Source organism: Anomaloglossus baeobatrachus, chromosome 2 (assembly GCF_048569485.1).
Source record: "Anomaloglossus baeobatrachus isolate aAnoBae1 chromosome 2, aAnoBae1.hap1, whole genome shotgun sequence".
NCBI classification, from domain to species: domain Eukaryota; kingdom Metazoa; phylum Chordata; class Amphibia; order Anura; family Aromobatidae; genus Anomaloglossus; species Anomaloglossus baeobatrachus.
The window spans coordinates 598,638,892-598,783,070 of NC_134354.1; the positions used below are offsets into that span (position 1 = coordinate 598,638,892).

General features: G+C 40.3%; 1 protein-coding gene across 3 annotated transcripts; it reads left to right on the top strand.

Annotated features, from left to right (window-relative positions):
• The first annotated feature begins 4,141 nt into the window (after positions 1–4,141).
• On the top strand, positions 4,142–112,573 carry PCDH9 (protocadherin 9). 3 transcript variants are annotated; one of them, XM_075336834.1, is made up of 3 exons: positions 4,142–4,800; positions 6,060–9,228; positions 111,899–112,573. In XM_075336834.1, exons 2-3 carry the CDS (start codon positions 6,193–6,195, stop codon positions 111,977–111,979), a joined length of 3,117 nt encoding a protein of 1,038 aa, XP_075192949.1. In that variant the 5' UTR covers positions 4,142–4,800; positions 6,060–6,192; the 3' UTR covers positions 111,980–112,573. The 3 variants fall into 3 exon arrangements, with proteins under 3 accessions (XP_075192949.1, XP_075192948.1, XP_075192947.1); XM_075336833.1 differs by lacking the exon at positions 111,899–112,573 and adding an exon at positions 34,366–35,337 and having other exon boundaries at positions 4,142–4,815; XM_075336832.1 differs by lacking the exon at positions 111,899–112,573 and adding an exon at positions 34,366–35,337.
• Positions 112,574–144,179: the final 31,606 nt, after the last annotated feature.

Consider the following 144,179-nt stretch of genomic DNA (forward strand, 5'->3'; position numbering starts at 1 on the left):
ATTATACAGTGCATTCATGTGTGTACATTATACAGTGCAGTCATGTGTGTGCATTATACAGTGCAGCCATGTGTGTGCATTATACAGTGCAGTCATGTGTGTGCATTATACAGTGCAGTCATGTGTGTGCATTATACAGTGCAGTCATGTGTGTGCATTATACAGTGCAGCCATGTGTGTACATTATACAGTGCAGTCATGTGTGTGCATTATACAGTGCAGTCATGTGTGTGCATTATACAGTGCATTCATGTGTGTGCATTATACAGTGCAGTCATGTGTGTGCATTATACAGTGCAGCCATGTGTGTGCATTATACAGTGCAGCCATGTGTGTGCATTATACAGTGCAGCCATGTGTGTGCATTATACAGTGCAGCCATATGTGTGCATTATACAGTGCAGCCATGTGTGTGCATTATACAGTGCAGGCATGTGTGTGCATTATACAGTGCAGTCATGTGTGTGCATTATACAGTGCAGCCATGTGTGTGCATTATACAGTGCAGCCATGTGTGTACATTATACAGTGCAGTCATGTGTGTGCATTATACAGTGCAGCCATGTGTGTGCATTATACAGTGCAGCCATGTGTGTGCATTATACAGTGCAGCCATGTGTGTGCATTATACAGTGCAGCCATGTGTGTGCATTATACAGTGCAGCCATGTGTGTGCATTATACAGTGCAGTCATGTGTGTGCATTATACAGTGCAGTCATGTGTGTGCATTATACAGTGCAGCCATGTGTGTGCATTATACAGTGAAGCCATGTGTGTGCATTATACAGTGCAGCCATGTGTGTGCATTATACAGTGCAGCCATGTGTGTACATTATACAGTGCAGTCATGTGTGTACATTATACAGTGCAGTCATGTGTGTGCATTATACAGTGCAGCCATGTGTGTGCATTATACAGTGCATTCATGTGTGTACATTATACAGTGCAGTCATGTGTGTGCATTATACAGTGCAGCCATGTGTGTGCATTATACAGTGCAGTCATGTGTGTGCATTATACAGTGCAGTCATGTGTGTGCATTATACAGTGCAGTCATGTGTGTGCATTATACAGTGCAGCCATGTGTGTACATTATACAGTGCAGTCATGTGTGTGCATTATACAGTGCAGTCATGTGTGTGCATTATACAGTGCATTCATGTGTGTGCATTATACAGTGCAGTCATGTGTGTGCATTATACAGTGCAGCCATGTGTGTGCATTATACAGTGCAGCCATGTGTGTACATTATACAGTGCAGTCATGTGTGTGCATTATACAGTGCAGTCATGTGTGTGCATTATACAGTGCATTCATGTGTGTGCATTATACAGTGCAGTCATGTGTGTGCATTATACAGTGCAGTCATGTGTGTGCATTATACAGTGCAGTCATGTGTGTGCATTATACAGTGCATTCATGTGTGTGCATTATACAGTGCAATCATGTGTGTGCATTATACAGTGCATTCATGTGTGTGCATTATACAGTGCAGTCATGTGTGTGCATTATACAGTGCAGCCATGTGTGTGCATTATACAGTGCAGCCATGTGTGTGCATTATACAGTGCAGTCATGTGTGTGCATTATTATTATTATGTAGTGTAGAGCTGTGTGTGCGGATCACTCACAGCCCCTCATTCTCAGCCCCTTAACATCAGCCAGAACCCCAGCCCAACATCAGCCAGATCCTCATCCTCTCAGCCCCATCCCCAGTCCCTCATCCTCAGCCTCTCAGCCTTATTCTTTGTCAATCAGTGTCATCCTTTCAGTCCCTCAGCTTCATCCTCTCAGCCAGTCATCCTCTCTGCCCCTCATCCTCTCTGACCCTCAGCCCCAACTTCTTAGTCCCAGCCTAATCCTCTCAACCTTATCATCAGCCCCTCAGCCTCATCCTCTCAGCCCCAGCATCTCATCCTCAGCCCCTCATCCTCTCAACCCCTCATCCTCTCATTCTCTCTGCCCCTCAGCCTCATCCTTAGCTCCAGCTTCATCCTCAGCTCCAGCCTCTCAACCCCATCCTCAGCCCCTCATGATCAGCCCCAGCCTCATCCTCACTGCCCCTCAGCCCCATTCTCAGCCCTATCCTTACCCCCTCATCCTCAGTCTCAAATCCTCTCAGTCCCTCAGCCTCATCCTCTCAGCCCCAGACTCTCAACCCCATCCTCAGACCCTCATCATCAGCCCCAGCCTTTCAGACTCTCAGCCTCATCCTCTCTGCCCCTAAACCTCTCAGCCCTTCAGCCTATCGGCTTCAGCCTCATCCTCAGCCCAATATTCTCAGCCCCAGCCTCCTATTCTCTCAGCCTCAGCCCTTCAGCCTCGTCATCTCAGCCCCTAAACCTCTCAGCCCATCAGCTTCAGCCTCATCCTCTCTGCCCCTCAGCCTCATCCTCAGCCCCAAAGTCTCAGCCCCAGCCTCTCAGACCCTCATCCTCTGCCCCTCATCATCAGCCCCAGCCTCTCAGCCTCATCCCCATACTCTCAGCCTCAGTCTTGTATTCTCTCAGGCTCAGTCCTTCAACCTCAGCCCTTCAGCCACATCCCCTCAGCCTCATCCTCTCAGCCCTTCAGCCTCATCCTCTCTGCCCCTCAGCCTCATCCTCAGCCCCAAACTCTCAGCCCCTCAGCCTCATCCTCAGCCCCAGCCTCTCTGCCCCTCAGCCTCATCCCCATACTCTCAGCCTCAGTCTCGTATTCTCTCAGGCTCAGACCTTCAGCCTCACCCCTTCAACCTCATCCCCTCAGCCTCATCCTCTCAGCCCCTCAACCTCTCAGCCCTTCTGTCTCATCCTCTCAGCCCTTTAACCTCATCCCCTCAGCCTCATCCTCTCAGCCCTTCTGCCTCATCCTCTCAGCCCTTCTGCCTCATCCTCTCAGCCCTTCAGCCTCATCCTCTCAGCCCTTCAGCCTCATCCTCTCAGCCCTTCAGCCTCATCCTCTCAGCCCTTCAGCCTCATCCTCTCACCCCTTCAACCTCATCCCCTCAGCCTCATCCTCTCAGCCCCTCAACCTCTCAGCCCTTCTGTCTCATCCTCTCAGCCCTTCAGCCTCATCCTCTCAGCCCTTCAGCCTCATCCTCTCAGCCCTTCAGCCTCATCCTCTCACCCCTTCAACCTCATCCCCTCAGCCTCATCCTCTCAGCCCCTCAACCTCTCAGCCCTTCTGTCTCATCCTCTCAGCCCTTCAACCTCATCCCCTCAGCCTCATCCTCTCAGCCCTTCAGCCTCATCCTCTCAGCCCTTCAGCCTATCGGCTTCAGCCTCATCCTCTCAGCCCCTCAACCTCTCAGCCCTTCTGTCTCATCCTCTCAGCCCTTCAGCCTCATCCTCTCAGCCCTTCAGCCTCATCCTCTCAGCCCTTCAGCCTCATCCTCTCACCCCTTCAACCTCATCCCCTCAGCCTCATCCTCTCAGCCCCTCAACCTCTCAGCCCTTCTGTCTCATCCTCTCAGCCCTTCAACCTCATCCCCTCAGCCTCATCGTCTCAGCCCTTCAGCCTCATCCTCTCAGCCCTTCAGCCTCATCCTCTCAGCCCTTCAGCCTATCGGCTTCAGCCTCATCCTCTCAGCCCTTCAGCCTCATCCTCTCAGCCCTTCAGCCTCATCCCCTCAGCCTCATCGTCTCAGCCCTTCTGCCTCATCTTCTCAGCCCTTCTTCCTCATCCTCTCAGCCCCTCAGCTCTTCTGCCTCATCCTCTCAGCCCTTCTGCCTCATCCTCTCAGCCCTTCTGCCTCATCCTCTCAGCCCTTCTGCCTCATCCTCTCAGCCCTTCAGCCTCATCCTCTCAGCCCTTCAGCCTCATCCTCTCAGCCCTTCAGCCTATCGGCTTTAGCCTCATCCTCTCAGCCCTTCAGCCTCTCAGCCGCTCTGCCTCAGCTCCTCACATCTCCATCACCTGCACCTGAGGACACGCTGCTATAATGAAGAAACTACATGAAGCTCCCCCGCAGCACAGCCCGCAGCCTGACTCCCCCCACACATGTGATACGTCACATGGTCATGACGTCACAAGCCTCTGTCTGTCTCAGCCACATACTCCGGGCCGGCCAATCAGAGCGCGGTGGGCGGCTCCGCGCAGACGGCTCCCTCCCTTTGGGTTTAGTGAGAGTTATATCAAGAAATCCAGTTCAGAGGGAAAGGCAGAGAGGGCGGGCGGTCAGCGCTGAGCTGCGGGCACGGACGGAGCACAGCGTCTCCGCCTCCGGATCCGTCTGGGAATTTGTACAACTATCTCCAGCAGACGCGTCTTCTTCACTCCGTCCAAGTTGCGGACTCGCCGCTCCGTCCTGCACGTTGCCGGTTATTACAGAGCAGCCGCTGCTGATGGGAAATACAAGTGGCTGCATTAATCCGAGCGGATCTGGGAGCTTTGTCACGTTCTGCTGCCATGGATCACACGAGCGGTGCTGGAGCCGGCGGAGGGGATGATTGAGCCGGCGCTGTACGGGAGCCTGCCGGACCGGGCGGCCGCAGACGGACAGTGTGAAGTTTAGCTGGTGCCTTTGATTTGTGCTCTGCTTTCCTGGAGATCTCGGCGTGACAGCACATCTGTGAGCCCTGCCTGCATCTCCACCTGCCTGCATCCGCCTAATGCAGAGGACCCCGGCCAAAGTCTCTCCTAGGAGTCCTGCAGAGCCTCTCCTACTTTACCCGCTACAGGATTAGCTAAATAACGGAATAACTGCCGCAGATGTGAAGCTAGGACGGAAGCTTAGCAGAGGACTGCGTCTTTCCATCACAGGCTCCATCCATGTCCTGACAGCTCGTCCGGATCCTGTAACTTGTCTCTGAAGCCCTGTAAGTTGTGCAGACGTAAGTAGATAGCTGGATTGTCAGCAGCTGCTGCAGCACCTCTCTGCTCCTCCAGCCTGCCAGATCCGGGCTCTCTGGGAGCAGATATAGGAGGCACTGTAGGAGCAGAGACATTTCTCTCACAGAGCAGAGACCTAAGGCTCTCTGGGAGCAGATATATAGTATAAGGCTCTCTAGCAGCAGAGATACAAGGCACTGTAGGAGCAGAGACATGGTTCTCTGAGAGCAGAGACAGAAGGCTCTCTAGGAGCAGAGACAGAAGGCTCTCTAGGAGCAGAGACAGAAGGCTCTATAGCAGCAGAGACAGAAGGCTCTATAGCAGCAGAGACAGAAGGCTCTCTAGGAGCAGAGACATAAGGCTCTATAGCAGCAGAGACAGAAGGCTCTCTGAGAGCAGAGACAGAAGGCTCTCTGAGAGCAGAGACAGAAGGCTCTATAGGAGCAGAGACAGAAGGCTCTATAGGAGCAGAGACAGAAGGCTCTATAGGAGCAGAGAAAGAAGGCTCTATAGCAGCAGAGACAGAAGGCTCTATAGCAGCAGAGACAGAAGAATCTCTGAGAGCAGAGACAGAAGGCTCTATAGCAGCAGAGACAAAAGGCTTTCTTGGAGCAGACATGGTTCTCTAGGAGCAGAGACATGGTTCTCTAGGAGCAGAGACATGGTTCTCTAGGAGCAGACACATGGTTCTCTAGGAGCAGAGACATGGTTCTCTAGGAGCAGAGACATGGTTCTCTAGGAGCAGAGACAGAATGCTCTCTTGGAGCAGAGACAGAATGCTCTCTTGGAGCAGAGACAGAAGGCTCTCTTGGAGCAGAGACAGAAGGCTCTCTTGGAGCAGAGACAGAAGGCTGTATAGCAGCAGAGACACAAGGCTCCAGAGTCCAGGCACTGAGGCACACATTGTATTTGGCAGCTGACAGTGCAGTTACATGGATACTGGTAAGGACCTGGGATTTTATTGGCTCCAGTTACACAGGGAGATGCATGATGTGAATTGTGGCAGACCCAGGACTAATCTGTGTGCAGAACAGCTTCTTCTTGATGAGATAAAGTAGTGGATTGCATGCCGGGTCCAGTGTGCGGTGCTGATGGAGCAGAAGGCTTTCTTGTGCAGATGTGGGGACTTGTGCTGAGGGCAGACACTTTGTGCATGAATACTAATGCCATGCTTTGCAGAATGCTATATGTACTTATATCTGCTTAAATGCTACAAATTTGATTGTTTGTGTGATTGTGTTGACAGCTGCTGGCTCCAATTAGAAATGAGATGTAAGGCATCTTGCAGTCCATGCACGCCTCCTCTTGCAAATCGGCACCATTCTTCAGTGACAACCCTTAAATCCTAAAATCCAAGAAAACAAAGGAAGCACATTATCATGGACCTAAGGGATTTTTACCTGTTGGCTGCTCTTATTGCCTGCTTAAGGCTGGATTCTGCAATTGCCCAAGAACTTATCTACACCATAAGAGAGGAACTGCCTGAAAATGTACCAATTGGAAACATACCAAAGGACCTGAATATCTCCCATATCAATGCTGCCACTGGGACCAGCAACAGCCTTGTATACAGACTGGTTTCTAAAGCAGGTGACTCTCCTTTGGTCAAGGTGTCCAGTACCACTGGGGAGATCTTCACAACGTCAACCAGGATAGACCGAGAAAAACTCTGCGCCGGATCATCTCTGGCCGATGAAAATGAATGTTTCTTTGAACTTGAAGTGGTTATTCTCCCTAATGACTTTTTCAGGCTTATCAAGATCAAAATCATCGTCACCGATACCAATGATAATGCTCCTATGTTCCCCTCAACTGTGATTAATATCTCTATTCCTGAGAATACTCTAATAAACAGTCGATTCCCAATTCCATCAGCAGTGGACCCTGACACGGGCTTCAATGGAGTGCAACACTATGGACTTTTAAATGGGCAAAGTGTCTTTGGACTGGATATAGTGGAAACACCAGAGGGGGAGAAGTGGCCACAACTCATAGTGCAGCAGGTCCTGGACAGAGAGCAGAAAGATACCTATGTTATGAAAATTAAAGTTGAGGATGGTGGAAACCCTCAAAAATCCAGCACTGCTATCCTTCAAGTTACAGTAAGTGATGTGAATGACAACAAACCAGTATTTAAAGAAAGTCAAATAGAGGTGCATATCCCCGAAAATGCCCCCATAGGGACCTCGGTAGTTCAGTTGCATGCAACAGATGCTGACATAGGTAGTAATGCTGAAATCAAATATATTTATGGTGCCCAAGTGACATCTGCTACCAAAAGACTGTTTGCTTTAAATAATACTACTGGATTAATTACAGTTCAGAGACCATTAGACAGGGAAGATACTGCAGTTCACAAGTTAACTGTCTTAGCTACAGATGGCAGCTCCACACCTGCAAGGGCAACGGTTACCATTAATGTGACTGATGTGAACGACAACCCACCTAATATTGATCTCAGGTATATTATAAGCCCTATCAATGGAACAGTGTACTTATCTGAGAAAGACCCAACCAACACAAAGATCGCTCTAATCACCGTGTCAGACAAAGACACCGATGTAAACAGCAAGGTCATCTGCTTTATCGAAAGAGAAGTCCCCTTTCACCTAAAGGCTGTGTATGATAACCAGTACCTACTAGAGACTTCTTCATTGTTGGACTATGAGGGCACCAAAGAATACAGTTTTAAAATAGTTGCAGCCGACACTGGCAAGCCAAGCCTCAACCAGACAGCCTTGGTTAGAGTGGAGTTAGAGGATGAGAATGACAATCCTCCAATTTTTACCCAGCCTGTAATTGAGCTATCAGTGTCTGAAAACAACCGCAGAGGTCTATACTTAACTACTATCAGTGCCACAGATGAAGACAGTGGGAAGAACGCAGACATTGTTTATCAACTTGGCCCTAATGCTTCTTTCTTCGATCTGGACCGGAAAACAGGAGTTCTGACAGCCTCCAGAGTTTTTGATAGAGAGGAACAGGAACGCTTCATATTCACTGTCACAGCCAGAGACAATGGTACGCCACCACTGCAGAGCCAAGCGGCCGTCATTGTGACTGTACTGGATGAAAATGACAACAGTCCCAAGTTTACACACAACCACTTTCAATTCTTTGTATCCGAGAACTTACCAAAGTACAGTACAGTGGGTGTGATAACAGCTACGGACTCAGATGCAGGGGAAAACAAAGCCGTCACACTCTCAATACTTAATGACAATGAAAATTTTGTCCTGGATCCATATTCTGGTTTGATTAAGTCTAATGTGTCCTTTGACCGGGAGCAACAAAGTTCTTACACATTTGATGTCAAAGCTGTTGATGGAGGACAGACTCCACGTTCCTCCACGGCCAAAGTAACAATCAATATAATGGATGCTAATGATAATAGCCCTGTAGTTATCTACCCTCCATCCAATACATCATTTAAGCTGGTGCCTCTTTCAGCCATTCCAGGCTCCGTGGTTGCAGAGGTTTTTGCCGTTGATATTGACACTGGGATGAATGCTGAATTAAAATACACCATTGTTAGTGGGAACAACAAAGGTCTGTTTCGAATAGATCCAGTGACGGGCAACATTACCCTTGAAGAGAAGCCTTCTACAACAGATATAGGCCTTCACCGACTCGTGGTCAATATAAGTGACTTAGGATATCCCAAGCCTTTGCACACTCTGGTACTTGTGTTTTTATACGTCAATGAGACAGCTGGGAATGCCTCCTATATTTACGATTTGATCCGCAGGACTATGGAAACTCCTTTAGACAGAAATATTGGGGATAGCAGTCAGCCCTACCAAAATGAGGATTATCTGACAATTATGATTGCCATAGTGGCAGGCGCCATGGTGGTGATTGTAGTCATCTTTGTGACGGTTCTGGTTCGTTGCCGGCATGCATCAAGGTTTAAAGCTGCCCAGAGGAGCAAACAAGGGGCAGAGTGGATGTCACCAAATCAGGAAAGCAAGCAGAATAAGAAAAAGAAAAGGAAGAAAAGAAAGTCTCCAAAAAGTTCTCTACTGAACTTTGTAACCATTGAGGAATCTAAACCTGATGATACTGTTCATGAACCTATCAACGGGACGATTAGTCTTCCAGCCGAGCTGGAGGAACAAGGGATGGGACGCTTTGATTGGGGTACAGCTCCTCCAACCACCTTCAAGCCTAACAGCCCTGACCTAGCTAAGCATTACAAATCTGCCTCTCCGCAGTCTGCTTTTCATCTTAAAGCAGATACTCCGGTGTCGGTGAAAAAGCATCATGTGATTCAGGAACTCCCTTTGGACAACACCTTTGTGGGGGGTTGTGATACCCTCTCCAAACGCTCTTCCACTAGTTCAGATCACTTCAGTGCCTCAGAGTGCAGCTCCCAGGGAGGCTTCAAGACAAAAGGTCCTTTACACACCAGACAGGTAAATGAGCACTTTTACTGGTCTATAAGTACTGCATACAAGTGCCCAATCAACCAGTATTAAAGTGCCAGTATGTCTTCATACGGTCTTCTTTGACTTGCTCATGTTACCTAGAGGGAAAAAAAATCAACCCCTTTAACTTTTTTGATTTTATTTTCACTGAGTCTTGGCTGACATTGGAGGACTCATAGATCTGGAATATATATGCATATATATGTCTATGCATATATAATTATGTATATTCTTGATTGTACTGTACCATATATGTGCATGTTAAATCTCACAAATGCCACTGTAACATTTACACGACAATAATAAGAATAAAAAAAAAACAACCCAAATCCTTGGACTTGCTAATGTCACCTACGATCCACTGTGCAGCCTTCAGAGGACTGGTTTAAAAAAAATAATATATATATTTCATGGACATAAATAATATGGTCTAAAAAAGGGGTTAACTTTTTTTTTACTCTTGCTAGAAAATCTGTTGATTAAATGGTTGTATTTTACAAATCTAATTGTGAGAAGATGCATGACTGGGTGCAATTCACATCTTTAGTGTTTATTCTTTCCATACATGTGTCAACGAGGCTAATGGCATGATAGTGAACACATGCTTGCGGCCAAGTAACCGTTCCGTGTGCTTCTCCGCGTCTTGTGCCTTTGCTAGTATCCCTAGCTGCACAGTAGTTTTCATAAAGTAATTTTATGGCCTACAAATATATTTCCAGAATATCATTGTCCATAATTGTTATTTTTTGATGTCTTATTACCACGGACTGTCTTTCTATTAGAATCTAGGGTCTTTCTATTGAGCACTATAAGAGCTATCTTGAATGTCTGAGTGCACAGGGTCATAGATATGAATTGCCCCCATGGTTTTAATATGTCCTATTGAAAAGTTTTTCCTAAAGTGTCCTAGAAGTGTGTAGGTTCTGGTATCACTGAGTATTTGCTGTATTATGCTTGTTCTTATAAAGCAAACTTTGAGGGAATGGATTTATTCAAATAATTAGAGCAAAATTATGCAGAACAAAATCAATCCATTGTAAATATTTCTTCATCTAAGTAAAGGAAAAGCAATCTGTCAAAGCTCATTTTAGCTGTGAAATTTGCCATCTAAAGAGGGATTAGTGAGCAGGGAAACTCATATTTTACAAAATCCAGCATTAGCTTTCAGTCCAATAATTCCCCACTAATAAAGATTTAAATGCAGAGCTGTCTAATTTATTTCATTCAGACTTGTCTGTTGCCTCTAAATTAGACTGGCGGAACGGCCTGTAGATGGCAGTAAGGCTCTATGTGGTTTGGGCTGGCATGGTGCCAAGCCTGCAGTATATTAGAGATGGGGGGAGGAATAGATCAGACTCACTACAGCCAAAGAAACCTTTTATTTAATGACAGTTGCACTGGAGCGACCAGTCCTTGAGTTTGTAAAGCAGATCCAGAATGGATAGGGTGTACTGCACCAACTCCCTAATCTTCATATCCCCAATAAGTAATGGAACTTCTGGCATTAGGCCTCAAGAATTGTGAGTGTAGAGTAGAGCATACAGCACAGCTGTCTGAGTCACGTGAGCGTCATATATATATTTATATCTATATAATATACTGCTCAAAAAAATAAAGGGAACACTTAACCAAGGACTTTGTATTTTGGTCTTCCCTTTATTTTTTTGAGCGCTATATATATATATATATATATATATATATATATATATATATATATATGCCAATGTATGTAAAGCGCTGTGGAATTAATAGCGCTATATAAATGAATAAAATTATTATTATTATTATTATTATTATATATATATATATATATATATATATATATATATATATATATATATATATATACAGCTATATATATATATATATATATGTATATATGTATGTCACCCTCAATAGGCAGATATATTATATACGGTATATCTGCCTATTGAGGGTGACATACACACATATATATATATATAATATATAGATATATATAGATAATATATAGATATATATATATAGATAACATATATGTATGTGTGTGTATACACACACACACATATATAATTATATACATATATATACATATATATCTGTCAAGGAAGTGATAGATATATATACAGCTGTATGTGACATATATATATATATATATATATATATATATATATATATATATATATATATATATATATATATATATATATATATATATATATATATATATATATATATAGATACGTACAGCTGTATATATATCTATTACTCTCTCGATAGACATATATATAATATATATATGTATATATATATAAAATTATATGTATGTGTGTTTATACACACACATACATAGAGAACATATATCTATAATATATATATATATATGTGTGTGTGTGTGTGTATATATATGTGTGTATATATATATATATATATATATATATACAAATATGTTAGTGGTTCTGCATTCCGAATGCTTTGATTTGATTGTAATAGTCTTCCAGTGGCAATCCCCCCACCCCCCCAAAACAACAAAAAAAACACAATACTACTGCCGAGTGTATGCGCAAATAACTTCCAAACATATTTTTTGCTTCATAATTTATACCATCTCCGCCGTGCACTTATGCACGGGCGCAGGTACTCACCTGGCACAACAAGAATGGTCTGAAATATTGATGACACTTTCTGTCTGCCGCACGATGAAATACAGCAGATGAAGCCCTTTCAGCCACTTCAGGATACATTTGGCATCTTTTCAATCCTTACGTATAGACGGTAGAAGGAGATCTCTGCGTTACTGTACAAGTAATTCTCTCTTCCCAGTTTCTATCGGGCATGCTTTATTGGCAGCCGTTGTCTTACAGCTGGAGGCTTTACAGTAAGCTGTTTATTGCCCTTTCTTAAGTCAGTTTTGAGCGATTGGGGAATTAATTTTCTTTCCTCTGGTGAATATTCTTGGGTATAAAAACAGATGTTAAATATATAAACCGGTGCCCAATTTCTATGGCAGATTCCTGACATCATTCTATGCTTTAGCCGTTAGTTTGGGCCATAATAGAGGTACACATACCGTATCTAGTTGGGTTTGGTGCTGGATTATTTAGAAAACACACATAAACCTCCAAAAATTGCTTTAAGAAAGGGTCTTTTTGTAGAGATGGACAACATCTATAATATATAGATTTGGTCTAGATAAGAGGGTGGTCTTCTCAAAGAGGTTTCATTGTATGTCTAATATTGATTGCTTGGGCAATGCCGTACAGGTGTAGCAGAGCTGATTCAGTACAAGTCATTGTTCTACTGTGATATGACGCCCGTCATGGCCTATCCCTTTAATTCAGTAGGGTATTACAAGGGCCCATAAGGATCCTCATGCACTCAGTTCTGCTACCTTTGTATTGTAAATGCTGCACATGTTGATTTCTGCTGTATAAAAACAAAAACTATTCTATATTCGTTATCAAATCCTCGAGGAAGGAAAAAATAGCACAATTTATTAAATTATATGACGAGAAAACGATAGACCTGCGACTGTTTACATCCACATGAGCGAGAAAGCCATGCACACGGCCCTCTGTAACCCACCCATGCTCGTGTTTCTGTGAATGAGGGGGTGTTTACTATGTCAGGAGATGTAAAGTGAAAATTGCCTCTGTGTGGTGCGGCTGGATGTCTGGATTAGCATACCCCCTCCTGGGATGTCAGGCCCTTGGTATTTAGGAGGTTAACAGTTACTGCTGATCTGAAAAATAGCAAGTTATATGTTACTGTCAGTAACTGTTATTTGTTTTTAGTCTGAAGTGCCAGCGAGTTCACGGGTTCACAAAGCTAAAATAAATTGCCTTTTTAATACTATAATTCTATTTGTTAATGTAGGGAAATGTCATCTGTAACAGCTCCGCACCATCCGCCATTAAACGCAGGTGACACATTGTAAATTGAATGATGAAAGTGTTTCAAATAATAATTTATTTTTTGCATGCAAACGAGCCTGGCTTATTATTTTTCAAAAATGTTGCAATTTTCGTTCATTTTAAAGAACATTTTCTGAAGGTAAATACAAGGTCACTGTACCAGCTCATTTGCATATCTTTTTTGTCAGTAACTGGGCAATGTAACAATATATGAGGCCTCGTAACAAAAAGCAACATAAAGGTCCTACTAAAGAGGTGTCCAGGACTCTAATACTGACGACTTGTGTACCTTACTCTACATGAGAATGTCAGGGTCTCGTTGCCCCCTTGTGCCCCTTTCATCATTTCCAAGCACAGTACCATATTTTTGCAGTGGTCATGTCTGGTGCTACGACAAATGAATGGGACTGAGCTGCAATACCAGGTACTGCTACTACAAAATGTGCCTGGTAAATAATGACAGTCATCAATATTGAGCAGACCATTATATCAGATGATTGATGAGAGTGCGGAAAGTCTTCTCTCACTGATGTGATATGGCCTTTACTAAGGATCAGCCATCAAAGTCTCAGAAAACCTTTTATGGCTGCGTGCCCACGATCAGTGTCTGCAGCGTTTTGCATGTAGCGTGTTTTCGCTGCGTCCAAAACACTGTGTTGTACAGTACAAGCACAGTGGATGGGATTTATAAAAATCCCATGCCCACTGTGTGTGTATGGCCCACAGCGAAGGCTGACCTGCGGTACAGCTTTCTGAGCCGCAAGCATGTCAATTCTTTGCTGCGGAACCGCAAGCGTCCTCCACAGGGTGAACAAAAGCGAGAGACCACAACGCCCTGAGCCCTGATCATGGGCACGGGAAGCTGCAGTCTCCTGCGGAGAAGACTCATGGCCCCGCAGGTCAGGACCCACCATGTCCAGGATGCAGCGGATCCTGATCATAGGTTCCTACTTTAGGGTACGTGCTTATCAGCTGATTTATGCTACCTAAACTACAGGCAGTATGAATCCGAGCCAGGCTGCATGATTGCACAAAGATTAGTGATGAGCTAACTGCTCGTGCTCAGGTGCTCTGTAAGTGTAATGAGCATTTTGGTGCTCAGGTGCTCGTTTACAGAGTATAATGGAAGTCAATGGGGAACTCAAGCTTTTTTCCAGAAGATTTTCTCAAAAAAATACTCTAGTTCCCCATTGACTACCATTATACTTTGTAAACGAGCACCGAGCAGTTCGCTCATCACTAATAAAGGTATATATTTCTCTGAATGCCCTTTCTTCTCAGAGAAACTCTAGTTGATCCGGCCGTGGATCATAGACAGAGACTACGTTAGCCCAGCGTCCCCCTTCCCCATCAGTCTTCTCCCTTACCACTCAACATGATTGACAGGTCTTTCACTATCTGGTGGGGAGACCTGTCAATCACTTGAACTGGTGCTGGAAAAAGCCGTTCGGAGGGAAACTTTACCGGACTTTTCTAATCTCTCCGGAACGTCTAGATTTTTTTCTGAAATGCCAATCATGCAACCAAGACTGCGATTCTTGCTGCTCGTGTTTTTGTAGCTGACAGGCTCCCTTTAATATAAAATTTTAGGAGAAATACACACATATATATTTAGAAATATGTTAACTATTATTCACATCAGTAATAAGAGCAGTACAGAAATACCCAGGTAGGGATTTAGGGATTTTCCTATTCCCCCTCAGAAAGCCTTGCATCTGTCAGCAAAGTACTGTTTATGGCACGACAAGGTCTGCCAAAACCTAAAGCACAGGCGGACACAGATACAGATTTATCCCAGGTTCACTGTGCCATTTTTGTCACTTTAGTGCAAATGATCCAAATGTATTGGACAACTGCCTGAAAAGATAAGCTACATTTTGTCAATTCATTTTTCAAACCATATGAGAAAACAGAACAGAAGGTCATGAGATGAAAAATGGCTCCATCGTGATTTATAGTGATCCATTTCTTTCTTGCTAAATTTAATAACAAAGGATAGCAAATCTGATGGGAAACCGATCTTACGTTTGTGCACTGACCTTAAAGGAATATCCTGGGATTTCTTTTTTAAAGGGAGAAAAGAATAGGGAATCTTGTAAAATAAAGAAGTCAACTTTACTTACCGATTGAAGCCATACTGCTCCAATGCTGTCGCTCCAGTGGTCCGGGAGTGAAGATGTCCGTCTATCATCGCTATAGCTGCTGTAACCAATCATTGTCCTCAGCGGTGATGTTCACATGTATGGCATGTACGTAGGCCAAAACATTGGCTGGAGTGAACACATGTATCATGGATGGGATGTCACTAGTTCCATCATCATTGAGGACATTGGAGCAGGAGACCTAAGGAAGTGGGAGATTCAAATGGTAACGAAGGCTGTCTTAGTTTTCTAATGTTCCCTACTCTCTCCTCACTTTTGAAAACTCCATAAAAGGCCTCGGGTCCACTTGCATATAGCTTTCAATGCGAGAGCTTTGGAAGTGATATGCTAATGACCCTCTGCTGCCAGTGTGAGCCGAGGGTCATGTGACTGTGATCAGATCACAGCTGCAGAGAAGAGGGGAGGGAGCACTTTTTACCCATCTCCTTTGCGGCCTGTCTGTGCGTACATTGCACTGCTCTCAGATGACATGTGAGACATGCGATGACAGTGTGATGACATGCAATGACAGTGTGATGTTTCACATGCACCCATAGACTTGTATGGGTACGTGTGAGCCGAGACTCACTGCATGCTGTGATTCATTCTGCTTGCCGCTGTGGCACGTAAGATCAATTGCAGATGGAAACTGCCCCATAGTTTTGCACTAGAGTGAGAGCAATCCAATGTTTTATCAGACTGCACTCGTCCTTGCAAAACGCAAGTAGAACCAAGGCCTTAGTAATATTAAAAAGTTGGTCTTGTCTCTATTTAAAAGCTATTCTGATGACAAATGGGTCCCAGGTCCATCTTGAGCTCAGCCATTATGTCAGGCTGATGCTGCCGGGTTATCTTCCTTTTTTCTGTTGTTTGCTATATGAAAAATAAAGTTTCCCTACTATCGATACTTCAGGGAGTCCGGTAATCTCATGGAAGAATTCCTTGTTACAGGAGGGTAAGGAGAAACCCACATCTGCACCCACAGACCTAAATGGGCAGGAGAGGTGCAGAAAACCTAGAAACTTACTAAATCTGAAATGGCTTTTTTTTTGTAATTGATCCACTGCCATATCTTATTTTACTAGGATAAATAGCATTGAATTAGCCTAATAGTGTAACATGTCTTTAAAGGGGTGTTCAGGGCTAACTCTTTGCAGGTGTCATGCTAAAGCCTAACAGTATGTTATACATGGACGTATTTAAGTCTCATTAAGGCCCCCTTCACACGTCCGTGATACACGTGCGTGTTTGGTCCGTTTCCGTATATACCGGAGACACGGCCAAACGTGCACCAATGTTAATCTATGATTGTGGTCACACGTCCGTTATTTCATTATGTCCGTGTGTGCGTGTCCGTGATCCGTATGTGTTTGCGTTTGGCACGGATGCATGTCCGTTATCTGCACGGAGCACGCACACGTGGACACAATGAAAATCTATGGGTATGTGCACACACGTTAGTAAACACGTATGCATATACCTATAGTCCGTGTCCGTTTGGTGTTTTTATTTCTAGTGATGTCGGCTATTCTTTCTATTTCTGTGTATGTCGGTCAATCTCCCTGAGTCCGTCGGTCAGTCTCTCTGTCTCTCTGTCTCTCTGTCGGTCTCTCTGTCTGTCTGTCCCTCTCTCACAGTCTGTCGGTCAGTTTCCCCCCCTCTCTCATACTTACCGTTCCCCGATCTCCGGCGCAGCGCTGCACGGCATTCACACTGCTGCGGCGGCTTTTACTATTTTGAAAAAGCCGGCCGCCCATTAAACAATCTCGTATTCCCTGCTTTCCCCGCCCACCGGCGCCTATGATTGGTTACAGTGAGACACGCCCCCACGCTGAGTGACAGGTGTCACACTGCACCCAATCACAGCAGCCGGTGGGCGTGTCTATACTGTGCAGTAAAATAAATAAATAAATAATTAAAAAAAAACGGCGTGCGGTTCCCCCCAATTTTAATGCCAGCCAGATAAAGCCATACGGCTGAAGGCTGGTATTCTCAGGATGGGGAGGTCCACGTTATGGGGAGCCCCCCACCCTAACAATATCAGTCAGCAGCCGCCCAGAATTGCCGCATACATTATATGCGACAGTTCTGGGGCTGTACCCGGCTCTTCCCGATTTGCCCTGGTGCCGTTGGCAAATCGGGGTAATAAGGAGTTATTGGCAGCCCATAGCTGCCACTAAATCCTAGATTAATCATGTCAGGCGTCTATGAGACACCTTCCATGATTAATCTGTAAGTTACAGTAAAAAAACACACACACCCGAAAAATCCTTTATTTGAAATAAAAAACACACACAAATTCCCTCATTACCAATTTATTAACCCCGACAAACCCTCCATGTCCGACGTAATCCACGGTCCTCCAACGTCGCATCCAGCTCTGCTGCATGGAGGTGACAGGAGCAGCAGAAGACACCGCCGCTCCGGTCACCTCCACACAGCAAATGAGGTGAGTAGCGCGATCAGCTGCTGTCACTGAGGTTACCCGCGGCCACCGCTGGATCCAGCGGTGGCCGCGAGTTACCTGACTGACAGCAGCTGATCGCGCTACTCACCTCATTTGCTGTGTGGAGGTGACCGGAGCGGCGGTGTCTTCTGCTGCTCCTGTCACCTCCATGCAGCAGAGCTGGACGCGACGCTGGAGGTCCGTGGAGTACGCCGGACATGGAGGGTTTGTCGGGGTTAATAAATTGGTAATGAGGGAATTTGTGTGTGTTTTTTATTTCAAATAAAGGATTTTTCGGGTGTGTGTGTTTTTTTACTGTAACTTACAGATTAATCATGGAAGGTGTCTCATAGACGCCTGACATGATTAATCTAGGATTTAGTGTCAGCTATGGGCTGCCAATAACTCCTTATTACCCCGATTTGCCAACGGCACCAGGGCAAATCGGGAAGAGCCGGGTACAGCCCCAGAACTGTCGCATATAATGTATGCGGCAATTCTGGGCGGCTGCTGACTGATATTGTTAGGGTGGGGGGCTCCCCATAACGTGGACCTCCCCATCCTGAGAATACCAGCCTTCAGCCGTATGGCTTTATCTGGCTGGCATTAAAATTGGGGGGAACCGCACGCCATTTTTTTTTAATTATTTATTTATTTATTTTACTGCACAGTATAGACACGCCCACCGGCTGCTGTGATTGGGTGCAGTGTGACACCTGTCACTCAGCGTGGGGGCGTGTCTCACTGTAACCAATCATAGGCGCCGGTGGGCGGGGAAAGCAGGGAATACGAGATTGTTTAATGAGCGGCCGGCTTTTTCAAAATAGTAAAAGCCGCCGCAGCCGTGTGAATGCCGTGCAGCGCCGGTGATCGGGGATCGGTGAGTATGAGAGAGGGGGGGACACTTCAGTCAATCGGGGGATTAGCGGTCACCGGTGAATCCTTCACAGGTGACCGCTAATCAGTACTCGACACAGACAGAGCCGCGGTATGAGGATGAAGTCGGGTGAAGTTCACCCGAGTTCATTCTCATCGTGCAACTCTGTCTGCTGTCAGCCGACATTTATAAACGACATTGTGCATCACACACACGGACATTACACACGGACATTACACGTACACATACACGTTAATTCCACACGCACACACGGACGTTCTGCACACAAACACGGCTAGCATACGCAATTCACACAGGTGCCACACGGACCATAAAAAAGGACACAAAAACGGGACACGGACCCGAAAAACGGCCCGTAACACACGTGCGTGTTTTTCACGGACGTGTGAAGGGGGCCTAAGGCTGCTCACATAAGTGTATATTCTCTGATGTGAGAGAATCTGATGGATTTTGCAAAGGACACTCGGTTCAGGGTGTGAGTGTGAGCCAAGTGTCATCTACTGTGATCCGATTCCCTCACATGTTAGCGCTGTTGCGAAGAAGATGTAGAATTTCATTTCTCCTTCTTCTCCATTGTGTGTCTGCGTATATTGGACTGGTCTCAGATATCATCTGAGTGCAGTCCGATGGTTCACATACACCCACCCACCCACACACACCCACCCATAGAATTGAAGAATTGAATGGGTGAGCGCCGTCCAATATACTCTGTCAATCCAAGCATGCAGTGATTTTTTTTTTTTTCTCATGCCATATCAACATGAGAAAAAAATCGCTGATCAGCACTGCCCCATATTTTAAAATTGGAGAGATTGCTGTCCGGTAAATCTTCAGATAGCCTTCTCCGAGTTATACGCTCAGGTTAGCAAGCCTTTATAGTGATCATTAGACGTCCATTAAGACCCAGCAAGAAGAGCTGTTTAGATTTGGCAAGGTACAGCGTATGTAAAATTAGCCGTGGCCCATAAAATACTTTTATAGCTATATTCACTTCATACACAAATGTTGCGCTATCACCGAAAACTGCAGCGGCCGTGGTGTGCCATCGGGCCTCTTGACTGCTTCGCTATACAATCACTTAATCTTGCAGGGAAATAGTTGTTTCACCTGAAAAACAATGTGGCCAATTGTTATAACGTCACAGTTATGACGGTGAAACGGCTGTTTCCTTGAAAATTAAAGCGTCACCTTTATTTTAATTTTATTTGCTAAATCAATAGCACAAATGAAACTAAGCGACTTTGTAATATGTTAGGCACATTTTTGTCTTTTTCTGCCAGAATTGATCAGTCATTATCAAAATTCTCAATTCTGTAGTAAAATGTGTATTCAATGAAGACTTTCCCATTACTGAGATAGGAGATGGCAGTTGGTGCTGATGAGATTCTATGTACAGGGAAGGAGAGAGGAGCTGTTGAGATTTTTCTCGCAAATTGAGAAATTAGAAAATGAATGGTCAATCCTGATGGAAAAAGAGGCAGATTTTTCTGATAAGATGCACAACTGTGTCACTATCCTATAATAGCTGCTTCCATAGTTCTAGAACAGGAGGTGTGATGTCCCAGACGCTCCATGTTGTATGTCTCCTGATGCCTCCGCAGTCTGAGAAGAGGGGGCATGGTCAGACCTCCTGTTCTCTGCATAGAAGCCGATATCCGGAGACTGATACTCACAGCGCGGAGCTTCCCATATGGGAGAGGAGAGGAGCAGCTACTATATAGCTTAATTACATCTAAAGAAAATAGCAGTGTACTAGGCATCTCAGCTATATAGCATATGAGTGCAGGGACAGGACAACATTTTTTACATATTCCTAGAGTACCCCTTTAACTATTAACTTATGAACCAAAAAATTAAATATTACTCTATCAGTGATTGTACACGGAAACAGTAGAAATGCTCCAGCAACAAAAAGCTGCTGTGGTTTGTCTGCTGAGTGTGAACACAGCCTTAGGTCTCATTTACACATCCGTGTTTAAATATGAAAAAAATGGTACCGGTGTCATCAATGTGTTGGATCAGTGTGTCATCCACTTACAGCTTGGTCTGTGTGTCCACTTTTACCATCCGTGAGTCATCATTTTTTTTTTCATGGATGATTAAAGGGAACCTGTCACCAGATTTTGGGCCTATAAGCTGCGGCCACCACCACTGGGCTCTTATATATTGATTGGGGTCCTGCGCAGGCGCACTATAATACTTTGATCTGCCCTGCTCAGGGCAGATCAAAGTGCTCCTGCGCAGGACCTCAATGTCGGCCTGTGTGGATGACGTAGGACGCATCATACACCACGGCTACAGAAGAAGGACGACAAAGATGGCCAAAAGAGGAGTCACCGCACCCGGAAAACGGAGCCACCCATCTGACCCCTCTGTACCGTAGCGACCATTTAGGTGAGTATTATAAAGTGATTTTTACGTTCTACACAGCGGCCTGGGCTCTTATATACAGCATGTTAGAATGCCGTACATAAGAGCCCACTGGTGGTGGCCGCAGCTTATAGTTGCCAAATCTGGTGACAGGTTCCCTTTAAATATCTTTCCAAGCTTGTCCAGATCTTTGCAATATTAAGTACGGGCAGCCCCCGGTCCCCACACAGATTGCACACTGATGCCATCATGTTTTTTATGGACCCATAGACTTTTATTGGCCTGTCACCCATGTTGCCTGGAAAAAACACACATGTTTCAATGTATTTTGCATGGATAAATGGTCCGTGAAAAAACAGACATGTAGCATAGCATTAAATTTTATAATAGGTATGTGTGGTATCTAGGAAAAAAACTGAAATTACACGGATGTCTGAAGGAGGCCTTGTAGAGTACTTTATTATTAGTATTGTAGAGGGACTGGAGTTGTTGGCAGTGTTATTATTTTAGGGTCTGTGCGCACTGGGAAGATGTGTTTCTTAAATATGCACCGTCTGGCAGAATTCCACACCTGTGGCAAAAAAACGCACCCAAAATCCGCATGCGGTTTTACCACGGTTTTGCTGCGGTTTTGGTATTGATTTGCCATGGTTTTGTCATTGCGGTTTGTAACCATTATCAATGCTAAAACCGCAGGGACCTGCATAAAAGAGGTGACATGCTGCTTCTTTTTGTTGCAGAAATTCTGTAGCAAAACTTGTAAAAAAACGGAAAAAAAAACGCAGTGTGCACACAGCATTTTGGTTTTCTCATAGATTTTGCTGGGGAATGACTGCAGGAAGTTTATGAACAAAAAACGCAGCTTTTCTGCAGCAAATCCACGGCAGAAAACGCTGTGTGCGTACAGGGCCTAAATCAGTTTTTCAGTAGGCCTGATCAGTGAGGATGACACCACTGTCACTGGACATACACTGGCCATTCTTCTAATATAACCAGCGGACAAAGGCTTTCTTGGCTCACAGATATTTCGGACACAACCTCCTCATTGTTATTTGATAAGAAAGCTGCTTCCAGACTTCTCTCATATAGGGCATGGTGAATCCCCGGGATCAGAGATCCCTGTACACATAAGGGTGCTTTACACGCTGCGACATCGCTAGCGATCTCGTTAGCGATGTGACACGCCAGATCGCAGATAAGATTTGCCGAGATCGCACATAGGTCATTTTTTTTTTTTTTGCGCCGGTCACATGTGCGATCTCGGTAAATCGTATGTGCGATCTGGCGTGTTACATCGCTAAAGTGATCGCTAGCGATGTCGCAGCGTGTAAAGTACCCTATAGTCTAGAAACTGACGACTAGGGCTATCCCTTATGCAGAGATCTTCTTGGCATAGTTTTGCATTTTCATTTTACTGTTTGTTTTTTTATTATTCTGCGGTGGACAGATGTGCCTTGTTCATATATAAAATGATTTGTTGCTGTCTTGATGTCTTTATAGGAAGAGTTCTTTGAACATTTTATCTGTTTTTTTCCATAAAACTCATAACGAAACCATTACCAAGGATGTTAACCCAAGATTTAACCTGGCCTTGCACAGACTACCCCAAATTCTGCAAATGACATGAGACAGTATTGTTTCTTATACACACGTGTTTTATGTTTATTGTACCACAAATGCCACAGTTGATTTAAAGGGAATCTGTCACCAGGTTTTTGCTACCGCATCTGAGTGCTGCATTATATAGAGGCCGAGACCCTGATTCCAGTGATGTGTCACTTACTTTACTGCCTGCTACAATTTTGATTTAACTGTTTTATGTGCTGCAGATCTAAATGTTCTCTGAATTCTGAACTCTGAATGACCCCGCCCACATCACTGATTGGCTGCTTTCTGTGTGCATATACAGAAATCTGCCAATCCGTGTAAGGGGTGTGATTGGACTGCCTATCTGTAATGATGATCTCCTGCTGATGAAACGATGATATTATAAAAACTACACTGAGCAGCTCAGTAAGTGACACATCACTGGAATCAGTATCTCTGTCCCTACGTTATGCTTCTCTCAGATTAGGTGGCAAAATCCTGGTGACAGAGTCCCATTGAGCGATTGTTCTCCTGTGAGATTTGTTACAGAAAACTCCATAGGTTATTCATTTCTGTAAATTTACATGCATTGGACAGTTGTGGTCATTTCTGCGACAAACCTTCAATATGCGAGCGTACCCTAAACCAACAGGTGCTATTGTAAATGTTACTGTATTGTATATTTTTATGTAATAAGTAAAAAGCAGTACCGTATGTAACCGCACAATAGTATAAAAATATTGTACATTTTGCATAGAAGTAAATTTTTATATTGGTAGTAATATCCAAAAAATGTATATTTATTTATTTATTTGTTTTTTTTGTTTGTTTTTTTTTAATGATATTTGGTAGAATAAAATAAAATTTAATGAAAAAACTCAATTCTGCATGGACATTTGTTTGACTGAATATCCGCAAAGAAGATATTATTTTTTTTACTATATTCTAAGACAACAGTATAGACTTAAAGTGGTTGTTCTTTGGGGTTTTAGAATTGATAAATTACACCTCATTCAAGCGTCTTTTTATTTTTTGATTATTAGAAAATACTGACCATTTTTCATCTCTGTCCTGCGTTCAGTAATCCGTCATTTCAGTCCACGTGTCCGTTCATGCCATCAATGTGACATCTGTTTTTCTCATATGCAAAAAGCAAAAAAATGAAACAAAAAACATTAAACAGTAATTTACATACAGCACTCGAGTGACACATTGATGGCATCCAAGGTTTTTTACAAACACTTTTATTAGAACTGGAGAGTTTGAATGGCAAATCGACGAAAACCAGACATCTCAAAAAGCAACTGACGTGAATGTCCCCATAGACTATAATAGGCATGTGTTCTATCCATGTAGAATATAACCAAGGGCGGACATATAAGGCTGGTTTCACATCAGCGTTTTTTTTTTGCAGGTCAGCAAAAAAACACAAAACACATCTTACCGGATCTGTTGTGTGCTCAATGCAATGTCAATGGACTTGCGGCAACATGCGTTTGTGTGCGGTAGTGTCAGGATCCGGTGAGTTGCAGTTTTTCCCTTATATCAAAAACGCAACTTGTTGCGTTTTTCACCTCCGGCCAAAAACTGCATGTCACCGGATCCTGTACATTGCGGCAGTAGCTGCAATGTATTTCAATGGGTGCCGGATCCGTTTTTAACAGTTGCGGTTGAATGCTGCAGGAAGATGTTGTTTGCTGTACAGAACATGGTCTGAGTATCACTCTCACACACACACTCATTCACTCATTCTCACTCACACTCAAACTCACTCACACTCACTCTCTCTCACTCTCACACACTCTCTCTCATCCAGAGCAGCATCCACGCTGTCATGGCAGATTCAGCTCACCCCGATCACATGACTTCAATACCCGCCCAGCCCCATTCAGCTCATTCCCCACCACATGACTCATAAACTGTAAGTCACAGGATCCAGTAAATAACACTTGTGTTTGCATGCATTCAACTCAAATTCAACAGGATCCAGTCACATGCAGTTTGCGTTTTTTTGCCTCAAGGCAAAGAAAACGCTGATGTGAAACCAGCCTAAGGCTGCTTTCACACTACGTTTTTTTAACATGCGTCATGAACGTTTTTTCTTGCTGCAAAAGCGGATCCTGCTTTTACAGCAAAAAAACGCATGCAAACGCATGTGTTATTTTGCAGGATCCTGTCACTTTAAGTTTATGGGCGGGCATTGGAGTCATGTGATCGGGAGTGAGGGGAACTGAACGTGAAAGACTGGGAGCCGACATCTAACAGCTGTGGAGACTCGTAACCAAGGTAAACATCGGGTAACTTACTTGGATACCCGATATTTACCTTGGTTACGAGCGTCTGCAGCTGCTAGGAGCCGGCTGCCTGCACACGTAACAAACGTAAACATCGGGTAACTAAGACCGCGGTTACCCGATATTTACCTTGGTTACGAGCGTCTGCAGCTGCTAGGAGCCGGCTGCCTGCACACGTAACCAAGATAAACATCGGGTAACTAAGACCGCGGTTACCGATGTTTACCTTGGTTACGAGTGTCTGCAGCTCTCAGGTGGGGGAGAGAGAGAGGGAGGGGGAGGGAGGGAGGTGGAGAGAGGGACTGATCACACGAGGCTGGTTTCTGTGCATGCTCAGTAGGGCAAGCAGGATCCTGTCTATCAGCATGCCAGCGTTCACATACGTTTGCGTGCAGTATAGTCAGGATCCAGCAATTTGCAGTATTTGGACGCAGCTCAAAAACGCTACAAGTAGCGTTTTTGAAAAAAGATAAAAAACTGCAAGTCGCTGGATCCTCACTATAACGCACGCAAACGCATGTGAGCGCATGTTGACGCGAGTCCATTGCAAATGCATTGAAATGAAAATGCATTTGCACTGGATCCGTTTTTGCGTTAAAAAAACGTTCATGACGGATGTTAAAAAAACGTAGTGTGAAAGCAGCCTAATTGGAGCAACCTGCACAGGGGTCCGATAGGTGAGGGGGCTCATCTCCACTTTTAAAGCAGGTGAAATTTTACACTATAATGAGCCATTGAGCTGAAAAGGACCCTTATATTGTTCTTCCTCAGGGGTCCTCTTCTGTCTGTGTCCACCAGTGGATAAAACGCATAGAGAATTGGGGTGTAGTATGGCATAAACCATCCGGTGAATATAACAAATTTCCTTTATTCTGTAACCACTGAAACAAGATGATTTGTGCATATAAAACTGACGCGTTTTGGCACAAAATGCCCTTACTCATAGTTATTTTAAGTTACTATGATTAAGGGTGGTTTGCAGCTGAAACGCGTCAGTTTTTATATCTACAAGGATTCTCTTGTTTTAATGGTTACAGAATAAAGGAAATTTGTTTTATTCACTGGATGGTTTGTGCCATACCCTTATTTTCTGTTTTTTTGTGCTTCACCAGGGGACTTGGCACCCATCAGATCCTGTGTTCTTAGTTCCTTATTTTCAAGCAAGCATGATGATCCTTTTCTGTTTTTCCTATATGGATATAACACATACATGAAATATAGTTGTCTGAATGAGACCAGAGTCTTCAGATAGCTAATCAATCAGTTAATATCAGATTGGAGAGATTGTGACTCCTGGGACTCCCATCATCAGCCAAGTGAAGTGGCCATGGCCTCTTAATCTTTTTGTTATTAGACACATTTCCATACATTTTATAGTGGCTATTTCTGTCATTACAGCCCTCTGTATTTCACACTTATTTCAGTCGGACTGCGCTGTAGTACCAGACATGGCCACTACAAAATGTATGGCGCTGTTTCTGGTAAAGTAAAAAGTAAAGGCCACAGTTTTCCACAGGAGACTACTTTAGCTGATTTGTGTGGTCCTATGAGTTAAACGTCCACCAACTTCATAGATTATTAATCAATATTATATTTCCAGAAAGCCCCTTTAAGTATAAATCTCATCTACGGCTTACTACTATAAATATGATTTACATAAAGTTAAAAACAAAAGAATATCTGAAAGTTTATACTTTTCTTTGTCATACAGATTGGATAGATACATCATATACATACTGTATATATCATGTAACTCAACATCTCCTTTTGCACCTAGCTGATGTCTCTGAGATATGTGCCCAATTTGGCTCCATTACTTTACAATTAATATTTTATAATGATCTAGGTAAATTGTCCGTCCTCATGGGAACCACGCTGTGCATAGCCTGAAAATTAGGGTTTATTTTCTATATCCAGTATGGGCACCTTTTGTTACAATGTGGCTTTTGAGTTTTAACAGGGGCCAAACAGCACACCTGACCCTGTTGGCCTTTTGCTGGTCTTCTGGCATTAAGTTATGTATATAGTGTTGTTATTATTATTAATATTGAAGTCCACCGAAGAATTACATTAATAAATACAAATAAATATTAACACCTCTAAATAAAAGATAGAATGTTGCGGTCCTACAATATAATAAAACTGTGCCCAGAAACGGTTGCACAATGTTGGCACAAAGCCGCACTTTGAGTCCTTACGAGAGATGAAAACTACATTCATGTGGAACTGAATTCTACTTGACCGTTATAAAAATTTGCTTTCGAAATAATGCAGATATTTTGTAATTTGCTTCTGCGTGGATTTAGGAAAATGGTGGCCGCTGACTACCATATTTCTGAACCATAAAATGCTATTAAAATCTTCGAAAGTAAAAAACCTATACTCATCTCTGCGGCCTCTCCGCGGTCTGTTCGATACACACTACCATATGTCTGTCTGGTCTTCATTGCATCTTTGGATCAGCGTTGGCAGCACTGAAGTCCCCAGGTTTCCCAGGCCTGGGAGGGTTTTGCACTTTTGCACACAAAAGTTGTGTCTCATGATGTTGCAGCCTTTGTGGGGGCAGGTGCAGAATACTCCCGGACCTAGCAAACCTGGAAGCCTCAGCCTAACTACCAAGGGCCCTGGGATTTTAGTGCTGCCGATATGAAAATACAACGAAGATCGGATAATTGGCAGTGAGGACCGAAGAAATAATCTGTGCACATAATGATTTTTATTATATTTTTTACATATTACGGATACTATGAGTCTGGAGAAACCCAAAGCATAATAGGGGACATACATATGTTGAGAATATGTTCTCTGCGAGTCGAAGTTTGCAGAAATAATGTTCATCCCTGGGCCTTACAGCTCCATCGTACTTGTGTCGCCGTAAGGTCTCGCTGGACGCATTTTATGGATATATTTTATCGTAGAGGCAATTCTTCTAAAAATGAAACCTCTAATAGTCCAGTGGGACCTATGTATGACTGTGTATGACGTTCAAGGTATCTAGAGGTCCAGTATTCCTCCATAGACCGCCATGGCTCCTTTATCATATGGTACTATCATTTTCCCATGTCAGTGATCTCTGATATATACTCTGGCCTTTATCAGTGCCGCATCTATAACACGGCAGTTGTCGGCAGAGCCCTGTGTAATGTAGAATAAGCCCCTCAGGAGAGCAGCCGGGTGACACTGGTCTTCAGGTATCAGTGTACTATTAATAGGATAGTTTTTACATTATCAATGAATGAATTATTTATTGTAGCCATTACTGACCTTCTGCTTTTGGCTTATGAAATCAGTCCTATTTTTCATGTAAAAATGGATGTATTAAAATTTAAAAGCACCTTTGTACAGAATAAAAAGAAGGGAACGTGTGTCCTGAAGTCCTAAAGGAGCGAATCGATGTGCTGCGTCCTCTTGTTTTCAGATACTCAATGGTTTTTTTCTTGACGTCTTCCCAGCAATTATTATATAGGCCAGGGCTCTCCCAATATCTAAGTCAGATATTTCAGGTGTAACAGAACAGTGAATCTACCTTCCCCCACAATTAAAACTAAAGTCACCGCCAGTTAAGTAAAGGCCACGTCTCACTAAGCAACATCGCTAGCAACATCGCTGCTGAGGCACGACTTTTGTGACGTAGCAGCGATGTTGCTAGTGATATTGCTGTGTGTGACATCCAGCAACAACCTGGCCTCTGCTGTGCGGTCGCTGGTTGTTGCTGAATGTCCTGGACCATTTTTTAGTTGTTGCTCTCCCGCTGTGAAGCACACATCGCTGTGTGTGACAGTGAGAGAGCGACAACTGAATGTGCAGGCAGCAGGAGCCGGCTTCTGCGGACGCTGGTAACCAATGTAAATATCGGGTAACCAAGAAGCCATTTCCTTGGTTACCCGATAATTACCTTCGTTACCAGCGTCTGCCGCTCACACGCTGTCAGTGCCGGCTCCCTGCTCCCTGCACACATAGCCAGACTACACATCGGGTAATTAACCCAATGTGTACTCTGGCTAGGAGTGCAGGGAGCCAGCGCTAAGCGGTGTGCGCTGGTAACCAAGGTAAATATCGGGTTGGTTACCCGATATTTACCTTAGTAACCAGGCGCAGCATCGCTTCCACGCGTCGCTGCTGGCTGGGGGCTGGTCACTGGTTGCTGGTGAGATCTGCCTGTGTGACAGCTCACCAGCAACCCGTGTAGCGACGCTGCAGTGATCCCTGCCAGGTCAGGTTGCTGGTGGGATTGCTGGAGCATCGCTTAGTGTGACGGTACCTTTAGTCTGCCCCTGGCTGAAGCCGCGCGACACTTTATTTGTGAAGAAAAGAGAGAAAGAAAGGTAGAAAAAACTCCTCTACAGCAATAAACTGTTAAAGGACGACACAAGTAAAACTTTCTTTTACAAATTCCACTATGTGATACTTTGTGCCTAAAGAGTAAAGGTCAATACTTTCTGGACTAAAAGAAAAATCAAATCCGTGGGTAATTTATATTGGGAGGCTTATGTTATGCCTTAGGCCAGTCTGGAGTGATCCTGTCAGAGTGAAAATGTTATCCTATCTGCTGGCAGCATGGTACAGGACAGGACAAGCTGAACAGATTGATTTATTTAGTATTTTTGAGGTAGAGGATTCAGTATAACTTGTATCTCAGTGATATATTGTAAATCCCTGCTGGCTCTGGGTGTATGGCTCCAGCGGATGGTCGTATGCCATCTCTGTATGTCTGGATACAGTGATGACTGTCCGGTACTGAACAGGGCCATCCACATCCCAGAGAAACCAGGGATGGAATGTAATAAATGTAAAGTAAGGTACTGTTTATACACAGTATTGTTTCCTACATATTATAGGGAAGGGCAGATATATCATTGATGCAGCCTGTGCAGCTCAAAAAGGGCCCGAGTGTTAAGGGGACCGCTTACACTTCAAAAACAAGTGTAATTGTGCATTATGATGCACTTGACTTTAAAGGGCCATTTACTGTTCTTACACAGGGGCCATCTTTTGTCTGTGTCCGCCAGTGGTTATAGGTATATATTTGGAGCACTAGCGGACACAGAAAGAAGAGGGCCCCTGTGCAAGGACAGTATATAGGCCCTTTTCAGGCCAATAGGTCATCATAATGCCCAATTCCGCCTGTTTTTTGGTAGAAATGGGCCCCCAACCTCTCTGGCCCCTGTAAGGCTGCACCAGTGATATGTCAACCCCTGATTTGAAGTTTTCCCTGAATTTTCCCTATATGGCTAGTATATCTATAGGCCCTGTGTACACAGTATAAGTTATGAGTGTCCATTTGCTATACCTTTTTCTTTTTCTGATCTCCACCACATTTTTCTATGTAGAGTCACACAGTTAATACCATACATATAGTGTGATATATGTATATATATATATATATATATATATAATTTTTTTTTTTTTTTTTAGTGGATGTCTATGCCAAAATAAGATGTAGTCAGAGCCTTTAAAGGGAACCTGTCATCATTTTTTTCCCTATTAAATCAATGGGTTCCTTTTAAATCAAATTCCCCAGCTCCTCCTCATTTATCACATATTGGCTGCAGCAGATTGGACAGCATGTTCAACATTATAGGTATTAAAATGGGTTTTCCCATCTTCTGATAAAAGTCTGGTCACTTTATGTGACTGCTGACTTCTGAGTCCTGACAGTGTGCGCACCAGTATTATCTGTGAGAGCAAGTGGTCATGTAACTGTGTGATTTGCATATTTCTAGCCATATTGTGACTAGATGTGCCTGGCTTCTGTCAATACAAGTAAAATGAAAACATCTACAGTAGTTGAGATACGAGACCATCCCGCCCTTACAGGCAATACCAGAGCATCCGGATACACCCCACTCTTTTAGAGTCCAGAAGTCTGCAGTTACATAAAGTGACACACAACTTTTTTTCAGAAGACCAGACAATCCCTTGAAAGAGGATATCCACTTATTGGACATCCCCTACTCACTCTCCTTGTTCATCCCTGTAAAAACAAATAAGACGCTACTCACCTCCAGTAAGTCCGCAATTTCATCGATGTCGTGTTCCTGGGCCCATGTTACATTGATATGAAATGCGGGCCCAACGAACAATCGGCACCCGCTGTCTGTCTCCCTGCCTTTGGACATTTGAGCAGAAAGTCAGCGCTGCGCTCACATCCTGCTCAAATGTCTGAAGGCAGGGAGACAGATGTTGGGTGTTCATTGGTTGTGGAGCCCACGTGTAATAATTGTGTCACGTGGGCCCCAGGTACGCGGCTTTAGACATGTCTGGTACCGCGGCCGCACAAGAGGTGAGTATAGGCTTATTTCCTTTTATGGGAAATCCCTTTAAGCCTTAAGGGTGCTTTACACGTTGCGACATCGCTAGCGATTCCTAGCGATGTCGTGCGCGATAGCACCTGCCCCCGTCGCTTGTGCGACATTTGATGATCGCTGCCATAGCGAACATTATCGCTACGGCAGCATCACACGCACATACCTGGTCAGCGACGTCGCTGTGACCACCGAACAATCCCTTCCTCAAGGGGGAGGTGCGTTCGGCGTCATAGCGACGTCACTGCGGCGTCACTAAGCGGCTGGCCAATAGATGTGGAGGGGCGGAGATGAGCGGGACGTAACATCCCGCCCACCTCCTTCCTTCCTCATTGCCGTTGGACGCAGATAAGGAGATGTTTGTTGTTCCTGCGGTGTCACATATAGCGATGTGTGCTGCTGCAGGAACGACAAACAACATCGTACCTGTGGCAGCAGCGATATTAAGGAAATGAGCGACGTGTCAACGATCACCGTTTTTGTATGATTTGCGATCGTTGATCGTCGCTCCTAGCTTTCACACGCGATGTCGCTACCGGCGCCGGATGTGCGTCACTAACGACGTGACCCCGACGATATATCGGTAGCGATGTCACAGCGTGTAAAGTACCCTTTAGTGTAAGTGTATTTATCTATCTTTCCATGCTTGTATTACTTTTCATATGTATGTGCAGGGGAGTTTCAGTTTATAATTTATTATCATATAATCCACTATGTAATAATCTATATAATATTGTTTTTTAACTCTCAGAGTCTACATATGATTACTCATGTTATTCCATGCTATACTTAGCTATACTTAGGACTGAAGTTTCTAGTCTTTCCCCATGTGAAAACATAGGAAATGTGTGATAAATGTTCCATTTGCACCTCGCCACGATTTGTGAAGCAGCAAACTTCATCCCAAGTAAAGGTTCAAGAATCTCAGGTCTAGTCAGATTTATTCCCGTCTGTGAAACGTGCGGGGTCTGTTGTACATTCAGCGCCAGACTCTGCAATATTTTATCATTTCTGCTTTTGTTTCTTGGGTCAAGATGGCAATCTAGATTTAGGGTTTATATTTTCAGACAAGCTCTGCAGCCAGCATTGGCCTGTCACTTTATATTTATAAATATCCAGGGAGGGAAGTTCAGGCCAAATAAAATTCTTTAGATATATATATTTCTTAACAACCACACTCAAAAAAAATCACTGGTTAAGCAAGTGAATGTGAACTCTGGAAATGCACTGTAATCTTTCAAGCATCTGATAGGATTTAGCTTGAAATTGGAGATTTCGGCTGGCTCATTTTCATTGTCCTTTGCACAACCAGTGCATTCTAGGGATAATGAAATTTAGCATTTGATTGGAAAAACGTACAAAGGCGAGTCTGAAATATGTTCTCATATTATCTACGTGAAATAAGAGGATGAATGATGCACAGTTTCTAGCTATCTAGATATAGATATTTCTCTCTGTACAGATGGAAATGTATATAACTCTGTACAATTAGCAAATAACAATAAGGACCCAGAATTTGGATTGCTGCTTCCATTTTCACTTGGGGGGACGATATGCTCTCAGGTCAGATTGCTGACAATTTGGAAAGTCAGTCTCTGCTTGTAGCTGAATGATTAGCTAGAAAAATAATCTGACAGATCCGTCTTTTTTTTTTTTTTTAGCTGTATATCAAATATGGATCAGTAATATTTATTAGGCCTCCTTCACAAATCCATGTTTAAATATGTACGTAAATCAGTGTGTCATCTGTGTGTCCGTTTTCACCATGAGTGTCGTCAGCGTTTTCTACTGATGGATAAAGAAGTAAAGAAATGACAGAGCTTCTCCTATGCTTTACAGTGTTAAACACATACACCACATAGATTGCACACTAATGCTATCCGTGTGCTGTATGGGTTTATCACAGATCCATAGACTTGTATTGGGTCTTATCATTCGTGTGTTGTACGTGTGTTTCTCAAACCCCTAGAGTTGTATTGGAGCTTGTCTACCCTGTGCTGTATGTGTGTTACACTGACCCATAGAGTTGTATTGGCCCTTATCATCCGTGTGCTATGCGTGTGTGTCACAGACCCATAGATTTGCATTAACCCTCATCATCCGTGTGCTGTACATTTGTTTCATGGACCCATAGATTTTCTTTGGCCTGCGTCATCCGTGTGCTGTATGTGTGTTTCACAGACCCGTAGATTTGCATTGACCCTCGTCATCCATGTGCTATACGTGTGTATCACGGAACCATAAATTTGTATTGACGCTTATCACCTTTGTACTGTATGTGTGTTTCACGTACCCTTAGACTTGTATTGACTCTTCTCATCCATGTGCTTTACGTATCTCTGAGCCATAGACTTGTATTGGCACTTGTCATCTGTGTGCTGTACATGTGTTTCACGGACCCATAGATTTGTATTGGCCCGTGTTTTCCGTGTGCTGTGTGTGTGTTTCACGGAGCTATTGACATGTACTCGCCCTTGTCATTTATGTGCTGTACAGAGTTACAGAGCCATAAACTTGTATTGGCACTCGTTATCACTGTGCTGTACATGTGTTTCACGGAGCCACAAACTTGTATTGGCCCTTGTCATCCTTTTGTGATGTACTTGTGTTTCATGGACCCATAGATTTTTATTGGCCTTCGTCATCTGCGTGCTATACATGTGTTTTACGGATGCATAGACTTGCATTGATCCTTGTCATCTATGTGCTGTACGTGTGTTTCATAAACCCTAGATTTGCATTGGCACTTGTCATCCATGTGCTGTACGTGTGTTTGACCGACCTATAGACTTGTATTGGCCCTTGTCATCCATGTTGCTCGACAAAAATGGACATGTCTCTGTGTGGTTTGCATAGACAAAGTCCATGTAAAAACACAGACATATGACTAACCCCAAAGGTTATAATGGGTACATGTGGGATGCGTGTACAAAAATGGATGGCACATGTACTGGGAACAAGCATTTGAGAAGGAGGCCTAATTTTGTATTTTTAGACTACATTGAGATATGTATGGTAAATAGATGTATATAGAATCTGGGGGCTCCTAATGTCATAATGTGGAGCTCCTGATCCTAAAGCAAAATCTGTAGTGGGATTCCCTAACTATGAACCATCATTTATAGTAAAGGTTTCCCTTATTTTTTTTTACAAACTTATAAAGCCCTATTAATGTCCACATTGCTTTACAGACATCGTCACTGTCCCCATTGGGGTCACATTCCAAATTCCCTATCAATATGTATTTGGAGTGTGGAAGGAAACCAGAATACCCGGAGGAAACCCACGGAAACACGTTGAGAACATACAAACTCCATCCAGATGTTGTCCTTAGTGGAATATGAACCCAGGACTCCAAGACAATGCTAACCACTGAGCCACCAAGCTGCCCTTATGGAGAAGAAGGACCTTTTGATGCCCTTCAGCCTCAAGAGTCGGTTGCAATAACAAACTCCGCACCTATATATTTACCACCTGCAAACTCTACGGGGAAAATGTAGAATTGTAATGTCTCTCTTTTCCGATATATATATTTATGAAGTGCTTCAAACACACTCGTAGCAAATCTCAAACCTTGTAAATCTATTTTCTCATATAAAGTACTGTACTTACATATTCCAACTGGAAGTTGTACCTTTGGGATGACTTTAAAAAGATATATCATAGAGTAGCAGTGAGCAGAACTGTTGTAATGTATTTCTGTTACGTGGGATGAGTGCTTTCAATCATCTTTATACTCTTGTCCTAAATTTTCTATTCTACATCCTACAAAGATGGGACAGAATGTGCTTTCACATTACATCTAGGTTTCCCGTAGCCTGTTTCCATGTAAAACACTGTTATATGGGTTTTTTTCCCCATATTTTTTATGTAATATTTGAGGTGCTTCACTTCAATAACAATGCATTACATTAACCCACTTTTTTTTGTATGGCTATGGTTTTTTTCTAACTCTCATGCAAAGAGAAGTATTGAAACTTTGTATAAAGAAGCCAAATACAATATTAATGCATTTTTTTTTACTTTTTTTTTTTTCAATATCACCATCTTATTAAAGGTTTAGTGGCTTGATGTAAAGCATAGAATTTAAAATAGTTCTGCCTGCAATATGGTGCACAAAATTGTATTTATTATTGGCCAATTAAAAAATGTCATTTGTGTGAGGTTGCAGTAATGGAAAACTTTTTTTATTGCATGTATGGTACCATTTAATACGTCAAAATGCTTTTTAAAAGAGTGAAAATAATTGTTTCCTAAATGTTTCATCCTATGTCAACTGTGGTTTGTTTACCTGTGTGTAGCTTGGTCAGACAATCTACGGAATATACGTCTGTGATGAGGAATATCTCCTATGTCTTAATGCAGTGGTAGCACTTCCTATATAAAACAGGTTTTAGATATTTTCTCTTACTAATTATACATATTGGTTTCATCAACGTGGTTTCATTGTTTCATAGGTTTAAGGTTGAAAGAAGACACAGGGACATCAGATTCCACTTATAACATAACATGTTGATCTAGAGGAGTTACGAGCCACATGAGCTCTGCGAGGGGGTCACGAGACACCTCGAGCTCTGAGAGGAGGTCACGAGACACATAGAGCTCTGAGAGGGTGTCATTAGCCACATTGAGCTCTGAGAGGTGGTCACGAGACACATAGAGCTCTGAGACAGGGTCACAAGCCACATTGAGTGCTGAGGAGGGGTCACGAGCCACATTAAGCTCCAAAAGGGGGGTCAGAAGGCACATTGAGCTCTGAGAGGGGGTCACAAACCACATTTAGCGCTTCTCACACTGGTGACACCAAAGCCGTCATTACCAGTATAATGGCAGCCAAAATGTTTCCACAGAAATCACCACACCGAAACAGTATAACAATATCCAGAGGGTCCCTACCTCTATTAAGATCTTCTGTGTGGGGCTACTCACAAATGTCACCATCTGGAGACCTGCTCTTCATATCTGTTTGCAAGACCTGGTGCAAATGCACCTAGCTGGTAGGTAGCCATGAGGCTGGGATCCACATGTTGCTCCTGAGGAACAGGTTGGAGACCCCTGATCTAGAGAAAGGCAAAAACCCCATGACGCTGATGCTAACTGCCCCATTTTAGGGGAAAAATTAATTCCCGACTCCACATACGGCAATCAAACTAGTTGTCTAGATTCACGCCCTCCCCAATCACAGAATTTAGCATCCATAACTTTTAGCATATTTATCAAACAGACGTCCCAGCCCTCATTGTACTTTAGAAGGTTTAGATAGCTAACTATACAGCCACACATAAACAGTTATTTTCAGCAATACAACCAGTAATAAGCATTGTTGCAATTAGGCTATATTATTTTTGGCAAGTGGATTGCATTGTTTGGAAGTGTCTTAAAAGGGTTGCTCAGAAATAAGTCTGCTTTTTCTTTTAATCATAAAACTCATCATTCCAGTTTATAAGTTACTTACGCTACCAAGTGAATTTCCCTGATGCAGATTTTGGCGCAGAAATTTCTGTTCCTAAATATTGGTTCCTTCTATCTTAATGTAGTTGCTTTAGATGAATAGGATTGCTTCAGAACTTTCCAGAATAATATCTGAAGGAAATATTCAGTGTGTGCATTCACTCCTATAGGAGTTATACAGGGCTATTTATTTTTAAACTATGTGCCTAAGAACTATTTGCTAACTACCCACCTGTTGTGTCTTCGGTCCTGACATCGATTCAGCGTCTTCTGCTGATGCTATGTCGCCAGAACAGCGGCTTCTCTTCCACTCTGTTCAGTTGATGGGTCATGACTGTACCAAAGAAGAAAAAGAGCACTGCACGTAAATCCAGGGGTACTCCTGTTGTAAGTATGAATTGTCAAAAAACACCTTTATTGAGTACACAAGACGAAATTTTTTTAAAAAAAAACATTTAAAACAGGACATGAAGGACAACACACACGAAGCGGAGCCTATCCCAAGATAACAACGTGAATAAATAACATGTGAATAAATTGTACCCTGTGTTTGTACAATGTCAAGTATCATATAAGAAGAATATACACAGACATATATTATGCATTAAATATCGTAAAGCCACCTGATGGTATGAAAATATAAAAAAGGGCTGTAAGGTCAGCCACAGGAAAGTACCAGTGAACAGTCATATAACAATTAAATAACCGTATGTGGACCAAGAGAGGTCAGGTAGATTGAGCAAAACAGAGACTCATGAGCCACCTGTACAGGGTTAATACCAAAAATACATGGGTAAATGTATAGAAATCACAAGATCATATTGTAGAAAAATCATATATTAGAAAGGGGGCAATAAGTCTAAAAATACCATATCTAAAATCAAGAGAACAGTATGGAAATGACAAACCCCATTTAGGTGATGGATTAAGCGATAAGCACCTATAAAATAAAGTGCAAAAACTATATGTCTGGTGTACATGAGCCCTGGATGCAGATGAAACAATGAACACCTGTATAGAGGGTGTAAGAAAGTGCTTATATGACCGGTGTTCATAGGCCCTGAGTATATAAAGAATAAAAGGTGTCTGTGTAATTATATAGCACAATAAAAGGAGTACCTCACTATCAAAACACTGGTGCTTTTTGGTTGCAAATGGTGCAATGAGCAACTGCATAAAGGGTATAACCCAGTAACCAACTACCTCTGTTTTGGGTGCTAGTAACCCATAGATATATATGCACAAGCTGGCAAAAAAAGAAACATAGACCTAAAGATATGCACAATAACATCAAATAGATGTGTGCAAGATGGCCAACAAAGTGAAACACAAGGGTAACAAGGGAAACACCATATTCACATGAGAAAGCAAAAAATACCACTCAGAGTAGGGGACTCCACGCGTATCGCTGCCGGAACGGCTTCATCAGGGGAAAAAAAATATCGTCTTGTGTACTCAATACAGGTGTTTTTTGACAATTCATACTTAAAACAGGAGGGCCCCTGGATTTATGTGCAGTTCTCTTTTTCTTCTTTGGTACATGTCTTCTTCTTTCATTGCACCAAGGTGCACCCAATTATACACTACATTGATTATAGTGGTGCACTCCATCCCCTCTTGCTCTCCCGATGGGTCATGACTTCTGACATCATGCTTATGGACAGCCGGCTCCCTACTGCCTAACTGCAAGAAGGCGGGTGTCAATTAGCATGATGTAGACAGTCAAACCCCATCTATAGAGCAGCCCAGAAGAGGAAGACCTTCCTGTGTTGACATGGAGCCGCATAGTTGACCGCTCTGAGCCAGCGCTGGGTAGAACAGGCAGGTACTTATCTACTACCTGCCTATAGTTTTAGTCTGAAAGTATAAAAAAGGTATGAACAACCTCTTTAAGACTCATTCATTCATCACAGAATCACATACCTGTTCTTTGTGATTTTCATGGATAGAGCTTGTGTTTATCATGGTATGTGGTGCTATTCACTTATCAGTGTTTTTTTGCAGATCATGTCCATTTGCATTCCAAGTTTGCATTCTGTGTGCTGTCCATGATGAAAATTACAGAAGCTTTGCTTTTTTTCATAACTGAAAAATCACTGTTGAAACACTGATGGTAAAAGCTGACATGCTGACCAAACACTGATGAAACTCAGATCCAAAGCACTGATTAACAACGTTCTGTGTTCTAACATATGAGAAATATAACTGACTCCTGAATGCATACAGTGCAGTTCTGGTCGCTTAAATAAGGATAACATGCAATACCACATAGACCCCAGTAACATGTGTGATATTGTTTTTTGGGGGGGGAAAAATGTTTTTTCTGGACAATCCTTGTAAAGTTTTTTTGAGGTGATTTTTATAAAATAAAAAGTTCCTATCCACTTACTTAAATTCCCTAATTTCAGCATGCTATATCTTTTATTGCTCCAATTTTGTTGCCAGTCAACAAGTCTCATGTCAGCAGTGACTACAAAATTTGGTCTTGGGCCCTCGAGGCCCTGCTTGTTGGTCAGATGTATGGGCCTTTGTAGAATTCTAAATCTTATAAAGACATACGAGTTTCCCTCCCCCCAATATGTAGTAAAGTCCCCCATCCTTTTCTAATGTATCCCATCCTGGGCTCCTTCCTGGTAAATATGTTCTCCATCCTTGATATACATGTCCTTATCCTTTGCCTTTGGTTTACATGCCGTCATTCTAGTATATATGTCCCCATCCTGTGCACCATTCTGGTATATATGTCCCCATCCTGGTGTGTATATCACCATCCTGGGCTCATCCTGGTATATATGTACTCAACTTGAGAAAAATATTTCCCATCTTGGTATATATGTCTCTGTTCTGTCTCTAACAAAATAATAAAAAAAAACCTCACCGTTCCCAGTTCTTACATTACCTTCTCACGTTTACGTCTCACTGTACCGCTGATGTCAGTTGCCGGCCACTGTTTGGCTGACAGCATGTATTATAGTGCAGGTACCCAACGGGTCTCTGTGCCATTAAGCAATTCAACTGAAGCAAGCTCTAGAGTTGGTGGGCTCTCTCCCTGCTGGGCCCTGTCACATTCTCGACCCCTGTGACCACAGTCGTTATGCCCCTGGTATACATGTCCTTATCCTGAGCCCCGAAATGGTTTAAATGCCCTCATCCTTGTATATATGTCCCCATCCTGGTATATATGTCACCATCCTGGGCCCATCCTGGTATAAACATACTCATCTTGATAAAGATATCTCCTATCTTGGTATATAAGTCTCTGTTCTGTCTCCAGCAAAAAAACCCCTTCTACTCACCATCCCCAGTTCCTACATTCCCGTCTCACTTTTATGTCACACAGAACCGCTGAGCTCAGTTGCTGCCACTGTTTAGGTGGCAGAGTGTATTGCAGTGCAAGGACCCGACGGGTCTCTGCGCCTCAATGTAATTCACAGGCTCTAGAGTAGGTGGGCCCTCCCTCGGGGGCTGTCACATTCTCAACCTCTGCGACCGCAATTGTTATGCCCCTAGTGACATCATCACTGATTGTTAGTCACACTCATATCATGTACCACCAACATAATGTTATACACTCCTTCACTGGCTGCACCAAACAATGAAAAAGATCAGAAAATGTGAAAGCTACAGTAAGGTTATTATTCCTGGAAAAAGCCTTTAAGTGCTCTTTTATTTCCTTCAGTATTATCATTTCTGTTATATATGAAGCATTTATTAGTAATCCTATTGAACAGGTGCATAGAATAGAAAATAGCAAGCATCCAATAAAGTGGGAATATGTGATGAAATCAAATCCAAATATCAATCTAAATTGTAATGTTTCTCTTCTAGATTTTCTCATGCTAAACTGTGGTAATAAATAGACAATGCAGACAAAAGAGGGGCCGTGAAAATGCGAAATCATGTAATTTTATAGCCAGGAAGACCATTGACTATGTTTACTAGGTGCTATTAATAGCCGCTGTATAATTACCAGTACATTACACCCCCCTCCCAGTAAAAGACATTTTGTGCACTTGCTGCAGAGCCTGACATTGTGCTTTTAGCAATTCAGAAGGGGAATGCTTCTGTCTGTCTACAAAGCCGCTCTGTAAGAAATCCACAAGTCCTATTTAATGGTAGCATTTTCTGCATCATGTTCATCCATCATAGTTTTGGCTTTAACATTTTTCACTATAATGTGAATTGGATGTGAAAATGCTTCTCTCCTTTTGTTTCTTTAACTAGTGATGCATGTCAGCAGCTTGCATGCGGGATCACATTTAAAGTGATTGAGGCAGATCGCTCGAATATAAAAAAACATAATACTGGCAAAGTGAAATGCATGGATTTAAATCATTCATCGCATCCGCGTGCTGTACTTATTTATTTATTTAGGGACTGCATTCTCAGAATAGATTAATATTATTTGTCTCCTGCCGGTTACATATTTTCTCAATGTGATTTGAAAGGACGTTACCAAGAACAAATTTTTTGGGACTTATGTATAATTTTATTTTGCCTAAATGTTGTAAAATGTAAATGAGTGCAGAGTAATGCAAAATCATCCTGTACATCAGGCTGTAAAAACCAGCGCTTGTGTGTGTGACTTGGATATAAATGTGATTTCTCTTCATCGTTATGACTCACAGATTTTCTTCTTTTTTTTTTCTCTCTCTCTTTTAAAGAGGCTTGTGAAAGGTTTTCATGTACACAGGTTTCAAATGATTGCAGCAAATCATTGAATGGATTAGATTAGGATTACATTTAAGATTTATTTTTTATATATTGTTAGAGGAGTAGTTTCATCTCGACAAGCCAATTAAGACCGTCATCATGAGCCAGAAAAAAAAACCTACTAACAAGCAGCCCTACCGGCAAAGCTGGTCTGTCTGAGGCTGGTTTCCCATGATCCAGGTACATAGACCATGATTGGATCCGAATACCCAGCCTGATCATTGGGTCTACTGCCCAAAACTACCTGCCACATATGTAAGTCCAACCAGAACCTCAACACATACACAGGATATTTCATCAACATGCATTAGTGCATTAGCCCTTGTCTGGTATCATAAAAAATTCACTAGTGGTACCAATCCCATTGGGTCTTATTGACCCCATGGTACCAGACAAGGGTTAAAAACACACATAATTAGCCAAATAGGCCTCAGGTTGATGCATTTCTGACCATCACGGTCCTTACTCATGGGTAAGTAGTTTTACAAAAAAGAAAAGCCCATTAAAATATAATATAATATAAAAAAAAACCTTTATATTTTGTCCCCATTTTATCGGCTGTGGCCTGGTTTTGTTAAAATGGTTATTATTTGTTTCCATCTTATCGGCTGTGGCCTGGTTTTGTATCCTTACTCATGGGTAACCAAGCTAACTAAACTAACTGTCTCATAGGCATATGCTCAAGTCATGACACACCTGGTGGTTGGCCATTTCGATCCAAGCACTAATATTGACCTTGTGAAGCCGGCTTTAGTGTGGACTGGAGATATTTAATTCTATATTTCCCCTTTAGCAGCAGCAGTAGGGTAAAGGAGTCACCAACAACATGTTTTGGGAAAAAAATCAATATTTGCTGGTGGTCTCCAGCAATAGTCTCTTCATTGCGATATTATTGTGTTATAAAACACCCCTCATTACAAATTATTATGAATTATTGATATCTCTGTTATGTGTACATAGATTCTCATAGTTGACTTTGTCATATAATGGAAGCCTATTATTAAAAACTTGAATAAAGGACCAGCACTCCAAATCTTCTAAAGTTTGTAAGGATGTTTTCCATATAAGCAAAATACAGGCATAAATTACGCGTTTCGGCTATTAGTGAGCTTTTTTCAATAGGAAGCCTTATTATTATTATTATTATTATTATTATTATTATTAAACATCTGGGAGAAATATTATTTACAAAGTAGAGTTATTGTTTGAAAGTAAAGGTAACTCTAGGAATAATTTTGAGGGATTGTCCAGGACTGAGATATTGGTAACTTAGAATCTTTAATTAGTGGACTTGCTTAGTGTCAGACCACCGTGGATCTAATATTGAGATTTATTATGTATTATAAGGATCGGTCATCAATATCTTACTCCCAGAAAACTCCTGAAAGTCTCCATATGTAGAGTATAGTAAATATCAGAATGGCCAATACGGCATTGTTATTTGACCTATTCCTCCATCATCAATAGACTTGGTTTAAGCAATATAAAGAATACTTTGTAGTGCTAAGTCAAATTGATGCTATCTGTAGACATAACATAAAACCATCAAGAGGCATTTTATCTTTTTATAAAACCACATGCTTGAATTTTCCCGTGTCCATGTTTATGTCTGTAAAGACGATAATGAGAGGGCATACAGAGACATCACTAGTGGCCTCTTAAAGAGATACCCTAATAGAGTCATAAAATCCTTTCCACTACTTGGTAACCAAGACCGTATTATAACAATTTTTTTCCACTACCCTAATGATCCCTCTAACTTGCATTGTAGAGGAGAATAGTCTTCTTTCTGCTGTCTTCATTGAATAAATTGGTGTCTGGTAACAGATATCAGAAGATAACTCATTCCGAATTATGAGCAGGATTCTGTAAAGTCACAAATGTAGGTCCGAGGCACAAATAAAACAGGAAAAGTTGTAGATTGCCATTAGGGACATAGGTACTAAAGTAATGGGGTGTTGTGCAGACTCCAAACCAATTTTGGTTTGTTAGCAAATTTTCCACAGGAAATCTAAAAAGATTTCTGGATTAATACACTGAAATGGTGGCCCAGGTACCTCCTAATGTATTAATATTTAGAAACCTACAGCACACTGTTCATGTACCTACAGCACCCTAAAATAAAAAACCTCTGCATTTCATATACTGTATATAAATCCTTGTGCTCTGTTATAATATAGAACTAATAGGTTAATAGACGTCTGGTGATTATTAGTGTTCTCCAAAATGTAAATACAGAGAATGGACAATTAAGCCTCAGTCATAGATTCTGACAAATTTGCCAGTCAAATTAATGTAGCATGATTTTCTATTTTGTCTGGTAAAGTGATGGCTTCTATGCCCGGTACCCAATGGACCCCATTATAGTCAATGAGGTCTGTCAGGCTCCATTGGTGTCCGTCATGGCTGGCTTTCAGTTTTGCCTATAAAGGAACAAAATAATGAAAAGTGCAGATGTAAATGAAGCTTTACATGTCTGTAAAGATATATCTGTCCTGTTTATAGTCTATCTCTGTGATTCTGAGCACAGGATCTTTAAAGTCACAATTGCTATGTTGTCATTGCACACAGATGGAGAAGTACCTTCATTCTATACTATAATTAGTCTATCGAAAGGCTGGAATACAAAATAGACAAATCTTATTTAGTGAAGTTTGTTTCAGATGCTTAGTAGCGCTATTTCATCTATACATCTGCCAAAACTGCTCAATTTGTTACCAGTCACCTGTAAGTAAGCTGCAGATAGGTAGGTGGGCTGGCAGGACACTTTCCCCAGGTGCATTGAGGTAGGAATATGGATGATGGCTCAGAATGATTATAAAGTCTTGCCTCCTCTCCTATGTCTGCCTATGTAACTTTATCATACAATAGAGCTTATTTGCTAGCCATCCTAAGTTAGTAAAAATGGTAGATCTGCCTGAACATAGATGAAAGGGTATGGGACGTAGGGGAAAAGCAGCAAACCTGGCCCTCACCACAGTTGCCTCTTCATTGACAATTAACAGTATTACATATGTGGTCTAGTAATATGTGTGTGACATACAGAACACTATGTAGTAAAAGCGTTTTCCATGATAAACATAAATATCTACAATGTCTCTATAAGACTGCAGATAGCCTAATCCTAACAATGTGAAATGTGCACACTGTCAGGATTCCTTTGTGTGGGCTTGCTTGAACACCATTGTACAGTCTTCTTTTAAATCAATGCATTATCATTTCATCAATATATCAGGATAGAAATTAAACAGAATTCCATATAACTTGAGGCCTTGAGAAAGAGGAAGGACCCCCGAAACATCGCTGTAAATATAGCTACTGAATTCTCTTGTCTGCTAGACGATTTCATGTTGATTGCATCTAGATATTCTACCCCATATGGTCTTCAAACACGGACTGTTTAAGGTGCGGTGCACCCGGATCTTCTGAACTATATATGGACTCCTTGTCTATTTGGTAGCACTATTCGGCCCATAGAAAAGTTCTATGAAATTCTGTCTTATTTCTATCCAGATATATTGATGACTTGACAATGTACTGATATACGAGAAGAGATTTACTTTGCTCTGCACAGTCGTGTTTATATTTATTGAAAAATGTATAAATTATGGTAATGTTAATATATATAAAAAATATAAATTGTATCCATTATTAAGAGATTGATGTGTCATTTATTCCTTATTTATTGGATTGCAAGCAGCTTGCTGTAATAACTTCTAGTACGGCTACAACAGGTGTAGAATAATAATTGTCAAGCCTTTTTTACTTTTGGCTTGCTTGAACAATCATGATGCTCATATACAATTTGCAAACTTGTAGTCATATGCTGACAGAAAAGCAGAAAAAGTTGCTAGTCAACACGTGACTATACATTATATATGATCAGTCACCTCATGTGATGAAGGCTCAAGCAGGCAAATGTAAGCAAAATCCTGACAGTGTGCATATCGCACGCTATCAGAATTTGACAATCTGCAGATAGAAAGTTACATTTCAAAGATTTATGTTTAAACCAGAAAACTTAAGTAACAAATAAATAATGTCGGGTAACTATGTCAGAATTTTATTTTAGCGAAAGTTTGCAATTATATGTAAATCTATTATGATACATTTTATGAAATTTGTGAGAGCACATTTCCGGTCATGATATTGATGACCTGAATGAGATCGGTGGTGTCCAACACACAGACTCCCCATCGATAAGCTGTAATAAGCTTCAATGGCGCCAGCTGTAAGCATAGAACAGTGCATTGCTCAGCTCTATGGCTGCTGATCATCTCCTATACCTATATGACATCACAATAGCATATAACTGGTCAACCCCTTTAAGTTTAAAGAGTAAAAGTAAAAAAAAGAAAAACTACAACTGTAACATAGGTACTTTAAAAATATGGCTAATTTCTATAGTTTCAAAAAGACATTTTTGATCAGGTTTATTTTAATGTATTTACAGTCTTTACAGTATTGGCAATTAGGCCTTACTAAACATTTTTTCTGACACGTCAAAAAAGTGGGTAGTTCTTCATAGTCTTTTTGTGTTTCACGCTTCTATTTTCTATCACACCTCTGCCTGGAAATAAAGTGTAGGCCACACTTCATTGACAGGGTGCACATCAGGTCAGTAAATGTAGCCCCCAAAACATCAATGGATTATCAGCATGATGTGAGGTGATAGGATTTGGGTGTCATCTGAGTGGTTAGATGTTATAGGATTCATGATTTCAGAAGCTGATGAAAGAGGATATATATATTAGGATATGCTCTCCGTGCTGTCCTAGATGTGATTTCTCCAAGTCCAGTTAACTGTGTACACATTGTCTTGGCGGAAAGTCTTGTGAGGACACATTCACAGTGTAATTCAAGGGAGTATAAAGCAATAGTTTTACACTGATGTCATTTTCTGTCAGTGTTCATGACATCCTAAGCAAACAGTGCTAAAAGGATTTAGCGAGAAACTATATATAAAGCTTATTAAAAAAAGCATTTGATGTCTTCAATAGTATTATAGTATCTGCAATTTGATCTTGATCCCCAAGAGCAAATCCTGTTATGGTAATTATCAAAATGATGTTAACTGAAGTTGGATGTATTTCTGGTATATTAAGATATGAATATGCTGATTTTCTCCATTACGATTTTAGAATTACCCGGCGTTCAATGTTAATTTACAGGTCACATTCTGATCATGAGGCGGGGTACCAAATGATAAACTCCGTTCGGCTGTTCAGTTCTGTATCTTGCTCCTACATGCTGCATTAATGTTATAAGCTGATATACTGTTTATTTTGCAAATGATTAGTTATGACAGTTTAACATAACCATCGCTATTAATGATGAGCGAGCACTACCATGTTCGGGTGCTCGGTACTCATTAAGAACAGTCAGACATTTGGATAGGCGCGACTTGTGTACCGAGTATAACGGAAGTCAATCGGGATATTGAGCATTTTTCTGGAAGACCTTCTGGAAAAATTCTCTAGTTTCCCATTGACTCCCAATATACTTGGTACATGAGTCAAGCCCATCTGAGCATCCGACTGCTCATTACAAGTACCGAGCATAGTTATGCTCACTCATCACTAATCACGATCAAATACGTTCAAAAACAAGGTCTAACAAAGTTATGTACTGCACAGAAGGGATCCATATTGCATTTTAAAAAGTTTAATCAAACACAACTTTTGGACATCTATAGATGACCAAATCAAAGGAGTGACCCAAATTGCAATAAAAAACAATCTTTATTAATATTCATAAAACAATTAAAATTGAGCATAAAGGTACCGAATAAAAAGAGAGACACGAGCAGAAAATCAACTGAGTCCCTATAATTCTCAAAAATTGTAACTGGGACATTCTCACCAAATTCCAGGCAAGTATACACTTAAAACCTGTGCCAGTATATATCAATTCATCAATTTAGCAAGTGCAATTTCTATGGTCCTGTCTGCGCTAATAACCATGCAAAATGAAAGCAATTAGTTCTCACTTATGGGCACCCCAACCATAGTTAACTCCCATATAAAGAAATAAATAAAAGGGTATATAGGTATGGAATTCCTCACACAGTGAGAAAGTGCATAAGTTAAAAGCACTATGTGAAAAATGTATGGAAAGCGCAATCAGGATGCAGAGAAAATGCACGTCATTTAAATAAAAAAATGGATAAGCAAGGAATGAAATAACATCAGAATAAATTACATCACCTGGAAAGTAGTGTCCTGCCATGACCCTCACACTCCGACACGTGTTTCGCAATGGCTTTTTCGAGGGGTGCCCATAAGTGAGGACTAATTGCTTTCATTTTGCATGGTTAATAGCGCAGACAGGACCATAGAAATTGCACTTGCTAAATGATGAATTGATATATACTGGCACAGGTTTTAAGTGTATACTTGCCTGGAATTTGGTGTGAATGTCCCAGTTACAATTTTTGAGAATTATAGGGACTCAGTTGATTTTCTGCTCATGTCTCTCTGTTTATTCGGTACCTTTATGCTCAATTTTAATTGTTTTATGAATATTAATAAAGATTGTTTTTTATTGCAATTTGGGTCACTCCTTTGATTTGGTCATCTATAGATGTCCAAAAGTTGTGTTTGATTATGCTGTTTGGAGTGCTACATGCCATTTGTTAGGACATGAGGTTGCTAATTTTAAAAAGATTGTATAGTTTTTCATTTTGCATCCCTGTTATCATTGTTTATTGACACTGGCTAGATGAGTTTAGAGTTGTAAAAGCTGCCAAGTCTGTTGGTTGTCGTGGTCCGCTCATGTTTATAGTGTGACCATTTTCATTGCTATTCTATAGGTATAACACATCATCTGGCATCTGCTACATGTGTAGCCAATGTGCTTTAGTGCCTCCATGTCAACACCTCTCGTCTTGTAAATTTTTAATTCAGCCTTGTCATATGGACTTTATGTGGATATAAATCTTCTAACTGATGTAGCCATCACTATGGCGCCTGTGCAAATGCTCTAATGAACTAAATGAACATCCACCTACACAAATAGCATAGCACTGCTACAATATCAGCATTCTTTATAAGATTACTGCATCTGTATTACTATCCACATGAACATTCACAATAAATGGCTGTTACTCATGGTAGTACAAAAAAAATGGCAATGGTGAGGCTGGCACACAACTGATAAGAGATTATTCCTCCTTTAATATTAGACTATGGCAGCTGAACCAACCAATATTGATGGATTCAAACAATATTCTAATGAGCAAAGGACAATTTGTTGTCGAGGGAAATATTGATCTGGCATGTCTGACTTTAAACAGCAGATTGTTTTAATCTCTAGAAGATAAGCCATGTCTGGTGATAGCTATTTCATAGAGAACAAAGGAATGCTTGGCCAAATTAGCGTTTCTGTGTATGGCAGTGCCAGCTGGATGGTCGTCTGAACCATCATTTGGTCAACAACCATCTAATGCATATGGCAGACTTTCGGCTTAGTTCAAAATCAATGATCATGACAATCCATGGCATTCTGAAATGTACACTAGCATGAAAAACTTGGGCATCCCTGGTAAAAATTACTGTTATTGTGAACAATTAAGCAAGTTGAAGATGAAATAATCTTTAAAAGGCATAAAGTTAAAGATGACACATCTCCTTTGTATTTTAGGCAAAAAAAAAAAATATATATATATATATATATTTTTATATATATATATATATATATATATATATATATATATATATATATATATATATATATATATATATGTTTTTCTTTTAAATTTTAAAATTAACAAAAAATGAAAATGGGCAATGTAAAAGTTTGAGCACCCTGTATGGTTAGTACATAGTAGCACCCACAGCTTGTAAACAGTTTTTGTAGCCAGTCAAAAGTCTTTCAATTCTTGTTTGAGGGAATTTAATCCATTCTTCCTTGGAAGAGTCTTCCACTTCTGTGAGATTCCTGGGTCGTCCTGCATGAACTGATCTTTTGAGGACTAGCCACAGGTTTTCGATGATAGGTCATTGTAAAACCTTCAGTTTGTGCCTTTTGAGGTCGTCTATGAAGGATTTTGAGGTGTGTTTAGGATCAATATCGACTTGTAGAAGCCATCTTCTTTTCACGGTCAGCTTTTTTAGAGATGGTATTATGTTTGCATCAATGTGAAATTTCATTGAATCCATTCTTCCCTCTACCTGTAAAATGTTCCCTGTGCCATTGGCTGTAACCCAACCCCAAACATTATTGATCCACCCCCATGCTTAATAGATTCTGTGCCTTTTTTTCAACACACGTACTTTTGATCATTATGGCCAAAGAGTTTTATTTTAACGTCATCGGACTTGTTTAGATATATTTTTACATACTTCCGATGCTGAATTTAATGGTGAGGTTGCAGGAGATTTCTTCTGTTTCTTCTGATGACTCTTCCATGAAGTCCATGTTTGTGCAGGTGCTGCTGACCTGTGTGGAGCCGTTCCCCTGCAGCATCGCTATGACCTCCTTTCTGTGGCCGCTGCTGTGTGTGGAGAGCGTGCACAGCAATGACGTCATCCCTGTGCTCACCGCTCTCTACACAGATCAGCTGGCCGGCAGACAGGAGGACATCGTGGTGCTGCAGGGAACGACCGGTGAGTATACTGTACTTATTCACTGCCCCCCCCGCGCTGATGATGATGCATGGGGGCAGTGAATACAGCCGCACATGATCACTCCAGGCTGTTGTTTGCAGGGGTGATCATGCGGGCCGGCTGTTTATTATGGGTGCACCCCCCGCCTATCATCCCGCCCACTTCTCAGCACCGGCTTCAGCGCCCATATGATGGACAGGAGGATGCGTGCATATGAAATGAGCGGGCCCACGTGGTCTTGCAGGCACTGCACAGCCTACTCGTGCCGCAGATGACCCGCTCCACCGCAGCACCCTTATTCCCCGCAGCCCTACATTCAGACTATAAGACGCACCCCCCACTTTCCCCCAACATTTGGGGTGGAAAAAGTGCGTCTTATAGTCCGAAAAATATGGTACTTAACTGTTTGCAATAACAGTAATTATGAGCAGGGGTGGCCAAACTTTTACATGCAACTGTGCTCAGCAGGGTCAGAAGTATATAAAACAGTGTTGAGTTTGAGTCAGGAGATTTGCAGCCAGTACATTGTGGCACCCAGACTATCAATGCCAAATGTGTGAAACTGGACTAAGAAATAGGCTGTACGAGTATTAGTAATTTTTTGTAAAAAGTATGCACTAGATAAATGTTATTATACAGTTATTATACATATTATACATGCTATTATACAGTTATTATATACAGTGTCTTGCATTATTAATTTAAATATGTGATATGTGGAGAAGGGAATTTTGTGATGTCACCTAGGTCACGTAGGAATTTTGTGATGTCACTATGTTTTTACATGTGTCAGAATCTCACCATGTACTCGAAACAATCCTATAAAATAGGCCAAGAATAAAAACCACATATAAATATAGTAAAATATATTATTTATCTAGCAGAATGGTAGGCAATGAAAAGAAACCTCTCCATAAATGTTTATATAGTGAAAATGAAAATTCAAGATAAAACACAAAGGATTTGATTTTATTGAGATAAATTTACCACAAGGATTTAGCTTCAAAAATGTGATTAAAGTCTGTGGGGAGACCTGAGATAAGAATCTGAAGAAAGATTTATTTCATTCAGTAATGCAGACAAAATGAAAAATAACGTTTCCCAGTGTTTACACATGTATGCGAAACATTCACATGCATCATAGACTGGTAGAAAATACTCAGAAATAAGACATTTATCTTATTGTCATTTTTTACTTTTCTTTAACACTTATTTTGTTACTTGTCAGTAAAGGATGGAACATTAATATAGTAAAGTTTTCCAAACGCCCACAAGTCCCTATATCCTATTTTCAAAAAACTTATTTTTATACCATTTTGGGGGTGCATAGAAACAAGGTAAATTTTAATCTTGGATTCATGTAGCTAGTGAGTAGAGTTGAGCGCGGTTCGCTCATCTCTACTAGTTAGCCCAGTCAGCACTCATTTAATGCAATACATGTAATAGTGACTGTGGCATGTCTATAATATGACAAGAAGGAAGCTCCCTCTGTCAACACATTGCCTCCTGCTATGAAATTGTAGGTTGCCGTTGGGTTACTAAGGCTATTATAGTCTCCTTGTCAGTGTAAAGCATCATACAAATATACGATTTTTGCATAAAGTGCTATCTGTGGGAGGATAGCACTTGTACTCATGATAGGCTATAGAGCAAATGCATATGGCTGTGCAGTTAGTGGAAAATTGCTGAGACATGTTGGATCACAATCTGCAATGTAAGTCTATAGCGGGCTTTACACACTGCGACATCGCTAGCGATGTCGCGAGCGATAGTACCCGCCCACGTCGGTGGCGTGTCACGAGGTGATCGCTGCCGTAGCAAGCAATATCGCTACGGCAGCTTCACACGCAATTACCTCTTCACCGACGTCACTGTGGCCGCCGAACAATTTCTCCTTAAAGGGGGAGGTTCGTTTGGCGTCACAGTGGCGTCACTAAGCAGCCGCCCAATAGAAGCGGATAGGCGGAGATGAGCGGGCGGAACATCCCGCCCACCTCCTTCCTTCCTCATTGTGGGCGGCCGCAGGTATGTTGATGTTCTTCGTTCCTGCGGTATCACACGTAGCGATGTGTGCTACCGTAGGAACGACAAACAACCTGCGTCCTACAACAGCAACGATAATTGAGATTAGAACAACGTGTCAATGATCAACGATTAGGAGAGTAATTTTGATCGTTAACAGTCGTTCGTGCGTTTCACAAGCAACGACGTTGCTAACAAGGCTGGATATGCATCATGAATTCCGTGACTCCATTGACATCTCGTTAGCGATGTCGTTGCGTGTAAAGCCCGCTTATTACTAAATTTGGACAATTTCGATCACACTTATGTGACATCCAGATGTGGTCTGATTTTCATGGACTATTAGAATGGAGAAGGTAGAGTAGCTTTTATTTTCTCCACATAGGAAGAAAACTGATGACAGTAGACCACATTCTGATCAAAGTCTGATGAAAAAAATTGGTTTGTTTAATTTGTTAGTGGAAAAGTTGGACTTCTGAATGAGGGTTAAGGCTAAGTTCACACAAACATGTAAAAAGTAAGATTTTAATCCAGAGAAAAATGGACAAATTTTAATTTTTTCTTCTGTATTGTCATCTGTATGCAGTTAGTGGTGAGCAAGCACTACCATGTTCGGCTGCCCGGTACTCGTAACGAACACTTGGATATTGGGACAGGCTGAGTATAATCCAAGCCATTAGGGAACGTAAACATTTTTCTGGAAGATCTTCTTGAAAAATGCTCTAGTTCTCCATTGACTTCCATTATACTCGATACACAAGTTGAGCCTGTCTGAGCGTTCAACTGCTCATTACAAATAAACATGAGCAGTTCCATGGAGGTACAGTTCGCTGGCAGAAAACGAGTCTAGCTCCACTGATTCAAGCTTGACCCGAACACTGGAGCAAGCCACTTATTGGCAGTTTGAGTCTCCACCCGCATACAGCCAGCCATAAGCAGATCATTTTCGAAGTAGGGTGGAAGGGCTTTTTGAAAAAACATTTTGGGTTGCATGCTACTTCTGATTGTGCTGATGTTACCCCTAGTGAAAGCCGTTCAAATACTGCAAGCGGCTTGTACTGGGCTGAGCACCCAGCGTACCTGAGCACAGCATTACTCGCATGAGTGAAGTTTGCATGTAAAGCATCCAAACTCTGAACCCAAACCTTCATATTTTTAAGTTGGTGTTTGGTTCGAAAACCGAACCCCGCATTTGCTCATCTCTAGCTACAAATACTGAGCACCCCATGTGAAAAAAAATGTTATCTGAACAGCTTGCCCAGATGAATAACTTTGATCCTAGTTCTCTCTGTGAGGTCAGTTTTTTCATGGACGGCACTCAAACGGAAAATACTGCCATGTGAACATAGCCTTATACTGATGAGCAGAAACATTGCACTGCACTACATGAGTAGTGCAGTGTATTACTAGTTACTCTTTTGGATACATTAGACATTTTAATTACTTTTTATTGATTTTTTTAAATAAAGAAGTTTGTCTTGTATTACAAATAAAACATATTTCAACACTTTTTAAGTAGATGTCGCAAATCACAATGTTTAGAGTTTCTTAGTAAAGAAAACATCCCAAGTGCTAAACACGCATTCACAATAATATGAAGAAAAGTAGAATATTAGAGCATTAAGTCCTAATCCTTTTACAGAGTAGGTTAAGTGTAAACATTGATCTTGGTAATAATGTTTTGGTTGTATACAAAATGATTTTAATGAACTGTTTAAAGCATAGAAACACAAGATTTTTAAACATTTGATTTCAATATTAACATTGCAAATGTCACAACTCTTCACATTGAATATATAAAAGGACTGAGTAGTTAAGAGGCATACCATAAATGAGACGACATCACGCAGAGATAGCATTAGTAGCAGCGTACACTAGCAGAAATTACTACACTTAAAAAGTACTTAGATCTCAGAGGAAAATATGTTTTCATTACATTAAGATATGCAAATTTAAGTTGTTAACCTTTTCTATTATTTTCTTTTAAAGTTAGTGAACAAAAGTAGGATGTTCCAGTATTAAAAGGGGTTTTTCAGACTAAAACCTTGTTCTCATGCTGCGGTTTTGCCCCGCTTTTTTTTTACACGCTTGTTTTTTTGCTTAAAAAACACAGCATTTTACAGTTCCAACAATATAAATTACATTTCTGAAATCCCATGCATATTCCTTGCAGATTTGAACCGTCATATAGTTTCTTCCAAATTTACAGCAGGTCAATTATTTCAGTGTTTTCTCAAAGTTTTTCACCCATTCAAATAAATGGGGAAAAATTGCATGTAAGAACTCATCAAATAACTATGCAAAAGCAAGTAAAAAACAAGAGTATTTTACACAGCGTTTTCCCTGCCAACACTCTGCTTTTTGCTGAAGTAATTGTCTGATGTAAATACTCAACATTTTAATATACCCTGTAACTAAAATCCTGCAGTTTTTGTAGGGCACTGCAAGTAGCCAAATTCTGAGGGTGTGCAATATGCACAATGTCAAGGTTTTTTTATAGTGTTTTCTGTTAGCGGCCGTCACGTGACCACACAGGTGAAAAGTTAGTTGCCAGCTACTGTCAATGTTCTTTTTAGAGAAACAGATGAAAAGTGAGTTGGTATGTGACATCCAGTATGTAAATTGCTCACTTATGGGCACAAATTGACTGCTCAATCAAGCAACAGAGCAGAATCTTAAGGGCTCATGCGCACATAACTGCTGATTATTGTGCAGCGATTTGACAGCACATGTGGGCTTCAAATCGCTGCAGAAACACTGCATAATGAATGCAGTATTTTTGTTAAAAAAAGCCGATTTCATGCGCTATGGCTGCTGCCCCCACCATAGACAGAGTGGGAGCTGCATCCAGAATGCACAAATAATTGACATGCTGCTTTTATGAACGTACGGATTTGGGTCAAAATGTTAGCATCCAAATCGCTGCGTTCAAAAAAGCAATGTGCGCACGTATCATGCACAATCTACATAGATTGTGCAGGGGATGCAGGACGCATGCATTTACGCTGCAGTGCAATACGCAGCGTAAATGCATGTAAGTACGCAACGTGCGCACGACCCCTAACAGTGCGCATAAATGCAGAGTCAGGATTACATTCCTTTGCTTGTGCTAGGGGTTGTAATGTGACCACAAGCATACTATTTGCTTACTGACGGTCACATGCCAACTAGCTTTTCATCCCCTTCTTTTAGAGATGTGGATAGTAAGCTAGTGCTAATAAATAGCAATATTCTAATAGCTGCATGAGAAGCTAGTTAGAACATGAATGTCAGAAAGCAAATTACACATTTGTGGCCACGTGATGACCATTTCAGCAGGCAACAGAGCAGAATTCATATTGCATAATGTATACTGTCCAGATTAGACTACCCACAGTGCCATAGAGGACTGCAGAAATGTAGCTTTAGCATGGAAAACTCCTTTAAAGATTATGTAGTCCCTGTTGATTTGATATCTGATAACGTAAAAAATATACACATAGATAACATTCTCAATTCTCATGCCGTTGGCAACCTTTATTTCGTTTGACCATTCAAGAAGTAAGTGAGCGCAGCAGGACCACACCAATATCACACTTGACTGCACTCTGTAAAGTGTTGTCTCCTGTAATGTCAGTAAGCCCCTGACTCTTGTACACAATTAAATAGTTTTGCTGCTAAAAAAAGATTCCCTGATTATTTTTAAGGAAGAAGCAAGTTCGAAAAGTAAAATGTCAGTGGATTGCATTATTATAGGTTGTCAATGTTAGGTCACTGTGTCATCAGCATGCCTGAAAGCTGCCATTTTGACAGGAAATACATTCCTTCAACAAAATTATAGTTTATAGAGAACTGCTTGAATGGTTTGGCATCAAGAACATTTTATCTCTGCACTGCTACATTGCCACAATCATAAGACATGTTCTAACATTCACCATTCATCCTAATTAACCCAATATTAATCGTGGAAGAGAGTGGATCCGGCAAAATTCGAATTCACCTATTCACGGATTTTTACGTAGGGATGTCTCTTATTAAACTCTGGATTCTCTACAGACACCAGAGCATAATAAACATAATATGTAAAAATAAAATTATGTTCACACTCAGCTCACCTCTGCAGCCCCTCTGCGATTCACCACCACTCACCCGGTCCTCATTCATCCTCTGATTCTCTACTGCTCACAGAATATTTGGTCCTATCACACTGTGCCAGACTTCCCGGTGTCATTGTGCCCAGTAGACCTCTGTGCAGGCTCATCAGCAGTCAATGGCATCAGGATGTAACGACGTGAGCTGTGAACTTCCACACGCATGACACCCAGAAGTCTGCCACAAAGTGAGTGCACCAAAAATTCCAATGTAAATTTCAGGGGATCAGAAAATGTGACAAGTACCACTGGCAGTAAATAGTTAAGGGCTGGCGAGGTAAGTGGTGAGTATAACCAATTTTTCAACCCTTTCATGGCATATTATAGTCATTGCAACCGGTGGCTGCCATTTTCCTGAATGTGCGCTGAAGTTTATTACCAGAAATGTCCATTTTGGAGAATTGTTTTGTAGAATTTATATAAATTCCAATAAATTGTACTCCAATTTGTTCTCTCATCTCTAATTAATTAATATTTAGCAATCAGAAAGTGCACAAACCTAGAAAAGTTATTGGATTCCTTAATTATTAAAGCAGCTCTTGTTCTCTTATATACTGTGCACATATATATATATATATATATATATATATATATATATATATATATATATATATACCATGAGGCATCAGGCATGAGGTAAGACTGACCAAATGAGTTTCCCATATGAAACAGACATGTGGAGAGAATAGGTCCCATACACAATAATAATAATAATAATCATTTAGACCTTCTACTTAGTGTTTAGTGCATAGAGAATAATGGTGTCAGATTCCAGTCAATTAAAGTCTGATATAGAAATATTCACTAAAATGTTTTAAATAATGTAAAAAAAAGATGAAAAATCAGTAATATATGTGAAAATTTGCATCCATATTGCAGCTGCAACAATTTCCCTCCCATAGATTAGCATGGGGTCCTGGGAACATGTGTGTTTCATCTTCCTGCCACACCTATAATAATATGTGGCTTTATTATATACAGATATTTCACTATTGGCATAGTGATATTCTACAATGTATACATATACAGCCATATAAATAACCTTTACTGCACATTTTACAATAAATTGCTTTATATGAATTAAAAACAATAAAAAATGGTCTACACTGCCAAGAAATATACAGCAGCTACAAAAATACATTTAAGCCAAAGTATCATGTTAAACCACAAGCTGTAAAGCAATAGATACACGGGAGTCAAAATGTGCTCCCATAACCGAAAGGCCACAAAAGGCTTGTAAACAATGTAGTTAAAGGGTTTTCCGTAATAAAAGCTTTATATGATTTTATACTTGTACATAGATCCTTCTTTGTAACAGTGCCTTTTATTTTACATGTTTTACAACTTTAGGCGTCTTTGTTTCAGGTGTGTGGTTTCCATTCTTCCTGCTATTTATTAGTCCACCCAAAAAAGAATGTATAACTTCGACCAAGAATGGGGATGCTGACCTCTACTATTAAATAGGAATGGAAGAGTAAATAAATATATATATATATATACATATATATATATCTATATTTATATATATATATATAAATCAAGAAGGCCTGCGGAGACACCATCACATGTTTCTCAACGCTGGCAGGAAAACTAGCCAGGTCTTTCACCGGGAAGGAACAACCACGGGAAGGGCAGTCTCCAGTCAAGGAGACCACCTATGCCAAACATGGTATCCATCCACAGACAGCCGTTTCGGGGTATTTGCCCCTCATCAGTGTGGAGTAGGAATCTGGCTAGTGGGACATTGCCTAGTAAAAGACTATGTGAGCAAGGATGGTTGACCTTAGGGAGATCAACATCCACCACTGCGGAGACACCATCACGTGTTTCTCAACGCAGTGATTCTAGAGCAATGCCCCCTGGGAAATATTCAAATCAAGAAGGCCTGCGGAGACACCATCACATGTTTCTCAACGCTGGCAGGAAAACTAGCCAGGTCTTTCACCGGGAAGGAACAACCACGGGAAGGGAAGTCTCCAGTCAAGGAGACCACCTATGCCAAACATGGTATCCATCCACAGACAGCCGTTTCGGGGTATTTGCCCCTCATCAGTGTGGAGTAGGAATCTGGCTAGTGGGACATTGCCTAGTAAAAGACTATGTGAGCAAGGATGGTTGACCTTAGGGAGATCAACATCCACCACTGCGGAGACACCATCACGTGTTTCTCAACGCAGTGATTCTAGAGCAATGCCCCCTGCTCCCATAGTCTTTTACTTCCCGGTGAAAGACCTGGCTAGTTTTCCTGCCAGCGTTGAGAAACATGTGATGGTGTCTCCGCAGGCCTTCTTGATTTGAATATTTCCCAGGGGGCATTGCTCTAGAATGATGCTCACATAGTCTTTTACTAGGCAATGTCCCACAATGTCCCACTAGCCAGATTCCTACTCCACACTGATGAGGGGCAAATACCCCGAAACGGCTGTCTGTGGATGGATACCATGTTTGGCATAGGTGGTCTCCTTGACTGGAGACTGCCCTTCCCGTGGTTGTTCCTTCCCGGTGAAAGACCTGGCTAGTTTTCCTGCCAGCGTTGAGAAACATGTGATGGTGTCTCCGCAGGCCTTCTTGATTTGAATATTTCCCAGGGGGCATTGCTCTAGAATCACTGCGTTGAGAAACACGTGATGGTGTCTCCGCAGTGGTGGATGTTGATCTCCCTAAGGTCAACCATCCTTGCTCACATAGTCTTTTACTAGGCAATGTCCCACTAGCCAGATTCCTACTCCACACTGATGAGGGGCAAATACCCCGAAACGGCTGTCTGTGGATGGATACCATGTTTGGCATAGGTGGTCTCCTTGACTGGAGACTGCCCTTCCCGTGGTTGTTCCTTCCCGGTGAAAGACCTGGCTAGTTTTCCTGCCAGCGTTGAGAAACATGTGATGGTGTCTCCGCAGGCCTTCTTGATTTGAATATTTCCCAGGGGGCATTGCTCTAGAATCACTGCGTTGAGAAACACGTGATGGTGTCTCCGCAGTGGTGGATGTTGATCTCCCTAAGGTCAACCATCCTTGCTCACATATATATATATATATATATATGTATATATATATATATATATATATATATATATCTGTATATATATATATATAAAACATGCATTTATACTGATCGCAGTAAGCGTCATTTGATAAATTTCAAGATATGTTTTTACATATTATTTACAATATTTTGCATTGCATCATAAGACTAAAAAGTAAAGTAAATTAAGGGCAAGAGCCTAAGTTTTGTTTCCTACAGTCCATTTTTTATAAACACTTATTTAAAGGGTTGTTTCAACTTTAATCTTCAATAGATCACCACTCACCAGTCTTCCATCTTGTAGCTTCCCTGTATTGATTGACAGTTTGGAGCAGCAGCATGGTTGCATTACTAGTCTGAACTGTGTGATCTCTAATGCTGCAAGCAAGAGCCGCTTTTCTTCTTCAGCATTAGAAGAACACAGGTTACTTAGATGGATCAGATCCAGAAATCTAGCCAGCTTTAAATCAGCACTTACAAGCTCAACAGAGAAGAGCTTGTAAGTGCTGCACATTTTCCCCAGAAGACTGACCAACACTTCTGCGGTGGCCATTAATCAAGGCAACAAGTAGTTTTTACATGTTTTGAACCATTTATGATCTAGAGAAAACCCTTTAAATTGCATTCTACGTTTTTTTTTAGTGTAAAACCTCATTTACATGGCAAAGCTATATGCAGGGAAATGTAGTGACCTAAAACTCCATACAAAGACTTGTATGAACCCTGTGTGTTGCTCTGAGGATGTGATATGTTAGAAATATTCTCTCATGTAAACTTACTCCCTCAATACAGTGTGGCAGGCCACTTTTTCTTTGATACATACAGAATAACCCATCCAATATGAAATTGAAGGGATACAGTAAGGTCCTCAAGGGTCTCCACAGCTATAGGGTCCTAATTACCAGTATATTCAAAAGTACACTGCTGTGTTCACCACAATGGTAGCACCATAGCACAATGATGAATAACAACATTTTTAGGCTCAGTTCACATGTCCTCTACTAATTCGTTAGCTCAGATCTGTCAGAGATCCGGTGGCCAAAAAAATGTGCAAACACAACTTAGCCATCTGTTTTACTTGTGTTTGTAATGGATCTCTTATTTTCTTACCGGATCTGTTACAAACGGAAGGTTAATAGCAATCTGTTAACGGATCAGTCCTCCATAGACTCCCATGTTAAAAAAACGGATCATGCAGAAATCCGTTCCCCAATGGATCTCTGCAGGATCTGTTCTAACGGATGACTACAAGACATGTGAACTTAGCCTAAAGGGTACTTTACACACTGCGATATCGGTACCAATATCGCTAGCGAGTGTACCTGGCCCCGTCGGTTGTGCGTCACGGGCAAATTGCTGCCCGTGGCGCACAACTTCGTTTACACCCGTCACACGGACTTACCTGCCTAGCGACGTCGCTGTAGCTGGCGAACCGCCTCCTTTCTAAGGGGGCAGTTTGTGCGGCGTCACAGCAATGTCACACGGCAGCCGTCCAATAGCAGAGGAGGGGCGGAGATGAGCGGCTGGAACATGCCGCCCACCTCCTTCTTTCCTCATTGCCGGTGGACAGAGGTAAGGAGATGTTCGTCGCTCCTGCGGTGTCACACATAGCATTGTGTGCTGCCGCAGGAACGACGAACAACATCGCTACTTACCTGACAACGATTTTTCATAAATAAACAACCTCTCACAGACAAACAATTTTTGCCTCTTTCGCGATTGTTTAAGCTCGCTCCAGTCTGTCACATTCTGCGATGTCGCTAACGACGCCGGATGTGCGTCACAAACACCATGACCCAGACGATATATCGTTACCGATGTCGCTGCGTGTAAATGACCCTTTAAACTGTTTCTTTGGAAACCCAGAAGCAATGTTTCTTTACATTTTTTCCCCATCATAATCAGAGCATGAATATAGTGCAAAAAATGGAAAAAAAGATGTATTGCTGAAAAAACGTCATGCCCTAAATACCTTTCAGTTCTTATACGCATTGTTGCGAACAATCGTTCCTTTATCTACAATGTAAAGTCTTGTTATAACAGAATATAAAGCACAGAGATGTACCAGAATCTGGCCTGATGAAAATGATATTAGCACTAGCTACTTTTACATTGCTTCTAATCAGGGAAGAATTTTCTTCTTTAACATGAAAACAAATTATTATTTAGCTTCTGTTTTGCTTTGAATAAAAAAACACTACATAGAAAATCCCTATTATGCCCACAGATATAATCCTTAGTATTGCACTGATGACAATTAAAGGGAAGATTTACTAAGGCTCTTTTCACACGTAAGTGATTCTGGTATGTATGTTTCTGTTTTTATACCTACCAGAATCACGGACATATGCTACCCATTAAAATCAATTGGTCTGCGTACATATCAGTGATCTCTCACTGATGTGTTTCCGTGCGGCGCACACGCTTGTCCATGTGTTCCGTACGGAGATATTTCTGTTTTTCTCTGGCATCACTGATGACTCACAGTGGTGTGATCCATGAAACATGTACCAGAAAAAACACGTACATTTAAAATAAAAAGCTTTTTAAACTCACCCGTCTCCAGCGATGCTGTCTTCAACTGCTGCTGTCCTCTACTTCCAGGCCGGCTAATTATGCTCATGAATATTCACTTCACAGCTGACCAAGAAGTAACAGCGGCAGTGAGACAGCAGCGCCCGGACACAGCATCACGGGAGACTTCAGCACCACGGACAGCAGGAGCATGGACAGGTGAGTATAAGTGCCTGATCTCCATGTATTATCACTGATAGCACATGGAGATCACACATGTGCCAAAATTACGGCACACGGAGGGACATAAGCACCTTCATCATGTCACCTGTATGTTTTTCACTGACGTGTGAAGCCTAAGCTAAATGCACCAGAATTAATCCCTTTCCAACATTTACCGTACATGTACTGCGCAAGTTTGTGTATGAGGAGCCTGGATTTGCCTCAAGCACCCCCTTGACCACCCTTTTTCTCCATTAAAATTAAAGATAAAAATATACAGCTCTGACAAAAATTAAAAGACCACTGCAACATGTTCAGTTTTTCTGATTTTTCTCGTTATAGGTATATTTTTGAGTGAAATATAAATTGTTCTTTTATTCTATAAACTACTGACAACATGTCTCTGAATTTCCAAGCAATATATTTTGTATTTATTTTCTGAAAATGAGAAATAGTCAAAATAACAAAACAATGCATTGCTTTCAGACCTCAAATAATGCAAATAAGACAAGTTCATAATCATTTAGAAACAACAATCCTAATAATGTTTTAACTCAGGAAGAGATCAGAAATCAATATTTTATGGAATAACCATGATTTTTAATCACAGCGTTCATGCGTCTTGGCATGCTTTCCACCAGTCGTTCACACCTCTTTTGGGTGCCAAAATGTAAGCAGTTCTTCTTTGATGGCTTGTGTCTATCCATCTTCCTCTTGATTACATTCCAGAAGATGTCAATGAGGTCTAGAGATTGGGCTGGCCATGACAGGGTTTTGATGTGGTTGTCCTTCATCCACACATGGATTGACCTAGCTGTGTGGCATGGCGCATTGTCCTGCTGAAAAAATCAGTTGTCAGAGTTAGGGAACATTGCTTGAGCAGAAGGAAGCAACTGTTTTTCCAGGATAACCTTGAGGCAGCTTGTTTCATACATCCTTTGCAAAGTTTAATCTGCCCAATTCCAGCCTTGCTGAAGCATCCCCAGATAATCACTGATCCTCCACCAAATTTCCTTGTGGGTGCAAGACACTGTAGCTTGTACGTCTCTCCAGGTCTCTGTCTAACCATTAGATGACCAGGTGTTGGGTAAAGCTGAAAATTAGACTCAACAGAGAAGATTACCTTACTCCAGTCCTCTATGGTCCAATCCTTCTGATCTTTGGTAAATTTCAGTCTGGCTCTCCATTTCTTCTCATTGATGAAAGGTTTTTTTCTAGCCTTACATGACTTGAGCCCTGCCGCTAAGAGACTGTTATGAACTGTTCTTGCCGTGTACTTTACCCCAGCTGCCATTCGCCATTCCTTTTGTAGGTCACTTGATGTCATCCTGTGGTTGCTGAGTGACATTCAAATAAGATGACGGTCATCCGGGTCAGTGGAGAGTCACTTTTGCCCTCTGCCAGTCTGTATTCTGGTTGGAATTCAACTGACACTGGAATGGAATGGCTGTCAGACATGTAGAGAAGCTGATTTTTAAAGAAATGTGCAGTGGTCTCTTAATTTTTGCCAGAGCTGTATACAGTATATGGAATCACTGCATCCATAACAGTCCGATATATCTAAATCGAAGATAAAAAAAATCGAAAAAACAAAACAATGCATTTTTGGGTTTGTTTTTTTAGCTCTGCAAGGTGGAAAAAAATGCTGCACGAAGTGCATGACATGTCATGTCTATGCAAAAATGGAAAATGGTTTTAATTAAAATTTGTCTAGCCCTGTAAACAATAAGCACTCAAACTGCACCATTGCCTGAAAAATTAAAACATTATGGGTCTTGGAAGATAACACAATCCCAACTTTTTTTTTTTACAAACCTCCGATATTATTTTTTCAACCCCCCAAAAATATAAAAACTGACCTAGACAATCATGATTTCAGGTCATTTTTATCGCACAATGTATGCAGTAAAGACAATTCCCCAAAAACAATTGCACTTTTGCTTGCAATTTCACTGCACTTGCATTATTTTTTTCTAGTTTTTACTGTCACTATATGATAAAATGAGTGATGTCATTCAGAAATGACAACACTCAAAAACAAGCCTGTTACGTCTATGGGACAGGAAAATAAACAATTTATGCTTGGAAGGAGGAGATGGAAAAATGAAAACCAAAAGCCAATATCGGCCATGTTGGGAGGGGTACAATCCTTATCTGCCCCAGAATATTAAAATAATATTCTCATCTATAGACAAATATCACTTTTTCATTTTCACGATTCATGTAAGTGTTGGCTGTCCGTGACTTTCAAGCAGGTATTAACACTAGAAGTCCCAGAGAGGGGTCATTTAACATTTCTACCTTTGGAACCCAGAGACGGGTCGAATGACCTGAAGGATTTTAGCTAACATCCTATAATCACCGTCTTTGTTCTATAATTAAGGCCATTACTGTCGCACCAGAGGAGGTTGCTGTTTTCCATTGAGTTTAGCCATTTAGTTTCTAGTTAGTTCTATTCAGTTTGGACTAAGGGTTATTTGACCCTCTTTAGGGACTTCAGGGGGGAGCTCGAAATTTCTGGGACTTCTAGTGTTAAAAAGAAAATCAGGTTGTCAAGATATGAAAGCTCTACATGGAGTGAACACCATTTTTATTTTATTACAGTAGTACATGTATGAGAATGCAGAAAGGCTTTGTTCACATAACACATATTTTTTTTTAAGTCTAATGCAATACAATGAATCATAACAAACATGCATCAGTGTAGTGATGAGCGAACCAGAACAGTAAAGTAAACAAATACATCAGTGTTCAAGATTGGAGTTTGGGTGCGTTACGTATGCTGACCTCTCAATCGAGCGTCTCTGTGCTTAGGTATGCTCAGTGCTCCACCTTGTGTGAGCCGCTTGCACTGTTTGGTTGCCTTGCACTAGAGGTAAAAAGCGTTATCTGGTGTAGTGCTTGGGCAAAAAAAAATGAAAAAAACCCACCTACTCCCCCCGGAAGTGTTCTTTTTATGGCTGACTATGTGTGGGCTGAGAGTTGAACTGCCCAATCAGTAACTTCCATTGGGGTTCAGGTCAAGTCAAGGTCCTGAACTGTACTATATCTAAAGTCCGGCTAAACCTGCCGAACCAAATTTCAAAGGGTCCGCTCATCTCTAATCAAGTGGCATCATGCTTATTTCACCATTTAATCCAAGTGGCTGCTCAATTGCCAGATCTAAAAGTTACATGAAACATTGTGATCCAGCCACTGAACCGGAACGGACACCTACCCGGCCCAAAACCTGATGGGCCAGACAGGTGGAAACGATCCCAGTGAACCAATTACACCATGAGTTTACTTGCTGTGTTTTAGTTGAGAGCTGGATGGAAAAACATTCAATAGTCAGCAATATGTGAACCAAGCCAATCACTATATTCAGGAATCCTGTCCCAGGTTAAAGAAAAAGAAGAGCATAAACCTAACCAGACAGTTATCGTATGTCAGCAGTGCTAGTGGCTTTGGGGATTAGACAGAATAGCATGTGTTTCTATAAAATAGATGACCATATCTGTATCACTTGACTCTCATTGATAAGATGGTTTGTTCTTATGGTCATTGTAATATATGAAATTTTACTCTGGAAAGTTCAGATTTCCCAGTAGGTTGTCAGTATATACAGTCTGTAGCCAGCTTATCTGAATGGTACTCTACAATGACCTTAAAATAGAATCCCCTGTGACAAGCAATGTGCAGTCACTTCTTACTGTACGATGGCTTCTCGAGAAAACAGCTATGTTGTGTTGATAATTATCCATTTCTAATTTTACCTACAATATAGGCTCAAAAATGACTGTTATTACACCTTGCAAAGACCTATAATTAAGGGAGCAATTTTTTTCCCCTTGTAATTTTCTTTTTCGTATGAACTGTTCTTTCTATAAAATATATTCTGTTATCCAGCTTTTAATATTTCTTTTACGGGGAAAGTGAATATTTATAACATATTGTGTAATCAAATATTTTTGTTTTTGCGGGCAGACATTATTAAACATAGAAGAATGTCTGGTGCTAAAATTATAACCTGCAACGTAATATGTGGGGTAAATAGAATTCAGCTAAATTACTTCCAGCCAGAAATTACTTTTTTGGCATGGGATTTTTTTTTTCAATGGGAATGTATGGAGTGTACCAGCAGATAAACTAGTTTACATCTTACAATGTTAATGGAAATTTCTTTAAGATTGCAAAATAAATGTAATAGGAAAGTAATAGCCTTAAGTAGTACATTCCTAGGAGTCATATTCAATCAAAGCCATGAAAATAATATATTTGTAGAAAATTGAGAAAGTAATGCAAAACTCAGTGCAGTGCATAAAATGCCCTCACAGACAGTTTGAGCTATTTTTGTTTCTATATTTGATGTTATTTTAATTGAAAAATACATATTCATATATGTGCATGTTTATTGGGCTTGGGGGAAGGGCAGCGCATTGTGAGCTGTGTTCCTCAACATTATGTATACCTTTTCAAGTATAAAGCCCAACTTATGGGGTCAAGACAGATCTTCTTACCAATTTTTCACACATTAGGCAGAATTACTGGTCCCGTCTAATATTTTAACATGGTTAACATAGACTGGGCAGTTTGAAAACATGTCGATTTTATCATTGCGGTGCACATTGTGTGATACATTTGATGCGTCTCACACTTCTACTAACTTTACAGCTCCTAATAGTGGATTTTGGCAAATATATAAAAACTGTCAAAAAAACCTGACTTTGAGTCCCATAGGAGCCAATCATAACTCAGCTTTTATTTTATGACATTTAAGAAAAGTGAGCTGAGCTTTCATTGACTGGTATAGGCAACAAAGGTTATGTGTAAGTAGCTTCTTTTTGAAGTGGATTCCACCAGGAACTCAACTGAAAAATCCTCAATAACTCTTAAAAGTAATTAAGACATGCACAGCATTGTCAAAACAACTTGTGCATATGTTCCATCTTCTGTAGCTTCTTTTAGCAGACTTAAGCGGGCTTTACACGCTACGATATATCTAACGAGATCTCGGCGGGCTCACGTCGTAAGTGACGCACATCCGGCATCGTTAGTGATATCGTAGCGTGTGACAGCAATGAACGAGCAGAAATACTCACCAATCTCGTTCATCGCTGATACGTCGCTCATTTTCTAAAAATCGAATGTCCTGTTGTTCATTGTTCCAGAGGCAGCAGACATCGCTCTGTGTGACACCCCGGGAACGATGAACACAGCTTACCTGCGTCCACCGGCAATGCTGAAGGAAGGAGGTGGGCGGGATGTTTACGTCCCGCTCATTTCCGCCCCTCCGCTTCTATTGGTCGACCGCTGTGTGACGTCCCGGTGACGCAAACGTCCCTCCCCCTTCAGGAAGTGGATATTCGCACAACGAGGTCGTTTTGAAGGTAAGTACGTGTGACGGCTAAACGGCTAAAGAAACTGACCTGACCATTCTTAAGAAAGCTCCATCTTTCAAGCCATCACTTTTAAAAAATAGCTCGCTCTCCACAAAAATGACAAAAAAAGACTCCAAAGAAGATACTTCAGGAAAAGCATCACCAACATTTTCTTGAAATGCCTTTCTCTTCAAAAACAATGCAAGTGCGATGTGGATCTTCTTGGCATATATATAAATTATGGGTCCATTTGTAAAAGTTTTTACCCATTCCCAACATCCGCTTTAACTGTGAGGTGCAAATATACAGAGCTGGGTCATGATTGCTAGTATGTGTTATACAGCCATCACCTCCTTATGAAAGCTGCAACTGTAACTATATCTGATAGCTATTCTTCAACCCCTTGAATGCATCTGTCAATCAAAGACAATTGCATATACATCACATGATCCCCCTGGTGTATGTATCCAGGTGACGATCAACCCCCTTGCAACCCATTTGCAGAGTGCTGATGAGTTGCCATAAAAGTCAGGGGCCTGTAAAAGGCCTTTTTTCACACCCATCTTTGTGCTATTAAAGATTGTCAATTTCACTTAAAGAGGGAGGCCACTACTTTAAAATTGATGGCCTATCCTTAGGATAGGTCACCAACATCTGATTAGCCAGGCTCAGACCCCTGACACCTGATCAGCTTTTCTCAGTCCCGGCAGTGGCAGCAGGCATTAAAAAATGCTCCATTCCAAAGCTGCCGGGTCAACTGATAGTGGCCACAGACACGGACTACACATTACCTCCTATCGATTTGATTGGGTGGTTAATGTGCAGTACCTGTCCGCGGTTGCTATTAGTTGACAGGGCAGCTCCGGAACTGAGCATTTCCCACTGTCTGCTACCATCAGGAGGGAAAACAGCTGATCATGCTGGGTTATTAGGTGTTACCTCGGCCGATCAGACATTTAAGACCTATCCTAAAGCTAGACCATCAATGTTATAGTAGTAGTCAACCCTTTTAATAAAGTAATACTAAAGTACAGCAGTGTTAGAAATTTAATAACAAAAAAAACCTTGAAACAACTCACCCATTTAGTACATGGAAGGGACTCCAGCAAATAGAAGTAGCAAAAAATAGCACTTGTCCCGGAATAAAATCCCCAAATTTTTAATCTTACGATATAATCCAACCATAAAATATGTCCAAGGTACAAAGCATAGTCTAAGGGGTACTTTGCACACTACGACATCGCAAGCCGATGCTTGCGATGCCGAGCGCGATAGTCCCCGCCCCGTCGCAGCAGCGATATCTTGTGATTGCTGCCGTAGCGAACATTATCACTACTGCAGCTTCACATGCACTTACAAGCCCTGCGACGTCGCTCTGGCCGGCAAACCGCCTCCTTACTAAGGTCGCGGGTCGTGCCGCGTCACAGCGACGTCACATGGCAGGCGGCCAATAGAAGCGGAGGGGCGGAGATGAGCGGGACGTAAACACCCCGCCCACCTCCTTCCTTCCGCATAGCCGGCGTGAGCCGCAAGACGCAGGTAGGAGATGTTCCTCGCTCCTGCGGCCTCTCACACAGCGATGTGTGCTGCTGCAGGAACGAGGAACAACATCGTACCTGTGGCTGCAGCTAAATTATGAAAATGTCGGACACTACACCGATCATACGATTACGATGCTTTTGCGCTCGTTAATTGTATCATAAAGGATCTACACACTACGATATCGACAGCGGCGCCGGATGTGCGTCACTTTCGATTTGACCTCCACCGACATCGCACCTGCAATATCGTAGTGTGCAAAGTACCTCTAAGAGCAAGGCAAGATGTTTCTAACCTTCGTGGTCCTTAGTCAATGCCTCAGTGCTCCGCTATACATAGTCCAGCATTGTATAATACAAACTAGAAATCAATCCTCTATGGGGCTTAACAAGTAAAGTAAAAAATAAAAAATAGGGTTAAAATATAAATAAATCTATAAAAATTAGAATCACCTGCTTTTTCCCAGTGAGAAAAGTAACTAATAATAAGAAATGGTATTTCCAGGTCTAAAAAAGTCTAATCTATAAAAATATAACATTTTTATATAAAAAAAAATCAAAATGCCAGAATCTCCAGTTTATGGATTCTGCACTCCCCAAAAAGATGCTGTAAATATATGAAATGACACTTAAAGGGACTCTGTCACCAGGTTTTTGACACCTAATCTGAGAGCAGCATGATGAAGGCAAAGCTATCCTGATTCCAGTGGTGTGTCACTTACTGGGCTGCTTAGTGTAGTTTTTATAAAATTACTTTATAATTAGCAGGAGATTATCATTGAGGGACTATTTTGTGTGCTGCCAAATAGTCCAGCAGCTGTATGAGCTCGTTATAACCCTGCACTACATTCAGATAATGCTATATCTGCAGCAGAGAAAGCTTTGATTTTATCAAAATGACAGCAAACAGCTCAGTAAGTGACACATCACTAGAATCAGGGTCACTGTCTCTATGTTATGCTGCACTCAGATGGGGGAGCAAAAACCTGGTGACCCCTTCACGACCGGCCGATTTTTCGCTTTCCGTTTTTTTTTTCACCATTCTTCTTCCAAGTGATGTAACTTTTTTAGTTTTCTGTCAATCTGGTCATGTGAGGGCTTGTTTTTTGTGGCATGAGCTGTAGTTTTAAATGAAACCATGAGTTTTACCATATAGTGTACTGGGAAACAGCAAAAAAATCCAAATGTAGAAAAATTGAAAAAAAAAGTGCGATAGCACTATTGTTTTTTAGATATTTTATTCACTGTGTTCACTATATGGTAAAATTGATATATCACTGCGATGCCTCAGGTTGGTACAAGTTTGTAGACACCAAACATGTATAGGTTTACTTTTATCTAAGGGTTTAAATAAATCTGATGTTTTTCAGAAAAAAGTGGCGCATTTTCCGTGACCTGTAGTGTTCGCAATTTTCAGGATTTATGGCTCAATGATGGCTTTTTTTTTGCATCTCGAGCTGACGTTTTTAACGGTATCATTTTTATATAGATGCTACGTTTTCATTGTATGTTATTGCATTTAGCGCAAAATTTGTGGCGACCAAAAAATGTAACTTTGGAGTTTGGAATTTTTTTGCTGATATGCTGTTTCCTTATCAGATTAATTGATTTTATATTTTGATAGATCGGGCATTTCTGAACGCGGCGATACCAAATATGTGTATATTTTTTATTTATTTTTTTAACCCTTTAATTTTCAATGGGGAGAAAGGGGGGAGGGGTGATTTAAAGTTGTATTTTGTTTTATTTGTTTTAATTTTTTTAAAACTTTTTTTAACTTTTTTTTTTCATTTTACTAGGTCCCCTAGGAGACTATATGGATCAGCAATCTGATCGCTCTGCCATATCTGCTGATCAAAGCTACACAGCTGTGAACAGCATATATACTCATTTCCTGTGTCACCCAGCTCTCGGCCGAGTGAAAAAGTGAGGGAGTCATGTGAGCTACCTACAGGAGTCATCACATGACCCTGTGCTACCATGACAACCACCGGAAGTCACATGATCACGTCACGTGACTTCCGGTATCGGGCGGTAAGTAAACTTTTACTGCGATCACGATAATAATGGCGCTGTCACTTATTGACAGCACCATTTAAGGGGTTAAACAGCATGGGCGGATAACGATTCAGCTCGTGCCTGGCAGGTACACATCTCAGCTGTATAAATCAGCTGAGATGTGCGCCGATCTTTCGCTGCTGCCATTAGCAGCAGTGGAAGATTAACCCTATGGACGTAATTTTACAGTCGCGAAGGGGTTAATGCCCTTGACTATCTGGTATTCATTCCAGTGCATTAAGCCATATTGTACGGAGAACACGATCCATACAGATGATATTCTTTTGAATATTTATCAGATGTATTGATGTGCTGCATTAGTTTGTCTGAGATGTTAAATTAATTATCACTAGAACTGGGAATTCTCTTGATAAAAGTCACATGTGTAAAAAAGCTAGAGAAAACATCTAGTGAGAAAAAAATTAATATGTATGTTTATATGGCAATATTCATAGTAGATATACACATAAATACTATGCTATATACGCTTGCTTGCTTTCTTATAGGGCTACATTCATTGGTATGGAGGACTTAAAAGAGTATGAGAAAAATGTAAGGTTGACTTGGTTAACAAATAGACTACTGATTATAGTAAGTGTTGTGACAGTTTGGGGACTCATATCAATAGTTAGATTTGTTTTAATTGTGATGACAATGAATGTGCAAGAGAATGTCAGGGAAGATAATGGTAATTTTGTTCAACAATTTTAATGAAAAATTTTCAACAATGGTTTAGCTTCGATACGTGAAAACAATTTATCTTGGTGAACAAATTGTCTACATAGATATAAACTAGACTGGAGGTTTAAGAGAATTATGGCCTATTTACACATCTGATCGTGGCCATTAACACTAGAACTACTGGACTTGTGACACCTATATAGAAATACATGGTGCACAGTAGTCAAAATGACTACCTCAGTAGTTCTAGTGTTAATCAACTGCAGATCGGCTGACTGTAAGATGATCGGTGGTCCTTTAATGACATTTAGACAGGCCAAATGGACTTCTGTGCACACAGGACAATCAGTAATACCTTTCATCTGTGTGCAGAAAATGTGATGTTCTTGGCAGCATATATGTGCTACAAAAAACAACAATTTTAAAGCCTGCTTAACAGTAATTTCACCTGATGAACAAACGTTTTTCCCATTCGTCTAGTGATTACCAGCTTGATTAGGATGGCCAATGTATGGGAAATTAGCATTTCTAAGAGTGGTACAACTTATCAATATGAATAGGGGAGGGGAGCACAGCTGAGCTGAGTGTCATTACAAACACTTCTTGCAACTCCTCTCATGGCAGTCAGTGTAGAAAGAGTAGAGTAGAGCTAACAGTAATGTGAGAGGAGAACTGCAAGATGTGTTTGTAATTACACACAGCTCTGCTCTACTCCTCTCCTCCACTTTAATCACAGTAGATGATTTAGTGAATCCTGCTTTGAGCAGGGAGTTGGACTAGATGACCCAGGAGGTCCATTCCAACTCTAATATTCTATGATTCTAGATGCTGAGAGTGAGATAAGTGAGGAGCACAGGGCTATTTGCCGTTACATGTCTCACATAAAGAAAGCCGATTCTGAACTTCTCTAGGGGGATATTCTTTTTTTCCCTGCATGACATCTGCTTTTGATTGTTGAATATCATGCAAAGGTAAATACCCCAGAGAACAATCTCTGCTAATGCCCTCTTAGTCTTAATGAAAATTCCACTCTAATCTAAAAAAAAATCTAAACTATATTTTATTCCGTTCTGCAACCATTATTCCATGATGTAGCCAGTTTAACATGCTAAAATGAATGGTCTTCTAAATATTTATTCTTTGCTAGAATTATTTTGTAAAATTGTGCTGTACTGGGTTAGCTTCTAATGGGGCATATTTATGACAATAAATGTGCTAGAATTAAGGCAAAATTTGGGAGAAAATCTGTCTTTCACAACTTATACCAAATGTATTTCCTTTACACATTTTCTACTCTGTGTCTGACAAGGATGTGTGAGCTCACTGAAAAGAGGAAGGGTTTACTGGAAAGGGGCCTTCTTTGATGTGTGAATAGTGTACCAAAAAGTGTGCCAACATTTTAGCACAAATTTCTGACACAAAATAAGCCAACTAATAAGTGGTGTAAACTTAAACTAGATAATCTTAAATTTAGAAAAATTTATCAAACAGCATGAGCCATTTTTATAAAATTGTCATATTACCTCAGAGTGCAAATCAAAAGGAATATTGTAACCTCCCTGTATTTGATGCTATCATATACATAATACTTTAGAATTTAAAGACAAGATATTTGACTATTATTGTTAGCTACTAGATTTTTTTTGTATACCATTTTTGGCATGTACAGTTACTAATACTCACAAGATACTTACAGTACCAGAAATACTCACAGTGCCAGAAGTACTCACAGAACCTGAAATAATCACAGCACTATAAGTACTCACAGTACCAGAAGTAATGACAGTACCAGAAGTACTCACAGTACCAGAAGTACTCACAATATCTTTCCTTTTGCTTGCAATTTCCTGATGTTATAATTTTACATAAGACCAATTTGTATGAACTCCATTGCTAGAACATTTTAAAATGTAAGCTTTCAGCAAACATTTGCAGTCAGTATGTAAAACATGGAGATACTATATGAAAAGCTATAACAACTTCAGCTTAGCAACTAATATAATTAAATCAGTACATATTACTAGGACCCATAATTAAATCCGTTGATATAGAAAAGGATAGTGCATATTATATCAGAAGATATTAGAAGAATAGAGATTTGCAAAAATACATATAAAGAGATCAAGGAAATGTCACCTACAGTATATTTATTTTGCTAGTTAAAACAAGATTCTAATGCATATCAGTTTTCTAATCTTTAATTTTTACTTTCTGTTTTGTATTTCTTATTCTATTTTCTGTAAAGAAACACATCTTGCCTCAGCAAGTGTTATCAGCATTTAGAGATATGCTTCACAATAGCCTGGATCATAGGAACCTATGGGATGGAAAAGTTCATTGAGTTCTATGGAAAGGTTTAATGGAAATGCAATAAGATATGTGCAGAGATCATAGCGCAGGGAGGTGGAAGCTGATAGGCCATCACTATCTTGAGATACAGAGTAATAATGTCCTTTTTATAGACCGTATTTTTTGGATTATAAGATGCACTTGTCATCCAACAAATTTGGGAGGAAAATGAGGGGTGCATCTTATAATCTGAATGTAGCTTACTGGGAGTTGGTGGAGAGGAGTCACAGGAGGCAGGAGCAATGCTATGGGCTGCAGGAGCAATTATGCAGGCTGCGGTCGCTGTGCTGTGGGCACTGTGCTGTGGGCACTTTGCTGCAGGCTCCAGGCCGCTGTGCTTGTGCTCACTGCAAGCATTGAGGCAGGGGCCATCTAGAAAATGTCGGTAGTGCGGACTTCAAATAATGGTGCCAGAATCGGCGCATGCGCAGAAGGAGCTGTCAGCTCAAGATCTCATCTGTGCCCACGCCGCCTCCGGCCCATTGATCTCCCTGCAGTGGACTTAAGTAAAATGGTGCGCAGAGGTGGCGTGTATGCAGATGAGATCTTGGCTTGTCATCAAGCTGATAGCTCAGTTGGGGCACACGCCAAGTCAGGGTGCCAATTATTTAAAGCATGCACCACCAACATTTTATGGATGTTGCCTACCTCACAGCACCAGCAGCGAGGATCTGGAAAACTCGCAGCACTGCCCACAGTATCGCCCTACTTGACCACTGCCCCTTCTTTCTGGGACCCCACTCCACCACTGCTGCCGCCACCACCCCTGGTAAAACACCAGAAGATTATATGACGGACTCCTTTTTTTATTTTTTTTTCTCTAAATTTGAGGTGCGTCTTATAATCGGTGCATATTATAAACTGAAAAATACGATACATTTCCTTCGTATACTGTAAATTGTTATATGTTTGTAGTCAAATATTCTTTTTACTATAACTGTATGACAAAAAAATGCTGTACAAATATTGAGAGTTAGGGGAGGTCTAAACATGTTGTTGCATACCCCTGGGATATACGGTTGGCAGACAATTTCAGTGTCTATGCATGTTTTGTGAATCTATCTGTACCTTCTGCGACTAATATAATTAATGTTATAAAATAATTCTGTATTTCTGTGTAGGTAGTGTAGTGTTTTTATAATAATATACTCAGCTACTCTCCCGCTCTCTGGGATCCAGCCCCATTCTGCTCCTTTTCTCAGTGACATCACCACACTTCAGACTCCCTGGCTCACTCTATGCATGAGCCGGAAGTTTGTTTTACAATGCAAGCCTATGGAGCTTTGTTGTATTGCTCCATAGATTTGTATTGTAAAAGCCACTTCCAGGTCACACAGTGCAGTGTGCACTGTAGAGTGCAATGTGTGATGACATCATTAAGAAGAGGAGCAGAACAGTATATTAGAACAATATACACCACATTACATACACATATACACATATTTATTTATTTTTTTTTAATTTCTTTGTGGGAATGCTTCTTTAAATGAATAATATTTCCAATAACACTGACATTATCCAGTACACTACACCCGTTATGTATAAGAATTACAGGGTGACTTCCTCAGCCAGAGATTAAAATCAACATATAGTCATGTCAATTCCACCTCAAAAACATCTCTAGAATTCGACCTTCTCTTACCGTTGACTCTGCAAAAACTCTTAAGGCCGCATTACACGCTGCAACATCGCTCAAGCGATCTCGTTGGAGTCACGGAATTTGTGATGCACATCCGGTCGCTTTAGCGATGCCATTGCGTGTGACACCTTTGAGCGATTTTGCATCGTTGCAAAAACGTGCAAAATCGCTTATCGGTGACATAGGGGTCCATTCTCAAATATCGTTGCTGCAGCAGTAACGAAGTTGTTCCTCGTTGCTGCGGCAGAACATATCGGTACATGTGACACCGCAGGAGCGAGGAACATCTCCTTACCTGCCTCCCACCCGCAATGCGGAAGGAAGGAGGTGGGCGGGATGTTCGTCCCGCTCATCTTCACCCCTCCGCTAATATTGGGCGGCGGTTCAGTGACGCAGCTGTGACGTCGCTGTGACGCTGAACGAACCGCCCCCTTAGAAAGGAGGTGACGTCACAGGGCAGGTAAGTAGTGTGACGGGTCCGGGTGATGTTGTGCGCCACAGGCAGCGATTTGCCCATGTCACACAACCGATGGGGGCGGGTACCCACGCTAGCAATATCGGTCACGATATCGCAGCGTGTAAAGCGGCCTTTACAGTCGCTCTCATTCATTCTCGCCTGGATTATTGTAATTCTTTACTAATTGGTCTCTCTGTTACTAAACTCTCCCCTCTCCAATCCATTCTCAATGCCGCAGCCAGGATAATTTTCCTCTCCAACCGCTTCACTGATGCCTCTGCTCTGTGCCAGTCATTGCACTGGTTGCCTATCCGCTACAGAGTCCAATATAAACTTACCACTGTCACTCACAAAGCTCTCCACAGTTCTGCACCGCACTACATCTCCCTCATCTCTGTCTATCACCCCACCCGTGCCCTCCATTCTGCTAATGACCTAAGACTGACATCCTCAACAATTCAGCCTCCCACTCCCATCTTCAAGATTTCTCATGAGCTACGTCTATGCTATGGAACACACTACCAAGAACAATCCGATTAACTCCCAACATCCATACCTTTAACCCCTTCAGCCCCGGGGCACTTTCCGTTTTTGCGTTTTTGTTTTTTGCTCCCCTTCTTCCGAGAGCCGTAACTTATTTATTTTTCCGTCAATCTTGCCATATGAGGGCTTGTTTTTTGCGGGACAAGTTGTACTTTTAAATGAAACCATAAGTTTTACCATATGGTGTACTGGAAAGCAGCAAAAAAATTCCAAGTGTGGAAAAATTGCAAAAAAAGTGTGATGGCACAATAGTTTTTGGGATGTTTTATTCACGGTGTTCACTATATGGTAAAACTGATGTGTGGGTATGATACCTGAGGTCGGTGCGAGTTTGTAGACACCAAACATGTATAGGTTTACTTGTAACTAAGGGGTTAAAAAAAATTCACAAGTTTGTCCAATAAAAGTGGCGCACATTTTGCGCCATTTTCCGAAACACGTAGCGTTCTTATTTTTTGGGATCTATGGCTCAGTGACGGCTTATTTTTTGCGTCTCGAGCTGATGTTTCTAATGGTAGCATTTTTGCGCAGATGCTACGTTTTGATCGCCTGTTATTACATTTTGCGTAAAACTTGCGGCGACCAAAAAACGTAATTTTGGCGTTTGGAATTTTTTTGCCACTACGCCGTTTACCAATCAGATTAATTGATTTTATATTTTGATAGATCGGGCATTTCTGAACGCGGCGATACCAAATATGTGTATATTTATTTATTTTTTAACCCTTTAATTTTCAATGGGGGGAAAGGGGGGTGATTTGAACTTTTAGGTTTTTTGTTTTTTTTTTAATTTTTTAAAACTTTTTTTTACTTTTTTTATTTTATTTTACTAGTCCCCCTAGGGGGCTATAGCGATCAGCAATCCGATTGCTGATCGCTATCTGCTGATTACAGCTATACCGCTGTAAACAGCAGAAATAGTCACTTTCTTTCTTCCTCTGCTCCGTGCCGAGGAAGAATGAAAGTGAAACTTCGTAGCAGCAGGCGTCACCACATGACCCTGTGCTACGATGGCAACCACCGAACGTCACGTGATCACTCACGTGACGTCCGGAGGGGGCGGCGGTAAGAAAAAAAGATGGCCGCGCGCATATAGATCTCGCTGCCAGACTTTGGCAGCGAGATCTAAGGGGTTAATGTTCCGGGTGGAATGCGATTCCACTCGGAACATGTAGGCACACATGTCAGCTGTTGAAAACAGCTGATATGTGTGCCGATCCACGCCGCCTGCCCGCGGCAGGGGGCGGGGCTTACCGGGACACGATCCATGACGGATATATCCGTCCATGGTCGTGAAGGGGTTAAGCGGTCCCTAAAAACGCATGTCTTTAGACTAGCTTATCACCTCACCTCCCTCATCTAATCTAGTCCCATTCTGCCCTTCATAAAATTTACTTCCAATTCTTGTCCCCTGTATTTTCCGATTCCATTACTCTCCATGTACTTTTTTACACTCTATACCTGTATAAATTCTGGCTGGCGGCCGGTCCACACAGCTGGTTTTTGAGTCCCCTATTAAATCGATGGCTGGACCATATATGACAAGCTTTTCTCCCCCCATTCACCTTTTGTGCCTCCCCTATTTCCTCATAAACTGTAAGCTTACGAGCAGGGCCCTCACTCCTCTTGGTATCTTAATTTTGTTATTTGTATTGTCTCATATTGTCTGTACATGTCCCCTCTGAATTGTAAAGCGCTGCGGAATATGTTGACGCTATAGAAATAAAAAAATGATTATTATTATTATTATAGCTGACACCATTCCTCTTTTTCTAAAATATTAGCTCAATGGCCACTAAATGGCAATATATACATCACTATTCATTATATTACACTGACATTTCTAAGAACAATATATGAATAAGTGTGCTATGGTGTCGATAAGCTTTATAAAAAAATATATGTAATAGGAATGATAGGAATTTAAGAGCGGCTGCATAAATATAGGATTTGCTGTTGGTTAAAAGGTATATTTATAATGTGAAAAATAAAAGAAAGAAAAATACCTGAATAGATAAATATGCACAAAAGCAAGGGATCATCTCTCTGCCAAGGGAAAACCATTCTGTAGTTGGGAGTAAATTTACATTCCACGCAGAGTCGCCGTGTTTCTGCCGAGAATGTAACATCAATAGGCAAATTCCTCATGTATGGCAAGATTCATCCATTGTTTATTAGTGAAAGCTAGAGGTCAAGTGCATAGGTAAAATAGGAAATAAATATTTCAGATACAAGGGTAGTCTTCAGCCTTGGCTTTCTAAAAATCCACAATTACTTTGGCACATAAATATTTAAATTGTCACTTTATCATTGTGAACAAAAATGCAGGTGGGTCATTCGATTCCCCATCTTCGGTGCACAATAAATGCTTTTTCTTTATTTTAGTGTAAACATTTGCATCACCCATGATATCAGGGCCATCCAGCATTTATAGTGCTTACATTGTACTTGAAGGGGTATCTCTTATTTCAGAAATTGCAGCAATAACTAGTTACACTGAATATTTCATTGATAAATAATGGCCCAATTTACCTGGTTTCCATCCATAATTTAACATTTTCCCCTGGCTTTACAATTAGGGAATTATTGTACATGAAAGGTTCTTGGAGATGTATGGATACCATTAGTGTTTGCATTAGGATCCTGCATTACAGAAGTTTACATATTTACAAAGCATTTATGCTGAAATTAAAGTCAAATGTTGAGTCTATGATTATTTTATGACCAGAGACATGTGAGTGTTACTGTGGCACAGCAAGTGCTGAAAATTTCTTTTTGACGTCCCAGTGATTGCTTGAGAAGTGGCGGATTATATGCCATTTTCACATTCTGACACATTCTGACACATTCTTGTGTGGCTTCCTTCCCTGGCACTGGCACTTTTCCATGCTAGGTTTAAGTTACAGTCAGGAATCTCATTATGTGCGAAAGCTTAAAGGGATTGGCACCTTTCTACTTCACCTTCTATTCACTATTAAAGTGTAATTACCAGAACAAAAACAATGAATGTCGTAACCTGAAAAATGCCACCCCTTTACGATATGGCACTTCAGTCCGGAATATTACCAATGATGATGAGGCCAAAACCATCCTTTAGGGGCCGCCATTGAGCAACACTGCTTATTCACACGTACCATTGGAGGCCAATGACGGATGGATCTGATTTCACTGTTGTAACCTGGAACACCATATTTTTAAGAGAGCGATACTTTTGAAATGAAGACAGCATCAGTGCTGTGGTAATTCCATTATATTTATAACTAGATTATATGGATGAGCAACTGTGCCACTGTGATAAATTTATTGCATCAACTCTAATTCTAAACTTTCTATAGTTTTAGTAATTATATTCTGTTGTAAGGATTATTGTGCAGGTAAATAATGTTATAAATCATGTTGGGCTAGAAATGAACTTCCCCTGCTCACTTCTAGTTCTCAGTGCCGGGCAGGGAACGGTTACAGTCATTGCTCACTGCACAACTAACTTTGCTGTAATCACTCCTCAGCAGTGTGATTGACAGCTTGTTCCACACCATGTGTGGGCAAACCGGACTGTCAATCAAAGCGCTGCTCCCTGGACCTCTACTTTCACTGCCTCTGTGACTGGAAGTGAACAGCTAAATGAATAATATGTATTCATTTTCTTCTGGAAAGGCAGCCTAACAGTATTTTAACATTATTTAAAGTACCTGTAAATTGACCGTATAATCCCAAATCATCAAGACCGGCATTTTTAACACCGATCTTGTCACACTAGAAGAAAAGAAATGCAATAGGGTATTACCATGGTAAACCAGGAGATAAGAATGCATTAGGACTCACCTTGTCCGGTTGTGAGAAGACACAACTACTGAACTGCACATGTAAAAATGGCTGCCACAGCCCCACATAGAGAGGCAATCAAACTTCAGGGAAAGATGGGGTGTAGGACATGCTGTCATAAAAATTCCATATGTCAATATAGGAATGTGATGTTTTATTAAGTCAACGCATTTCAGAGTTCTTTGTCTCCTTCATCAGTGCAGGAAATTACATTACCTAATAGACAAGACAATACAATAGACAAGAAATCACATTACCTGCCATGACTCTTCATTAAGATCAGTGTTATCAAACTTCATAGAACGAAGGGGTTAATGCCACACTGCCGAAGAAATTCCAGATGGCTATGTAGGAACGTGATGTTTCATTAAGTCAATGCGTTTCAGAGATTACCTAGTGTGATTTATTGTCCTGCTGAAGGAGACATAGGTCTCTGAAACACGTTGACTTAATAAAGCATCATGTTCCTACATTGGATTTTTTTCAGCAGTGCGGCGTTAAACCCTTCTTTCTCTGACGTTTGATAACACTGATCTTGATGAAGGGTCATGCTAGAGTCAGACACTCCTGATTCATTAAGAGGTACACAGGACCTGGGGCAAAATTTGTGGCATAAGGAATGTTGCCACTTATAATGAATTTGACAAGGGTTGCCATACCACTGTCCCACCCCATTTCATTGGAGCTGTGCAAAATTGACGTGAGAGCGCCATAAGTCTCAGCATGTTGGCACAGCATTGGTTGTGCCAATACGTTGTGACTTTTCAAAGCTTTTTACTCCAAAATTCATGTGTAAAAGCTTTGTTGCAATGGGCCCTTAATCTGCAGGTATATAGTACTTTTGGACATTACAGGTTCCCTTTAAATTTACCAATCTTTACTATTTAAGTGTAAAATCTATAACTCTAATTACATTGGATGTCAAATATACATGTTGAAATCTTTGAAAAGACTCTCCATAATTGTTTAAGACTCACTACTGTTAATTTATGGCTTCATTTTGGGGGTTTGAGTATAAATGTATCTGCTGTGGGAAGTCAATAAAACACTTTCCACTTCACTCTAGGCAATAATCGTCTCCACTTAAAGTATTGGAACTTAAGGGCTTAGTAGTTTAACTTGCAATGATTCCAGAAGCAATTTGAGTTCCAGTGTAATATTAAATCTCTATTTCATGGATTAGCTTTCATCGTGACTTTAATAAATACTCAAGCACGTTGATCTAATGCAATAGCTTCTAAAACACTACAGACCCAGCTAACATCTGAACCCCAAGGTCATCACTCTGCAAGTTATGCCAAGATTATTCAGACTCAGACCTCGTCCCAATTATATTTGCAAGAACTCTGGAATGTCTACGCTCAAAATATTAAATTCCTTTGAATTTATTTTTTAGTAGACGAGGAAAGGTATTTCAGTTACTTAATATGTATTAGATGTGCCCATCTTGCACAAATGCATCAATGTATTTTTCACACTTGACAGAAGTCCAACCTTTAAAGAGAATTTATCATAAAAAATGTCTATCTTTAAAAGGACAGAATCACAGAAGAATGATAAGTTCATAAAGAATAAGAAATTATTTACTTTCATGTAACATTTGAGTTTATCTCACGTGGATGATTTCATGTCCTGTAAACTTTTCTGCATTTTGTTTTAGTGACTATGAATTAACAATAAATCAGTCTAATGCTTGGGTTATTTTTATACTCACATACAATACAGTTCCTATTAAATAATGCAACAATGGTGGTCACCCAGCTGAGTGATGCCCTATATTCGGGAATCTTGCTTACTTCCCTATAGTCCATATCCCTGACATACACAAATTAGCAGGCTGCTAGCAATCATTTCTTATACATTTTTTACACCATGTAGCTTCTAAGTGGGAGTGCATTTTATTCCAGAAGGAATTTCAGGGCATTGGAGTATCCTGGTTTGTTAACTGAAAATGGTGTTAATCCTCTACTGTACTTTGTATCTGTCAAAAATGATGATAATTACATTAGTTTCAAGTTCGGACCTCGTGTCTATGTCTATCCTTTGTATGCTGCTTCTTATAAGATCTAATGACAATTATAGAGATTATGTAAAGGAAGTACAAGGATGATTCCTATTAAAACACATGGTGGTTGTCCATTTCTGTAATACTCATAACCAAGCCTACGGTATCTGTAGGACTTGTCCAACCCCATGAATTTATTACTTGAAAGGTCTAAACATCAAAATAAGTAATTCTCACTTTGTTCTTCCCTTTCCCAGGTCTTTTGTCAGTTTCCATTCACTGGGCTATAATATTATTAACTCATCTAAGGTCACCAAAAACTAAGATAAATTTACAGGAGCATATATCCAAAGAAATTAAATCTTTCTAAAGAAAAAAAAGGATATTAAGAAGTTAGAGTCAGTTCAAAGGCGGGCAACTAGATTATTGCAAAGAATGGAAGGCCTCCCATATTTGAAAAAGTTGGATTTGTTTAGCTTAAGGCCGCTTTACACGCTATGACATCGCTCAAGTGATCTCGTTGGGGTCACAGAATTTGTGACGCGCATCCGGCCGCTTTAGCAATGTCGTTGTTTTTGACACCTATGAGAGATTTTTGAATCGTCGCAAAAACTTTCAAAATCGCTCATCGGTGACATGCCCCCCTATTCTCGATTATTGCTGCTGCAGCAGCTAGCGATGTAGTTCATCATTGCTGCGGCAGCACACATCGCTATGTGTGACACTGCAGGAACGAAGAACCTCACCTTACCTGCGTCCGCCCGCAATGAGGAATGAAGGAAGTGGGCGGGATGTTACGTCCCACTCATCTCCGCCCCTCCGCTTCTATTGGGCAGCGGTTAAGTGACACTGCTGTGATGTCGCTGTGATGCTGAGCGAACCGCCCCCTTAGAAAGGAGGCGGTTCGCCGGTCACAGCGATGTCGCTAGGTAGGTAAGTAGTGTGACGAGTCTGCGCGATGTTGTGCACCACGGGCAGCAATTTGCACGTGTTGCACAACCGACGGGGGCGGGTACACAGGCTAGCGATATTGGTCACGATATCGCAGCATGTAAAGCGGCCTTTAGAAATAAAATGTCTCAGTGGAGATCTCATATTTGTATAAATACATTTGTGGTCAATAAAAAAGAACGGGCACATGACTTATTCCTTCCAAAGACAATACTAAGTACCATGGGTACTCACTGCGAGGGGAAGAAAGATGATTCTGGCACCTAAAAAGGAAAGGGTTCTTTTCAGTTAGAGTAGTCAGATTGTGGAATGCCCTACCACAAGAGGTTGTAATGACACTATAACAACTTTTTAAAAAGGGCTGGATGATTTCTTCAGTACACACAACATTGTTGGTTTTAAATTATTTAGTAATATAAAATATAATTGGTGGAGGAAGGTTGAACTAGATGGACCTAGGTCTTTTTTCCACCTATGTACTGTAACTGTGTAACTATGTTACACTTTATTTTTTTTTTCTTTTGTGTATAATGCATGCAGAAAGAGAAAAATTATATGTTACATACAGATGTTGTCAAAGATTAAATCAAGGTTGTTAAGGATTAAAAGCACACATATCCAAACAGAAGGGTAATTATTTCTTTCTTTTATGCTGATCAGTCATTGGTTACAACAAATTTTTTCATTATATTCCCCCTTTTCCTTTAACTATTTAACTCTTCACCTCATATCTTTCTATAGCTATGAATAAGGGTTATTAACTCGAAACGCATAAGCTTGTGGATCCTTATTTTTTATTTTTTTATCCTTTTTCCCAACATGTCTTTAATTGCACATTAAAAGTTATGTTTTAGCACTGGTGCTGGAGTCCACATTGGTGCTGGAGCCCACTCCTTGTGGACTTTTCTTCCATTTCTGCACTGGATACCAGCCTAGTGTGTTCCTTCTTTGCACCATACCCCGACCAGACCAGGTCTACCAGAGTTCATATGTGAATATAAGTGAATCGTTCTCCCGGAAAGCTGGAAGGTCAACTGATTACCTTTTTTTTACTTCCCTAAGGAAGAAATATGCTGTAAATTTCTGAAAGATTGTCTGAAATTCTTCTACAGAGAAAATATGGTTTTGTAGGAGGACCAGTAAGATAAATGACTGTCCAGATAATACTAGAATGGCTTGAGCTGGACCCCCCTTTCTCTGATGTCTATATGTACTATTAAGGCATATGGGCAGGTATTTTCTACATAAGGCATCCTCTGTAATGGAAAATTACTATTACATATTGATTTTTCTGATATTATCTGTAGAGAGAAGTGCTATGAAAGAGATGGATAATTGTTACTTTTTTTGCATAAGTTCTCTAGTCTGTTCACAATTTAGCGGGAGGAAGAAGCCTTAATGCCACAGCATGTTGTCCTATTTTGTCTATTCCACTTAAACATTAGACCATTAGCATATTATAATATTTTTGCATTGAAAGGGTTGCTTTATTTTATATTTCATCTGACTCATTAATTTTACAGGATATATTGTATATATTGCAGCAACTCTATGCATGAAAAATAAAGATGAGCCAGCAACTTCCCACGCCAAAACGGCTGATTACTAGCATTCTTAGCAGGGATACTACACGTGATCGGTTATTTGTCAAAAGATCTGAAAGTGAAAGTTGTGATTTTTGCTTTACAATCATTTTACCCCTGTTGCTTATCCCCAGTGGTGCTTGGGATTAGTATATCTCGGGTTGTAGTTTGACTACACCAGGGAACCACTATTAAAGATTTTGGCTCAGCTTAGTTTTAAACTTGAAGATAAGGATTACTGCTCAAAAAAGACATCAAGCCTGAGCTGGAACAGGTTTGAGCCCTGCATTTAAAGTTCTCATTTCAGTATTGTGGATGTGGAAATAAGGGACCAGTAGGGAATTTTCTGGCAGACTGAGATCCTCCTTCTGTACATGTATAAATGTGGATGACCCCAGGGGATGGGAAAACATATGTACTATCTGATTATCACACATGAAAGGGTCTTTTTTTTTTCTTACAGAAAAGGAGTTAGAAAATGAAAACTTGCTAAAAACGTGTCTAATTAGTACATGACTGGTTAAACCCTACAAATGCAGTTGTCATAGATGACCGGTGGAATTAAGTGGTGTTACTGAAAAAGAAACTTAGAAACAAAACTTTTTTACCATTATATTTTTATTAATTTATTTGGTTTAACGGCCTTTAACGTAATCTCAACTCTTCATGGTTAGTTGGTTGAACCATCTGTAGGGAGGTTGATCTTGTGCAAGTTCTAGATTGGTCATCCAGGGTCTTCTTTGCTGTTATTTTCATTATGTCAAGCCATTGAATTGCTGCTCTTCCTCTTTGCCTCGTTCCTTCTATTTTTCTGACCACAATATCCTCTCTTCATGGGATATCTCCAAAGTAAACATGACTTAGCTTGATCATCCTTGCCTTGAGGGACATGTCTGGTTTGAGTTGTTCCAAAATTGATTTGTTTGTTCTTCTTACCCTTTTCAAAAATGTTCAATTATAAAAATAAAAAGGAATTGAAAAATTGCACATAATATATCACTTCATCTACAACCATACAGCTAAATGCCATAAATAAGTAGCAATGCCAGAATAGCTGTTACCTGTTCATGTTGCCTGCAAAAACATCTATAGTTAGCAAACAGTCATATATAACCCAATGAAAAGATGTCTCCAAGGAAAAATACAAATTCATGGATCTTGGAATGCAGCGACACAAATCATTTAGCAAAAAGATAAAATGCTCTTTTGTGCACAAGTAGGAAAGCATAAAAACTGTTTTAATTTGTTATCATAGTAATTTTAACAGCAATATAGTAAAGTTAACATGCCATAGAAATTTCATGGAGAACAATATAGACTTGTCCTGGAAAAAGAAAGTCATATACAGCTATCCTGAAAATAAAAAAAAAAAAAACAATATATGAATCTAGGAACACAAAGGACTTGTGCATTAGATTTGACTTACTTCAACCAGGTATATACCTCTTTTAAGAAATTTTCCACAAGCGTATATAATTTCAGACAACGTAACTGTAATACATTGGAATATATCAATGACTGGGAAATTTAAGCAATAAGCAGACCACATATGGATAAACAAAGTATTCAATTTCATTCTAGCATTCAGACGATTGTTCGGTGTCATATATCATTGTGCAGCGCGAGACACTGAATAAAAATCTATATCGCACAGTATTGTTTTGTGATAAATGTAATAACTTGCATTGTTTGTTCTCTTTTCTAAGGAAGTTTCATTAATGTTTGTTGCTCATTAGGGATTAGCAGACAACTTGTAGAAATTTCAAGGATGGCTAAATGCTAAAAATAATTTAAAAATAAAAATAGCAAAAAAAGTTAAATAAACCCATGTAAAATAATCACATTGCATACAAAACACTAGAATGTAAAAATCACATGGCCCAGTCCACCAGACAAATACTGTGTACATTGTTTGTGAAAGAGCAATTTAATATGTGTTCTGGAAATACAAAGCAAGAAATAATTTGGTTGTGAAGGATTAAATTGAAGCTGCTGTAGGATCAGATAAATCCACTGTACAAAAGGAAATACTGAAAAGGAAGGAATCATATATTTTCGGTGTAGTAAATATAAACTTAGTTTAAAGAAACTGCAATATATTAGAAGAGCTATAGTTTTCAATGGATTCTAAAAAGTTGGGATATTTGCATCACAGGTACAGAGTAGGAAGGCGGATACCTAGGCGGATCAGTAGGAATAGTTTTGAACAACACCGATAAGAAGAAGACCCTTGTAGCAAGTGAAGGTTCAAAATTAAGCGTCAAATGGGCTGTTTTTGACTACACTTTTGTAACCCAATATCATGTTGGTGATTTGGTCCAGAATTCTGGAGAATCTTATGATTCTTTGTTTAATTTTGTGTTTCAGTATTTTGTGGAAACCGTAACAATTAGTGCTGAGCGAATAGTTAGCTATTCTTACTTGCTTTACTGTTAGCAAGTACTGTCCGCTACTCGCATATTCATTATGAGTAGTGGGCACAATGTAAGTTAATGGGAAATAGTAAGCCAAAAGCTGTACTTTTCGTGCAAGTATAGTACTGCTTTCGGGTTATTTGCTACTTAGTGAGTATTTTCAATTGACTTACATTTCGCTGACTACTCGTAACGAATATGTGATTAGCGGACAGTACTCGATAACAGCATAGCGAGTACAAATAGTTAACTAGTCGCTCATCACTAGTAACAATGTGTACTTATAAAGTAAGGGCAGCTTTGCACACTACGACATCGCAGGTGCGATGTCGGTGGGGTCAAATCGAAAGTGACGCACATCCGGCGTCACTTGCGATGTCGTAGTGTGTAAAACCTCACGCAAAAGCGTCGTTATCGTATCATCGGTGTATTCTCCGACATTTCCATAATGCCGGTGCTGCGACAGGTACGATGTTGTTCCTCGTTCCTGCAGCAGCACACATCGCTGTGTGTAAAGCCGCAGGAGCGAGAAACATCCCAGCTGCTATGAGAAGGAAGGAGGTTGGCGGGATGTTTTCATCCTGCTCATCTTTGCCCCTCCGTTGCTATTGGCCACCTGCCATGTGACGTCGCTGTGATGCCGCCGGCCCGCCCCCTTAGGAAGGAGGCGGTTTGCTGGCAAGAGTGACATTGCAGGACAGGTGAGTGCATGTGAAGCTTCGCTACGGCAGCTATCACAAGATATCGCACGTACGATGGCATGCGATGTCATAATGTTCAAAGCCCGCCTAAGAGTTGAACAGTTGTTCACAACTAGATAAATTATATAATATCTGCAGGATATGCGATAACTTAAGGCCCCGTCACACACAACGAGATCGCTAACAAGATCGTTGCTGAGTCACAGTTCCTGTGACGTAGCAACGATCTTGACAGCGATCTCGTTATGTGTGACACCTACCAGCAAACAAGTGAGAACACTAGTCATTACCAAATTGTCCAGACCATTTTCTTCAAAGGCGATGTCCTGCTGGGCAGGACGCATCGACGTGTTTGACACCTACCAACGACCTCCTAACAGGGTCCCAACGCCCGCCGAGATCGTTTTACAGGTCGCTCATTGTTACTGCATCATTGGTAAGGTCTGACTGTGTGACATCTCACCAGCAACCTCCCAGCGACTTACCAGCGATCCTTATGAGGTTGTATTGTCGGGATCGCAGGTAAGTCGTTGTGTGTGACTGGCCCTTTAGTAACTACTGGAGGTCCTTCCCCCAATCTCAAGAATTAATTCTAATATTGCACATTTCAATGGAGATTCTTCCTGACATGTGACCCTCCACTTCATTTATTCTTTGATCTGTACTTGTCTATCTTTGGAATACTTTTAGACAATGAATATCCACTTCTCTATTTTATTGGGCCATTACAGAGTATCACTCTTGAGATCAGTCGGAATCCAAGTGCTCAGAATCCAATCAGTCAATTATCTGTGTTGATGCTTGTATACAGACAGACTTCTTATTGATTTACATAACTGTAGTTTAGCCACCAACCACCCGCAGCCTATATTAAGAAGCATTTCTCTGCACAATACTACATTCCCAAATTAAGCCTTCTTGCCCAGAGCCACAACCAGCTAATCTCTTGTAGCCATCTAAAAGCAGTCTAGAAAGCTATAGCATCATTTCTGGGCTGCCAAAACAGGATCTAAAAAAGGCTACAGAAGAAGAGGAGTAGTTTGACTCCTGAGCATTTAGTCGTTAGGCATAGTTGGATAGCCTTCAATGCAACGGACTCTAAGCTTAGTGTAAGAATGCCATGCATGTATTCTGGTTATAGGCATAAAGATGATTCAGGTGGCGTGACTGATAACATAGAAATCTATAATTAGTAAAGGTAATAAAATTTGAGGAACAATGGTGACCAAATACCTATAGATGTCAATGAAAATGTAAATTATGATGTTTTCTATTATGAGAAGGAATACTCCCGTGCAATACTTGAACGCAGGGAATTATATTATCAGCAAATACCTAAGGGAACACGTCAGGCAAAGTGTTATGCCTCATGCAGAGCCTGATGTGGCGGTGCATGACACTGAAGTTTTGCTCAGCTTACTTATTCCCAGTAATAGGCATAACACAGTATGTCAGAGTTGCTGGAACTTATTCTTTTATTTACTTCAACTACCTAAATGGCTTAATGTGCCACCAGAAAATGACCAATTGTTTTAAACAGGTGTTATATTAAATTTATTGGAAAAGCATTTTTAATACCTAGAGATGAGCAGACCCAAACCGTAAAGTTTGGTGTTTGTACCCAATACAGACTTTTAAAAAAAAATCAGTGTTCCAGTTCAGAGTTTGGGTGCTTTACGTGAGTGAGCATCAGTGTGCTTGGGTACACTCAGTGCTCGGCCCAGTGTGAACCGCATGTAGTGTTTGAGTGTCTCGCAATGGAGGTGAAAACAGTTTTATTGGATGTACTGTGTACAAAGAAAAACCTGCTCTCCCTCGGAAGTGTTCTGTTTATGGCTGACTGCATGTGGGTGGAGAGTCAAACTGCCCAATCAGTGACTTCCAATGGGGTTCAGCTCACACCCGGGTTCAGAACTGAACCTGACCTTCAAGAGGGCCGCTAATCTCTATTAATAACCTTGATATATCACTCAAAGTAAATCATTTGCATGGAAGCCTTCAGAGCTTCTAATCTGAGAATGCCCTAAACTGGGCAAAGATAATTGTGAACAGAGGAAGACGAGGTGAGCTGTGACATCACCTGTTGTGAATGATGGATCCTGCATTTTCTGCTATATACAGTGTTACCTTTCACTGCAATCCTATCTATGATGATAATGAGACTGCCGTAAAGTCTTCTGTAGAGAACAATAAGTATCAGTCCAGTATTAGCCCTAGAGGCCAATCGGAAATGTTCAAGATTTTAGTTTATTTTTTATATATTGATACTAATTAGTGTTGTGAAAAAAAAATGCATTGGAAAAAAATGCATTTCAGTTAAACACCTGAATTAAACAAAATGTCACTTTCTGATGAAAGATTACATTAACAATATAGAGCAATTCTGATGAAGAGTGCAGTTCTGGTAATCAGGCTGCTCTGCCTGTGGTTAGAATTTTGTTAATAGTAGTATTGTTGTGTAGTTCTACATGGTTTTGATCATTGCGTGAAATATTTTTGGTTTTGTGGTTGGTACTGCTGTATGTTATCATTTGCCACCTCTGACCTTTGGGTCTTCTGTCTTACTCAGTAGGGATCAGGCACTTTAATGAATTTAACATTTCTAATATATAGACCACAGACATAGCCATATCACAATATCATGACATGCCGGTTTTTGTCTGTGGAACATTCTTCAACCTCTGATCTAAGTTTTTCTCTCTTGGTCTGTAAAATACAACTAAGCAACCCAAAACACAGACTAAAATACATTTTTTTTGGATTATGCATTCATTTTATACTCATTTTATAGTTTGTATATGTGTTACTCTATAGCTTTGTACTCACACACTAATTTTGGTATTGACCACAAACATGAATTATGAGTAATCTCCAGATAGCAAGGCTATTCATTCGCAATGATCAATGTATGGATGACACATAATAACACATAATATAATAGATCAATATTATGTCCAGTGCTTAGAGACCATATAAGTATTACATCTTCCTGGTTATTTATATTCACAAACAATTCCCTTTGAATGAAATAGACCAGAACATTGTAAGTATGTAATAATAGCAATAAGTTATGTAAATGTTCTGGGTTTTTTTTCAAAAAGGTCAAAATTCTAAGCAACAGCAGCGATTTAAAAATTAATTTAGGGAATCAAAAAGGGATTTATTTTCCGCCATTTCTGCTTTATGTTGACTGGTACAATATAAAGCATTTTACTATTGTCTTTTGACCTATATAATAATTATTATTATTATTTTTATTTTAATTATTATTTGAGAACAATGTGACTACATGACAACACTGGTCACATATGAGATGGGGTAACATCATGACATTACTAACTTATGGGATACAAACGTGACAGCGGACTGGGAACCATTACAGAACGTCAATGGATCACGTTACCTTAAAATTGGAGTTATAAGTAGAGATGAGCGAACCTTAGGCTCACCTCGAGCCTAATGTTCGCTCATCTCTACTTATAACTCTAATTTTGAGGCTTGAGATTCAGAAACAGCTTCAAAACCCCAAGGTTCGGGTTCGAGGATGAGTAAAAACGCCTCAAGGGAGCAGTGTTGTGCTTGGGTATGAGTGATGCACAACAATATGCGAGCCGTGTGTAGTGTTTTTTTGGCTCATATTTTTCGTTAAATCAGAGTGATCAGGTGCAGTGTACACACAAAAAACTCCCAAAATAAAAAAAATTATAAATCCCGCCCACCCTGCCTCGGAAGTGTTTTACTAATGGCTCATAAGCAAAACACTTTCGAAGTGGGGTGGGCGGTGGTTTATTTTTGTTGAGTTTCTGTGTTCCGCCCTGTGTCAGTGGCCGAGCCGCTCGGATCTGGAACTGCGGTGGCTCAAAGGGTCTCCGAACCTGGGAGGGGGGTCGCGTGAACACTCGAAGTGAAAAGGGAATATGTACAGGGGATTTGGAAATTCATGACATCACCCACGGTGCTTGGTAATTTGGAGTACCACCGCTGCAGTTGGGGCGCCCGGTGGCGGTGATGTAGCAGCAAGGTGTTTAACCCCTCTGTGAGTAGGGGGTTGTGCCCCGGGGCCCGTGGTGATAGCGAAGGGGTGTCATTGGGGAGAAAAGGGTTTCTGCGTACTCACTCAGTCCAAGAATACTGACACCAACAGCTTGGAAACCAGAATTCTGAGCACCGCTGCAGCAAGGAGAGAGCACTCTTGGATCTGTGCCCTTGGTGTTGCTTGTTAGCCTGTGATTTTTTTCTGTGGCACCTTCTTCACTGTTTGGACCCTATAGTGTGGAACTAATCGGGTCCTGCTCACCCGTATGGCTAATGGAGTGAGCTTGCTCTCAGGGTTCACGCTTGGGATTTGATGGACTGTGTTTTGGGAAAAGTCCTATCCCCTCGTTGCACTAGTACCCTGATTTTGGAGTGGGTGAGAGATTAATCTTGAAGACTTCACCCCCGTCAGGTAAATTACCAGGACGCTTGAAGCTACTTCCCGGCCTAGGGTCCACGTACCCCGTCATGCCCTGGCCCCTGCCTGTAGATGGCTCAAGGCCGCCGGCTGCCCTCCTCGGCAAGTCCGTGCCCCTTGACACGATCCCCCTTGCGACCGGGGTTCCAGCTCCTACTAGGCCCAGACCAACGTCTGCCACCTAGTAGTCCAGAGGAGCCCTGCTCCAACACGATGACCTCTCCCTCTGAGAGTCACCACTCCACACTCCTACTCCTTCCACTCTTTTTTCGCTTCTCCTGTCACTTTTCACTTTCCTCTACCAACCCCCCGAGTGGGCGGCCCTATTCTCTTCAGGCCCCCCAATGGTGTGTCTGGTAGGTGTGGTGCAAAGACTTCCTAGGGTTTTGACTGGCTCTGATCTTAGCAACACCAAAGAACAGGGATCCGTAACCAAGGAGGATGGGGATACTGTGCAGAAGGGCAGATTGCACAATACCCTGTGACGACCTGATAGGCCAGGGCGTCACATGGGTATACACTACATATCTCATGCTTATTTTACCCCTATTTTGAGCCGATCTAATACTGCACATGGCTCGCACAGGGCTTTGCATTACTCATACCCAAGCGCAGCGCTGCTAGCTTGAGAGGTTTTTACTTGTCACTCGCTCGAACCCGAACCTTGTTTTTAAAGCTCGGTTTACGAACATCAAGCCTCGAACCTGAAGGCTAAGGTTCACTCATCTCTAGTTATAAGCAATCTACAATTAGTGCAGGTAAATCTATAATCTACAATTATTACAAAATACTGTGTTTTTGTAGTTTGGCTGTCAGCAGATATTATTAATAATGAACTTTTATTAGAACATTACCATTTGGAAATATGGCTTATTCTTGTATATTTGTCACCACTGTGTGATTTAATGTGGCTTTCAGTTTTTTAAACCTCTTACATGCAGAAAGGGTTTATTGCTCTAATTAAACACTGTTGTTCAGCATGTCACTTAACACAGATACTTGTGCAGCTAATTAGTCAGTGGTTCAGTATTGTAAGAGGTCACTTGGTAACTACAAATAGGTTGGATAAAAATATATTTTTTTCTATTATTATTATGATTTCAAGTGGGAATAATTACAGGTTCCAAGTGTTCTTTTTGTTAGTTTCTAATTAAAATTGCAAATGTTTTTTTTTTAATTGGGACATGGAGGTTTTAGTAAGTTTGGAAAAACAAATCCGAGGATTAGGTGGAACACCATAACTGTGAGGACAACATGTTTATCGTAAACAGTTATAAAGGTTTTCAGGCCATTTTAATAACAAAATAATTTAAAGGGATTTTTTCCACCACAGATATGAATTGTTTGAGATTTTCCTTTATATTTCACAAAGGAAACTTCAAATATTCATTAATAGATCTCTTATGTCTGATGTGACCTATGTACTTACTTTGAAAATCTTTTTGAAAATGTCCTTTATCCTCTTTGAAGTTTTCTTGTCTAATTATAGTCGAGCCAGACTGTTGCTGGAGTAAGTACACCAACATCACAGGTATAACAGATCAGTTTATTAAGGTGGGCAGTTTGGATTGTCAAAGATGTTGTCAGTAAGCTTTAATTCCTTATGTATTACATCAATATTCCAGGGTCAGACACTTGCACATCTGTAGCAGTTCTGAAGATGCAATGTCTATGCATACCTGCAGGTGTTGTCCACATATCCTAATCAAATTAAAAGGATCAATATGTGATACCTTGTGCTTGCATCACAGCAGGTTCCTGTAAATGTGAAAGCAGCAACGCTCGTCTCCAGTGTGGAAACTAGAGGTGTGGGAATATCTCTTTAACCTGTGGACCCTTTTTTTTATTACCTAGCTGCTGGAAATATTAACGTGTGAAGTGAATAAATCCTATAGCCAAATAAAAGCAGTACACTACTAAAGACTTTTTACACTAATGTGACCCCTTTTCATTTGTCCTAACACTTCCTAACTAACACTTTCCTAATTTACTTCTCTTACCTACCCTGCTCCTGTAAGCTGTTCTCTTGCATATTTATCTTTATTGATATTCTAGCTTTGATCCTTATGGTGTGGAGACCAGAATTGTACCCACTAAGCAGGGCACATCACTGGTGGAGGCAGGGCTGCCTCTCTATGAGTGGCAGCAGTCTGGACACGCATGCCCAGATCACACTTCCCTCTCCTTTCAGCCTACTTTACACAGTGGTGTTTTCAAGGGACAAGCACTGTGATGTGTTGATTGTGTGATGTGATATATTATCTAATTATCAGCATATTACAGCACTTGTCAAATGAAAGCACCACACTGAAAGGCAGGCTGAGAGGGGAGTGAAGTCTGACCTGTGATGTGCCAATCATTAGATAGTATATCACATCATACAAGCTGCATATCACAGCAAATGTCAAATGAAAGCATCACACTGCAAAGCAGACTGAGAGGAGAGTGAAATGTGATCTGGGCATGCATGCCCAGACTGCTGTCACTCACAGAGAGGCAGCCCTGGCCCCCATCAGTGACATGCCCTGCTCAGTGGGTCCGATTTTGGTCTCCAGACCAGAAGGATAAAAGCCAAAACATCAACATAGGAATATAGGAGCCACATAGAGATCAGCTAACAGGAGCAGGATAGGTAGCAGAAGTATATTGGGAAATGGTTAGTTAGGAATAGTTAGGACAAATGAAAGGGGGTCACATTAGTAATGAAAAACCTCTTTAACTAATAAAGGTATTAAATAGAGGGACATTAGAGTAAGACCACAAAGAGCAGCCTGCTGCTGACTTCCACCTAGTAACTAAACATTTTTTTAGCATAGACAAATATCAAACAGATTAAGGAAGAAAAAAATATGGAAAAACATTGCAAAGAGAGAAATATTGTATTTTCCAATTTAGACTCAATTTCAATACTAATGGAGTTGTAGTGCATGTTTTTTATTATTATTATTATTATTATTATTATTATTATTGTAGTAGTAGTGGTGGTGGTGGTAGTAGTAGTAGTAGTAGTAGTATTAGTAGTAGTAGTAGTAGTAGTAGTGGTAGTGGTAGTAATAGTAGTAGTAGTTATAGCAGTAGAATTGTTTCTTCTACCAGCATGTTACTCATCTGCACCAGGTAAATGTCTGAATGTACTAGGAGGACATGGTACTTTGATCATCCCTTGCGCAGGTATTAAACATCAACAGAACTAGGGCATGTGCAGTCTGGTTATATAGCTAATCAGAGGTTCAACATCGGAGACAATTTTCAAGATGGGATTATAGTGCAGTTTGGCATTGCTATCCTGGCAGCATTGCTTTACTAAATGAATCAATGTTGCAGAAATTGTAAGCAATGTATGTTAGTAAGAAACCTGTATAGTTTCCTACATATTTCCAAAAATTAGACCTAAGGTTCCCAACTCCTATAAGGTATATATTATTAAGTCATTAGCAATACAAAATATCCTAATTAATACAATATGTCTGTGTATTAAAATACAAAAGTTTTCAAAGCACAAACGTTAGATGTCAGTCACTATAAGGTACGCAAAAATCTTCTGCAGCCCCAGTTGATAGTCAGTGTACAGAACCGTATTTGTCTGCCTATGAATTTCTGATATATGTCTGATACTTTGGCTGATGTTTTACACTTAAGCAATATGTATCATTTTCTGAAAATGCTGCACCATTTAGAGTGTCTCTTTTTTATAAATCTAACATAAAAATGATTGATTTTTCAAATTGCTGTATGTCTCAAGGTCAATTGACTCGACTTTGGAATGGCTGATGGATAGTTGGCAGAGATGTATGGTAACCAGAGTATACGCAGGATAAGGACAGGTTAACTATGTGAATCGCCAGGGATTTCTCCTAGAAATTGTTCTATTTAAGATATTCATTAGTTATAAAAGACACAGTCTAGGAGGAAAGGTATACTTCTTACATACGGCATAAGGTTCGGCAAAGAAAAAGTTGTCATTCCTCTGGGTAAACTTATGATTAATGAATTAAGTAGATTAGTAGGGTTGTTTAAAGCGTTCTGCCTGCAGTTCTGTGCCACAAAATGTTAGATGGCCCACATGGGCCTAGAAAAATCTAAGAGAGATGCTGAGGATTAATGTTACACTGACACCGTTACAGAGGAAAGAGAATTTGCAGTCATCATTCCAGATGACCTAATGTTTGACAAGGAACAGAGCAAAACAGCTGCATTAGAAACAGAATCCGAACACAGGAGCACAGCAGAAAACTTGGGTGATGGATTCTGCTATATAGGTCGTTTGTGAGCGGCAATATCTGACATTGAGATGTTTTCTTGCTACTAAAAGAAAAAGTAACATTTTCCATGGTAAGTCGGAGCCTGGTGATCAATAACAAGTAGTGCCGACTAGTTACAACATATTATTATATTTGTGTGAGTGTATTCTCTCTAACTCCTCACATAAAAAGAAAATGCCGTAATGAGTAAAGACAATGATATAAGGATGCTAATGCAAAAGGCAAGGTCAACATTAACAAGCTGATCACATCGGGAGGTGTACTATCTTTATAGGTCGAAAAGTAACTGTTTTAGTCTTTACTGCATATGAAAAAATGAATTAATAGAATAAAAGAAAGTAACATAATATAAAGGGAAGACTACATGGTATCAGTAATACTTGAACAATTTGTCATGCGGTGCACCCAAGGGGAAACACAGCAGAGGTAGATGAGAAGCTGGAAATCACTGCTTTCATAAAAGCTGGAGTAAGGGCTGAAATTGTGATTAAGCCTCCTTCGTTAATAAATACTAGAGCTGTTCTAATATCAACTATTGTCTTTACTGTAAACAAATGTACACATTTATTTATACATGTCGCAAAGCTTTTTTCATTGAAAAGGCCCCGATAATCAGTGGCATTTTTATTTTTTTGCAGCGTAATGTAGTTTTTCTATAGCTGTGCTATAATGCAAGCAGTAAACGCGATGTCACTATAACATTTTCATGGAGGTAGAAATGTAACAGCTGAGTTTGTCATTGTACCAAAGTGCAGTGCAAGATGAATATTTCCTGTCAATTGGGCAATGTGTGTATATTAGCCGAAGGGGTTGTCAGACACAGAGGAGAAATTTAATAACCTCTACACCAGTTTTCTACCATGAAAAAGTTCCACAATTAGGCACAGGAGATATTTGATCAAAAATATAGCTTTTTTTGTAATTTCGCAATGGCCCTGTAATTTTTTTAAATAGGGAATGTGGCTGAATAGACTATTGGTAATTTCAGCTCTACTATATTTATGCTTTAAAACATGCTTTAACATCAGATAAATAGCATCCATATTATCTTAAGGAGAACCTGACAGCAGGATTTTGCTAGGTAAAGTACACATGGTCATATTGTCACTGTCATACTGATTAAAATGATATCTGTGGTGAAGAAACACATTTTATGAATTTTGGTAAATCTGCTTTTGAAGCTTTTTGTAATCATATCATTGTGTATTGGGCGAGAATGTTGGGTGGGTCTTTGGTTAGGGTCTTCAGCTCTGCCCCGGATCCTCCACTTTCCTTGGTGTCTTTATCTTCTTTATTTAAATTTTGTGTTATCCTAAATATGCCTGGCATTTGTACAGATTAATCTCATGGTCGGGTTCAGTAAAATGGCGCCAGTAGCATTAAGCAATCTGCACATGTCTAGCCATCGGACCCATTTTCCTGAAACCCACCATGAAATCAATCTGCACAAGTGCCACATGTGGCTAGGATGGCTCCAGTGCAAAATTTAGGGGATAAAGACGACAGTAGCATTGGAGGGGCCGGGACAGATCTGAAGACCCTACCCATAGTCCCACCCCACATTCTCGCCCCAATGAACAAAGACATGATTACAAGAAAATTTCAAGTGCAGATTAAACTAAATCCACAAAATGAATCTCTTCCCTGCAGTTATAGTTTTAATCAGTATTACAGAACCAATATGGCCATGTCTGTACATTACCTAAGAACATTTTGCTCAGAGGTTCTCTTTAAAGGGACTCTATCACCACTTTTGACTAATCTAAATTATTAATATAGGCATGCAGGTTATAAACTGCCAAAAAAAGTCATGCCTGTATGCTTCATATCAGATGCCTTGTTATAGATAAATTATCTTTTATCACTTTATGTAAATGAGCTCTTCCAGGTTATGGGGCAGATGTCGCCTAGACAATAACTCTGCCTCCAGAGACTATTTTAAATAAAGAGGGTGTTACCGGTGTGGTGTGTGATGGCCGCTCTCTGCTCTCACTGGCTGCAGAGCTGTGTGTGACTATGACAGACACTTCTGCAGCTTCCTCTCAGTTTCCAACTCACAGGCATACAGAAAATGCAAAAAATGTGTTTGAAAGAAGTGAAATTTCATTTTTCTTGCTCTGTGTCAGTTACTTGTCTCACACTGTTAACCCTTTTTATATAAGATAATCTCTGGAGGCAGAGTTATCTTCCAGGTAGCATCCACCCCATAGCCTGGAAGAGCTCATTTACATAAAGTTATAACGGATAAGTTTTCCATAACAAGGCATCTGATATGAAACATAAAGGTACGACTATTTTCAGCATTCTTTAACCTGTATATCCATATTAATAGTTTAGATAGGTCAAATGTGGTGACAAATACCCTTTAAACATAGAGTTTTTCAGAGTAACAATGTAGAAGTACTAATTGCAAAGCTGTGTTATTTCAGACTATTGTTTGTTTGGTATTGTCTATGAGGTATCAGATGACAAAGCGGGCAGTTTGTATATGTTGTTAAATGAGACTTCCACTGAAATACTAGCTTCTTTCTAAGCTTGAAATATGTCATGCCTGAGGAAAAGATATATGCCAAAAATTTACCTACTCACACATATACAGATACAATCACACATACACACAGGGATATACACATGTATATTCATACACAGATACACTCCAACATAAACACACACATAGGTACACTTATACAGATACACTCACACATAAACACATATACACAGTATACTCATACACAAATACACTCACATACCACACATACACAGGTACACTCACACACACATGCACAGGTACACTCACACACATTGACAGATACACTAACATACATAAACACAAATGCACAGATATACTCACACAAATAAACAAACATGCATATATACACACACATACACTCAGACAGATACACTCACACATAAACACATATACACAAGTACACTTACACACAGTCACACATATACAGATACATTCATACACACACTCAGACACACATACACTCATACACAGATACAGACACACATACACAGGTACACACACACACATAAACACACATAGACAGGTAGGCACACATACCATCACATACAGAGGTACACTCACACATACACATACATGCACAGGTACACTCACACACCTACACACACGTTGACAGATACAAACATACATGAACACAAATACCCAGATACACTCACACACATACACACACACACAAACACACACGCACGTACACATAAATACATACATACAAATATTTACACACATGCACATAAATACATACAGTATACACATATACTCTCACACACAAACAAATATGCACAGACATGCATATAAATGTACACACAAGCACACACACAAACACATGCATAGATCCACACGGAAATATACACACAGATGCACACACATACTGACACACAAGCATACATATTTCCATGATAATGTGAAAGCTATGACTTTTACAGCAATGTAGTAAATATTGGAGAAATGTAAACTCACATCTGCTTGTTATGGAGCACATCAAATCTTTGCTGTTTACACCTTCCTATTTAAATCCATAAAGATTAATTACGAAAATTACCACTTGGTCCATCTGCTCTGCATTTACTCATTTTACCCTTTCATCCATTCCTTTTTATATATGCTTGGCTTTCTGTTAATCCTAGTGTAAAAAGTTCATGCTTAATTTTCATGGGAAATGCTGTCTGACTCTCAGTCACTCTGAAGTGAAGATCATGTCCATGAAGCATAAATCCCAAATCATCCAGCAGAAATCGGATATAGCTTCTTGTTCCCCATGGTGACGCAGCCCCTTGTGTATAACCTACTACAGTTAATTAATCTGCACAGGTTCCCCTGGGCTTGTCTTGTTTATGAGAAGGAAATAGGAAGTTGGCAATGTGCTGTGCCCTGATTCTGTGTGCCTAATGGTAACGTGTCTGCTGTATGTGGGAATTCTGTTTCGCTTACCATAGTAAATATTGTTTAGCAGTGCAAACTAGAAAATACCAAAAAATATTTAATTCATGAGGTTCTCTTTGCTAATGTAATGTTTCATTTAAATTTATTGCATGTGGACTATAATAGATACATTTATAGATTTCTACAAAACAATGCTTTTGTCTGTAAGCCATTAATATGAAAGCATTTAGATATATAGACTATTGCATATCATAAATTTGCATCTATAGGAGTTGAGCAACAAAATTGTCAGAACCCTGGTCCAGTCATCACATCAGTTGTCCATTGATGGCGAATCATTGCCCTGTTGAACTCCATCTACTTTTTGGCATCCGTTGGTGAATCTTCTGATTAGTAAGCCTGACACTATATCTAGTTTGCATTGTATCACAACAATAATAGCATTCCTGGCCGGCCTACTAATCAGAACAGGCGTCAGGGCGGCTGGCAGGTAGGGGAAGACTCACAGGACTCAGGACTAGGGGTCCGGCAAATCTCTTTGATCAAGTCAACTATCAATGTACAGTATGTATTTATTATGTTCCACAATAACAGTTCCCTATTTAAGAGTTCCCTATTTTAGCATGCAATGATCCTGAAATCCTAATATTCCTGCACATACCTACAATAAAATGTAAAATTTCAGTAGCAGAAAACTAATTGGCAAATAAATCTGAAATCATTCTATAGCTCTGAAAATCTGATAATCTAAACTTGTTACATTGATACATTGACAGCGTTTTCTTTTAGCGGAAAATGTGAAAAATGATGTATATTGTGTTATATGTAACTTAGTTCTCATATGATCCAGACACCAGTCTATTATTTCATGGTTAGATTTCATTCCTCGGTCTATACTCCAAACACATTGATTGTTTTATTTCTAGCCATACCATACTTTCCCTACAATAATTTAGGGAGCTTTAAACACTTTAAGTTCTCTAATATTAAGCTATATGTACATCAATTACATTTACATGTCTTCAGACCTTAATGAGCAAGACTTTATTTTCATGGGATGAGTGAGGATTGTGAATCACTAACTGCCTTGAAATGTGCAGATGATTGTTCCAGTCAACTGCAAATTTATATAAAAAAATTATATAAAAAAAAATATGCAGTCAATGGCAGATGTGTGGCTGTTTATTAGAGTTGATCGAATCCGCCAAAATCCTGGACTGGCGGATCCCTGCCGGATTGAAAATAAAATCCGGATCCGCTCCAGATTTCGGTGCCCTCATAAGTCTATGGGGACCAGAATCCGGAGATTAAAAACGTTTGTGGTAGGGATAGGGAAGGAGCACGCGTGCTGTACTCACCTGAGGTTGTGTCATGGTGGCACACTCCTTCCAGGTCACGCTTTTCCCTTCCGGAGCTGACAATTCAATATTCATTGTTTTGCCCACTCACCGGCGTGTAAAATTGGTTGCAGTTAGACGCACCCCCACACTGTGTCAGCGTGTCAGCTGACTGCAACCAATTAAAGGTGGCAGGATAGTCGGTGGGCCAGGAAAGCAGTGCAAGTGTCTGCGGGTCAGTATGGTGAACATGTAAGTCTTTCAGAAACACATGCACGTTCCTATCAAAAGTGTGCAGCTGTGCCGGTGATCTGCTGTCAGACTCCTACAAGTCTGACATGACATCAGCCGGCACAGCCTGCCGCTCTCTGAACATGAGCGTGCATGTACACAGAAATACATGCACGCTTCTGTCAGAAGTGTGCGGCTGTGCCGGTGATGCGTTGCCAGACTTGTACAAGTCTAACATGACATCATCCGGCACAGCCTGCTGCTCTCTGAACATGAGCATGCATGTACACAAAAACACATGCATACTCTTGTCACAAGTGTGCAGCTGTGCCGGTGATGTGCTGTGAGACTCATACAAGTCTGACATGACATTAGCCGACACAGCCTGCACTCTCTGAACATGAGCCTGCATGTACACAGAAACACATGCACGCTCCTGTCAGAAGTGTGCGGCTCTGTCGGTGATTTTTTTTTTAATCATAATTTAAATAAATAATAAAATTAAAAAAACGACGTGCGCTACCCCCCTAATTTTCATCCCCAGCCATGATAATGCCGGCTGGGGGCTGGTATTCCAGACCGCAGCCGCCTGGTATTACCGCATCTATTAGATGTGACAATCCCGGTGCAATACCAGCTTTTCTTGATTGCCCTTGAGCGGTGGCAATCTGGGTAATAAGGTGTTAATAGCAGTGAACGACTGTTACTAAGCCCTAAGTTAGTAATGGCACAGGTGTCTATGAGATACCTGCATCACACTAACATGTAAGTGAATGTAAATAAACACAGACTCAGAGAAAAATCCTTTTTTTTGAATAAAGTACAAAACACACACCCTCCTTCACCTCTTTATTATCCCCCAACACTCTGCAGGTCCGGCATAATCCACACGAGGTCCCACGCCGCTTCAGCTCTGCTACATAGCCAGCGGCCATAGAGCACGACCGCTGGCTGTGCATACAATGACAGCTGCGATGACTGCACGGCAAGCAGATACTGTCACAGGCTGGGGGAACGGTTTGCCTGCAACCAATCACAGATGAGAGGACGACTGGTGGGTGGGGAAAACATGGAAAGCTGTGTGTTTAGATGCACAGTACAGGAAGTGAATGCGCGACCCGGAAGTAGTGTGCCGCCATGACACCGAGTCTCGGTAAGTATGAAACGCTGCTTTAGTTCTGTTTTTCTTTATTTTTCAATTATTTTCCCCAGTGTTGTATCCGGATCGTGCACATGGAATTCTGGATCCGGATCTGGCACCCGGAAATCTTTGAAACCGCGCGTATCCGGACTTTTACAGTTCGGATCCGCTCAGCCCTACTGTTTATGACAGTAACCATAGTATTTGGTGGTACATTAAAGACTACTTACTGTCCGTTTGCATGGACAGAAATATGACCAGTGATATTCATAAGCAGTCTTTTAATAACCTGTTTGCACAGGCTGAGCAAAGTAAATGATGTGTACTGAGCAATATATAATAGATCACTCGCACAGTGTGTATAGGCTGCCATGGTTCAAAGCCATTACCTAGCAGCATTTGTTTAGTGGCCTGCTTACAGAGGCAGACCATTGGTTCAAAACGATTACCAATCGGCAGTCATTTAGTAGCCTATTTAAACAGGCAGACCATTTGTTCAAAACCGTTACCGATCAGCAGTCTTTTAGTAGCCTGTTTACACAGACAGACCATTGGTGCAAAACCAGTACTGATCAGCAGTTGTTTAATAGCCTTTATACACAAGCAGACCATTGATTCAAAACCATGACTAGTTGACAGTTGTTTAAGAGCCTGTTTACACAGGAAAACCATTGGTTCAAAACCATTACTGGTCGGCAGTCGTTTAATAGCCTTTTTAAAAAGCAGACCATTGGTTCAAAGCCATTACAAATTAGTAGTTTTTTAATGGTCTGTTTACACAGGCAGACCATTGGTTCAAAACCATTACTGAACGGCAGTCATTTAGTAGCCTGCTTTCAAAAACAGACAATTGATTTAAAACCATTACGAGTCGACAGTTGTCTAATGTACTGTTTACACAGGCAGAGCATTGGTTCAAAACCATTAAAGGGAACCTGTCACCAAATACTCACCTAACTGTTGGTGCGGACCAGACTGGTCAGATCATCAGATGGTCGTCTCCGTTCTCCGAGTCCGTGCCTCCTCTTTCTGCCATCTTTGTCCTCCTTCTGAAGCTAGCGTGGATGACGCGTTCTACATCATCTGCACTAGCTGACATTGAGGTCCCGCGCAGGCGCACTATAATACTTTAATCTGTCCTACTTAGGACAAATCAAAGTGCACCTGCACAGGACCTCAATGTAGGCTTGTGTGTATGATGTAAAACGCATCATCCACACTAGCTTCAGAAGGAGGACAAAGATGGCCAAAAGATGAGGCGCGGACCTGAAGAACGGAGACGCCCATTAGTGTTATAAACATCTGGTGACAGGTTCCCTTTAAGGATCAGCAGTCGTTTAGTAGCATGTTTATACAGGCAGACCATTGGTTCTAAATCATTACCAATCAGCACTCGTTTAGTAATCTGTTTGCACAGGGAGACCATTGATTCAAAACCATTACCAATCGGCAGTCGTTTAGTAGCTTGTTTGCATAGGCAGATTGAAGTTAACAGTGCTCAATGAACCATCTGTAATAGATCGCTCAGTGCACACAGGTTGCCATATTCCTTGGCAGTGCGAGTCCTGTTTACATAGGCTTATGCTCCCCCGAGAAGGATGGACTAAAAAAAAAAAATAGAAGAAAAGAATGAAAGTGAATTGGCAAAGGGTAGGGGACATCAAGTGTCCAGTTCTTTTGTAAAGATTCTTTCATTTCCATCCCTTTTCTAGATGTTAGCAATAATTCATACTGACAGAGGTGCTACTGGTTAAGATTGTAAGTAACAAATTTGATCCATGCAGACATTCAAGAGACAAGTTTAACAGTTTTCTGTAGTAAGATTATGCCTTCAGCAATCAAGTCTTTTCAGTATGTCTCCTATAATAATCAAGAATTATCATACAGTTATTCAATACATTGGGAACGACTAAAAGGATTAATGAAGTATGATAAAAATGGACCTTCGGGTATATGTCTGTATGGATTTTCAAGTGGTGCTGTGAAACATCAGACTTATTGGCAACTGCTATTTGTACACACATGTCATGAGAAGGAAGCGTGTGGAGGTCTGGCTGAAGCCAACTTGTGGCTTAAACTGTCACAGTCACTTATGTCACTATTAACCACATCTTGCTCTTAAGATCTTGACTTGCATTTTATTTTTAGGTCATTTGGTTTATGGAAATGAGATGGCTACATTAAATATTAGCATACTGGAGGGCAACATTAAATATGGAATTCATAATGAAGCTATTTAACAATAGTTTGAGAAATCTATTATTGTTGTGATAGATTAGATAGATAGATAGATAGATATTGGGAGTTGTATTTGTTATTCAGTTGTAATTTTTACACTTTAGCAATTCTTGTTTAAATGAAGACAACTTGTTATGATGGGATTTTGGGATCTCTTTCCCAAATATCTGCAATACCAGATATTAGCAAAAAGAGATAGGTTATCATTCATGTTGGATCTCAACATGCCCATCTTTTGACCATCTGGGTAATGTCCCTTTAACACAAGTTGATATGGAACATTAAAAAATACCATCAATAGGTCAAGTATACGCCAATCCGTAGTCATTTTTGGACCTCTTTAGATAGGATAATGAGCATTTTACATTCAATACTACTACTATATATGAGCATTATATATCATTTTCTGCAGCACATCACTAGTTTACAAAGGACCATGTGCTGCTGAATAATATGATTCCTGTGCATGCATTTTGGCATTTTGCTTGTTCAATGGGCAATTTCCAGATTTTTTAGATGGTCTGATAGTTGGCAATAAGCATTCATATCAATGCCCATTCACCAACTTCTAGCTCAACTAAATGGACCTAAGTTAAGTTTTATTCCTCTTGTTCTATAATAAAAAAGAGTAGCATTCATCTGCCACCTTTCTCAAATGTATGATCTGCGGTAGTGCCAATGCAAATTGTCAATGACAAGTTTATAAGGACACAAATTGTCATAAAAATATAATATGGTAATATGGAATCCATTGAAGCTTGGCATAATTGAGTGACATTGTCCTATGTGCAGAAGACCTTACTAGGATTACATGCTATAGAAAACATCCTGTAATAATGTAATATAATGAATTGTACAAAAAAAAGCAAGAAAACCAAAGGTATGCTTACATTGCACGGGACGGAGTGATATTGACCGTCATCTGGCAATAGTCTTGCCAATCAGTGATCAGTTAAAAGCCTGATTGCCCTGGCTGACCCGGCATCAGATGCACATGTAATACATCACTCAGTGCTCATACACTGCCATTCATCTCAGCAGCCTGTGTCCTGTTTACAGAGGACAATTTGCTGTTGAGAATGATCTTTTAACAGACTGGAGTGATCGTCAGCCTGCTCACGAAAAAGGGTTCCTAAAAACACTCATACATGATGTGCGGTGTATTTGGACCTTTTGAATGACATTTGAAGCTCTTAGGGTGGCTTTACATGTTGCAACATCGCTACCGATATATCGTCGGGGTCACGTCGTTAGTGACGCACATCTGGTGCCAGTAGCGACATCGCAACGTGTAAATCCTAGGTGCGACGATGAACGAGCATAGAAGCGTACAATATTGCTGATCTGTGTAACGTCATTCATTTCCATAATGTCGGTTCGACCGCAGGTACGATGTTGTTTCTCGTTCCTGCAGCTCCACACATCGCTGTGTGTAAACCCGCAGGAGCGACAAACATCTCCTTACCTGCGTCCCGCCGGCAATGCGGAAGGGAGAAGGTGGGCGGGATGTTATGTCCCGCTCATCTCCGCCCCTCCGCTTCTATTGGCCGGCCGATTAGTGTTGTCGCGGTGACGTCGCTGTGACGCCGAACGCACCTCCCCCTTGAAGGAGGGATTGTTCGGCAGTCACAGCGACGTCGCCGAGCAGGTATGTGCATGTGACGCTGCCGTAGCGATAATGTTCGCTACGGCAGCAATCACCACATATCGCATGTGCGACGGGGGCGGGTACTATCGCGCTCGACATCGCTAACATTGTGGTTTTGTTGCATTTTTGTCATGTTTTTACTGCTAATATATAAATCTGAACTCTTCCTAGACCCAACACAGGGAAGGAGATTCCTGAATGCAATCATTGCTTAGTTTTATTTGCAGATTTAAATCTGCAGTATGTAGTATTCTTTCAGCATTTGTGCTGCACATTTCACCCATGCTATTGAGTAGGTAAAATCTGCACCAAAACACATATAAAAAAGAGGAGCTTTTGGTGAATTTTTGGCGCTGCGTGTTTTCACTTTGTCAAAAAAGCAGCATCTTACAGGTCCATCAAAGTGGATGGGATTTATAAAAATCTCATGCCCACTGGGATTCTTAATTACACTGCACAAACTCAACTGCAATTTTTTTTTTTTTTTTTTAAATCCTCAGCATGACAATTTCTCTTGTAGGTAGTTTTCAGTGCAAATTGTCTACATAGATTTCCACTAGATGCAGAAAATCAACAGTAAAAAAAGAACAGCATTTCTGCTGCGGAAACAAATCCAAAAACACATGTAGTCCGCAACTAAAGCTGGTGTCACACTAAGCGACAGCGACAACGACGTCGCTGTTACGTCACCATTTTCGGTGACGTAACAGCGACCTTGTAAGTCGCTGTTATGATCGCTGCTTAGCTGTCAAACACAGCAGAAGCAGCGATCATAACGTCGCTGTGCTACATGTGCAGAGAGCAGGGAGCCGCGCTTAGCGCTGGCTCCTTGCTCTCCTAGGTACAGTACACATCGGGTTAATTAACCCGATGTGTGCTGCAGCTACATGTCAGTGCAGAGAGCAGGGAGCCGCGCGCACTGCTTAGCGCTGGCTCCTTGCTCTCCTTGCTACAGTATACATCGGGTTAATTACCCGATGCGTACTGCAGCCACATGTGCACAGAGCAGGAGCCGGCACTGGCAGCAAGAGCGGAGGCTGGTAACCAGCGTAAACATCGGGTAACCAGGGAAAGGTCTTCCCTTGGTTACCCGATGTTTACGCTGGTTACAGCTTACCGCAGCTGCCAGTGCCGGCTCCTGATCGCTTCATTTCGTCGCTCTCTCGCTGTCACAAACAGCGATGTGTGTGTCACAGCGGGAGAGTGACGACCAAAAAATGAAGCTGGACATTCAGCAACGACCGGCGACCTCACAGCAGGGGCCAGGTCATTGCTGGATGTCACACACAGCGACAGCGACGGGACGTCGCTGCAACGTCACAGAAAATGGTGACGTAGCAGCGACGTCGTTGTCGTCGTCGTTATGTGTGACACCAGCTTAAGGATGTCAATAAAAGTTTGTCAATAAAGTTTTGTCAAAGCTAAATGCAAAGACATTTTATTCAATCTATGACATATCAGAGACAGAAAAATTCAGCGTCAAAAATGTGATAAAATGTAATACACTGGGACTGGAAAGACAAGAAAGTGCTATAGGGTCTTAACTGTCTGGAAAATAGGAAATCAGAGGGAAAATGCGCTCACCTAATTCAGTTGTGAATGGCACAATTTTTGTAAAAGCATCAATATAAAATGGCTGGAGACAATGGATGTGATCCACGCTGCTGATGGTCCAATGAAGCTCAAAGAATAAGAAGTGAAGGATATGTGGTTTATTGAAGTCAACGCATTTCGAAATCCACTGGTTTCTTCATCAGGACAAACCATCACCATGTTCTCCATTGTCTCCTAGCCTTTGCTGTTCAAAAACATGATAAAAATACATATTAAAAAAACACATAAAAACGCAATGAAAATGCAAATAACATAATTTACATATAGGTGCAGATATGGTGCAGAAATTCTGCAACATCCAAAACTCACCAGAAGTTCAATATGGGAACGTAACCTTAAAGGGGAGGTCCAAAGGATAAACACATTTTTAACCAAATCCCTATCTATTTATTGGGTTAATCTAAACTAATTTATAATAGGGTTGCATTAACAATTGCCTACTGTTCACTAACTACACTGTTTAACTGCTAGTGATTTTTTTCCTAATCGCTATGTGAAGACACGTTCTTTGAGAAACCAAATGCATGCTGGGATTTTCAAACAAAGCGTCATTAGTGGCAGAGGCTGGGGTCACTACCACAACACCTACTACCTCCCTCAAACAAAGCATCATTAGTGACACTTGTTTCAGGGGCTAGTCTGTTCCCTGCTCGGACCGTTTCTACTGTTATTATCCGCTGGGCACTGTGATAGCATGCTCTGTATTGCTGGCTCAGATTAGCTGTAATGAGCTGGCAACAGAGAAGAGTAGACAGTCAGGTTGCGTTAACAGAATTAGGCTATGTGCGCACGTGTGCATAATTCATGCAGTTGCACCGCGCTTTGTAGCGCAGCGTAACTGCATGCGTCCTGCATCCCCTGCACAGTCTATGGAGATTGTGCAGGAGCCTTGCGCACATGGCGTCTTAGAGCGCAGCGCTTTGGCTGCTGCCCGGAGCGCGCGTTCTAAGAAGTGACATGTCACTTCTTCTGTACGCTTTGCCGGCAGCTCCTGCTCTGTCTATGGCAGGAGCTGCAGGCAGAGTCCACATTCTCTGCAGGCACTATGCGCTTCAGAATGGAGCTTTTCAGCTGCACTCTGAAGCGCACCTTTTAGGTGCGGTGTAGAGCGCACACGTGCGCACATAGCCTTACTGTCTTGCAGAGAAAGAGAACTGCACCATTCCCATAAGTCACGCCACTTATAACAGCAGCGCTCATCTTTGAATGCCGCCAAGTACTTTGACAATGCAGTAACACAGAGCACACTGTCATTGTGCACATTACACAATGACAAAGAGCAGGGACAGAACAGGGATGAGCACAGCTCCTGAAATGGTCTCATTTCATGGAGGGTCAGGGTTCTGTGACAGTGACTGCAGTCTGTGCCTCCTAATGATGTTTTGTTTGAGCATTCCAGCATGCACTGGGATTCTTAAACAAAGCATCATCAGACAGGAAACAGGAAAAAAATCAATAACAGTAAGGGCGGCTTTGCACGTTGCGACATTGCACATCCGATGTCGATGGGGTCAAATCGAAAGTGACGCACATCTGGCGTCGCAGTCGATATCGCAATGTGTAAAACCTTTTTGATACGATGAAAGACCGCAAAAGCGTCGTTATCGTATCATCGCTGCAGCCTCCGACATTTCCATAATGCCGGTGCAGCGACAGGTGCGATGTTGTTCCTCGCTCCTGCGGCAGCACACATCGCTGTGTGTGAAGCCGCAGGAGCGAGGATCATCACCTACCTGCCTCCCGGCTGCAATGAGAAGGACGGAGGTGGGCGGGATGTTTACATCCTGCTCATCTCCGCCACCCGCCGCTTCAATTGGCCGCCTGCCGTGTGACGTCGCTGTGACACCACACGACCCGCCCCCTTAGGAAGGAGGCGGGTCGCTGGCCAGAGGGACGTCGCACGGCAGATGAGTGCATGTGAAGCTGCCGTAGCGATAATAATCGCTACGGCAGCTTTCACTAGATATCGCACGTGCGACGGGGGCGGGACTATCGCTGCAGCATCGGTAACACATTGTTACTGATGTCGCAGCGTGCAAAGCCCGCCTTAGTGTAGTTAGTGAACAATAGGGATTAGCTAATGCAACCCTATTACAAATTAGTTTACATTACCTCAATAAATAGATAGGGATTTGGTTGAAAATTTCTCTGTGCTAGATTTTGTTCTGGATGTCAACAAATAAAATACATTTTAACATGTTAGTCTTTATACAGTTTTATAGTTCCTTTGACAAAAATTAAGCATTATGTAGGGTGGATAATGTCTGTCCCATATAAAATGTCTGGCCATAGGGACTAAATTGTGGCAAAGCTGGCATGGGGAAAGTAAAATACACTAAAAAATACATGCTTTAGGAGCCATATTCCAAAATATTGCTTTACTTTTAAGGAGTAAAGGGGTTGGTAATTCTGTCTTAAAAGGCAAACTTATATTCGGCAGCTCATGGAGTGAAATGGCAATGTTACCTGTTTACCTTGAACTTTGCATGTTTGGCTATAGAACATTCTCATTAGAAATACCCTAAATTTTGTGTTATGTAAGATTTGCCACCTGGAAAATATTATGGATTTTCTTAATTTTGCAAGCTATTGTCCGCATAAAAATAGAAATATAGAGATTCAGAGATTGCGATCGGTAGTTTGCTAGGTGTTGACATTGCGTTTGGACTCATATGGAAAGAGCTATTTGTTATTTATGCAGTAGGTTATTTTAAAATTGCAAAGTATTGACATATATATATATATATATATATATATATATATATATATATATATATATATATATATATATATTCAAAAGAAAGCAGTATCTTAGTTAATTCAACTTCTATGCAAAGTATAAGTGTTAAGTAAGCGGTGAGCACATAAGAAAGCACAAGTAACTGGTCTCAACTGAATAAAAAGTAATCTTCATGGCTCTTCAGATCACGTACCATTGCAAGCAGTGTGGTGTATTTCAAACATTTTATATCTGAATTTTTCAAGTGAATCATTGTCTGTGTACATGTATTACACTCGTTCTGCCCATTATATGACTTGTATCTGCCATTTTTTGGCAGTTTTCCAATTCTGTAGGCTCTATTTCTAGTTTTCAGTTTCCTTAATTTCAGCTCCAGAGTGAGGGAAGACTAGCTGCAATGGTATCCCCCATAGACTGCCCACACAGAGAAGAGGAGATCCTGCTCCCCTAAATCTCTGAGACACATGGAGAAGCAGCAACAAGAGCATAGAGGACATTGAACAGAAGTACTGAGCAGTGTAGCTGTGAATCCAGCACTGGGGGTGAGAAAGTACACTTACTAGAAGCATCAGCAGTATATGTGTGTGTATGTGCCTCTCTCTTTTTCTCTGCAGCTGCTCTCTCCTGCCCCTCCCTCACTTCATTGACTGAAGCAGTATCAGTGATTAGAGAGTGAGTGATCAGTGCATGAGGCAGGGAAGGAGGGAGAAATGGCTGATGAGTGGAAGAAGCTTTTTTTTTCATTTTAGGATATATTATAAAAAAAAAATTTCTTACTTGTACAACTGATTCATGAACGCTTAATGCCCAGACATCTTTTTAAAAGCAACTTAAAATTTGAATACTTCAATACTTTCCCATAAGTGCTGAGAGAAATATGTATCTATACTGTGTATTGAGAATTTGGTGCTGAGACAAGTCAACGCACATATTAAAATCAGCTTACATGTTATATAGGAACTTCTTGTATATTATAGGGGTGGTTCACCCCTTTTCATTACTGATGACATCAATATTATGTTGACAAACAAGGTTTCTCTCAAATACCTTGTGTTATCAATAGTGCCTATGAGTGGCGTTATTGTGGTCCACTCACCCCCTAAGTGTGACCCCCGGACTCCGTGACTTCTGATGTTCTGTGATGTCACGTCAACCTGAGGTGGGCCGCAGTCTTCCTGAGTGCCTGGGCTGTGGGTGGTATTTCACTGCTCGTCACAGCCCAGCATCTTGCGTGCTCTCTCCTTCACTGCAGAGTGGTGCAAGCAGGAGTGACGCTGCACTGTGACGAGCAGTGAAACGCTGCCCACAGTAGGAAGACTGTGGGCCATCTCAGTTGACATGACATCACCGGACATCAGAAGTCATGGAGTCCGGGGGTCACATGAAGAGGGTGAGCGGACTGCAATAGCGCCACTCACAGGTACTATTGGCAACACAAGGCATTTGAGAGAAACCTTGTTTCTAAATTATAATATCGGTGTGGCCAGTAATGAAAATGGGTGAACCTTTGATATTTATTGTATTCAAGGCAAAAGACACAAAGGCAATCACAGTGATGACACCATTAACCTTAGCATTTCAGCCCTTGAGCGCTAATTTTTTTTTGCTTTTTTGTCATGCACTAGGTTGTTAATCGTGTGCCAATGACTTTGAATACAATTATTGCATATGGGGGTTGTCCCGTTTGGAAAGCACTGACTGTAGGGTCTCAGTGCCAGATGCTGAACGCAAATGAATCTATTACAAAGACTTCTATGATGTAGTGCCTAATGAAAACAATGGCCATCTCTGACATCCAGAGCTTACAGTACTAATCCATGCAGTCCAATGGGAATTCCCATTGTAATAGCTAAATTTGTCCTAATACAATGTATGGTATAAATACATATTTCAGCATAAATACAGCAAGAAATAGAAACATGTATCTAGGTTTTCAGTGTTTGTCGCTGCAAGTGTTCTCAATACAATATGTGTGACTTTTGGAGTGCATATGATATATTGTACCTTTATACTATATATGCATATATGTATTTGTTAACATGCCTGTAGTACTTCTGATTTAGTACTACATACGTAACTTGCCTTACTTTCGCCAGCAGCTCTATATTAATCAATGAATATGAATATTAGCTATCTCCTCTCCCCATTGTGCACAGCCAGAGGCTTGATGTATTGAAGCTTATTTTATAGTCGATTTGCATATGCATTCCTAACATAAACTAAATGTTAATAGTTCTGATGACATTTCCATCTGAATGATGGCGAGATCCAGGAGACACCACAAACATTGCAGCAGACGACAAAGCAAAGGATTTATTAGCGGCACAAATGTTGATTAAGTGCTTTTCATACTATGGCCTCAATATCTCACACTGACAAGAATCCCCACGCAACCCTAAAATATGTAATGGCCAAAGATACTAAATATTCATTTCATTAAAAATTATGTATAGTTGCAATACTTTTGGCCTATTGGATTAAAAGTAAAAAAAAAATGAAGGCAAAGAACAAGACTTATTTATTATCAGTTTGGTTCAAGGTTAGAATATGCTCTGAAAAAACTATATAAAATAATTACTGTTGATGTACGTTAAATATATGCAATTTCATGTATTACTATTTACAATCGTCACAAAATTCATATTATTAATTATCGAGTATTACACATAATCACTACTTTTAGCACTGGCCATTGGTGAATATGCAATGAGATTTTTACTTTTTAATTTTTTGTGAAGTTCTGTGACATGTAAAAAATAATATATATATTTTTTTAAATAAAGAAAGTGAAGTCTGCCATTTTCAGAGATAAATAGCTTTAGGCTAGAGACATCCGTGAAGTTTGTGATCCAGTTTTTTTTTATTTAGCCAAAACCAGAAGTGGACCCAGCGGGAAGGAGAAACATTTTTCCTTTTATATTTCCCATTCTCTTTGAGTCCAGTTTTGCTTTTGGCTCTAAAAGCTGCAGCGAAAACGCTTCACAAAAATGTCATGTGTGATTCCAGCCTTATATATGAAATTAATTCAATGCTTATGGATTTAAATTGGTTGTGCCAGTGTTATCACTTAAATAATGAATAGTGGCTTTACTGCTAATTATTTAGCTTCACGTTTTGCTTAATAATTGACTTTAAGGAAGTGAAGATTTTTCTCTAAGAAATTTATCTGGGTGATTTTACCTGTTTGGTCATGTATTGGTTCTATATGAGTAGCCAACATCATGTTGTTTTTCACCACTGCCACCATATTTTATGCAAACAGTGCCACTCGTGTCCATTGGCTATGAAAATATTATAACTCAACTTTATTACAAAACTGCCTAAGGCGTCTTTCATACGTCAGCCAAAAACACACACATTTTCCACTGACATGATAAAGATGCATTTGGCTCTCCATGTGCCGGCACATGTGTGTACTTCGTGTACTATCAATGATAGCACATGTAGATTTGGCACTCCTATACTCACCTGTCCCCGACACTGCTATCCATGGTACTGATGTCTCTGCTGTCTCCAACCGCTGCTGTCTCCTCTTTGCTGTTCCTTCCGGGTTGGGGTGCAGTGAATATGCATGAGCATAATTAGCTGGCCTGGAAGCAAGAGGCTGCAGTGGCCGGAGACCGCATCATTGGAGACAGGTGAGTATAAAAATAATTTTATTTCAAAGACATGTGTTTTATCTGGTACGTGTCACACGGATCACACCACTGTGTGATCTGTGTGACTTCAGTGATGCCATAGAGAAATGGACTTGTCTCTGTGCGGAACACACGGACACTTGTATGCGCCGCACGGAAACATGGTCAGTGAATAATCACTGATGTGTGTGTAGATCCATTGATTTTAATGGTTCTGCATATGTCCATGATTCCGGTATGTGTAAAAACAGCCACATACATACCAGAATCACTGACTTGTGAAGAAGGCCTAAGACTGAGTCCCGTAGTCATCCGCTAGAATGGATATGTTGTCAAAAAAGTTTCAAACACAACTTTTTTGTCCGTTTTGCAAACATTGATATTTGCAGGATCCGTTTTTTTAACATAGGAGTTTATGGAAAACGGATCCGGTAATGGATTACTATTTATCTTCTATTTGAAACAGATCCAGTATACAAAAACGGATCCTTGACAAATAAAAGGAAAAAACAAATGACAAAATAGCAATCAGTTAACAGATTCATTCTCCATGTTTAAAAATGGAGCCTGCAAAAATCAATATTTTCAAAATGGACAAAAATGTGTTTTTTGCCAACAGATCTGTTCTGACTGGCCGTCTGAACTCAGCCTTATCAGACATAGCCCATTGACAAGAATGCACTACATCTGGAAAAAGATAAGCAGAACCATTTGTTGATGCCTTCCTCGGGCATCGGAATGACTGCTGTTGGGTTTGTCCACCGGCAGGTATTTTGTAGAATGATCACTGGTTGAATACTTTGCTATCCATGTTCTAAAACATGAGCAGACTTCAGTGCCATGCCATCAGCATTGAAATAAAGGTATAATTTAATAAACACAATCATTACAGACAGTGCTTAAATGTAAATTTATTTCCATATATCATCATATAATTTGATTTGTGTTTTTATTTTCATTTAATCATAAATCCATTTATGTTAATTGAGAAAATGGATGTGTTATTGTTATGAAATATGAAAAGGAAATGTTTCCGTAAAAGTCATCATCCAAAGTTGATTCTGCATTTGAGAATATTGTAGATTGTTGCTATTGTGAGTAGAGCTCTAAAGGATAATGAAATAGATATTTCCATCTTATTTTCTTGCCTGTGATAGCTGCATGATGTTAGCAGTACACTGATTTGAAAATATTGCTCTGTGAACCTGTATTTGCTAAGCATTACTGGAAATACAAATTGAAACTGTCAGTAATATAATGGGCCGTTGTAAACGATCATTTATATAAAGTAATGGATGCTTAATTAAGATCTTATGATAGTTGCAAATGTTCTATGTGCCAATTTACCTTGTGTTCTTTTTCCATTAAAATGTATGCATATTAATTTATTTTATGAATGAGATTATTATATATATTGTCTGAAAGCAAATTGCACTCATTCATGTATATATTGTGACTTTTTTCAAATCTGTTCTGTCTTTTGCTTTAAACTGTGTAATTTTTTTTTCTTATGAACCTATTTACCTTTAATTACATGAAGTATAGAAATCTTTCTTAAATGTAATTGTAAAATTAACAATAAAGTTTGATGACTTGTTTTATACAGTTTGGAGACTTTGTGCTGAATTCACTTCTTTTCACATTACGTTTTTATAGAATGTGTATTTTTTTTATTCAGGTTTCTAAAGAAATAATGCTTATCCCAAGGTTTGGGTCAAGGTATTAAGATTTCAGATATTTCACATCTAGAATACGGTGATGCTATTATGTGGCAGGAAAAATGATAATAACAATTTGGGGTTCATATCTTAATAACTTTGAAGCTCCTTTGGAACAGAGACTTAATCAATTAAAGAGAATCTGTCAGCAGGATATTGCTATGTAATATGAAGAAAACATGTTGCAAGGGTTAACACATATAATTCAGGCATGCCCTGTCTTGTCAAAGTCTTATCTGTTGTTTGTTTGCTATATTTGCTTAAGCAGCAGGACACAACAGGACTTCTCATTCCTCAGACTACAATGTCATGCATAGAAGTCTGACATGCCCCCTCCTCTGATTGGCACCTGTATCATAAGTATGGTTATAGGCCAGCTCAAGGCAGACGATGACCAAGTTATTGGATTCTATTAAATGTTTCTGCTTAAGAACCTGCAGGACGTCTGAGTCTGTACTAATGACATGTTTCAGCTAGGACTGCATAACTTTGGTTGAATCGCCTCAAGAGGAGACAGGATAATACTAATCTGACCTTCAGATTTTCAATGTCTATAGAAAGCCTGGTGTAGTCAGAACAGTTCTCTTAGCTCTGCTACAGGACTTGAGCTGGGTTCACACTAAGCGACAGCGACAACGACATCGCTGTTACATCACCATTTTCGGTGACGTAACAGCGACCTTGTAAGTCGCTGTTATGATCGCTGCTTAGCTGTCAAACACAGCAGAAGCAGCGATCATAACGTCGCTGTGCTACATGTGCAGAGAGCAGGGAGCCGCGCTTAGCGCTGGCTCCTTGCTCTCCTAGGTACAGTACACATCGGGTTAATTAACCCGATGTGTGCTGCAGCTACATGTCACAGTGCAGAGAGCAGGGATCCGCGCTTAGCGCTGGCTCCTTGCTCTCCTAGGTACAGTACACATCGGGTTAATTAACCCGATGTGTGCTGCAGCTACATGTCACAGTGCAGAGAGCAGAGAGCCGCGCTTAGCGCTGGCTCCTTGCTCTCCTAGGTACAGTACACATCGGGTTAATTAACCCGATGTGTGCTGCAGCTACATGTCACAGTGCAGAGAGCAGGGAGCCGCGCGCACTGCTTAGCGCTGGCTCCTTGCTCTCCTTGCTACAGTATACATCGGGTTAATTACCCGATGCGTACTGCAGCCACATGTGCACAGAGCAGGAGCCGGCGCTGGCAGCAAGAGCGGAGGCTGGTAACGAAGGTAAATATCGGGTAACCAGGGAAAGGTCTTCCCTTGGTTACCCGATGTTTACGCTAGTTACAGCTTACGGCAGCTGCCAGACGCCGGCTCCTGCTCCCTGCTCGCTTCATTTCGTCGCTCTCTCGCTGTCACACACAGCGATGTGTGTGTCACAGCGGGAGAGTGATGACCAAAAAATGAAGCTGGACATTCAGCAATGACCGGCGACCTCACAGCAGGGGCCAGGTCGTTGCTGGATGTCACACACAGCGACAGCGACGGGATGTCGCTGCAACGTCACAGAAAATGGTGACGTAGCAGCGACGTCGTTGTCGTTGTTGCTGTGTGTGACACCAGCTTTAATCTAAAAATTGTCATTGTGTGAGAATGTCTACATCCAGTAATCTAAGAGATACACCATTAGATTTAGGATCTCTTTGCCTGCATCATGCTGCCTTCAGATGAGATAGCAAAAACCTGCTGAGATATTCCCGTTAAGACGGTTTTAGTAGTGGTAATATCATGGGTTATTCATACAAAGCTTTTAAAACTGATCTGCTTCAAAAAATGCACATTAAAACGGCTTAAATATTCTTTTTATACTCTCCCAATTAATCTCAAGGGAAAACCCACTGTTCTTTATATGGCAAGTTTTCGAGATGTTTTTTTTTCCTACGAGGTTTTGAAACTCAGAAAACAGAAGGGCCTTGTCACCTCTTTGAGGCAGGTTCCTGTAGAATATGCTTGATACTTAATACTGTCAAAGCAAAAAGATGCCAAAAAAAAGCTGCCTATCTCCATGTGACAATAAGAAAATGGACAAAAAAATGCTTTGGTAGACTCTTCAAAATCACTTCAAAATTGGCCTCCACAAAAAAAAGCCTGAAAAAGGCAGGGTTTCCTGGAAGTGATCCACTTTGAAAAATATGGCTGATTTTGTTTTTTGTACAAAAATACTCTGTGTAAACATGCCCTTAGTTATCTAAACCATACATATTTCAGAATATAGACAAAAAAATCAAAAAAGGACAATGGTGTCAAAATAAGAAATGTCTGCCTTCTCCTTACAGGTGATGACAGCACAGTAGTGCATAATTCTATGCCAACCGGTGCCCTTAAATGGAGATTCCAAAAAGGCTGGCACTACGAGAGCGAGACACATAAAATGTACATGTGGGTGAATATTGTGCCAGATTTATCAAATTGGAACATATGAATAATAAATCTTTTAGCCACGTTAATTCTCTTGCTTCAATACCCCTCCCACATAGCACCAACATTTAGAGAGGTTTATGGTCATAATGCTGTATGTATTTAATACATTTGCCGAATTTTAGAATTTTGTTTATCTATGTCTCTTTCCCAGACATTTTAAAAAATGTTGAGATTTTTGTGAAAATACAAATTGTTACATGCCAGACAATTCATGTTTTCAATTACACATTTTTGGTACAATTTTTGCAAGGATTATTGTGGATTTTCCCTTTCTTGTGATACACTAAGTGATATTTAGCAGTCCTTGTGCAAAAGTCATTCACAAAATATAGGCTGCTGTATTCTGCTGTTTAGACCAATACGATAGCTGCATTAAAAGGGTTGTCTACTACTAGGAAAACCCCTTCTCAATTACTATATTTTCACCATGTTGTGCTACTCTCCTGGGCATCTATCTCCTTATCACACAGCACTGTTCTACACAGTATCTTACCTGCAATCCATCTGAAAAAGGTCTTATTGACTGAAAAGTCATTGATTTTGTTTCTAGATTGCAATTTCTAGTCAAACTTACATCACTTGCATCTTTAAAAGTCTTGGCATCTTCACTTTTTTGTTATACATAGAGTGGTATCTTATCCGTGCACCATATCTGTATACACAGGGAAATATATTTCGGTTATATGTGAAATAATATCAGCTACACTCACCTCTGGTGCCGGTGCTGTTCCAGCAATGTTGGCATCAAGCCTCCTGGGGCTAGTGTGACCTTGCTATGTCAGACAATTAGCATCCGCTTCACTCTAACTTCCTTTTGGTGAAACTTATACCCAAAAGAAAAGCTACTTCTGCTCTCGGACTTTCTCTGGATGTCAGTTTTGTCTGAAGGAAATGAGAGGAAAGCAGCCACTGATTGGCTGGAGGGCTTGCAACACATTATAATTTCACATGAGCCCCATGAGGCTTGGCACCAACGTAGCTGGAATGGCACCATACCGGAGGTGAGTATAACTGTTGTTATTTTACATAGGGGAAATATAGAGATAGACAAGAGGGTAGTCCGAATAGTGGTCAACCCCCTTAAACAAAATTCCATTTGCTATGTAAATCCTTAATATAACAGGTAAAGTAGCTCACTGCTAAAGCTCCACATAAATTATCATGCTGAACAAGAACCCTCTTATTATTATGTTTTGTCTGTTTCATGAATACTTACAAACATTCTTCAAAAAATGCCTAATTCCAGATATATTGCACAAGGAAATGTGCATAGAATTTACACTGAAGCGAGACTCTTTGCATTTCAGTTTGAGATGGTGACAGTATTCTAAAATTAAAGGCATGAATATGTGTAGCCTTTATCTTCTACTACAGTAAAATATATCCAAGAGCTTGCTGGAAAGATTCATACAGAATTAATTATAAATATCCTTAGGAACATATGGATTAAAGGATAAATGTAACTAAGAAACCAGAATATTTCATATTTGTAATCAGGTGGTGAATAGCTTCCTATATAAATCTCTTTAATATTTTACAAGCTGACTTAGGGGATTTTACAGTTCCTGTCAGATGTCATCATCATTTGGTGTATATCTTCAGGACTGAAATACTCTTTTATTGTTATACCTTTATATTTAATTAGGCCTACATTCTCTAAGGCCATGAGACCTACATAAAAATAAGTTAATACTAAGACCTTGTATTTTTAAATGAAATTGTAATGAGTCAACCTCAAAAAAATGTGGCTTTAACAACCAGTAAAGACTTAATCCCTAACTTCAGTCCTTCTAAGTTATTAGTATTTCTAACAAGCTGGAGAAATTCAGGACACTTGGGAAGCTTCAATATTATTGGGTTTTTTTCTGCTCTAGAGGATGACATTTCTTTTATGGTTTAATGACATAGAAGATCAGTGTGTCATGTAAGAAATAACCTATTGGTCGGCACTCGTGCATTAGATAACTAGAAAATAATCATTGATTTTACACAATCCCATTGTAAGGTTTTCACAGTTCCTCAGTTCCTGTATGTCCTCTTTCCACTGTATATTTGGTAACAAACTTAGTACACATTAGATTTTGAGTACATTTGCACTGTGATTAGTGATGAGCAAATTGTGTGGTGCTCGGTACTGGTAACGAGTATTTTGTTGCTCGGGTGCTCGGTACTCATTTACCGAGTATGATGGAATACAATGTGGAACTGTTGTAGCTGTCTGGCTCTGACTTAAAGGTCAGCGTACGGGATCAAAAGTGAGGTCCAAATTAAATTAGGCCTTTTATATATTAAGCGCTTGGAGAAAGGACATGCACACTTGTGAGCAAAATTTGTTTAGTTACCAGTGCCCGCATAATTTATACCATTTACAGATCAACGTAATATTACATAAAATGCTTCAGTGGAATTTTACAAGTTGCCCCCCTCCATCATATATGACCTTTACAATACAGAGACTTACAGTCTTGCATATGAGATAAGAAAATATTTTAAACAAAAATAAGACCTTGAATATCTGACTATGAGACTAGTATGTACTAAAACAAAATGTAATAATAAAGAATTTAAAATTTAAAAATATAGAAACTATTAATCTTTCTATATGAGGAACTCAAGCATTTTTCCAGAAAATCTTCCGTAAAAATGTTTAAGGTCCCTTATTGACTAAATCTTCCAGATAAATGTTTGAGTTTCCCACTGACTTCCATTATACTCGGTAAATGAATATTGAGTACCCGAGCAACAAAATGCTTGTTACGCGTACTGAGCATCCAAGCACCGAATAGTTCACCCATCACTATTAGGCCAGAGTCACACTTGCAGGTGACTCGTGCAAGTCTCACATTGGCATCACCCGGCACTGCCGGCTGCTCTCCAGACAGGAGCATCTCAGCTGCATAGAAATACATGCAGCCGACCTGCTCCTGTCCGGAGCCTGTCCGGAGCCTGTCCGGAGAGTGTGCGGCTATGCCAATGGATGCCGACGCGAGTCACTCACAAGTGTGAAAATAGAAAAAGTAGTTCAGCTCACCCTTCCTAAAGTCCAGATCAGGATCGATGTTGTGCACGGAGCTGCCCTGGCCTCAGGCAGAACACAAACAAGCAAAATAGAGTATAATCTCCAGTACTTCAAAGAAGGTTAAAACTCCAGCCTTAGTAACATGTTTCCTATATTCGCATGGAAAGCTTCTAGCACATATGATAAATGCATCCATATACTACTACAGTCACCCATTGAGATTTTATGTGTTTTTCCATCAGGCATCACTAAAAAAAAATATATACACCTCTGTATGCATTTTTTTTTTTTACTATGGGTGATAGATATTACTATACAGCATCCAGCACAGGTTTCCATTAAACACAAAAGTTAGAAGATTTTCCTATCATATAATTTTACTGAAAAAAAAAATGCATTGAAAAGGACGTTCCATAAAGGAGTTATGAGTTATGGATGTTTTCTTTTTATAGAAAATAAAATTGAATCCAATAAAGGATTAATAAAATGGATACAAGCAAAAAAAGAAAACAATATATATACACAGAAAGTAAACAGCAATATCCGCTAATACGGACAGACCCTAAATAAAGGGCCATGTTCTTTCCTTTTCTCACTAAGATGCTCTGTGACTCCGATAATAAAGTCACAGATTGTCATATTTTAATAGCTGTGAGCGACACAAACACATAACATAACTAAGCCGCTTACATTGTGAAATAAATAACGAATGTAATACAAATGAATAAATCACAGCGCACATATTTTGTGGATGACCAAATTGCCTTTAGCATTATCCACAGAATCTCAGAAAAGCTAGCCATTTGTGTCCTTGAGATTGCAGCTATGATGCAGCCCAGAACTCTACATTACACTACAACACATTTCTCAAAGGAGCCACTAGCTGGCCATTGGAGCGTATATTTCATTTCTGGTGAATGACAGAATTTCTCGGGCCTGTGAAGGTTTCTATACAAAAGAGAAAAAGAGTCTGCCTGCAGTTAGCTGGAAAACACAAAATCTGCAGAAAGGAAAGTGCACAGCCAGCATTAAAACATTACATAGAAATCACAGGAGAAGCTCGCCGATTTTAATATCTTGTATCATGGAAAATCTGCCTTTTGTAAACATGCAGACAAATATGTATGAATACACGTATTACTGTGCACGAATATAGGCCTGTGAATAGAGCTTATATGTTAAAGATGCAGCTGAAAACTGATAAAAGAGGAAACTGCATTAAAAGGAATGCACCATATGGGGTACCGGCAATGTCTTAATGTACTTTTATTATGGAATATCATAGAAATGGAATCTTTAATGTATTTGATATAAAAGGAATCTGTCACCAGCTTTTCCTTCCCCATCTTAGAGTTGCATGATATAGAAAGGAATGGATGCCAGGAAAAGAAGGGTTAAATATCTGTGCTGCCGATGGACAAGATGCATACGTCGTGAAGAGGACAAGCCAAGTAAGTATAATCCAAGTAGTATATTGTGTCTACACATTTCAAAGTATAAAACCTTCTTCAGGACAAAACTACTTGTAGTAGTTTTTGTCCTGAAGAAATAGTTTTTATACTTCGAAATGTGCAGACATAATAAACTACTAGGATTATACTTTCTTGGCTTGTCCTCTTTACGTCTTGTGCATCTTATCCATCGGCAGTGGAGATATTTAACCCTTCTTTTCCTGACATCCATTTCTGCTATCTGAGGGGCTGAAGCAGCCATACCTTTAAGTGTATTTCTAGGTTGTGGGTACACAACCCCCACTAGGTCAGCCCTCAGTGAATTCAGCAATATTGCTTTCCTCACAGGTTAGACCCTATTGCACTTGTTTTTTTTCTTTAGTTTCTTAGCATGATATAGGGGCAGAGACACTAATTCCATAGGTGTATAACTTATGGGCTGCTTCCTGTACTTTTGATAAAATCACTGTTTTGTCTGCCTCACATCTTCCAGTTTTTTTTTAATTCTGAGCTCTGTATAACCCTGCCCACACCACTGATTGACAACTTTCTGTATACACTGTGCACGGGCAGAAAGCTGACAATAAGTGGTGGTTACTCAGATTATGTGGCAAAATCCTGGTGACAGATTTTCTGAGAAACCGCAAGAGACACAGGGGATTTATCAGAATTGCTCTTAAAGGCCCAGTCACACACAACGACTTACCAGCGATCCCGGAAACGATGCGACCTGATAGGGATCGCAGATAAGTGGCTGGGAGGTTGCAGGTGAGATGTCACACAGTCAGATCTTACCAGCGATGCAGGAACAATACAGGTTGCAGAAGCGACCTGTATAACGAACTCAGCAGTCACTGTGACCCTGTCACACAGTGTCAAACACAGCGATATGTCCTGCCCAGCAGGACATCGCCTTTGAAGAAAATGGCCTGGACCATTCTGCAACGACTAGAGATCTCACAGCAGGGGCCTGATCACTGGTAGGTGTCACACATAACAAGATCGCTAACGGGATCGCTACTGCATCACGGAAACTGTGACTCAGCTGTGATCTCGCTAGCGATCTCGTTATGTGTGACCGGTACCTTTAGAACAAGAACCATTTCTAATTCTATAGCCAGCTTTACATGTTACGATTCTGCATACGATATCGTATGCGATCGTAACCGCCCCCATCGTATGTTGGGCGTATGTGCACGTTCAATTTTGTTGAATGTGTCGCACAAATGATTAACCCCCATCACACGTACTTACCCGTCCATATGACCTCGATGTGGGCGGCGAACGTCCACTTCCTGGAATGGGAGGGACGTTCGGCGTCACATCGACGTCACGCAGCAGCCGGCCAATAGAAGCGCAGGGGCGGAGATGAGCAGAACGTAAACATCCCGCCCACCTCCTTCTTTATGCATTGTGGGCCGGGAGCCGCAGGACGCTGGTAAGATCTGTTCATCGTTCCCGGAGTGTCACACACTGCGATGTGCGCCACCCCAGGTACGATGAACTACCTGACTTTCAATCCATGAGGAATGAACGACGTGCGTGCGATGAACATTTTACCGTTCATTCGCAATCGCACGGAGCTGTTACACACTACAATGTACCTTACGATGCCGGATGTGCGTCACTTACGACGTGACCCCGCCGACACATTGTAAGATACATTGTAGTGTGTAAAGCGGGCTTATGACTTTCAGATTGCACACAGCAGTCTCATTCATGGGGCAGTTTAGACTAGGTTCACACTTGCCTCAGCGCTTCTGTTAGCTTCATTGCAAATTACATCATTTTTACCAGAAGGTAAAGCACATACTGCCCATTTTGTGGTAAGATAACAGCCAAATATAAAGCAGATCCAAATTATTGTTGTAGTTCCAGTGTTTTGTTCCTATAACGAAGCAGGTAAACAAAATTCTCCAGTGTCACCTAGCTTCAGTTATTTAGAAATCTTTAATATTTATATGCTCCAGAATTCAGAAATAAGAATAGTGAATGGAGCTATTGCCATGCATTAGGTATTAGTCAGTGCATTTTCTTCAGAAGTATGTGTATCTTTAGATATCACAAGACAATGGAAAAAGTTAAACGCCATGCTGTCGCATCAGAAATAAGTCCAACCGTACAAGTTGGTGATTTATTTTCTACGTGTTTCGGAGAGTTCCCTCTCCTGCTTCAGGAAAAAATCACACTTGTTTTGATGTGTATTAGTGGTGGTGACTCTCACAACCATTCAAGGTGAAATATCAATCAGTGGAAGAGAAGACATACATTGTACATTGCCATTGTTTCGTCCTGAAGAAGGCGCATGCTAGCTCCGAAACGCGTAGCATTAGAACAATAAAATCTGCTGAATATATCATTTTCTCTCTTTTCTTTTCCATCCGGCAGCATGGCATGACAACCCATATCTTCTCTTCCACTGATTGATATTTCACCTTGTCGGTCCGCAGCATCTGGTTTTAAAGCTAACAAACGTTCAAAGGAGTTGTGACTTGCAAAATGCACCCATGTGAATAATTGCCTTCACCCCCTTATACTGGTTTCTACCAGGATAAGACACCTTTTGTATTTGAGACTCATCGTGATCATTCAAGGTGAGGCTTGACACTCTTATTTTATATCTCATCTCTTAGATATTTCGCTTTCTTTGCCGCACTTCTCTTTTAGCCTTATCGTTACATTTCCCGGCACTGAACTCCCCCATACCGCAGTCTGAAAAAAGGGTCTGTAATATGGATTCTTATTTTATACTATACTATACTATACTATATTAAGATTATTTGCTTGTATCTGAAAAACGGGAAAAAATAGAGATAAAAATGGACATTAAATTATAAATGAGAACACTGTAGTATCATAAAATTTAAAAAATACAAAAGTGATATAATCCAGCTAAAAGTAGACGCAGCCCAAATTTCGCACTGTTTTTCATTGTTCCTCTCACCAAAATATAGGTGTCCCATATGGCAACCTGCATTCTATGGACAAAGGGCTCACAATGCTTTAAGCAAATTGTGGGAGTGAAAGAATTATTAGCATAATGAGTCGCCATTAATACAGTTCTCCAAACTATAGCTTTACTTGACATTTAAAGTGTAATATAACTTGTAATGCAGAACAATCTGTTGAATTATAATAGAAAAGAAACTTCAGTACTCGGAGTGTAAAAGTGAGAGGAAAAAAAAGGAAGCCGCAAAAAGAAAGGTTTATGAGATACATTTTTAACCTGGTATAAGGACAATGGCTGGTTGGAAGCCTGAGAAGGGAGGTGTACTTGTCATTCTTATTAATAAAGAATCCTGGAGTGAACTCTGGGTGGACAAAAACCTCATGTGGAGCAGAAGATGAAAACATCAGAAAGACGAAAAAAGAGTCATTACATTTATTATCCCACTGCTTGTCATGGATCTCTTGTTTTAAGCCCTATATTACTCCACATTGTTTCTTAAAGAATAGCTTCACAGTTAGTACCTCTGGAATTTCTATTTCTCATTTATATTTACACACCACCTGAATAATTCTATCAGTGATTCTTAATCCTACACAGAAAAGGTTAGAATATGGATGGGTAAATGTACATGCCCTTTACAATTATTTAATATGCAAATAATTTTGTATCCTACATTAATTCCAATGGATCGTTAAGTACTGCTCTGGCAGCTTTGAATGCGAGAACATTTCAGATGGTCCCTACCTTTTGCAAGATTTTTATATATATATATATATATATATATATATATATATATATATTTACTCAAGAGTGTTGACACCCTGGAAGTTGTTCCAGAGAATAAAGTATCTCTCCCAGACACTTATTGCAATTACACATTTTGTTATATTTATTTCCTTTGTGTGTATTGGAACAACACAAAAAACTTACAAAAAAGGAAAATTGAACTGAATTTCACATAAAACTTAAAAACATGGGCTGGATAAAACTGTTGATACCCTCAAATTAATATTGGGTTGCACACCCTTTGGAATAAATACCTCCAATCAATCACTTCCTATAACCAACCTGGAATCAACAAACGTCTTGCACCTCTCAACTGAAATTTTGGATGACTCTTCTTTTGCAATCTACTCCTCCTCAGGTGTTCAATGGGATTTAGATCTAGACTCATAGCTGCCACTTCAGAACTCTCCAGCACTTTGTTTCCATCCACCTCTTGGCGTTTCTCAAAGTATGTTTGGGGTCATTGATCTACTAGGAGACCCATGACCTAGGATGCAAACCTTGCTTTCTGACACTGTGTGCTAGATTGCCACCCAAAATCCTTAGTTAATTTTCAGAATTCATGAAACATTGTACACAGTCAGGGCACATCCAAGGAGATTAGCTACAGTGCCATAGGTTATAAAATTTTTGATTAAGTTGCACACCATGGACAAAGGAACATCAAAATCTCTGTAAATAGACTTATAACCCTGAGTTTGTTAATATTTTTCAATAATTTATGTTCTCAAATCCTCTTTGCCTCTTTCTGTTCTCCATGCTTAGTGTGCACAAACAGACACACAATGCACAGATTGAGTCATTTTCTCTCTTTTTTATTTGGTTTCAGGTGGGATTTTCATATTGCCCACACCTGTCACTTGCTACAGGTGAGTTTGAAGGAGCATCACATGCTTGAAATGAAGTTTTATACCCACAATTGTGGAAAAGTGCCAACAGTTTTGTCCAGCCCATTTTGTGTTTTCTTTTTGTAAAATTATGTCCAATTTCCCTTTGCTCTGTTTTTTTTGTGTTGTTCCAATACAACAGAGGAAATAAATATTTGTATAATAAAACATGTGCAATCGCAATATGATTCTGCGAAAAATAATTAATTTTCTGGAACAAATATAAATGGTGACAACACGAGGCATTTTATACTACTATTACGATAAATCTTAATTTACTCATTACTAAGAAATAAAAAAAAACTACACTCACCATGCGGTCCAGCGTCACTTGTCTTTAACCCTAGAACGCATACCTGGGGCCTCGCAGGCCTTCTAGGTCATTTGTTTTCTATGGTAGATTGTTATGCTTGCGTGTTCTAGGATTAATTTGTACTGTGTCCCCAAACAAATAAAATAAATGCTTCTACTGGTAAGGGTCTCACGTGATCTTTGTATTCTAGCCGCACAGAATGTTTCATGGGGTTGCTCCTAGAGCTGGTAATGGCTGATCAGTAGTATTGCCAGAAGTGATCTGCCACATGTATCCAATATAAGTTATGGAGAGGCCATCAGCATCACTGTAGTGAAAATTCCCATTAACTATATATATATATATATATATATATATATATATATATATATATATATATATATTTAAAGCCTATGGATGATATATATATATATATATATATATATATATATATATATATATATATATATATATATATATCATCCGTAGGTTATCATTTAAAAGAAACATAATTTTTTTCTTACTGGATAGTACTATTTTAAATAATGTCACCCAGTGCGCTATTCCATGCAGCAAAAAGAGGCATACGTCCTGATATATATTGACTGAATGAAGGCCAAATTGCATGGCACTTGCTGAACAGTGGTCTATAGATGTATTTAATGTATGCACCCAGGCACATATGGTAAATGTTCAATGCAAAATACAGCATGAGTGAAGAATCACAATTTTTTCAGCTCTTTCAATTTTTACATGTTTATTTTTTTGTTATCCCACTAACCCCAGCCCATAAATATATTGCAATTATATAAAATAATAACAATTTACCAATTATTTTTCTTCAAACATTGTGCATTTTCCAAAAGGCAACATCATGTGAAAACGGTTTTGTTTTTTTTTTCCCATGTAAGATATACTATATATACGGTATTATTCGGATGACCTAGTTGCATAACCTGTATCACCACATAGATTCTCCTATGCTCATGCCACTTTGTATCAGTAAATAGGCCATTGATTTTAATTACGTGAAAGGGCTATAATTTACTTTTCGTCTCATGCTTTACTAATCAACAGAAATACAAACGCAAGGTGGTATCAATACATTGAACCAATGCACTATACATGAGTAAATATAGTTTCAACAGTTCATTTTTACATATTGAGGCGTGTTTCTAATCAATTAAGTCTTTCTTCGTAAATTTCTCCTCATGACCATAGGAATTAATCCAAAATCTGAAAAAAATGTATTCCTATTATGCACAGCAACAGAACAGGTGATTAATCATATCAAGTAATCACAAAATAGTAAACAATAGAGATAAGTGAAGTCAATTTGCCCAGAATTTTACAGATAATTTGGATTTGCCAAATTCAATTTAAGTGAAACCTTTAAAATTTGGGTTTCATTTTTCTGCATTGAAAAGTGATATTAAAGGATTATTTAAAAAAAGAAAAACAATCACCTAATCCTATCTGGTCTTCTTTGGTCTTCTGGGCCTGGCATCTTTGGTGATTCCTCCGCTAACTAGTTTGCACATCAGGCTACGTGACATCATGAAGTGCATTGTGCCAAATCATAACATTGCAGCCTAGCCAGTGAGGGAGATGGAAAACATGCTGGGTGCTGGAAAATGCTGAGAATAAATTCAATGCATATCGAATTTCCCAAATTCATGCACACAACTTCAATTTTTAGGAAATTTGCTCATAAGAAATAATAGTTGGTGATGAGTGAGCACTACTATGCCTGGGTGCTTGGTACTCATAATGAGTAGCTAGACGCTCAGACGGTTCAACTTCTGTATCACGTATAATAAAAGTCAGTGGAGAGCTTGAGCATTTTTCTAGAAGATCTTCTGGAAAAATGCTTGAGTTCCCCATTGACTTTCTTTATATGCGGTAAATGAGTTGAGCCCGTCAGCGTCAGAGTACTAGTTACAAATACCAAGCACTCGAGCATGGTAGTGCTCACTCATCACTAATAATGAAAGAATAATAACAGAATATATATATATATATATATATATATATATATATATATATATATATATACACAGTGGGTACGGAAAGTATTAAGGCCCCTTTAGATTTTTCACTCTTTGTTTCATTGCAGCCATTTGGTAACTTCAAAAAAGTTAATTTTTTCTCATTAATGTACACTCTGCACCCCATCTTCACAGAAAAATAAAACAGAAATGTAGAAATTGTTACAAATTTATTAAACAAGAAAAACTGAAATATCACATGGTCAAAAGTATTCAGACCCTCTTCTCAGTATTTAGTAGAAGCACCCTTTTGAGCTAGTACAGTCATGAGTCTTTTTGGCAATGATACAAGTTTTCCCCACCTGGATTTGGGGATCCTCTGCCATTTTTCCTTGCAGATCCTCACCAGTTCCGTCAGGTTGGATGGTGAACATTGGTGGACAGCCATTTACAGGTCTCTCCAAAGATGCTCAATTGGATTTAGGTCAGGGCTCTGGATTGGCCAGTCAAGAATTGTCATAGAATAGTTCTGAAGCCACTCATTTGTTATTTTAGCTGTGTGCTTAGGGTCATTGTCTTGTTGGAAGGTGAATCTTCGGCCAAATCTCAGGTCCAGAGCACTCTGAAAGAGGTTTTCTTCCAGGATATCTCTGTACTTGGCCGCATTCATCTTTCCTTCAATTGCAACCAGTCGTACTGTCCCTGCAGCTGAAAAACACCCCCATAGCATTATACTGCCACAACCATGTTTTACTGTTGGGATTGTATTGGCAGGTGATGAGCAGTGCCTGGTTTTCTCCACACATGCTGCTTACAATTATCACTAAAAAGTTCTATCTTTGTCTCATCAGAACAGAGAATCTTATTTCTCATAGTCTGGATGTCCTTCATGTGTTTTTTTTTTTGCAAGCTCTTTGTTGGCTTTCTTATGAATTGCACTGAGGAGAGGCTTCTGTCGGGCCACTCTACCACAAAGGCCCGACTGATGGAGGGCTGCAGTGATAGTTGACTTTGTGGAACTTTATTCCATGTTCCTACTGCATCTCTGGAGCTCAGCCACAGTGATCTTGGGGTTATTATTTACCTCTCTCACCAAGGCTCTTCTCTTACAATTGCTCAGTTTGGCTGGACGGCCATGTCTAGGAAGAGTTCTGGTGGTCGCAAATGTCTTCCATTTAAGGATTATAGAGGCCATTGTGCCCATAGGAGCCTTGAGTATTGCAAAAATTCTTTTGTAACCTTGGCTAGATCTGTGCCTTGCCACAATTGTGTCTCTCCGCTCCTTGGGCATTTCCTTTCACCTCCTGATTCTCATTTGGTCTGACATGCACTGTGAGGTCTTGTATAGACAGGTGTGTGCCTTTCAAAATCAAGCCCTATCATTTTAATAAACACAGCTGGACTTCAATGAAGGAGTAGAACCATCTCAAGGAGGATCACAAGGAAATGGACAGCATGTGACTTAAATATGAGCAAAAAGTCTTATGACCATATAATATTTCAGTTTTTCTTGTGATTGCTCTCAGTGAGAGAAACAAAATTAAAATTTTGTAGTTGTGATACTTTTTAATGGCTAACTAAAAATAATTATTTTTAGTTAGCCATTAAAAGGTATCACAACTACAAAATTTTAATTTTGTTTCTCTCACTGAGAGCAATCAATCATTTTTCAACTGGCTAACACGGTACCAAAACCAGTTTTTCTTTCTTTACATTTTCAAAAATGTCTACATTTCTGTGTTTTTTTTCTGGCAAGATGGGGTGCAGAGTGTACATTAATGAGAAAAAAAGTGAACATTTACTTTTTATTTACCAAATGACTTGAATAAAATAAAGAGTGACAAATTTAAAGGGGCCTGAATATACCTTCTGTACCCACTATCTATCTATCTATCTATATATATATATATATATATATATATATATATATATATATATATATATAAAATTATATTCTTATTATTAGACCAGCAGTTTCACTTAACACTAAAAGGATATTATTATTACTATATTTTATTTGAAGAAATATCAGAAAGACAATAGTAAAGATGTTTCCTCCTTTGCCCGCTTTGCTACAATAAGTCATCCTTTGATCATTTCTCACTGCATTCTTAATATGGACTTCAATACAGCATTGTCAGTTGAAATGAAGCTTAAAAACATCCACTGGAGCTTGATGCTACAATCAAGAGAAGAATATTCTCATTTTTTACAAATGTAATGGAAACAGAATATGGAAGTAGCCTCATGTGGGGAAGCACTGTTTGACGATCAACAGGAGGTAGGCTGGTTAATTGTGGCTTTAGAAATGTAGTCAGAGACTAAGTAAATGCATACAAAATGTATATTTGCATGTCGTGTGAATATGAACATAAGCCATTTCCTGACACATCGTCTTCCTTTATCGTTCTCTTTCCATTTATCCCAATGTTCTGATATTTTCCATTTTAGAAATAGGTTTTCTAAGAGCTTTATGCATTAAGTCAATGCAACATACTTTAACTGGCAGTGCTGCTGTAATGAAGGTCATTTTTTTCCTTGCATTAGAAGAGAAGTTTTTAAGTGGTCATATTTTAGTATTTTAATGAGGGGATTGAAACTGAAGCATGCTATGGGTACTGCGGCGAATTGAACAGAATGTGAATTGGATGGTCTGAGCACACCTTTACTCCGAGAGACAATTATAATTCAGAATGCATAATATAATTCACATAAGAACATAATCACTATTTCAACATTGATTAGTTAAGTTGGAATACATGGAGGTATGTTAATAGAGCAAGTGTCCTTTCTTTACTCCTTGTAGCTGGGACAGAAAAAGGAAAATCAATCTCTCTTTTTCTCTCTTTCTGTTTCTCTCTTTCTCTGATTCCTTTTTTTTTATATATATTTTTCTCTCTGTTTTTCTTTCCCAATGCAGTAGATACGTGAATGCCATTTAGTGCTTGAAAATTCAAATGGGGTTTTGGGGCCTTTATAAGACTGAGAGTAAATGTTTAAGTTGCTACATGTCAACTAAATTATATCTGCAACAAAATTCCATTAAATCGACATGAAATGGTCCAGAAATACAGATATGGCTTGTAAAGACCTATGTTAGGTTATCAGAGGCTTAACCTGAGTTTCCACCAAACACCCCTAGGGAAGGTCCTGATCATAAAGCTATAGGAGATCCAACTATACTTAATTGAATTATTCAGGCCATAAGCATTGGTCTCTTTAATATTTTATAACCCTTCTATAGAGAATACAAATCAGATTTTGGATTTTGGCACCAATATGATGTCTTGATGCAGATTCTCCTGCCCACATAAGTGGCCATTCGTAGTAAATATTGACCTTTGCTTGGTAACAACATAACTAATTACATTAGTATTAGGCTGATCTCCTGTTCATAAATGTAGCAATTTAGTAAGCCTTAAATAATAATATTACCAATTTCTTCCTTTTAAATAGCAAGCTTCCACTGTCTTAGGCCAGACTAAGCACAGTATGCTGTGAAAGTCAGAGATGCACGGGCTTGTGGACGTACGGATTCTCCGGCTTCAGACGGACTTTAGATAAAAATAATTTTGGGTCCCGGACTTGACCTGAACTGGACCCCAGAGTTTGAACCCCCTTGGAGGTCACTAATATGCCAGTTCAGCTCTACACTCACATACAGTCAGCCATAAACAAAGCATTTTTGGTGGAGGGCATTGTTTTTTGTTTTAGGCTAGTTTCACACTTACATCGGGTTGAATCCGCTGGGTTCATTGCTGCGTCGTTTTGACCCATCCGTTATTTTTGTGTTGCCAACAGATGCAACGGGTCCGTTATTTCACAGGAATCCGTTAGCTGATTCCTGTGAAATAACGGACCCATTGCATCCGTTGCATCCGTTTGGCGTCCATTAGGCGTCTGTCTAACGGAATGCGTCGGCTCCGTTTTTTGTTTTTTTTTTTCATTTTTTTCATTCTGGGCATGCTCTGTAGAAATAAGCGTAATCCAGCGGCAGATTCCATTGTAAAGCACTTTGCAACGGAATCCACCACCATAGGGATCCATTATAACTATTGACGGAAGGAACGGAATCCGCCGCTCGGCGTAATTTTAACGCAAGCAATTAACGTTACATGCTGCGTTCCTTTCGCTCGGCGGAAGCAATGCAGTGTCAGCCAGTGGAAGCAACGCAGGTACTTTTGGCACAATCCATCATCCATACAAGTCTAGGGGAAACAGCGGAATCCGTTAACGGATTCCTCTGTTTTCCAAAACGGCGGATTGCAACTGAAGGAAAACAATGCAAGTTTGAAAGTACCCTTAGACACACTACATCCAAAAATATTGTTTTTATCTCCAATGAGAGTCATTGAGAGACTGCAAGCAGCTCACATTGGGCCAAGCACAGAGCTTACCTGAGGACCCCGATGCTCGATCGAGTGGTTAGCATATGTACAGCACCCAAATGCCGAATTCGAATACGAACAGTACGAACCCTGAACTTTACAGTTTTGGGTTGGCTCATCTCTACTCAAGTCCAGAGGGAAGGGTCTCAGGATGCCAAAGTACAAATGGGCATAAACTAGCTTGAGAAATTAGCCCTCTGCTGTCATATAGTAAATCCAAGTGCATAGGGGAGTATCTCAGGTTACCATGGCTCAGTGTCTGAGAGCTGGAAGTCTTTTTATCAAAATAAATAAATAACTAAAATTTGGATTAACATCACCAGATATTTTTACTCTGCATTATGCATTTATTGTAAAACTTTCATTGTGATCAAGACAGTTGCTTTAACTTGGTAGCATTTCTCTGTGTACCAAGGAAAGTCTGTTGTAACTTTAATCATATTTAGGCTGGAGAGATATTGAGTGCTTATTATAACCAAAAGGACTTGTTATCATACAATCAATCCTGTTGCCCTAGTGAAAATGGCTTTTTCAAGTCTGGTGGACTGTTTATTTGTGCTATCAATACATCACCCACTGGATATTGAGATATATTGAGAGTAATATTGAGTATAGAACTGAAAAAAAATGACAAGAAGAATAAAACCTTTACGGTCAGATGTTTATCCATTTGCTGTTATAGTTATGTTGCTTTGAGAATTTAGATGCAGAAAAACATTAATATTTAAAAATTAGCTGTCCGCCTCAATTGAGCAGGCTAGACTAGGGGCTTATGAGCACATGTTGCCTGGGCCTATCCCCTAACTGTTTTGAGCTGCCTTACCGCAGATGCTTTTGCGAGGTGTACTGAGCATGACTCTGAGAAGATTGATACCCTGCAGGAGGGGCCTGCATGATGAACCATTATCTAGATGGGGTGAGGAGCAATGTACTGTAGTACTGAAGGAAAGGCTATACGTCAAGTGATGTTCTGTAGATGCAACTGTATATAAATAAGAGGAATGATGTATTGCTGGATGGGGTTACATAAAGTTGAATTGTTGAGAGGAGTGATATACTGCATGTTGGGGTTGTATATACAGATACTGAGTGAAGGGATATACTGTAGGAAGAAACTGTGCATTGAAGGGCCTGAAAGAAGGGATACACTGAAAAATGGTACTGTATATAGAGGGGTTGAGTAGAGTGATGTACTGGAGGATGAGGCTGTATATAGATGAGAGGAGTGATGTACTACAGGAAGGTGCTGTATCGTAGAAATTAAAAGTATTGATGTAGTGCAAGGTGAGACTAAATAAAGAGGGGTTGAGAGAATGAATATACTAAAGGAGAACATTGTGTATAGAGTGGTGTGATGTACAGGATGGTGGGGCTATACATACAGGGACTGAGAAGAGTGATCTACAACAGAATGTGGCTTCAGAATGACACTGTGTATAATAGTGTGGAGAGAAGCTATATACTGTAGGAGGGTGTTGTTTATAAAGTGATTTAGAGGAGTGCTGCATGATGGGCATGAGGAGCAATGTAGTGCAGGATGGATTTGTATATAAAGAGGCTGAAAGGAGTGATGTACTGCAGAATGGGACTGTATGTTAAAAGGCTCAGAAGATTGATAAAGAACTGAGAGGGGTAAATAATCGGCTGCCATTTCACAATCTGTAAGACACACCCATATAGCAGTACTCCTCTTCATGTTTTATGATGGCGCACAGCTATTGTGGACTAGTAGAGGCATGGCTGACTGTGATACCAGCGTAGAGAGATCATTCATTCAGTAATACTCAGGGTATTGAATGCTGCTGTCAATGAGCCTATGGTTTGTGTGCATCTTGCTGTGCTACGATAGTTTCAGCACTCAATTCATGTATTTAATGTGGCATATTAATGCAGCAGAGCTTATGGGATGGAGGTACTGGAGATTGAGAGTGAATATATATATTTTCATACAGCAGGAGTGCACTTTGTAGAATGTTATAGTAATCTGGGGTGGGGTGTGAATAATTATTATAGTACTAGGCGGTTTTATTATAATCCACAGGGGAGTGGAATGATTTTTGAAATGCGGTATATTAATGTGAAGGGGACTAGGTTATAATTGACCCACTGCAGTAACCAGAAGCTGCTGGTTACTGCAGTGGGTCCATTATAACCTAATTATTATACGATTGCTGATCACTACAAGGGGATATGATATTATGATCCAGAAGATAGGGGATGATTTATTATTATAGTATGGGGGATTACACCTTAAATGGCATAAGTGATTGTGATCGTGAAGGAGGGCCACTCAAATCTCAGCATCTTTTCGCTAACTAGAAATTAATTGCAAATTGCTAGCTTATTGTTAATGACTGCATGGTTCTTCAGAAAATGTGCAGATATTATCAATAAGTAAATAATTTGTGATTAAAGTCTAATGATACAAGAGAAAGAGGCTGTGAATATTCTGAGATGACTTGTTAATAGCTGTGCCACGGTCATGGGCACTAAGGTCTATATGAGACCCAAGTCTAAAATTGAGCTTATGGGCCATTGCTTTGTTCTGGTCCCCTCGACTAACATTTGCCACCAACTTCTTGGTTCTATTGTATATTTAGAAGTAGATCTCATGCTGAAGATATACACACATACACCACAGTAATCTGTCAAAAAATAGCCGAAACACCAATAAATAGTAAGTTGTTTCTAATGTGGTTTGCTCAGCAAGTATAAAATAATGCAGAACTCCAGGTGAGAAATTCTCCAACATGACAAGCAGCAAATGCGGAGTTTGAGGCAGGGAAGTAATTCAGTTTGCATCTCTATTTGTTACTGTCATAATTATGAAAAGTGTTTGTTACATGAATATAATAGGAACAGGTTTTTAGCTTTTTGCCTAGGTTAGCTAGGTTTTGATGGTAAAGAAATCCGGACACGTTTTATAGCAAGTTCCTATTATGTGTTTCGTAATTTCTAAAACAAATGCGCAGAAATAAATAAATAATTGAACGTGTACAAACAAGGGAATGTGTTAACGTTGTCTCTGGCCTCAGCAGTGTAAGCGAGCTTTAGTAATTGCTTCACGGCAGATAAAAATTCAAAAGAAGAATTCTCCGCTAAAACTACAGAAGCAGATACAATGTGCACAAGACATAGAGAGCCCTATAGCTGTCAAGTACTGGATACAGGGGATGATGGGCGGTGACGGAGCAAAGAGTATATAGAAACTAACAAACCACTATTTGCCACTTGAAAAAATATAACCTTTTTTTTAACTTTAAGTTTTGATTTTTATCTAAAGTGTTAAAAAACTAAGTTTTAATATGTTGAAATTAGTGATGGGCGAATAGTAACTATTCGTGTTTGGGTATTCGTAATGAATACCAAAATACTATTCCGGTATTCATTACAAATAAAGAACCTAATGTAAGTGAATGGGGAACCTGAACATTTTTCTTCTCATGACAAATACTCAGTATTAGGTAAGCATTATTCAAACACGAATAGTTACTAGTTACCCATCTCTGGTTGTAGCCCTCCTTACTTACGGTTAGGCCTGCGACACACATCCGTGCCGCCGGGACGTGTTTGCCATTTTTTACACGTACCAGCGGCACGGAGACACGTACAGCAATGCTTCCCTATTGTAGCAGGCACACACACGTAAAACCACACGGAACGTGTGTCCGTGTGCGTTTGTACGTGTGTGTGTTTTTCTACACACTGACATGTCAGTGTTTTCTCCGGCAGCACGGGTGTCACACGGCCCACACCCGTACCACACTGATGTAGTGTGGATGCGGTCCTGTGTGACACCCGCCGGAGAAAACACACGTGTCAGTGAAAAAAAAAACCTTAACTCACCTTCTCCTGCCCTCCTGTCTCTGCCGCTGCTGCCACTTGCTGCCGACCGCCGCTCATTATTCTCATTTAATATTCACTTCACTGCGGCCGGAAGCAACAGCAGCGGGGAGACGGCAGGGCTGGAGACCGAAGATCAGCACCACGGACAGCAGGAAGTACCACGTGAGTATGTAAATAACCTGTTCTCCATGTGTTATCACGGATAGCATGCGGATAACACACGTGGCCCGCACGTACCAGAGACACGTACTAACCTGCACGCAACACGCAGGGGAAATACGTGTCTCTCGGCACGTGCGTGATTTTCACGTGAGTGTGTCGGAGGCCTGAAAAAGTGTGAGTATAGGCCCCAAAACATCCTCCCATTTCTCAAACCAAGGAGCAGAAGCATTCTTGTGTTCAAGAACAGAGTGGTGGACAGGTATGTATCTAAAGTGCTCCATCTTGTTACATTCATAAGTTAATATTCATTATTAAAAAAAAAAATGTTACATAGCAAGTGCTCTCGATAAGGCGTTCTATAATATCCTAATAAATTTCCTGCATCTAAGACACATTTCTTACTATTGATACTTTTGGCTTCATGTATGGTTCTACTATTCATCGATATACAGTACATATATGTAACAGTCAAAAGTTTGAACATTTTTAAAGAGACTCATGTTGCCAATCCAGTCAAGAACTTGGCTTATCAATTACACCCAGGTATGCTTTTCTCTAAAACAAAGTGGCATTTCAGAGAAAGTATAGTTTGTAGATCTGACTGGGGACTATAGGCAGAGATGGGACAAATCCAGTGCCAACCATGGTCAACTTTTCCCTTCTCCACTTCCAGTAAATAATAGACCTCTCTCTAGGTTTACATGGTTGAGACCTGTCAATCACCTGCTGGGTCATTGACTTGCAGTATGTTTTCTTTGAAATGCTGTGGAAGAAATATACTTGGATACAATCGTTCAGTCTGGCTCCAATTCATGCTGCTTAATTTTGGGGTGCATGAACCAGCTTACATGTTCCAATTTAGGTAACACATTATCATTTTTAATAATTATTATCTTTTTGGCCTTATTTAATAAATTTCACAGTACAGCACAGTACGGTAGATTTTTGTTGGATTTTAGACAATTACTACAGTTCTTGATTTTTTGGATCACTAAGGGTATTTTCACATAATTTTTGATCCATAGAGATGTATTTACCTGATGGAGGCAAAAACAGTATAATTTTTTGGGAAATGAGCGAAACACCAAAATTATAAATCAAGGTTCAATTCGAGGATCGGATGCTGTACGTGCAAACAAAACTCGTGCGAGTAGCGCTGTTCTCAAGTACGCTTGGTGCTCAGCCCTGTGTGAGCCGCTTGTAGTGTTTGAATGACGCACACTCTGTGTAACAACAGCGTGCTCGGATGTAGTGTGCAACAAAAAAAAGTTTGTAAAAGCCACCCCACCCTCCTCTGGAAGTGATCTACTTATGGCTGGCTGTATGTGGACAGAGATCCAAACTGCCAATCAGTGACTTGATCCAGGGTTTAGGTCAAGCTCGAGCCTGTGGAGCTAGGCTTGTTTGCTGCCAGTGAACCAAACCTCCAAAGGTCCTCTCATCTTTAATAATTTTGACCTCTATAGAGCTTTATCAAAGAAAAACAATGTCAACTCATCCCACTAATGATATTCTCCACTCATGTAGTACTGGATACATTCACACAGATCCAGTCGAAGCAACTGTAGAGGAAATGCCCAAGATAGGAAGGAATGATGGTCCAATGGAAATCCAGGAAATTCAAGAATATAATTCTTAACATTTATTAGTATATTACATGTAGATAAAATCTGTACAAAAATTGGGTTAACACTCAAACCATAACTGAGGAAACAGGCCGAAACGTGTGCATCCTTAGCAACTTAATCTGCAATTGCCATTTTAAATATCTCCACAGTGTGAACCCAATTTTTGTACAGATTTTATTTGGATGCTACATACCAATAAATGTTAAGTTTTATATTCTTGGATTTCCTGGATTTTCGCTGTATCATCATTCCTCCTATCTTGTGTATTTCCTCTATAGAGATTTCTTTTGTGGTATGTCATATTTTTTTATTGGGAGCATAAGGACAACATAACCCACTAAATGCCTATACTGTACAGATGAATATGCTGTAATCCTATGTTGGAGATTTATGCTGGCATCTTCTAATTGTATATTTCCTTTTATGCTGTAAATAAGATGTGAGCAGAGACTAACAGTACAACACCTTAATGTTTGCCTCAGCTGAATGTACAGACTATTACATAGGGAAGAAGCAGCTGCCGTATACATCTGGCAGCTATGTCTTTCTGGGAAATATGATCAACATTCTTTAAGACTCCAAAGCCATTAGGCTGGGTGTTTTTTTCTCCATAACTGATCTAAACTGATTGAAAACTGAAGACAAATTGATGTCAGTTTGCAGCAGTTTTTCAATTCCATTTCCAATTAACAGATCATGAGAGAACTGATTACAACTGATGCAAACTGATGTTCTTTGGCATCAGTTTGAGTCCCATAAAAATTAATAGGATCCATCATCAGATTCATCATCATTATCTGTGCTGCAAAACGAAGCATGTGTAATCTTAACCTTCGATTGTCTAATTCCATTAAAATTGGTTTACGAAAGTCTGTCTATGGTAAAATAATAAAGATGTGGCATATTGATTGGAAGGATAGGCACATAAAAGCTCCACATTTTAAAGCCACAAAAATCTAAGGTACAAAAATTGCTCATTTTTTCATTCTATTAATCTCACTACATGAAAATGTTAGGAAAATTGTGTTCAAATAAAAAGCAACAACTCCAAGAGTGAGGCTAGATTCACACTTGCATGTTCTGTACGTTTTGCTGGAAGAAAAAGGGCAAAAAGATGCAGTTTTTCTATTACAACGATGGAAACTCCAAAATAGAAAAGTCAACTTACATATAAGCATTTTTACATGGTGTTATTGCCGAGTCTGGAAGTGTCCGCACTGGATAAGTCTTGAAGAACACCACACTTTAATGGAAAGTAGGAATGGCATCCAGCGGAGATAGTTTTAACTCAAGCATTTCTTTTATAAAATATAAATTTTATTTATACAAGTAAAAATGGCTACACCATAAATCCTGGCATTAAGTTTGTGCTGTTACTCAAAGAACTACACGTTTTGGCGTGATGCTATGCCTTCATCATGGTCAGTTTCATGATAAAGGCATAGCATCACGCCAAAAAGTGTGTATCTCTGCTGAATGCCATTCCTTCTTTCTATTAAAATGATGAAAACTCTATCAAAACCCAAATGATAGTCAATGGGGTCCAGGTTATAGTCAATGGGGTCAATGTGGAACACTATCCATCATGGTTTGGATTTGTTTCATACAGGAGTTCCAGTTTACTGTTTCATTATAGGAATTTCCAAATACCAGTGTAAGCCTGGCCTAAGGGTCCATTTACATCGCATGATGTTCATGTTTGCCAATTGGTGGTCCTTTATGACATGATTAATAGGCAGACCCTGCTTCAGGTGCACATTGAATGATCTGTGATAGATCAGTTGGTATAGGCAGCCATTGTTCTCCACAACAAATATACAGGATGATGTCCTGCCAAGAACAAAGATATTTTGTGCAAACCAATAAATAATTTCATCTAACAAACAAGCATTTTCCTTGTTCGTCGGCTGATAGGAAGCCTGTTTAGATGTAATGTTTATTGAGAAACACTCATGATAATTTTGAAGTATAAATGGACCTTTACTCACAGGAACTGAGCATTTCTGGCCACCATCTACTAACGCCGGGACCAAGACTAGCCGATTATTGCACTATGGCTGGTCAGATATTCACGACCTATCCTAAGGATAGGCCATCAATGTTAAAGTAGTGGACAACCCCTTTAAATTCTGTTGATATCCTAGGGCCCTTCTACTTTTCCCCTTTTGCCTTTTAATAATCTTATCTTGTTTATGAAAGTAAGCAATCATTAATAATGCAACGTAATATATACAAATACATCTCACTAAAAATGCAAACTGCTCCACATGTCATAAAATTAGTCTTGTCTGAAGAGTTTCAATCATAAATTAAGTTACATTTCAAAGAATTAGGAGGAAAATGTGATTTTATCAAGAGTGGGTGTAATAAAGTAATAGAGAGATGATCTGTGAGTGAGATTTTCAGCTTTGCACATTGTGTCTTCTGATTTTTTTTGCTAACACCTACTCACACTTTCATTTTGATGATATTTTATGGGATAAGGTTTTAGCTGTGCACAAAAATGTGTGAACATAAATGTTCTCTAGGCAGACCATCAAGACATACTTCGAGATGAAAAACTGAATGTTTGCATTGTGTACAATTCAGATCATTTTATTCATATGAAATAGACTGTAACAATAAATGCTGTGAATCATTTCTAGCATAAACAGGAAAGACGCCAGGCCAATACAATCCAGATACAATAACACCTGCTGCTATTTTGCTCCCAATTCTCTAGATTTAAAGGGAACCTGTCACATGAAAAAAATGCTATTAACCTGCAGATATGGGGTTAATCTGCAGATTAATAGCATTCTGAACCTGCCCGGCGCCTGCATATTGAACTCTGCTGCTAGTAAGGAATGATCTTTACTGCCCGGCAGTGTTTGGGCTTCAGTAATGGGGGAAGCACCTGCAAGGGTCCAGTCATTGCTCTGTGTATAGAGAGTAGCAGCTGTAACTACACCTAGCACTAACTGAAACCCGGGTCTAATGCAGAGCAGCTGTCAGTCAGTGTTGGGGCGTGGTTATCTGCAGGTTAATATCTTTTTTTACATGACAAATTGTTTTTGAAGTGTAAAAGTTGTCAGGAAAATTTTAAATATCTAAACTCTAATAATGACCTTCACAAAATAATATTGATGTGCTATATTTGGATGCATACAATAAAATGTTGAATTTAACTAACATAACTGACTAAACACATAAGAATATTGCAATCATTATCTCTCTTGGCATAGTCTTAAACTTTAAATCTCAATTTTTGTATATCCTCAAACCTCACTTTTCCGGAGGGCAGAGACTATGTATTTATTATGTACACCTAGCGGAATATAAGTGTTAAAGAAAAATCTGTATTTTTTTCACTTCCTTCATGTGGTGTTCATAAAGGATCGATTTGTGGGACAATGGTCCATGAGTTAGGTCAAGTCGTCTCTGGTCGCTTGACAGGAGGCTTAGAAATCCCTAATGTTCTGGGATCTCCAGCACCACATTT

Coding starts and splice junctions, on each gene's coding strand:
- PCDH9 (XM_075336833.1), top strand. CDS start 6,193: ATGGACCTAAGGGATTTTTACCTGTTGGCTGCTCTTATTGCCTGCTTA. Junction 9,229..34,365: donor GTCCTTTACACACCAGACAG/GTAAATGAGCAC, acceptor ATTGCTTTACAG/ACATCGTCACTGTCCCCATT.